Raw genomic sequence first — 123,938 nt, 5'->3', positions numbered from 1 at the left:
TTGCAATAGAATTTTAGGATGCTTCATTCAGACGTAGGTGGTGTATTTTTGTAGGACTAGGATCTCTCTGAATCAGTTCAGAACTGTTCAGAAAATATTAAGAGTAGTGTGGGTTGTAATAGAATAGTTGGAACTGTTTAGGATGACACTGTTTACCTTGATGTCTCTGAGACTCACTCCCTGTAAAGGATTTAAAGGCTTTAAACTCGTACTCTTTGTTCTCAGATTTTTGTTTTAATTCCTTCTGGTTTTACTGTTATTTATTTCCCTTCTTTTGACGCTGTTGTCTATGTTGGCTCTTAAAACCTTACTCAGATCATGATATCAAAAGACAGGAAGCATTTTCTTGTAGCTTCCAGATTGGCAGGAGGATCGGTTAATTCTTAAAGTGTGAGTGCAGCATAGAATTTGAAGTTCTTACTTTATTATCCTCAAGTATTATCAGCACTTACTCTCTCTGAACTGCATACTTATTGTATATATCACAATTTCTGCTCCTTGGTGTAAGTAATTTCTTCTTGCAGCAGCAGTTATGACACAGATTATTGTTAGAAGAGTAATAGATTTTTGATTTTCATCTGAACCAAAAATTCAAGCATTTTATTTCACTTTGATCCCAAATTAATTCTTTTGTTTTATTCTTCCTTTTTTTCCACATAAAATTTTTAATTAAAAAATAAATGGAATTTTGAACTGAAAATGTGGCCAGTTTTATTTTTAAAGCATCAATAAACACCCCTGCTTCTGAAATGAAACATCTGATCTGGACATATTCTAGTATTACTATTACTTAAAGGTAGAAAATCTGAGTCTTTCCACCAGGTTTAATCTTATGTTGTAGAATATCTTCTTGCAGTTCTCTTTTCTGAATAATTCACCATTCATCAAAAATGAAGTGCCTCAGTTGTTTCTGCAGTTTTATGCATTTTCTTATGTCCATGAAGTAAGTCCAGTAAGGAATGTTTATACATTTCACTCAGTATACTAGGTGATTCCAAGGCAGGTAAAACAGACATGCTGAATTTTTGAAGGTGGTGTGTGTGCAGCAGTCAGCATCTGTCAAGTTGGAAAAATTTAGTCATTAAGGAAAACTCAGTTTTTTCAAAACTATGGAGAAGTAATAAACAGAAACATAAAAATTATCAAAACCTTTATTTATGTCTTAAGGGTCTCATAGCCATGAAGGTAAACAGAGAAAAGATAGGTGATAGACAAGAAAACATGAATGAAATATGGAAGACATAGGGATAAAGCAACAAATGGAAAGGGCCAGTCACTGATGAAGACTTAATGTCCCTGTTCGCTTTTCCTTTCCAAGCAAGCTCAGGCCCCATGGCGAGGCATTTGCTGGGGCAGCTGTGCATCCTGCAGAAGGTTGTCCGTCCCCAGACACCTGAGACCCCTACCCCAATGGCCAGTACAGGCTGCACAGAGGGTTGGGACTTTTGAGATTGTGCTTGGTCTGTCAGGAAGGCTATCACTGCACCTGTGCTGGAGAAACCACTTTGCTTCTCCACTGGGAAGTGGGTCTGGAAAGAAAAACTTTTGTTTGGCCATGTTTGAAAGGGTGAATAGAGAACATTGTTTTCTAGGCAGATATTAGGATAACTGATCAGTTCCCAGATGCCCTGGTTACTTAACAAAGCCAGACCTGAAGCCAAGGGGACCTTTGAGTAAGGTTGGATCCTTACTTAGCAGGCAAATAACTGTCAGTGCAAATAGGGTAATCTGTAGTAAATGCCTGTGGGACCCAAGTGTCCACAAAGCCAGGTACTTTTTGTTTTTCAGCCGTTAGTGGCAGGCGTAGCAGTCTCACATTTTTCTCTCTAAGATATCTGCTTTTATTAGCAGCAGTTGATCTCTCTGTTATGAGGTGACCACATTACGGCTTTGTCAAATTTCTTCCCAAGAATGGTACTTCATGTTCAGATTTTTTTGTTTATGTCACAAAATAGCACACAAAGAGCTTCTACAAGCCTCAGAAGTTGATTTATTGCAAGTGCTTCTTGCTGAGAAAGATTGTTTTTATTTTTTGTGAATATGCATCTTTTTTACTTTCACAGGGAAGATTACATTCTTGACTTTTCTTGTTTGTTTCTACTGCAGCCATTTAATTAACATGAATTTGTTAAATTAAAATTAAGAATATCTTCCAGGAGATGATGCTAAAGGAATGCTTATATGTGCTTTTTTAATGTTTCTTATCCCAAAGCTGACAATTTCTTTAAAGAACATTAGTAGGGGGTCCATTCTTCAGTTTTAGAAGCATTTTTTCATCTCTCTAAGGCTGACAAGACCTGGAATAAGGCCAATGTAGCCCAAAACCAAATTGGCTGATACATGTGCAGAACTTAAGGCCAATATAAATGCATCTATGAAATGTATATATATGAAAAATCTAGGGAAAGCAGTTTGAAGAAGACCACCAACAAATAGATCACACATGAACATTTCTTTCATGAGCCCGAGAGTCTTTGCAGAGATATTTAGACAGTTTTATTTGTAGACTCTAATTTACTATATGATGGGAGAAAAACCAGTGTTTTACAGCCAGGTCCAATCAGAGAGATGTAAAAAAATAACCTATTATGGCATGTGGAGAGAAACACATTAATTTTTTAAAGAAAAAGTTTTTGCAAGTGAAGCAGTTGTTAGAACACAATAAATAAGTGTTTATTTAAATCTGTGATGTTACTTTGGAGTACATCTCTGAAGAAACGTTTAATCATTTAGCAAATACTATGAACATTTTCGAAGTTAAACTGACTAAATATATGTAAGCTACCACTATGAATGCTGCACTTCATCAGAAGTTTTTAATAATGCATCAGGTGCTTGAAAGATATCCCAAATATAAGAAAAAAACCCACCACTTCCATTGATAGCTAGAAAATGAGTGTTGTTGGTAAAAGTCCTGGGGGCTGTAACTCACAGGCATGTTTGCGTGAGTCATTCCGAAGTCTGAGACAGTAAGCAGTGTTCTGCCTTAGCGAAGGTTGCAGATTTGCACTGTTTATTAGGATTAATTCTGTACTCCAGCTTTCAAAGGGAAATATCACATTAATGCCAGCATTTATCGGTATCCAGCAAAATTTAGAGACAACGAGTCCTTGCTCTTTCAAAATCAAACACTCTGGGAAGCAATTCTTTCCCCAGAAAGGTATTTGATCTCATTGACACATCTGGCATATGCAAAGCCACATCTAACCATTTTTTCCTTGCTTCCAGGAGAAAAGAGCTCAAATGCAAAACACCCAAACAAACAACCTCCCCTCACAACACTGGCTACAAAAAATATATTGTGCTGCAGCTGTCCCTCCCTTGTCGAGTTCCCCTGTTCTGTCCTTTGTTATTGGAGATAATGCTTTCTTTTCATTTTGAATAATTATTACACACACATTTTAGGTTTTTTTTTTCATAATGACCAACTATTAGTCTATTTGAAATTCTCTAATCCAGTTAAATGGCATTTAAGCTTCTAATTTGTAACTTTGCAGTTCAATTGTCAGTAAAAATTCAAAATCCAAACTGGATAATTTCATGGGGAAATATACTGAGTGAGCTAAGTTAATATTCTCATTAGAAACACAGTGATAACACATATTTGGCAGAGTAGTGAAGAAAATAGAGTATATATGGTGTATTCTGTAATACAAATTTTGCCACATACTTCAAATACAAGGCGATGCCCTAATGATGTCAAGGCATGTTAGAGGTGATGCACATGCCTGCCATTGACAGTTGGAAACTGTAATGGTTAAAATTGAAATGTTGGCTATAATTCTCTAGGGAATGTTCATTACCACCTTATTTTAGGCTGCAATCTTATCTGATAATTTAGAAGTTAATCATATTTGGCTTTCTCTGCAGGTAATACAGAAAGTAAAGGAGTAATCTCATTCAGATGTGCTTCACCAGAACTAGAGGGAACCAAGGGAGCCCAGCTTTCTCTTAACTTGGGAACTTGTGCCTATGACCCCATTTGCTGTTTCCTGCTGTGCTGGGACGACCCAGGGATTCTGGCTGGTCGTTAATATCCTGTCTCCACAACTGGTAGGAAGTAGAGTGTGGATTTCCATTGTGTGTTAAGCTGAATTCTACACACCACCATGAATAATGGGAAAGGCAGTTGAATGTGTGAGATGATTTTGCATTGAAAGCTGAAATCAGGGTCGTGGTATGGCATCAGCCTTTGTGTATGCTGGGGATAGATCAGAAGATAGTAGGTAAAGAAGCAGTTAGGAAAACAAGAGATGATTGTACAGGTGTTATACACATAACGATGGATTGGAGGATGTAGTCTGCATGTGCTAGCATATATACATACATTGGCTTTTTTTGTAGAGGTGTTAAAAAAAATTGATATATGTACTTATATAAATGTGTATCTATGCATCATGTATAGACATGAATTTATAAACTTTGGAAACTATAAGGGTAAATATGATGGGCTAGGAGAAGCGTATCAGCATGTTAAGGATAACAGAGCAAATAGCTTGCAGTTAAAATGTTAGCACTGAAAATTTTAGGGGCAAATTCAAAAGTATTAACATTGTAGATGAGGCCCTATTGCTGCAAACTTTTGTTGGAACAGCATTTGGTTGCAGATGTAATTTTTTATTGCTGTGGAAACAATATGTCACCTGGAGTTTGGAAAGAGAAGCAGAAAACTTTTGGCAATGAGGGTGAGATCAAGCAAGGAAAGCACAGAAAAAGGAAGAGGGAGAGAATGAGGTGTTGAAAAAAGATGACAAGCGGGATAAAGGAGAGAAAAGGCAGGGAAAAGAGAACTGGCTGGGTAGGCTGTATTTGTTGTTTCTTTTGCCTACTTATCATTTGAAGCATTGATCTTATTCTACTCTCCTCAAATGTTTTGAGGCTTTTGTCCAACCAGGAATTACAAGGAGTAGGCAGACATGGTGAATATTTATTGACTTAACTGGAGCATAATATTGTTAACAAGGCAAAGCCTTTTAGCTACATGGCAAAGAATTAGGATTAGTAAAACCCCAAATACTCTCTGGCTGCAATACCAATCCCAGATCAGTCTCAGAGAGTGAGGGTTGTGAAAGCATTAAAAATAATCTAAAAATAAAGACTGAAATAGCTAATATTGATGTCCTGTTTAGGTACAGAAGCACCAATTGAACTGCTTGTTGTTACAGCTTGGTTTTGCAGCCAGTCCTTCAAACAGGCAGCCAGGGGGCAAATGACTGTTATGTGGAAGAGCTGAAGGAAAAGCCACTCTGAAGACATGGGCTTTTCCTTTGCTGCTGCTCTTTGAGGTAGGGAACTTCTTTAATCAAAAAATTGCCTCATAGTAACTAGCTCCCAGAGTCCTGGATTGCTTCTGAGAAAGAAAGATAGGACTCATGTATCAACAAATAAAGGATTGAGCTTCCTAGGAAAAAAGTTATCTTCCTTCTTCCAGTGTTTATTCAGTGTTTATTGTTCAAGTGCATGGACACCTCTTTGGTTTCTGTGGATGGGAATGCATTAACTAGTCTCAAGTACAGATCTACTCTCCTAGTTTTCAGAGCACTGCCCCTCTTCATTCCTAGTGGAATGTAGCTTCACTTTTTAGCGTGCACATATTTTTACTTTCATCTGAAAGGTACTACAATTTCCTCTCTGGGACAGCATCATTAGAAACGTGGTCTAGAAGATGCTGTGTTACTTGTGCTAGAAGCAAGTGCTCTTGCTGTGGATAACTGCCAAGCAGTTTATTAGCAGAGATTTCTTATGGGAATGTCTCTGACACCCCATGACTTGGCTTTGGTGGAGTCCTTTAGAAGAGGCACTGAATTACAGAGGATAAAGAAAGTGAGAAAAATAGTGATTTAACAGTGCAAGTAATCTTCTCGCTGTGTTTATATTTAGCTACAGGAACACAGAAAGAAAGGAAAAGAATTTTAATGACTTTTTAGCATTTTGGAACTTCATTGTTCTCTCATTGGTAAGACAGAAAGACCTGTATTCTCTCTGCTGTGTACATTGTACATGTGATTAATTGTTAAACACAGATGTAGTTTCATAATACTCTGCCTTTAGGGGCAAAGCCAGATTAGAGGCTCCTCTGTATCCCCCCCCCCCCCCCCCCCCCCCCCAGCCCTCCTGCTGTTGGCAGCTCGTTATCCTGCACTAGTACACACCCCCATGCACACAATGGTGTTTGAGCCCACCCTGACGTGATCTGAAGGGATCCAGGCTAAAAATAACTCTCCAAAAGGGTTATTTTCAGCAATCCGGTTTATCCTGTGCTCCCACAAGCAGTTGTTGTGGCATAGGTGGAGGGGGGAAGTTGCAGCGGAAAAGCGGGACCACGCAGCCGGAGGAAAGGAGCAGCTGATGCCCACGTCTTGTAGCTCAGCACCTGCAGTCCAAATGCGGGGTGGACTCTGCTGCCGTTAACACCTTTGCAGCTATGGGTTTGATCCTGTTATTCCTGAAAACAATAGGCTTCATTCCATTGGTATTAACCAGGGTCAGGAAGGAGCTGGACCTCACCTCACCCCACCCCACCAGAACTGCAAAGCTCTTTTGTAGTTGTTTTTTTTATTTTTTTGCTGTATCTCTTCTAGTTGTTTTCCAGCTCTCTTTCTTACACTCTTTTCTATATCTTTGCATGGGATTGTTTGCGTCAATGGCGCATTTGCGTGTAAAGTTAGAACTCTGCACTCAAAAATTAGCAGCTGACAATATTCTGCCATAAGCAAAACAAAATTCACTTCCGATTTACATGTACAATTGGAGCAGATGTCTTTAAAACTTAATAGGCCTTGGATGTGTTTAAGGTATTTGAAATCTCAGCTGCATGCGTTTTCTATGTCAATGATTTTTCTGTTTCTGAATCACGAAACTGACTAGATAAAAAGAATTTATAAAATTATTTTGAAATACTTTTTAATTTACAATTTTTACAATTGAAATTTTTAAAATAGAGCTTTTGAGCATACTCAGTCACTTTCAAACTAACCGAATCTGGTTTTTGAAAAGTTTATTCTCTCGGGCTGTGACTCTTACGTCTTACATATCACTTCAGTGACACATGACAGAGTATTTTTAAAATATTAAAATTAGAAATATTTATGTATAGTCCACTTGGTTGGGAATAGAAAGACTGTGAAGGTGTGTGGGAACAGGAAAGACGAATTCAACCTGTTTGAGTAGACCCTTAGTAAGCAATGCCTGGCCTCCAATCTGACTAGCTGGACAGATTCAGAAATGACTGTACAAATCAAAAGCTTTGGGCCCAAAGAAAAAGGGCCATTATGAGTATTAAAAAATCTGTAGTCTTTCATTTTTTATGTGCTCAGTCACTTAGTATGAAAATACTGAAATTAATCTTGTTGTAAATTAAGAACTGCCATAACTGCCAACTCTTCTATCTCATAGTCTTGTGGTTCTCAAGGTTACCTTCTCTTCTGAACCTCAGTTGTATTAATTCTCGAACTTCAATTCAAAAAGGTCTCCTGAATCATTTTGATGCCATCAATCCCCTCCAGCTACTCTCTGCCTTTTATCTGCTGTTGTGGAGGAGTGTGGTTGTTCACAGGCACATCCAGCACTTGGATCCAAGGAGATGGATCAGCTCTCTCCTCTGTGTTGCCCTGTTTCACATTTTTTGCACAGCAGCATCTTCTCCGTGGGGAGATGCATTGCTTTGTTTCCTCATTTTGGCATCAGGTTGCTCATTTCTGCCGTTCAGATCTGCAACAGCTGTATCCTCCTGATGATATGTATAGAGCAGTCAGAAAGTGATCCTGGGGATTAAAAAACAGTAGGTTTTGTGTTTAATAGGTGCCGACCTACATGGGGATGAATTTCCAACCCTCGGACCACCTGTCACTCCCATCAAGTGCTGTGGGAGTTAGCAAACCTTATGGGATTTGGCCCAGGAATAATAGGAGCAATTTGTAAAACAGGTTGTCAGATGCAGGGTTCCCCATGCAAACTGTTACCAGTCTGCAAAGTTACGTGCAGAAAAGTTGAGATGCTGATTGAAAACTTGATCCTTATGCTGCAAAACTGACTGGGTATCAGTGTGGGTATTAGACTGATTTCTACTGTGCTTCCATTGCATTTCAATGTTTAAGCAGAAAATTAGTTTAAAGCTATACTCAGAGTAAATGAAAACAAAAATCTCACTGTAAAATTATTAAAGTTGCAGTCAATATGTTTTATTATACATGGAAAAATGTTTACTGTCATTCCAGTATAAAGGGGATTAATTTTACTCTTTTGTCATTATTGGTACTGGGATACGTACAGCATACATACAGCTGCAGTGGTGGGAGAGTTCAGTACTTTTCTCAGTGCAGCTGCTATTTCATACAGGGAGCAGAGATACAGGAAGTTATATTTCCATAGACTTTAAAGTATATCTCAATAGAAGGATCATAGTTTTTTTAAAAGGAGGATAGTGGGCCAAAAGTGGAAAGTTAAGTGTCTTCTCTTGAAGAAAGAGGTCTGTGATGTTGCCATTTTAATGAGGCCATTGCAGTGCCAGTAATCTCTGCAAAAATAATCTGTTGACAGGCACTCGCAAAAATGAATAGAAAGAAGCCAACAATCAGTTACAAACTGCCGCTTCTAAACCCACATTTCTAACCCTGATCATTCAAAACAGCAGCAGAGGCAAAGCTCATCTGAGACCGATTCTGAGGAGAATGACTTGGAAGAAACTTTGAATTTAGCTTTTAAAATTAAGAAAATTTCACAAAAGGAGTGCTAGTGATCTGGAGTGGCTTTTGAGTCCTGAGATGATTTACTGCAATGGCAGGAGATATCGAATATCAGTTTAAAATATTTTTGTTTTCTTAATAATAGATTACATTCCTGAGAGCATCTCTGAAGGAAGTTCTGCACTAGCATAGGGGTGATTCAGCAGAGGAATGGAATCTCTGGTCACATAAGGCAAACTGACTTTAATGCAACTCAGGTATGGCCATCATCATGATTAACTATACTCTGAATTCCAACATCCCACTCACCTTACTTTGTTAAAACCTGTGGCCCATCTTAGTTGCATGTGCTTCTCTTGCCCCAGTTTCCTTCCTTGAAAGAGGTGACTAAATTGTAAAAATAGGTGGCTATAAGTGTATCTAGATGCTTGCAGTCAAACCCAAACTACCCTCTACATGCAAGCTGGCTTGCAGCCTGAAGCAAGCCAGCTGGATCAGTAAGCAGTGAAAATCCATCAGGGAAAAGGCAGGAGGGGAACAGAGTGGGTCTAGTTCAAATTTGAACTTCGCAGTGTACACAGACATGGCTGTGTTCCTGTCCACAGAAACAATTTGAACACCTATGAGAACACCGGTCATTAAAATATGGATATGATCTGTATGTCTAGAAACCTAACTCAAACCTAACAGACTTTTAACTTTTTCAGCTTATATGAAGATTTTCATACTTTGTTCTCAAAAGTAAAATCCAATGACACTTCTGTTCTTAGGTTTCAAAAATAGAGACAGATTGATATGTAAATGTCCTCTTGTAACTAATCCTAGAGCCCTGTGTCTGCCAAGCTGCCAGAACTTAGCCCAACTGCTACAAGGCTTGGCAGAGCAAGACATACATGCACACACACACACACACATATATATATATAGGTTTACAGAACATTCTGCCATCATGTTACTCTGAGGTCTGGAAAAAAGTGGTGCTTGAAAGTTTATGAAATGTTGCTATGAAACTTTTGAATTATAATGTAGATATGTTCTATCACAGAAATTAGAAATAATTCACAAAATACTAGAGCATGGTAGGTCAATGGTTATGTTTCTCATGCATTAGTGAGAGGTACAAAGTGGGAGATGAAACAACTTATTTGCAAGAATACTGAAAATGACTGGTTTCTGTGGTTTTCTGCTCATTGGGACAAATTATGACTTCTGACAGGGCCAGATGGAGCTGCGGTCTGGACTAGCAGCACAGATCCTTGTCAACAGTATAGAGGCCTCTAGTCTTGTTGGCCTTCATCTCTCCCAAAGCTTGCATCAGTCCTCTCTGCTGAACCATGCAGCCTGCTCTTGGGAGATCAGGGCTTTGCTAGTTTTGGAAATAAGTCAGCTAACCTCTCTATACCTAAGTTTCCTCATCTCTAAAAATAGGGATAATATTCCTCTGCTTGGTGAGGTTACTGTAAGACATCAGCTCTTGCACATGTTTCTGCTGTTATTTGTGAGTTTGGGATCAGCATGATGGGAGTACTCTGAGAGACTCTGAGAGACCAAGCAAAATCTCAAAATTTCACAGGTTTATTTATGGTTGGATAATAGGTGATTTCTCTGTTAATTTCTAAAAACCAGACATTAATCAATCTATTGGTCAGTCCTTATGTATATGATGATGCAGGTCTGATGCCGCATTGCTGACTGATGCCTTTGGTGGTTCTTTCCTCTGGGACCGAGATGGCTAGGCTCAAGAGTTTTACCCAAGGAAAACGTTAAGTTTTCCTGAACTCCATGGTGTATCACTGGTGTTTATATATACTTTTCTGTGGGTCAGGATCTGTCTGGTCCAAAGGATTTTTCTCCTTTCACAGATCAGCCTCTGTTCTGGCTTGTCGAGGGGTGTGTTACCAGCTGGGTGCCATTGCTTGGATGCCCGCCTATTGCAGCTTGTTCAGAGCAGTGCTAACTGCTGGCAGATTGTGTGCCAGTTGTCTGATTCCTTCTAATAGCTGTGGACTGGGTAGTGTTAGCTTCATTTTAACACTTTTTATGCACCTATGACAAACAAGCAGATATTACAAAAGATATTTTTCTTCCTACTCTAAACCTGCCTTGTAGTAAGTCTGGGTACAAGTCAAACAGAAATAAAGTGCAAATAGACCTTCATGCTACATTGAGATCCTCTGATGAAAACACTATAAAAATGTAAAATGCTAGTGTGGCAGCATCAGAATGTAACATTATAAATGGAGATGTAGAAAACTTAGTTTAAAAATACATTAGAAAATGAAATGTTACGAGTACTTGAAATGGAATGGCATCCAGAGCTATGATACTTTGCCGTCTTTTTGAATACCTTTTTCAGTACTAACATAGATACTTCCTACTTGGGAGGGAGGTGGAGAAGGCAGGATGGTATGGTTGTGTCTGCACTGTGAAGGACTTAATCTCCACAGGTTTGACCTCTGATGTGTTCTGTTTGTCTCAGGCAAATTGCAAGCATGTGCACTATCCCATCACATGTTCTGTTTTCCTGCAGAAGGAACTGGAAGCATGTCAGCACAGAGGAAGATAAAATCCTCCCTAATCGATTCCCCTGGATAGTCAGTGAACCAGGACTGTGGAAACCCACATGCCTTCATGCTGGGCTGTGTGCCCCACGCTGTGCACCTAAGACAAGGACTAGTGTGCTGTGGAGCATAACTGCCTAAACTTAGAGATAACAGCCAGGGAGACCTATACCATAATGGTGACATGCCCCACCTCTTTGCTTTTACTGAACTTGAATTAATTCCTTTTTTCCTTTTTTTTCCCCTTCACTTCAAGCTCCCCAGTGTGCAGACATAGTAGCTGACCCTTATCCAGTATAAAGGGCTGCAGACAGCTTGATCTCAGGGCACACAGAGTCTCAGCTGTTAGAGATTGACAGAAATTAATTTCTAGCAATTTATTTCAGCTGAGAATCCTATTTGTCTGCAGGTTTGTTCTGTAACCTTTTCTGTAGGTTCGTTGGCTGGTTTCTTTTTCCTTTCAGCTAAGTGAAAATTTCTAGGTTTAAACTAAAGTCTTATGGCTTAAATTACTTTTTTTTTTTTTTCCTTCTTAATCTCTGTTGAAACAATTTCTGTATCCAAGGACATGCTGAAGATTTGAATATGAACAGCTCTGAGTAAGTCAATGTCTGTTTTACTTTTTTTTACATCATGTTGCACTGAAACTGTTGACATTTAGTCATTCCAAATGCTTTTTATGCAAGCCTGAAGTGTCAAACATGTAGTCAAGCATGAGAACTTCTTATGTATTTGAGTGTATTTCAATGAAATAGTATACCTAGAATAAATAAATATAAGTGATGTCTGGGTTGTTTTTTTTCCCTATTGGACCATGCAGTGAAAAGCTGTAATATTCCTTCATGCTATTTCCATTTTTAAGCATGTGACGTTCTTAGCATAATCTGAAGCTAATTTTGATAGATATCATAGAAAAAAAACTTTTCTTGTTTTTCTTTTCTTTCCAAAAGAGAAATTTTGCAACATCTGTAAGCTCTGCATGAGGAAAAACCTTGGGCTGTGATACCTGGGAAGGCAGGAATAAATAACACTGTAGAGAAATGAGTGTAAATAAGGAGAGGGTGTAAACAGAGCTGTTTCACTCTTTGTTGAGAAGCTGGGGAAGGATCCAAGAAACATTCTTGGATTATTTTGAAGATTAAAAGGATTTTGTTAGAACTGTACTTATTTTTAGGAAAAATTTACCTAGCACACAGTCTTCAATTCCTGCGGCATGGGGGTTAAACTAGATGATTTTTCAGGTCCCTTCCAACCCAAACCATTCTGTGATCCAACTCTCTTAGTATATTTCCCGGGCTGGTAAAGTAAATGGAGAATTTCAACAGCATGTTTATAAGTGTGAGGGAGGTGTTAGTGAAAAATATGCATGAGTGTGTTGGGGCAGCTTGTGGAATGCGTTTCATAATCAATTGTATACTGTGGAAAGGAGTGAGCCTTGATGAAATAAAGAGAATTCACTGTAAAGCAAGACATTTTCTGTGTGGCCTAGGTGCATTACCATGAAGAAGGCAAGCACTGTTCAATTTGCTATACCTTGTAGTGTTAGAACAGGTCCATCACTATTCAGATTCTTGTAAAAGTCTTGCTGTAAGCCCATGAAAACTACATTTCTTGCTTCTCTGGGTCTCTGGGGATGATTGCTTCACCAACTGTTCTGTACCCTGATGTACTTCTGATTATACCTACCTGAATGAGAGCTCTGCTGGGAGGTAGCCAGGTATCAGCAGAGCTGGCATACCAGGGTTTGCTTAGATGGATTGGAGATAGGGAGCAGAGGGAGATGCACGCAGCTTTAAGTCTTCACTGATTATAAAGATGGAGTATGCATATTGTGACAAATAAATGATCCAGCTGTAACAAATCAGATTTACCTTCAGCCTACCAGCTGTTTTTCAGTTAATATAGTCTTCAACTTCTTTGCCACCAGATTTCATCAGTCAGAATGCTATTGAGCCACCCACTTCCAAAGGGCTTCCTATTTGAAAGTGATTATATAAAACCATTAAAAAAACCCCATATCTTAATGGTATCAATTTTTTGTGCAATTCAGCCAAAGGCATGTTTGTTGAATTTTTCATGAGATTGGTCTGGGCTATGCTATGACATGATTAGTTATAAGTTGTGTTTTACTGCAATTACATCCTTCAGTCAAGCTATTTACTTAGTATATTTAATATAGGTAATTTTACTCTGTGAGTAAAGAAAATTAGACCATAATAAAACTCTAAGACTAGCGGGACTGAGGGAAAGGAAAAAAAATGAAAATTTCAATTTTCAGAGTTCCAGGAGCTAAATCCAAGCCAAAGTGTTTTCAGATCCTTGGTTCTGAGAGTTGTCTTATGGAGGGATCTCTGGAGTACTCTGCCACCAGATCTGCTCTAGTTAATGTAGAGGTAATGCTGAAGTTTGTTGGGTTTTGGTATATGCTCTGAAGAATGCTCCAGTTTCTGTGTGTTTTGGATTAGCTTATACCCTTCTTGGAAAGTCTTTTAGTGCTGATGGAAGCACTCTGCAGTGCACAGTGGTCCCACAACTCTTCATCTTAACAGCAATGCCTTGTTTACCGTTTTCTTGCCTCCTTTTTCTGTGCCCTGTGACTACAGCAATGAGGCACATGGGATCACAGTTTTCCAGACTCTTCTTTGCATTTGTTGCATCGTGCTGTGATTGCAACTATTTCCTATGGTGTGAATTGCATGATGGAGCATCCCTCAGAGCTGCTGACACACAGTAGAGCAAAGGGCTCTGAGTGATTGATGGCCTGGAGTGAGGGGTTACTGGTCTCTCCTTCCCTAGACACTGAAGGCAGGCATCCTTACCCTGCATAAATTGGCTCAGCTCTGGCTTTTTTTCTAGAAAGCCTTCTTTGTAGGGTCTTTGTCCTTGTTGACACCAGCCATCTTCTGAGCCATTGGCTATAGCTGATGTGGCAATGGGAAAATCCTTTGCAGTGCCTGGAAGTACATGTGACTTTGCTGCATTTGGTGTTAAATTGGACAGGAAAAGGACGGCGCTTTGCAGGGTGTGTTGAAGGCCTGCAGCAACAGGGTTTATCTGGAAACAGGAGCCATGTGAAAACATTATTTTTTATGGTGTACTAAACCCAATATTGCATTCTGACATCAGTGGGTTTGTTGTAAATGCCCTTCTTGTATCTCCACCAGTTCATCAACCTCATAACTAGCTCATGAAAAAAGAAAATCAGTTTTTGCAAATAAAGTTATTTTTTTTATATTCTGGTTTTACTATCTGTCATAGTGACAAGTGACTTCACTGACTGTTCATGGCTGCTATGTTCAGTGTGCATGTTATAAAAAACTTACTGTTATTGTTATGCTCACTAAGCTTTAATAGAAAACAGCATTTTTAGGATGGGGATAACTCCAAATTCATGTGCAGCTGGAAAAAAAGTTGACCTTGGAAACCCATCATGTTTCAGGAAAAATGTAGGTGGCCCTCCATCCTTATTTCATTGCACAAATGGTTTTTGTCTCTTTTCTCAGTGACAGTTTGTGCACTCTTCAGTGCTCAGATTTGTCCCTTCTCCATGTGAATTTCTTCTCAGATTTGTTCTGCCTACTGACTTTCATCTTTCTTTTTTTGTCATCTCTGGGATTATTTGTTGTATGCTTGCTCTTCACTTTTCATATTCGCTCACCTCACCATGACCGGAATAATTTGTCTGGTACATATGTGATCTTTCATAAGGCTTCCTTTTTATTTTATTTTAGGAAAATTGAGGAAAATTAGAAAAGGCATTTGGGAAATTTTTCCTGCTTCAGAAAAATAAGATTAACTCACTTGAACACTTTCCGAACTCTCTTGGCTCACCATATCTCCAAAATAGCTCAATATAGAACTTCCAGATGAGTACATTGACTTAGTCTGTTGGCTTTGGCAACTATCAGTAGTGTTGAGTAGGCTATCTTCTCGCTGATAATGGTTAAGCAGTCGTGGATGAAATTACTTTGTTGTTAGAACAGTTTCCACATACGTAAAAGGCTCTGAAAGGCTCATAATCAAAGCCATGGGTAGTAACAGTAATCTGACTCTCAGTTTTGTTGCAGTATGTATGAATTCTGGAAATTCTGCAGGAACATCAAGTAATTTTGTCAGTGTGTGTTTTTAATTACTCAATATAGACTGTGAATCTTTTACTTTCCAATTCTGAAATTGTGAACATTACCCTTACTTTAAATTCTTCAGATATGCTGTAAGCTTTTGCACACAGAGCAAACAAACAGGCAGGGCAATTGACATCTTGGATAAAGATGAATTTTGTGGCCGCATCACAGCTGTGGAATGCCAGCAGTGCAGCTTGTAAAGCCCAGAGGGCATTATTTACTGAATGCTTGGAGCAGCATTATGTGAGGGTCATCAAGAAATTAAAGAGTTTTTACTGCTAGAATTTTACATTCAAGTTTTTAAAATGTAATTTCCAAGTGAATCACTTTGCCTTTGAAATATTTCAGTGTTTGAGGAGGAAAAATAATATTAAAGTATTCTCTTCTGTCCCCTTTTCATGGCTTCATTACGTTACTGACTTTCAGGCTTCAGAGAAGAAAAAGTCCTTGCCCTCCTGACACAACAGTGTTCAGACTTAGGTGGCCTCAAAGCAGTTGTGCTTTAACCTCAATGAAAATTTCATTGAAACAAATTCTTTTGTTGTGGCGCAGACTAGTCTCTTTGACAGCACATGGGGTATGCTGCTCAAAGAGGTAGGTGCAGAAAAACGCTAGCTTGAGAGAAGTATTTGAAGGCAGAGGGTGTATTTTAAAATTGTCGTGTGTAATGGTTTTTATTTCATGTGGCTGATTTGTTTAAGATCCCAGTGGAGATCTAAATAATAATATTCCCATACACGAGGTTAGGGGGAGGATTTTTCTACCTGAAATTTGTAGGACTTCTCAGGGAGAGACACTTGCCATGAGGTCAGTGTCTTCCCCCACCCCTCCAGGTTCTTGCTTTTCTATCAAGTTGGTTTAAATGGATTTTAATCCTCTGGCATTTAACTATGTCCTGTAGTATTTTAGTGAATGCCAAGTGGAGATTTGTAAGTGAGAAAGAAAATCTGCATGCAAAAAATGTCTGAGGAGCAGAGAAAAGAAATTAGAGTGGCAAAGAGAACTTGGTAAAGTCAAGTCATTTGTCTGGAGAAAATTAGCAAGTCAGCAATGGGTGATACCGTTAGCACGAACAGTGAAACGACTTTGTCTCCTTAGTTTTCTAGCAGTAGCATAATAAATGCTGAAATGATAGAAGCCACAGTTAGGATTAGCAAGCATATACACAGTCTGCACTTTCAAGAAAATAAAAAGACAGTATTTTCTTGCATTTAAATTGTGTATCTTTTCTGTCTGTCATGGTGGTGAACAATACCTCAAGGACCCATTAGCAGTGGGGAAGCTATTCTCTTAAATTCTGGGTTGGTTCCCCACAGCTGTTGAAGCATTTGGTTTTTGGAAGGCTCGTATTATTTCTGTTCTTTTATTCAACTGTGAGGGAGTGAGAGAGGCAATTGGGGTTTTGTTGTGTTGATCCCCCACTAACTTGTCTTATGGGCAGAGATGTATATTGTACTGTCCTTGGTCTTTGCAAATATATAACTCTGAACTCGCAGCTGGTGGTGTAGTTTTACTTGAAGAAAATGTTTGTGTGTGTTCTGTGTGTATACTAGAAATTTTCAGGTTGGGCTGTTACCATTAAACTTGTGATTAAAAAACCAAGCAAGCTAGGACACATGTCATATCTGCAAAGTGTCAATGAGATCAAATGCTCAGATACAGTAAGTGTAATTACAAGGGGTTTGATTGAGGCTTATGAATTATAGACAGCTTGGACTAATTTGTAGGCATGAGTCAAAAGTGTATGGAAATATGCATTAGAAACAAGATCTGGGCTGCCAAAATGTTTTGTTTCTGAAGCTGCTGGTACTGACTGTGCTGGATTTGCTGGGCTGGGTGGGTTGCCTGGGCTTGCTAATACAACTGTTGTTGTTTGCTGTGTTTTGCTGATTTCAGTTGTAGCAGGATTAAGATACTAATGAGCACTTTCAAAAAAACCTCCATCTGTTTTATATAAAGTAAAATCAAAGTAGCTTGCAAATGTCTAACTGACCTCAAATTACAAGCCTTTAGAGCACATGGTACAGGTGACAATGAATATAAACATGCAATAGACCTGGTTAAAACCAGTTTTAAGTGGCCTATGTTATTATTAAGTATTTAAGGTTGTTAACACTTTCTTAGTGAACTCTTCATAAAGATAGCAGTAGTCTGAGGGAGGGGGGTGAGAGGTTGGCAGTGGGGGTGTCTGTGATGTCTTCGTTATTGATGGAAATAATTAGACTGACCACCAAAGGTTTTAATAGTTGTAGCAATTCATGCATTGGTGTGGTTTCTGGACCAACTAAACAGGAGAATGTGGTGGCTTCCTGCATGTTGGCTGGTTGCAGTGCATGCATGGGTGCTTACCAGGGAGGCTGGTGGAAGTGGAGTCTCTTCAGGAGCATGGGCACTGCAAAGGGATACACAGCTGGGAAGTATCCTATTCGTGTCAGGACTGCTTTACCCTTCAGGCAGGAACTTTAGAAAACTCTTCTCCTGTGGCTTGTACAGTGATTGTAATTTGTGGGATTTTAAATAGATTTATCTCTGCTGATTATTCTCAAATGTTTGGACTTTTTAATAGAAACATGATGCATTAAAAAACTTGTGGTATTAATTTAGGACTTCAGAGGAAGCTCTGCAGCTTCTGCATGGTCATCTTTTTGTAAGGGCACAGCTTGAACATGGCACAGCTTTGTGTGTTCAACCTCAGAATGTAAGTGCTCTTTTCCACGTTTGCTGTGGGCAGAAATAGTAGTACAACAGCAAATATTGCTGGCCACAAGCAATTTACTTCACACACACATAATTGATTTTAAATTACAGCATATGTATTTGGATTTTGCTGGTGCAAAAGAGAAATTTGAAGTTTACATAATTTCAATGCAATGTAAAAGCATTGATGGAGCAGCATTAGAACAAGGCTCTTTTGAGCAAGGGTTTTCCAGGCAGCGGTGGGCAAGACAAGCAACTGGAAATAGTTCAACTGTATTTATATGAAAGGTGCTGGTCAAGCACAGAGGCCTGGCAGCAACACATTTATGGTAGGTTATGAGTAAAATAATGTGTCTTGCTGCCCACAAGCCTGCATAAATGGGTATGAGGGGGACACTAAGTACTGCAGAGGTACCTGCAGACCATCCACACAGCAGCAATCAGGTCTTTTGTCAGATAGGAAAAATCAAGGAGATGATTGGGGAAACTGAGTTTTTTCTACTTAGTAGTTTATTATCCAAACTTTTGGAAACTTAAGTTTATCGCTGAACAACTTTTCTTATCTTAAGGTACTTTCCAACCCTAAATATTCTTTGATTCTATGACTGCTTCAGTGAAGGCATGTTTCAAAATGAAAGCTGTTTAAAGGTCAAATGTAGTTTGCAGCAGTGTTATTCACCTCATGCTCGTTCTTTGGGAAGTGCATTCAGATACCTGATTGTTGCAAGAATATTTTTGTAAAGCAAAACCTCTTTCTCTACGTGCTAGGAAATGTTCATTTTTAATTCAAATGAAACACATTATTTTATCAGGGCTGCAGAGCAATGTATGAAGACCAGATAAGATTAGTACTGTTTGTGCACTTTGATTTAATAAAGTCCATTCTCCTTTTGGAGGTACCTTTCTTGGCATCCTGCCTCTCTTCCTCAAACAAAAGTCTTTAGCTACACATAGCTTACCAGCTTAAGTACACTTTAAAAATGGTAATTTAAAAGCCCTGTATAGCCAAAATAGCTCTGTTCCGGAACGACTCGCAGCATGGTCTTTAAACAGAACACCCAGCTACTAAGTTGTTCTGTGTCACCTCAAAACATCTGCTGAAAAACAAGGCTATAATAGATACATTGTCCTCAGATGAGGGTTTTTGTTTTTTTTTGTTTTTTTTTTTTTTTTTTTGGTTAGGTCTTGTTAAATAGCCAGTATTTCATTTCAGTAGAATAGGGCCCTTTTCTCTTGCAGTAGGAAAACTTTCCTCCTACAAGGATAATTCTCTATGCGTGCGTGCCTGTACTTTCTTTTACATCTTTTCTTTTAAGAGATTCCAATTAGGAGCTAATCTAACTCAAATGGTGGCTGTTTACCCCTCTTAGATGTTTCTTTCCTACCATGCATATGGCTCCCTACTTCCTTCCCACTCCTTCAGTGGCACCGATGCTCTCATCTAAGTCTTGATAAAAGGACGGTGTTCACATGGGTGACTGTGGTGCATATTTTGTTTGCTCCCTGTATCATCACTCTAAATGTCTGTTGCTTTCTAGATTTTGTTGTTCAAAGAAAGTACCATGTATTTCTCCTACAAGCATACCCTCTTCTGTGGTCCATGGAGCACCAAAACCGTCCTATGGAGGAGATGACCAATCAATTGGGTGCTTATGCTATGGCATTAGCTTCCATCTGCAACTCCCCTTTCTTCCCTCCTTAAAAGTAGCATGTGAAATAAGATGAAGTATGCCTATTCTGCGAGGAAGCTTTGTAATTGTTTTCAGGTCTACAGGTCTAGAAATTTAGGAGATATAAATGGAAACTAAAGGTAGGTTTTTGATTCAGTGAGCTCGTAACCCAAGAAGACCCTTTGGAGGTAGTCAGCAGAGAAGGAATCTCCTGAGGCCTTTCTTCTTATTCATCCTTTGATCAGAGTGTTTGCCTCTGAAATGGCAAAGTTTAAAGACTATCTACAAAAGCGTCTGCTATGAGCCAGCCCCTGAGAAATGACTGTATCTGTAGGCAAATCGGAAATAACATTTCCGCTGCCAGATGAACTTTCAGACAGTTGAATTCTGATCCCAGTGGGGAAAGGGAAAAGGAACAGCGAGTTATGAAAAACACTTTTGTTAAAACACATTTTAAAAAAGATTGCAAGCTAATTGCATTCCATTGCAAGTATGGCTCCCGCTGCCCACCGACCCGTCAGGTTTAATGTAAACAGCAAGTCAAATAACTTGATGCCACTTGATTAGTAATAATTTTATTTTAATTCACGTCATGTCAACTCTTTTCCCATTTCAAAACAACTGGCCTGCTGACGTCTTAGATTTAGACATGTTCAGACCTTTCCAGTATCAAGTACAATAAAAGTACTTGCATAAGGAAGGCAACACATTAACGTAACTGTAATGTTAAGATTCCTAAATCCATGTTTTGTGTTTAATCATGAGATTTGCTTTGGCCCTCGTGTGTGGAAATATATACTGCATGTCTGCCATTGCAGTCCGTAAAGGACTGGTGTTTCTGATGAGTTCTGGAGAATTTGGGGATGAACAACAAAAACAACATAGGATACTGCAGGTACTCCTTGATTGTTGGTCAGTCAATATTCACACCAAGTTGCATATTCTCATAGGAATATCAGTTTCTCTAGAAGACTTGGGCACCTGACTGTATGCATCGCAAGGCAGCCTGTTGGCACAAATTGATGTTTTCTTGTGCTTTCTGTCAAAATAGGTGATACATGAACCTGGTTAAGGTTTTGTTTCCTTTCCAATCCAGGCTTTCCAATAAAGGATCAGCAAGATCAACCTAATGTTTTTAATCTCCACCTTCCTTTTTTACTTTTTTTTCCCGATGATCTTTGCCAAACCATTAATTTTTTTGTATACCTGCAAATTTTATAGAGTGGAACAGTAGCTGTGGCACCAAACAACATGCAAGATCCTGCAGTCATTTGAACTGCCTTTTTTTTTTGTGCTTATAGCTCATGCTGACGACAGAGCTGTAAATACTGTTTGGGGCAGCATTTATTTTTCTGGTATTCAGTACTGTGCCTAAATATGTGAATTGATTCGCTAGTTCTTTGGCAATTTGATTCTTCTAAATGAAGAATGCTAGTGTGTCCCCAGTCTCATCTCTGGCTTAGTAGGATATGACTTTTGGATGCTGGAGTCTCCCTTCTGACTCTGTTTGGTGACAGATGCTACCAACTGTACATGGTCACTGGTTTGTGGCTCAGTGTCCTGCTCTTCTCCTGGCCATCCTCCTGAGGAGAAGAGAGAGATGTCCCCTACCCTTGGATCATCCCTGGGATGGGGCAGGGTCCTCTACTCATGGCTACTGTACAAAGAGCATGGGAACCTGTGTTCCCACAGGAACTGATAGCATTACTTTCTGCCCTTGCCTTTCATTTTAGGGGAGAATCTCCCTCTTGGAATTGTGCTGGAGTCTTTTTTATGATCCCTCTCCCTTCCCACACTGCTGTCTGAGTGATCTTGACACCCTGATGCCTTGGCAAGAGCCTGTTCTCCATTTTCCTTTCAGGCTGAAACCTCTTCAGTTACCATTCCTCGCCTGTGGTCATATTGAACAATGAGTATTTAATACTTGATTGTCCTGGAGCTTTCCATAAACCAAGTAAACTATCCCCAAGCCCTGCCAGCTCCATGAACACTTCTTCCGACTTGTGTCATCCCAAAACCTGATCTGGGCATTCAGCTGGGAGAAGGAAGGTGCTTATCTGGACCTGCCTGTTTCATAGTCCCTCCTGGCCCTTACTGATGCCCACCAAATTGCCCACCCAGGCAGTGATGCTTTCTGTGCTGTCTGACTTAGGCCACTGGAACTGTGACCTTACTGAATACTGCTCCTCAAGCTTTGGATGCTCTGGAGTTTGAGCAGCCATGGAGTCTTTATCGCAATCTGTGTGCTGCAAAGCCGTGATCCAGACCGTGCTGCGCTGAGGCTTGCAGCTCTGGCAATTGTGAGGTCGCAGAAACAGCCAAAATTGTTTTCTAGTGAGCAAGGGAAACTAAGATGGTAATCAAGACGCATCTGCAAACTGAGTCAGTCCTGCCATCTCTCTCCAATTTTATCTCCATTGTGAGGAGGGGAAAACAACAACAAACCTGTTTGAGAAGTTGGACTTGGATGCAGTGGCTGCTCACTTACAGGCTTCTTTAGGATGCAGCTGCAGATGTGGAAGTCTTCTTACATTTAGAAGCACTGGGCATGATTGGAAAAATTGGAATACTGCATATAGAAGGGGTAAATTTTGGGGAATCGGTAAAAATACTTGAACAAAACGGAATTGCTTTAATATAATAATTTTAAGCAAAAGGAAGGAGAAGACTCTAGAGTAAGGCTGTCTTTCAGTGAACACCCCTTGAGGTCATTTAGCTTTTCCATTGTTGTGAAAATACATATAAATATCCAAACAGCATAAAAATGTGACATATTAACTAAATGATAAGAGATGTTTGTCCTTGATTTCTTACTGTGAAAACTTCCAATGAATGCAGTCCAGTTTTCATCCTTTCTGGATCTAAGTCAGAGTTGCATTTATTTCCTTAACCCTGTTTTCATTACCAAAATGAATGTTTATTAGAAATAGGTAACAGAAAACAACATCATTGTGTGCCAAAAGATTCTTTTTAAATCAGATGTGTTTCTTGTTTGGAAACTTCAGATGTACAAATATTCCTGTGGGTTTGGGAAAGGAGCTAGCTGTTTCCTTTGAGGCATCAATGTGAGCATTTTGAGGCTAAATCCTTGTCTCTGCTGGGACAGGTTTCTAAGGTCCTGTAGAAAGGCTGGCAAGGCTATTGGTGAGCTTGGCACTTGAAGCCCGGATCCTGACCAGATAGAGATTGCGCTGAGGGAGGCCAGGCCAGGCAAATAGCGGAACAAATTACTAATGACACCTAAAAAAAGGAAAAATAGCTTGGAAAACATCATGGATTTGGTGTTCATGGTTCAAGTGCCACAATTAGAAAACTACATCAGTTTTCATCAGGTTTTCACTGACGGATTAAGCTGAATCCTGTCCTAAAGCATAGGGAATATGCTTTTGATCACTGGCATTGCAGTGAATTGAGGGGGAGAGGTAAGGGAAAAAAGACAGAAACTTTATCCTAACCAATACGTGAGAGATTTTATCACTTAGAAAAAAATTAAAGCCCAAACTGAACAAGTTTCTCTGCAGAAGGGCAGCCTCTTTTTGGTTCACCTGTTTTCATGTTGGGCCCTGAGCCTGCAGAAAGTCAACTTTTCCAGCGAGTAGTGAGCGCATCTAAAGATGCAAGTGCTCGCTCCTCTCCCTGAGAGCCCTGGGCTGGTAACGCTGCCTTTTCTTGCCCTATGCAAGGCAAGATGAATGGACCAGATTCCATTCCCTGTGGAGAAATGTGGTCTGCAGAACTATCAGAAAGCTGGTGATGGGGCTAGCAAAGTAAGAGCTGCTCAACAGTCTTCGTGGCGTACAGTGAGGGTCTACACAGCAAGTGGGTTTGTTGTCTTTGACACTTCTACAGGATTTCCAGTTGTTGGTTGATTGGTTTGTTTTCCCTTCCTTTTCTTCAAACTACCACATATCTCTCATGTGATAAAGGTGACTTCCAGACTGATGGAGATATAAAACCCACAGAAGGTAGATTTATGTAGTTACCCTCCCTGTGGAGTAGTGCTTATCTTCATCAGAACGTGGCTACAGTGAGGGAAGGCTGGCTAGCCAAAGCTTTTTTTTCACTGGGCAAAAAAATATATCCCCAGTACTGGAACTGGACAGAAGACTTCTAGAGTAGGTACCTCTCCCTGTGAGTTACCAATTCAAACTGCACCCGAATGAACAGGGCCTATGGCTGACTAACAATCTATGGGAAGTGGATCGAGGTTCTGCCTCTAGGGTGAATTCACATTGCAGCTGGAGCTCAGTAGCTTAGCTGTCAATAATCCCAGGAAAATGAAGCAAAGGAGATCCTCCTAGAGGACTGGAGCATACTCGTAAGGGAATCTGAAGAAAATATTATACCAGCAGTGTTTTACCTCATTCGCATATAGGAAATGAGGGTTTATTATCCGTGCCAGCAAAACTGGCAATGCAATACTTAGCTTTGCTAATATACAAGTGTGACACAAAAAATTGTGTGTTTGCCTGGGAAACATTTTGTGTCATAATCCATAATCTTTGGCTGATCTCCCTCATGTGGTTTTATGATCAGCTCTGATAGTCTTTGTTACGGACACATAACAGAAAACATGAACGCATAAAAGGACAAACAAAACAAGTAGGAAGATACCAATCATATAGGATTTATAGATGGAAGAAAATGTTGCTGTTATTCAAGCTATTTCATATACTGTGTATTTGTAGTCTAGAAAAAGTGTATAGTTATTTGCATTTGAAAGAAATAACAGTATGTTGATTTATGGTTTAAGAAGTCTTTTGAGAGGCATGTATCGAATTGAATGCTTTGATTCTTTCTTTTTAAATCAATACATACATACGCTTGCATTGTAATAAACACTTCAGAGCAGAGCTCCTGAAGTCATTATACAAGGTGTTGCAATTATTCTACTTGTTAGAGATGCAGTTAAGAACCAAGCTTTGCTGTTGTAGCTGAATGTACAAATAGTCCGAATTCATTTCACAGTGTAAATTAAACAGCTAAGTCCACCAGAAAAATTATTTGAGCTGACCTGTGTAATTTTACTCTCCAAATGAAGTAGGAGTAAATCCCTTTGTTATTTGTTAAAACTAATTTTGCAGTATAATTTCAAAACCTCTGAAGATCTCTATGTAGAGGGAAGATACTACAAATTTACTTGGGGGAGGAAGGAAAAAAGAGGGGAGGATGGTTTCAGTTACAGGAAACACTATTGAGGATTGTATTCTCATCAGTTCATTAGTACCAAGTCCAAATCAAAACACAGCAACTACAGAAAGAATCCACAGCAATTCTTAAGGGAAGCTACATGCCTCTTTGGCACTTAATTTTCATCCATGTTAACTTTCATCCATTTATTTTCATAATACATACATAATACAATGATTTGGAGCAGTAAATACTAATTACATTGCATGGCCATGCTGAGATGCTAACAAGCAATTTTGTTTGAAAGCATTATGTGTACAAGCTACCCCTTAGATTGCCAAAACCAGGAATGTGCATGTGCATAAGACAGGAAGACTGAGGTAAGACTTGGGACTGATAGTTCTGAGGCTTATGGGGATTTTTCTGGTTTCACAGGATAAAGATTGCTCCTCCATTGCCAAACCAAGAAAGCCAACTTCTGCAATTACTAAAAGGAGGTGGGGTAAGTTCAGTGCAACATTTTTAAAATGTAAAATTTGGTCCTGCTTGCTTTCCAGAAGGGGACAGATATGGGCAGATAAAGCTATAAAGTTTATGATGAGAATTTCAAACTACTTTTTAAAAAAAAAAAAAAAGCCTAATTCTGAGAAACAAAGGCACTATATTGATCATACCCAAAATAGCCATCTAAATATTCTAAAACCTTCAAATTTAAGTAAGAAAGTTAGCGAAGAACCTTTCAAACTGTGAATTCTTGAAGTGATTGAGTGTATGCAACCATTTGCAAGATTTGTCTCTACTTCCTGAAAGACAGATGTGCCAGTTTTCCACAGGTGAAGGCCACAGTGCTTATTTTCTTCCTGAGAACAAGGACAGCACTTAAAACTCACTCAGCCTTGTGCTGCCCTTACTTACCTAAAGGGGAAGGTAAAGCCCAATTAAGAACTGCCAGTCCTGAGGCATGGAAGCTGGCTTTGCCATTAGCACAGCCCTGTCAGCCAGCCCTGCCTGAGGTTTATTGACAGAGTAGGCTAGAAAAGTTCCAAAACCCCCTGGTCTGCCATGCAGCCACCTAAAATATTTATTAGCAACAGGAACACTGCATGGCTGGGGGTTGGAACTTAAGGTTCTTTCCAACCCAAACCATTCTGTGATTATATGATTCTACGGTATGATTTTATTTAAAAGACCCGCTGAGCTGGGCATAATGAGCACAAGTCTGCGAGGAACCTTTGAGGATGTGAAGGGCATAGGGACTGGCTATAAATTGAGTAAGCATGCCAAAGAGCCAGTTCATTTTTAACACTGTTTGCCTCTAGATCAATCATGGAGACTTGTACAACCTTCTACATTCCTAATTCTCCAAGAGGTGTTTGGGGAAAAGGGCCCTGTAACAAAAACCAGCACTCCATAACTTAGGTTGGGTCAGAAGGAAAGAAGCATGATGAGTATGCTGTTAGAGTGGTAAATGTGAGATTTTAATGGTAATGGAGAGCTTTAGGACTACTACTATGACAAAACCAGAAAGCTAGTTTAGAAAGAGAAGAATGTTTGAAGTACTAAAACTGTGTTTATTAGTTTAAGAAAAAAAACCCCAAACCTGAACTGACCAGTGCATGCTCACAAGATTCAGCTATAAAGCTAGGCAGAAATAAAACCTATCTCAGGGACAGTGTAAAAACTGCAAATTAAGTTTTTGATCACTGCCACCGAAGTAATTTCTGTTATCTTTACAAAGTTTACTGAAATAGCAGAATCTGCAGGCTGTGATTTAGGAGTGCTCCTGGTTTAAATGAGCAGGGTCAAGATCTGGACAAAAAGCTGTCAGCAGATTTTTCAGAAGCTGGCTGTCAGCTGCAAGGTTAAAACTCTTTGCACAGGAAGCACAGTTTTCTTGGGGATGGATTATTTCAAGCTCCTCGAACACACTCCCAGAGGAAGCAATAAACACCTTAAATGTAATTTTTCTTTTCCAAATGCACTTTCACCTTGCTTTTACTAACAAATATATAGGGAATTAGCATAACAAAGTGCATTTGACAAGATGAGTCCTTGCTGACTGAAGCATGGGAGAGTGCTCACATGCAACTATAATTAACACCACAATAAATGCATTTATTGACATGGTAAGATTAGAAGCTTATAGTAGTAGTGTGGAGTAGTTTACAGTACTCAGCTGAAAAAATTAAATCACATTATTACTTTTTAATACCATGGACTAGATTATGCATATTTTTACGGTGATGCTTTTAAGGAATAGCTCAACTGCACTTCTTGTACAGGCATGCTGGGGAAAGAATATTGCCTTTAGAGCAAAATTAATATTCACCATTAAAGAACAGTGCAGAAAAAAAACCACTGCTGAAAAGTTTACAGTAAGCCAGTAATTCCCACAGTTTGTTAATAAAATCACAAGTATGTTCTTCTCACTTTTTCAGTATGTTAGACTTCATTTTGAAGATGTATTATTGCTTCACCAGTAGCAGTGCTGCTTCCAAAGAGGACATTTCTAGAGGCATATATCTACATCTATAAAGAAAATTAGTTCCCTTTTCCCAATTCCCACATGTGCTCTTCAGAGCTATCCTAGCTGGCAAAATTATTTTATCGTGAGATTTTTTTCAAACTATTTAACTGCTCCTACTTCATGCAGTTGTTAAAAACTATTTTAAATATGTGCTTATAATGAAGTTATGAGCTGTTGTGTGAGTATCACTTGGTTTCTTCCAAACCATAACAGTAGTTACAATAAAAAGTGCAGAAGAAAATGGTTAAAAATGTAAAACTGTAAAGTTTTACAGTTGAAACTGATTTTGTAGGCAAGTGATTTTCTCTTAACCATAAAAGCTAAATTTTACTCTATCAGAAACGTGTATGTCAAGTATATCTTTGGAACATCAAGACACGACTGCACAAATCTAAGTACAAGTATAATGGCTTTGGTAAAATAAAAGGGTAAGAACTTGTAGTAGTTCTCTTGCACTAAGGCTGTTTGTCTGTGATCCTAAAAGGCGGTTTTGTCCTTTTCAATTCTGTTAAAGAAAGACAGTCTGGCTTTCAAGAAGTAAAACATTTCCTAAAGACAGACTTGACCTTTTCTTCAAGCTTTTGCTTTGTTTACTGTAACAGAAACTATAGATAAAAACTTGAAAACGTTGTGCTTTTCAGCCAGTTCTGTCATACACCATAGCTCACACTGCATTTAGAATGTAATAATGTGAAACCAACCCCCACCAAAAACATAGCAGGTTTTAAGGTTTATTTCGTAAATGTTGATATTCACCATATTAATTACAGATATTTTTTAAAAGTTATATTAATGAAATGGGGTTGTTTTAATATAATGACAAAATTATAGTTATGAAGATATCTGAATGTTGTAATAATTCTCTGTTGTCACTTTGACATCCTGGTAATGGTGTTTCAGTCTTATTTCTGGCCAAGTTGGGACAGCTAAACATGAAGAGACAGAAAACCATTAGGCTGCTAATCTTATTCTTTCAGTCAAACCAATATCCAGTTCACAGAGTAAGTACTTCTATCCTATGAGCTTTATTTTTATTTGCCTCTTACAGCCAAAAGTATGCTGGTAATAGAATATTTAATGCATACCCTCACAGGAAAGGATCTAAGCTTCAGATACTAAGATTTTAATAAATCTGCGAAGTAAAGGTACAGTACACAGAGTGAAGTCAACAAAAAAGCTAGTTAATTAAGCTGACTGAAGAGTTATAAGCTGGTAAGTACCATATTTCTCCTTCAAGTGCAACAATAATTAATTTAGTTTTTAACATGTAATTTTGATTAACAATTTATTCTCATCTCAGTAGGAAAATCATAGGTGCTGACAGCTACTGAAGGGCTGCTATTTGCTGACCACAGTGCACAATTTTTATTTTGCATTTGTATTGGAATAAGGCATAGAGACATAATGCTGATTATAATGTTTTTAAACAGAAGAATGACCTTTTAGTATAGGTATGGACAACATCAATGTCCACTAGGTCAGTATTTATAAATAACCAAATTTGGGATGAAGGTTTAAACACCACAGTTAAACAGCAGTTTTTGAGTTGTAAAAGTCTCTAGAGCAGCCTGTAAAGGCACACTATTTGTGAAAATATCAAGAATTGGGTTATTTTTTTTTATTATTAATTTTTACATAAAGGTAATTATTATGAACTTGTTTACCTGCATTACCTTGAACTCACATTGACAATACAGGCCTTCAAAAGTTAACAGAAAATAATGACCCTAAACCACCATTTCAATCAAATGAAAACAGATAACAAGAACATGTAATCTTTCCCAAATTAGTTTGTGTGGGTTTTATATACATTTATTTATTTATTTATTTATTTAAAATCCATGGAGAAATCTAAAAGCAAATAGGTCAATGCACAGTTATGGAGGCAATAAATATTACAGAAGTTATCAAAGGTACCTACCTGTTTTATAAACTGTGTAGCATTAAAAAGTTCACTGCAGCCATACAGGATGTGTTTGCCTTGTTTACCCTAAAAAAAGACAAGACAAAGAAATCAAGTGTTTAACAGAGTAGCAGAAGTGACAAACTAATGGCATACCAAAAAAATTCCCAAGCCCCATCTTGATGATGTTGAAGTCTTACACTTTTTGGCCAGAAAATGAACAGTTGCTCCACCAGAGGAAAACAACTCTGTATTTAAAGTGGAAAATGAGCAACTAGAGGCAGAAAGAAAGTGGGAAAAATGGGGCATTTCACACATTTAAACTCAGTAGAATGCCAAGTTCTTTGATGTATCTATGAATGGCCTGGGGAAGCTAACATCCCTACCTGAACAATCCCAACCCCTACAATAACTTGGCACTGTGCTAACAGTAATAATGACATATTTACTGATTTTGTTGTATTAGAACCTGAAAACTTCAATCTGTAATTGATTTCCATATGATGATGATGATAAAATCGGCACATTTTTTTGGTAAATGAATTCTGAAACAAAGTGTTGTGTTGATTTCAACTGGATACATAATTAACCTAGTGTGCAGTTTAACAGCACTGACTTGATAGTAAAGTTACCAAAAGGCTATGTTAGCATTTTGGAAATGAAAATTAGTTTAAGTAATACACAGTTTCAGACCAAGTTTATTTCCAGTGTTGGGCTAGTAATACTATGGTTCCTCAAAGTTCAAGCATAGGCTTAAGAAACCTGTTTCACTGTTAAATTATTTTGCATTTTCCCATATTTAGGTAAAAATCAGTTAATAAAGAGTAAAATGGGAAAATAAGTCTTTGCTTTCACATATGTTACGAACTGTGCTGCTTCAGCAGAGAGTACCAGAAGTCACACATTAACTGGGGAGATGGTAATCCTGGTTCAAGTCCTCAACTTTATTAATTTTAAGTCTTTTGTTGTAATAAGCTATTGTCGTCTCGGAGCAGGATCTTGAGCTTGTGTCTTCCCACATTTCAAGCCAGCTTTTTCTTAATCTTGATGCCTGAATAGGTCTGGTTTTGATCTAAACTGGTATTTTGAAAGATTCCACTTTCAGTAGTATGACTGAATAGTATTTGTTTCTGCTTAGTACCAAGAAAAGAATTAAAGTATACAAACAAGCAGAGCACTGGAACAGGCTGCTCGGGGGGGGTCGTGGAGTCTCCCTCTTTGGAGACATTCAAAACCCACCTGGATGTGTTCCTGTGTAACCTGCTCTGTGTGACCCCACCTTGGCAGAGGGGTTGGGCTACGGTCTTCAGAGGTCCCTTCGTGCCCTAATGATTCTGTGAAATGGGACCGTTTTGTCTTCCAGGCAGCTCTAAAATACATTCCAGTCTGTTGTATATATTCTTCTAAAAGTGAAATTTTAAAATGTGTATGCTTTTATTTAATTTTTTAGTCCATTCAAACAAAGAGCTCAATCTCCAAATAACTATTGGAGCCAAGTCAAAAGTCCTCAACACCTAAAAAAAACCCCAAAACCCAGCTCAACGCTCTTCAGTCCAGCATTTTTTCATGACCAAGAATCTATGCTGGATTTAAACTTCTTGTGATATAACATTTAGCACAGATTGGAACAGATTATCAAGCAGTACCCTTCCAACCACATACAAATGGACATTAAAGGACATGCTAAATTCTCCTGTACAAAACCGTATCCTGGCCTCTCCCTGAGGGTCCCTGTGGCTTTCAATTTTGATGACGCATTTTCAGCATGTTAATCCGAACTTGGCCAATATCTTTAAGGCATGACCTGTCTTGCTGACATAAATATTTGCTTTCTGATAATGTGCAATAGTCTGTTACAGCACAGAACTGCAAATAATTGGATTTGAGGGTTTCTCTTAATTCTCCTACAAAAAAAAAAAAAAAAGAATGTCAAAGCTGAATGAATGTTGCTTCCTGTTTTAGAAAGCTTTAAAATATCTTCTCTGTGCTTTCAGAGGCAAACTGGCAAAACAGACAGTGTTTAGAAAAATAAAGCAGTGAATAAAATTGTTGTGGTATCTGCTTGCAAGAAAAGAAAAAAGCTCTGTTCTTGCACCCGGATACCTGTCAAGATACCTTCTGATTTTTCCTTTTTATTCAGGAGGAAGACTCATTGAATATTAGAATAATTAGTAAGCTACATCTGTTGAAACAACAGATGCTGGAAGTGTACCCCACAGAAAACTCAACTGTTACTGGATAAGCCTGTAAGAATCACCTGTGAGAGGCAGACAAGTCTCTGGGGCGTGGGGGCTTTGGTAACTTTTCTGTTTTTTTTTTTCTCAAGAGCAAGCGGCTCAGTGGAATCAAGGTGCGGGATTCTTTCCCCCTGGGTCATTTCTCACTGACCAAGTACGCACTCTGGTTGGAGAAACATACAGAACTCTTCAGCTGTGACAACAGATGATGAAGAAACCACTGTCCATGGGTTCCAGAAGAAGAAAAAACACATCCAGCTTCTGGCTCTGTAAGATCTAACATTACAATTCCTGTACTTTTTAGTTCCTTCTGTCCTCTCCATTTGTTTACCAAATAACCTCCTGTTTGCCCTCTTGTTCCTCAGAAACCTCAGCTTCCTGCCTCTTTGTATGAAGTTCCTCACTGAATGCTATAATTAGTTATCAATAAGAGTGGTAAGTGCTAAACTGAGCCTAGATTATTTCTTTAACTTACATTCTTCTTCATTCCTTTTTCCTATCCAGACCGGCTCTGTTCCAAAACAGCTGCCTGTTAGAGGGGGTGAAACAACTTGGTACACGTTCTGACCTCCAAGTTCTTCAAGATTTACCTGGACACAAAAGTCTCCTGTGCTTGTTTTGTGGAAGAAGTGGTTTTCAGTGACTAATGCCCCATATTTATTTAATTATATATATTTTTTTAATCCTGGGAAGTGCTTGAATTCCACCTCCACACCCCAAGAACTGTAATGATGTAGTTACTTTTGTCCATCCACTGACTAGGCTGTTAGGCTGGCCAGCTGGAACCAGAGACATTAAGTCTGTTATACTGGCATTACAGTTATGTGTTTTTTTCCTTTTGCATATACCACCTCTTAAGAATTCTGCAGAATCAAATGATGCAGCATATGAAGAATGCAGTTCCATTAACTCATTAGCAAAAATTCTGAAAGGGGGATAAATAATAAATGCTTAGACATTGATGCCACTCTGATCTCTGCTTTGACAGATAGCATTGTATTTGCATTATGCTGTCCTCAGAAACAACAGACATGTTCAAGTAAGTATTGTAAAATAAGATAGTTATCTGTAGACTTTGTTTTGAACTGACTTCATACTGCTAAATTACATATGAAAAAGCACTGTTGTATCTTGTTTGCAAGATTTAAGAAACCAGAGAATTCTGTGCAGTTCCTTACTTTCAAGGCTATGATACGCTACAGCTGCTTTATTTAACAACAGCAAATGAAAACTAGTAACAGGACTCTCACACAATATGAACAGCCAAACTGACAGCATCTGATGCATCAGTACGGAAGACAGGTTAATTCAGACAGCTACATCTGTTACTTCAGTTAGCTACATCAGTTTTCAACCACATTAGTGCATATGAAGACAAAATAAAGCAGAATGCAGTTCTCAATTCAAAAGTGCAACATGAGCAAAAATACCAGAAACAGTAACTCTTTGTTGATCTGAATTAAAGATCCACATTTTTCTACTGATTTCTTCTATGCTTTTTTTCCCAGGCTCTGTATATATTAAGGATGTTAAGGCTACATTCACAGACTCAATCTTCTAAATACTAAATGTTACAGAAAACCTGCTAAAACTGGTTTCTATCAGCAAGTTAGAAACAACAAAAGTGCACATACCTTTATGTAGTCAATAAGATTTTGGTATTCAATATAGTTGCCTCCTCCGACTACAAACACTATTGCCTAAAAGGCAACACACACATTATCAGAGTTTGCATTCAAATTCTTAACATTTCAGTAGTAAGATATACCAAATCATAATAGATACCATAAAAATAATCCTAATAACACTGCAGTTTTAGGAGGATGCAGAATAGCAGGTTGAGAGCTTTTAGCATGTCACTATCTTCTACTAAGAAATATTTGAAGCCTATGCAGTTCCAACATGTTACTTTTTTTGTGCTGAGCTGTCTCCGGTGTCCATAGGAACAGTGGGAATATTTCCATGGATGAGCAAGAATAATTTGAGACGCAAATAAAATACTTCCACTGTAAAGAAATACACTATTTTCTTATTCCCCCCCCCCCCCCCCCCCCGTTACTACTGGTAATAATCTACAATATCACAGGTAAAGGCCATCAGTATCTTCTGGGCTGTGTTTAAAAGGGAAACAATCAATGAACAGAAAAAGGAGTTTTAATAATTGTATCATTTTTGTTAACATTCACTATCCAAAACTGTTTGATTACAGTATATGAATTTTATAGAGATTTTGTTACTATTGATGTTTTCGCTATGATTATCTGTTAGCCAATATGTATGATACCACACGGTATTTCTTTTGTTCAGGATAATTAGTAGAAATCTGAGACATTTGTATATTGCCAAGGTAAGATTTTGCTTATGAAACTTGGCAGTAAGATCAGATAAGTGAGATGTTTACTAGTTGCAAATAATTATGTTGAAAAATACTGAAAGTTACTGGCATTTATATAAAATGACAAGATTTGCTGTTGTTGTGCTTTTTTCCTTTAATTGCAGAGACTCTTTAAAACACTTAAAGCAGTAGTCAACACTGCCGTTTAAGGCTGGACAAAGGATTAAATCTGAAGAGCATTGTAAAGATCTGGTATTTAAGTGGGGGGATTTGAACTGCTGAGTACCCAATTATAATATTAATGAATCCCTGTGATTACCTCCAGAAGAGTTTTCTAGATTTGTTTTTTTTTCTTGAGTATTAGTTAATGCTGACATAGTCCTTTGAAGATAAAAACACTTCTTCAGAGTAACAGCTAATTATAGTCAATACTAGATAAAATTAGTCCAAGTGGGTTTTGCAAACAAGACCTCTTGTGTTTTTTTTTAATTTAATTTTTATTTTTTATTTTGATAATCAAAAATTACTGGCACTTGAGAATTTTATTATATTTTACACATGAACATTGAAAAATAATTTTTATGTGACTTACCTCCTGGAATGGATTTTTGTTTCTTGGAACTGAGCTATAAAAAGAAATACAAACAAACTGCACTTTGTATTTTGTTAAGACATTACTATAAATATGCAAAATAAGTATCATGTAAACATATTTCTGAAGTACAATATAATATTAGGCATAGATGTAAAACAGGACAATAACTGACCTTCTACATTCATTCTCCAAGTATGTTATGAAAAATCATTCATTCTACAGGGCTGAACACATGGGTAAACAGGAGTTCTACTGCATCAGTTTTAAGGTTGCTGGTTGAATCATAAGCTTTATGACAACACTTCAGACTTAAAAACTCCAACTCTAGTGCTGCTAGCTAGGAGCAAATATAATGAATAAAAAATTTCAGCAGTGTTAGCACAGTTCCTGACACTTACAAATCCTGCCTACTGGAATCTTAACTAGGTGAGGCCAGTTAATTTGCTGTGCCTGCGTTATATACTTACTGTTGCAGGTATGTGTTCTGGTGTCACAACAACATCAGGAATAAAAAGATTTAAGGAGGAAGAGGTAAGTTATAGTTTGGGTGGTATAGGCTCTTCCTCTCCATCTGAATGCAGTCTTAGACACAGGCAAGTAACAAGGCAAGGGGGAGAAACCTTTTTTCCTGCATCACCTTGCACCTTCAGGAGGAAGGGAAAAGGCAAAGAGAAAGCTCTGAAGGGTCAGTCTGCTCTCCTGACCGTTGCTCACACATTGCCACCACCTTCCTGTCCTGTACTTGCCTGCAGCTGCAGGTAGTCAAATATCATGCTATGGTCTAACACGGATTAAACACAGTGCATTTTTTCCCTTCAGCTTACATTTTTCCCTTATTTCAAGAAGTTTACTTTGAGTGAGAAACAGTAATTGCCTCAATGCAGACTTCAGTGTATCAGAAAAAGTTGTTTTTTGTTTGTTTTTTTTTTTTTAAGAGGGAATAGTTATCTCTAATATGTTGTTTTGATCTGTCATGAATACTACAGACTCCCCATAAGCAGAACTGTTACCCCACTTCCCTCGTTGTTTAATACGATATGATAAATTCACATGTGCTTTGTGCCATCCTCCTTTCCTTTCTGGGAGCAAGGGCTGTTTATACTTGACATAGGCTTTACACACACAGGATATAAAGATACTGTTTTGCTAAGACTGAATTACAGTGGTACAGTTCCTACTCTATTTAAAAAATAATGGGTAGAAATACCAGTATTAAAACAGTAGGCTAGAAAAAATCGTAGTTATTTTAAACTAGTAACATTCCGTCAAGCCAGCTAACCTATGTTTTTTTATCATCCACATAAATATTTGAAGAGAGAATTAGACAAACCCCTATATACCTATGCAAGAGTTTTGCTGTCATGCTCAAATATGATTTAAGGAATATAACTTGAGTTTCTCTACAAACCCCAAACTAGAAATTAGAAGGTTTTTCACTATGATGAATGGTACATTTATGAACTGCTGTAATTTTACATTGTTTAAAGCGACATAAGAACTACATGGAGTAGGTAAAAATGCATATTTACATGAGAAAACCAACTTCAGCTTTAATAAAATTTGCACAAAATTTCCTAAAAATACTGACACTTTTCTTCTGTGATGCGCCTGAGATCTGCTTATCTTTAAAATTATATCGTCTGTAATAATACTTTCCAATAAGACACATTTGTTTCCCGTTACTAGTTATGCTTTCAGAAATAGACTTTTTGTGTTTCAAGACCAGAGGAAGCAGGGACTGATTTTAATGCAAATAACTACAACCAAATCTGGACATACTTTATCCATATTCATCCTGTAATAAGGCCCTGCTATTAAACAAGCTGATTATTTTTTCCAGCACTTCGATGAAAATTAATTTTAGAAGGTATGTTAAAGCAAAGTATCTTTTGTTTCTAGGGTACTAGAGATGACATAATCAGCCACAATTATTGGTCAAAGATATAAAGCAAAATGTATAAATCTATAAACTTCTAGTTTAATCTCTCTTCTCTTTTATTGGCAAAATAAACGATATCCAACCCTCTCTTCATAGGCACATGAATGGACAATGTGCACATGCCTATCCAAGGGCAACTGAAGTCAATTTTTACGGATTTTTTCAAAGTAATTAATAAATTATTATTATACTAAAATAATATACTCAAATAAAATTTGTATCTGTTTAAAAAGTAATAGTGCATCAAAATTTTTCTATCTGATGACTTTTTAATTTAACAGTGAAACCCACAAAATTTCAAAGAGTAGTACAACTATAAAGAATTCTAACACCTACTACTGCTAAATTTTAGCACACATTGCTGTGACTGAACCGATGTACATGTCAGCAGCATGGTCAGTCACTGGGACAATGTATTTTTTTTCTCCGCAGTGTTATAACAATTTATCTGGTTGTGCCAAGTTCCTGTTGTGAACTGCTTCAATACCAACTGTCTTGACTTAGAATTAATGATTAACATTAATTACGTGTAGTCAGCAAGGAAAATAAAACCGCATTTCTTAAATTAGCCTTTTCACAGGGTACAAGGAAAGAAGCAAAACTCATAATAAACTCACCTGTCACTGCCTCGCAGCATCTTGGGGTCAAAATACCGGTAGTCATCCGTCTCCTATCAAAAAGTACATTTTTATCTCAAAAGATTGAAATTTTGGCTTATGAATTTCTGCTTCTACCTATTACACTGAGCACCATTCAAGCCAATGTCATTTTCCATTTAGCAGTCACATCATTAAAAAATTAATTGTCATGTCCACTAATATTCACAATGCAGCATAAACAACAGTGAGAGAGATATAAAGCGTGCTATTAAGCTTTTTGTTTCTGGTCCATCTAAAATTGACTGTTACATACTTTCCAAAAAATACATTAGTTTCATAAGAAATCCCAACATAAAGGCAGCATGCAGAAACTAAAATTTAGGTGTTACCAGCTTTAGAGGCACATCACATGGTTATAAATGCTAAAATTTTCCAGGTTACAGAGATCTGCTATTGATTTAATCTTCTAAAACAAAACACTTCTATGGCAATGAATGCTAAATACAAGGCAGACCAAAACCTGCTACTGTTACTCAAGTTACCCTTTTCATTTCATGATTTATGACTACTATTAAACTAAAATTAAGCTCTTGAAGAAAAACGAGTTCCACAAGAATTTGAAAAGTCTATCTAAACTACACAAAAAAAATTCTTTACACGAAACACTGAGGCACTTCCAATATTTTTATTGGCAACAAGCAGGATTTTTGCCAGTTATTATGGATGAAAAACAAAACTTCTTAGTAACTGCTTTTGACAACTACTTGGCTTTCTTCTGTTTCTATACTACATTTTCATACAGGTACTCTGAAGTTCAGTTTGTGGATAAACTGCATACAGGACTGCAGTTGATTTCATCTGGGTGCTTACATGCACAATCTCTTGTGTTTTAATGATTCTATAGAGCAGAAATTATTCTCCTTGATTAGTAAACAGACTATCTGGGGAACTTATTAGAGCTATATAAAGCATAACTATCTTTAATACTACAAAACAGTTTACATGTGGTATTTATACACATAGAAAACAAATCTATTTGCTATTAAGGACATGTACATAATCACATAAAATAAGTCTCTTATCCTCAAGTTTGGCTTTTAATAAAGTTTACATCTAATTACACACTGAATCTCTGTAAAATACTTTTGTATGCTCCAGCGGTAATGTTAACTGCATTTGTAAAGTCTGCCAGCATTCATGATTTTGGCATCCTTGTACATAAAGTTGGCATAGCAACTCTGAAGCAATGAGAAAGCTGGGAGTGGACAAACATTGCTAGACTAAAATTGAGAGGTTTTTGAGGAACCTTCAACTCACTTAGATAAAGAGTTGCAGCTTCCCTGCTTGTCAAAATGAATTCAAATTAATGCCAGCACTAAAATCAGAGTTTTAAAAAAACCCACAGTATTATAAACATTTCCTCCTGAATATATTACTGCTCTGTTTTTCCATTGTGGGCTTGTGTAAGTAGACACACTAAAAACGGTAAAGTAATAGAAATGTGATAAGCTAGTTTTGGGCTTTTGTGTCATTGTTTAAATACACCATTCCTGCTGAAATAATTTCTGCGGATGCAGGGAAAAAAGCCCTACTAGATTTTATTTGATTTAAGAAGTAGTTAGTGTGCCAATAAAAACAACTGTATAGCAGTTTCCTTACAACTGAATTTGTGATTTCCCCAAGCAATTCAAGAATAAAATTCATGCTGTTGAAAAGATAAACTTAATTTTTAAGATTTCAAATTAAAATTGTAAAAGACCCACGGAACTATCCTTTACTTTCAGCCTGTATCTGTTTTTCTGCAGAAGTTGACATGACTAGTTTCGATTAAGGAAATCCCCCTCTTCTAGACTTTTTCATTGTAATACATGAAAAGTAGTCAGTCATATAGGAAGTACCCTAAGACTAAAAGATACCATAGTCATTGAAAAGGATGATATTAACCAAAATACAGTTCCATTCTCACATATCACAAATAAGATTTATCTACCTCTTAAAGTCAATAAAAATGCGTATACTGTACTGATGGAGGCTAAACCCCTTTTATAGCAAATTCCCAAAATATTAAATCTTTTATAATCAAAAACTGTCCTTTCTCAAGAGTCAATCTGTCTTGTGTAAGATACTTAGAAGAACCTCCATAATTCTGTACCAAGTGGTGGTCAATGCCCTATCCATGGTTTAAAATTTATGTATACTTGACAATACGATTGTTTCTGTGCTAGGAAGATTCAAGGTTTTAATCAATCTCTAGCGGTACCAAAACAAAGCAACCTTGTTATTAGATTTATGTACAGAACATTCCTTTATGAAAATATAGTCCCCAAAGCAACTGCTTAAAAACCTGCTTCAAGCAATAGATGTTACCACTAACACGTCCCTTCCCCTGCCTCCAAGTATACAGATTGCTTTAAGATCATCCATGAATGTTTTTAACCATTTCAAGAAGTGTAACTACAGTTAAACAATTTAGACAAATTAAAACAAAATTACAGGATGGTATTATTGCTCATGAGAACTGTTCTATCTGTTCCTACTTCTGAAAAACTCAGACAACACAGGTGTAGACTCATTTTGTGGTAGCTGTCCTTGTGAGAGAAAAGAAGCAGCAGGGACAACTAACACACAAAGTGACTGACAGACAACCCTACAGAGCATATAATTCTGAATAGGTTTAATATTTCAACTGATGATATTTGTGAAGGTTTGTGGTTCAAGTTGCACATTTAATATAGCTTGTTGCATTTTATATTTAGAAAAACTATTTACATTCACCATAATAATTCTTTGACTTCTCAATAATCTATTCTAATTTTGCTTTGCAACTTTTATCTGTACATAGGTTTCCCACACTGACCACTGTGGTCAGTAAGATTCAGTGAACTATAGAGGAGAATTTTCTGTGTTGTAAAAAAAGAAAAAAAAAGTAAAATGTTAAGCTTTTTTTCTCCTATCTTTGTATTTTGCTTGCAAAGCAATAGTTGTTTATTGTGGGCAACAGAAAAGGACCTCAAACATCAGAAGATGAACAAAGGCTAAAGTAGTGTATTATTTCTACACATTGACCTTTTCCAGATACAATTTCACTTCTGTTGATAGCATGGCAAATCTGAACATACTCCATAATGACTCTCTGGTTTGCTTCTGTTAGCAGAAACTTACTCAAAAAAGTTGCTGTCAGTCTTCCTGGAGGTTAGGAGAATCATTCTTTAGGGCTTGCCTGTTCTCTTATAAATTGAAAAGTACGACTCCCTGTTTTGGAACATGAATTTCAATCTCAGACATGGCAGTGCAACATGAAGCTGCTGTCTGACAGACTGGCTCAATCTCTACTTTTTCAAGTGAGAAGACCATTTTCTCCAAATTATCAAAGTGATCATGGTTGGTTTGTACATGACAATAGCAGGAGAGCAAAAAAAAAAAAAAAGCAACAAACAACCCATATGACTTGTAAACTTTTCCAAAACAAATGTTAAATTTGTAGCCTGAGGAAGCTAGTGTTGATTTTGCGTTATTTTTCAGCTACTTGTAAGTTATGTGTAATTTCAGCTTTCTGTATTAAGTGTTCTGAGTGACCTCTACTGGTTGATCATATAAAATTAGCCTTGTACATCTTTTCCAAGTCTTGCAAATAAGGACAACATCTTGCTGCCACTGAAAACAGTGTCAATTTCTTGGTTCATTAAAAGAAAGCAAATTTTCTGATAAAAATCTAAGATTTATTATCTGTGAAGCACAGTTTAAGAAAAGACAGGATTACCTGCATGTTGATAATTTTCATATTTATCTCTTTACATATACTTAATAACTGAAGGTGAAAGTGGACGAAGAGGAATGGTTTAAATCTATTATCTAGTGTGAGGTATTACTTTTGTATCTATCTAATGCTGATGTCACTAAACCAGGAAGACTGAGATGTGAAAAACATATCAAAGCTTTCTAAATGACTTTTAACAGGTGTCTTTTTCAGAACAATTTTGTGCACAGGACAGTTGTATATAAGAGTTCTAAAAGAACAAAATAAATAGAAAGAAAATCCAAACTGCTTTGACTATCTATCCTGTATAAAAATATTTATTTTTAGCTATAAATTCTAGTAAATGTCTTGATCACATAGCTAACACTTAAGTGTTTCAAAAGTTTGTAACTTATGTAAGTCTGAGTAAATTTCACAGAAATAAGGGGAAAAGAGGACTTTTCTGACACAAAACTAACTCTGCCTGCAAACATAAAGCCTGAAATGTTTTCCTCTAAATAGCAAAGCTTTAAAGATGTGCGAAATAGAACTGTCTTTGACATACCTCTCTGTAACTAGCTTCCTTCTGAAATTACACTCTTAAAAAAAAAAAATCCTCTTGATGCAAAAAAAATTTCATTGCACAGTTTAGCTTTTAGAAATATAGGAGCAACAGAAACTCAAGATAACACAAGTTTAACAGAAGCTCAGAACAGATGAAAACCTCAAAACCATTAGGTCCAATGAGACGCAATAAATTGTCATTGTTTAAAAATCATTTTTATGCAAAAAATCCTATGAAATAGTTGTGAAAATGGTTCTATTTTTGAGATACAGCATGACTAGATTTAACTTCATTATCATGGGAAAAAAATATTACATGACAGCCTCAAGATTTCATTTGTTCCAACTCTTTCCATGTGAAGAGTTATACTCACAGGGTTTGATTTCATCTCCATAAGGTTGTCCAATATACGTGTGACTGGTAAATTCTGTAAAACATAGTGTGAAATTAATGGAACACTGAAATACTTACCAAGAATTATTCACAGGCAAATTATTATTTCTATTTATATTAGTTTACACAGCATTTGAAATACTACTTAAACTGATTTCCTCTTATATTTTTGTAAAGGCTGAGCATTTTTATCATCACCTGAACTACCTTTCTGTACAGAAAGTGCAAACATCTGAGGAGCATTCAGCTAGGAGAGGAACAGAAAGTGCAGAAGTGTGAAGACAGGAACAGAGTTTTATTTAAGTATTGCTAATATATGAATTCTTAAAATGTTTTTTTCAGTTTAAAAGAAGGATTGTAAAGCTGAAAATGACAATTAAGGGCATGATTCTAAAAAAGAACTGATGTCAGAGAAATGAGTAAAAGAAGCAATCCTGACAACAAATGTTTGGATGAACTGGAAAGGAATAAACTGAGCTGAGATTCAAGATGACTTTTCCTTATTTAAGATGGGAAATGTTAGCTTGGACAAAAGATCTGAAGTATTCAACAGTCAAACCACTTTAGTTAGAATAAACTGAGGGAGAGTTTACATAGCAACGGAATTGGAAATGTGTCTTGTTGACACAATGTATCAAAAAGAACATTCCAAAGGATGATCTACAAATAATACTGAAAAACACTTCATAAAAAAATCCAATGTAAATCCCCAAATGACTGAATGAGAAATAAGAAGTTAACTTTAATAGAAATACCACAGACCTACATCAGGCTTAAAAATATGAGGAAGAACAGCATTTTATTTGGCTACCCCAAAACACCTGGAGAAGGAATTAAAAGCCAGAAAAAAGATATCCTAAAAACATTGCCATTGTAGCTTCTTGCTCACTCAGAACCCAAAACGAAGCCATTTTGTCAAGTATAATACTAACTTCTTAAAACCACACATGCTAAAAGAAATAACAAAGTGTTTAATATAAGAATAGGAGATCTCATTTAGAGTAGAAATATCCATTGGTACAAGTAACGTTTTATGAACTAGCCTAGTTTGAGTATTCACAGATGCTCTTTTTATGATGCTGAAATGAGTCTTAATCACACATACTGGAATCTAATTTCTTATGAATAGAGGTATTTAAAGAAAATCTGAACATTATTCATTACCTGTCTAAAAACTGGAAGCTACAAAGTGACAGATCTACCCACCAGCAGAAGTTCATGTTTGGTTTTCTCTTTTACTACCCAACTAGTATTATTAATATGACAGAGGCACTAAAAGTTGTTTTTCTAAATGTTCACAATGCTCATGTAATAGGCTTTCTTTTTTTGTTTCAACTTACTTGTTGCTTCAGTACCAAGTTCTTCACTCCTTCCATTACAAACTGTGATCCTGTATTCATAACACGAGAAAGCAGACTGGAAAACAAAATAAAGGTTATGCGTAAGATCTTTTTTACATTTTCATTCTTAAGCTTTATGCTGACATCAAATTCCCTTTGAAGCTGATGGGACTGAAGGACCAACTAATTAATTTTGTCATGAAATATATTCTTCAAACCGCATGGCAACCCAGCTTATGGGAATACACCTATAAACTAGCAGTTAGATCCTCACCTATCAATAGAAGTCTTGAGTTCTAGTCTTTAATCCATTGAGCAGTTTATTTTACAACTTCAGTAACGCGAGGATTTGAGTGCTCCTTTCAAGTGGGTATCCTAATCAATTAACAGAGATTCTCAGTGTCTCCAACCAACCAACCAGCATTTTTTCCAAGAGAGACAGCACTGGAAACTGGAATTCTCTCTAAACATACTGCCCCACAGTTTCTTTATGACAGTGACAAGTGCACTCCTGAAAGTAAAGTTGGTAATGAAGAACCAAATCCTCTCAAGCATGGAAAGACCTAACTCCCATATCCTGTATGGGGTATATGCACCCTTAACAGAGTCATTATCTTTTCATCTCTTGAAATAAATAACTACACCTTTCAACAAACAGACACCCAGTCCAGGACAGCCTAATGAAAAAGCAGTGTGTTCTTACATCCCTGACATTCTTCAAGCCCTGGAGAGAAACAGTTTTGAATACACAGGACTGTCCTTATCTTCTGCCACTGACTAAATAAGGCTCAAGATGACAGCTGTCATAGATCCATTTCCTGTTGCCAAATTCTTCTTCTATGAGAGTACATTTAATGTACAGGTGCAGATACCACTATATTAAGTTACTTTGTGGATTTAGTCACAGATGCTTTTATTTTCCTGTAAGTCCTATGCACTGCTAAGGAGAGATGAGTAATTGTCTGTAACTTAAAACTGTTTACAAATAGGGAAATGTTTTATTCTGGGCCTTGTATAGCGGTACTCACACTTTAAGTACTACTAAAGTAAGCTAAAAGAACCTAAAGGCTTACAGAAAATGAATCAAAAGCATACCCCAAAGGTTTAGGTGTAGTGTTTCCATAGCTGGTTGGAGCTGAAGCCATCTTAGTGAAAGCCCTGTGAAAGCAAGGACAGAAATCAAATGCTTATCTCATACCACATACTGCTGTAGAATGCTCCACTCTGGTCATCCAAAAGTGAAAAAACTTCTACTTCTTAAACTCTTTCAGGAAGTAACTATTTATTACATGTCTAGAAATGCAACAGTTAAGGAACTGAAAAGAATTTGATTTTGTACTTAAAAGACGAAACCTTTATTTTGATACCACATAAAACTAGAGTAACTGATAGGCAGCAGGGCCCTTTGGTATGAACCAAGAAAGTCTGGAGTCTGAACTAGCACAGCTTTTAACTTATTTCAGTAAGTTGTTTCTGTCTTGGATCCCTAAGTACACTACTCTCTGTCATTTTCAAGACAGTTCTGGCATTACTGGAGTTTAGTTTTAAAATAAGATTTGCATGTATTACCATAACAATGACAGCAAGAAATCATGCCAAAATTAACAGAATCATAGAATAGTTAGGGTTGGAAAGGATATTAAGATCATCTAATTCCAACCCCCCTGCCATGGGCAGGGACACCTTGCACTAAACCATGTCACCCAAGTTAATATTGATAACTTAAGATGTATGAGGAGTAACAATTCTTTGGTAACAATGATGAGTTCTGTGAAATATACCCAGTTATAGTCTCACATAGGAGAAAGAAGAAATTACTTACTTCCATTGTTTTATGTAGCTCAAAGGAGCAAGATTACAACCTGCATCCATCAATGCTTTTTTATACTGCTCCAAATCAATCTGAAAGTATGAAGCAGAGAATTACAAGAGGCTGAAACTACTCTAAGCTCTCTTTATGTGGAAAGGCAAGATACCCTTACCTAAATATTAAATAAGCAGCATAAAGTTATAGTATTAACCAAAGGTAAACAGTAACTACAAGTCTTACTCCCATCTCCTACCAAGTAAGAAAATAAAACTTGAAATTCAATTTGCTATAACCACTTTTCATTAAACTCTACAGTATTTGTAGGATTAAATCCTGTGCACTTTCAGATATGGGAAACTTTATAGCTACTACATAGTATCTCTACTGTATAATAAAAATCTTTCTTGAGATTAATCATAAGTTCAAAAGAAATATTAAGAAATTGTTTCCTGAATTACTCAGATACTGGCACAAGAAGCATTTCTCACTCATCTGCTAGTCAACTGACCCCATTATTCTTGAATATACAAGGGTAGAGTGAAATGAGTCATATTAACATTTTGTTTTATTTACTTCCATTGAGCAGTGGAGCAGAATAATAGAAAGCATGCCAAGGTGTGCCTTGCAGTACCTCTGAACTAAACATTTAAAAAGATAATCTTCCTTCCTACTAATCATTCGTATCCTTTGAAACGGTGGCTAAAGCTTTGTGAGCAGATTCCCTGATAATACTGCAAGACTTATTTGAAGTTTTAATATCTCCTGGGCATTTCATACTTTGCTTCAAGAAAAGAAATACCTACTTAGTGCTGAAATGATACAAAAAATCCTGTGTGGTAGAATTTGGTGCTGGAAGCTGTAAAGAACACACATACCTCTGAAGGTGCCTGAGCTGAGCTTATGTAATAGATCAAAAATAATCGCATTTTGTCTTCTGGAGTTCCTGCTGCAATGAAGAAAAAATGAATGTAAAAAAATTAGAGTTGTAACTAAGCTGCTGTGTCAAATGCTCTTCAGCAATTACATATATGCACAGTCAGACTTTATGACAGTAACTGTTATCTATAAACATGCCTTTGTTCAGTGTCTTAAAGTGGCAGAAAGACATTTAGCAATTTTATTGTAAAACGAGTTAGACCGGCTCCCTGTTCCTGAAAGTTTACTTGAACTTCCCCATTTGCTTGTGGCAAATATTCTTCAAATAACATACTAAGTTATGTAGTGGGCATTATGTCTTATTTTATGCAGGGACTGCAAGCATTAGCAGGGAGCAGATCCATGAAAGAGAAGACTAAAGAAAAATCATAGAAGTAAAAGTCGCAGCACATTATTTTTCAACTCTACAACTTGTTTATGCAGCTCTGTGGTTGACTGTACTGAAACACTTGAGGGCTGCAAAAGCACTTATGTGAACTTTTGGTCAGGAAAAAATGTCTGACCATCCAGCCTGCCTTTAGGAGGGTTTTCACTGCCTCAATTTTCTTTTGCACACTACTCATTAGAGAAGAACACCGCTACAAATTCTTGGGAAGCATTATCAATAGCAGTCAAACTTCTTCTCTGCCAGATCAAAATGCTGATGTGACCATCCCTGTATTACTTAACTATAACCTACTAACAGCAGATTTTGAACACCATCCACTTTTTTCTAGACAAGAATCACTATTAATAAAGAATCCCTATTAGTGATTTCACATGAAGTACAACTTCTCAAAACATTTCAAATTTGTAATTCAATTCTTCATTAAAAAACCTTGATACCTTTAAATATGTTTTATGAAAATTAATTTGCTTGTACTTGTGGGGAAGAAAAAAAGTTTTTTTTTAATTTTTTTTCCCCCACTTTTTTTTTGTTTTGTCCCTGTCGTCCTCATCCCACCCGCCCACCCCCCGAATGTGGATCATGTCAGCAGGGGTTCATCTAATCTAATCTGCACTTTTTGTTTCTATGTGAGCATATATTTAGTTTGGCAGAAGTCAACAGCAAGTGCTGTCAAAATGAACATTTTATGACTTGGTACATTTTTTTCCTTGGAAATAATTTTTATTAACATTTACCAAATATCAGGAAGCCAGAAGATCAAGAACTGAAGAAACTTTGGATTATCTAAACCAAAAACCAGGTTTCAAGGTAGACATCCACTTCGAGGTCACATGGGTAAAAAAGGCACTTAAACATTCTAACTATACAGTGTAACTGAGTCTGGCATCTGTAACTGACTTGGAAACTTGGTTTCCAGCTTGCCAGCTCATTGCTTGTTTCAGTACTTTGCTGATCACTAAATTTCAGTTTCAATTTGAATACCCTGGACCTATTTACCTGATCTACAAAACTAGCAGATTTGTGCTCACAGGAGTGTAAGTGATATTTTATCTTGCTAGAAGATCACAAATTAAAAAACAAAACAAAATAAAAAAATCTGTGATTGTATTGTGTACACTTTACTAAAACTAAGGAAAACCACTTTGTTTGGCAAAAGTACTTTACTCTTGACATACTACTGATGCAAATTATAGCTGTGATAAGACACAGGTCAGTTGCCTGTAAAATGTTCACTGTTTCTTTTCTAGACTACAATCTGTGACAGCATAGAGAAGGGGGAGCGCTGAATGTTCCGAAGAAAACTCAACTTGGTAAATGTAGAGGAGAACAATCTTATTTTCCACTCAAAAACAAGCAGGCAGCCTTTAAGGCTACTAGAACAAAGTAAAACCACTGCCTCCCATTTTAACACTACTCCAGGATATAATAATATCCACTGAACCGAGAAGCAGCTAATAGCCCTAAGCAGTAGATTAGTATGACATAGTAAGAAATGGGACACTGAAACTCTTAAGTGGTCAAGTCTAAGTGCTTTTGAGAAGACCTCTACAGATATCATTGTCCACAAGACAAGTATTCCCACAGATAATGCAAACAAGTAGTTTGCCACTGAAAGCATTGGAAGACTTGGCCCGTTACTCCTTCAAAATGTTTTCAGCTGGTATTTCTCAGTGATTCACACAACAGGAAGCTGGCCAGTTTTACAAGACTGCATGTCCAGAAATAACCTCTGCAATTTAACCTAAATCCTTGTTATATAAGCTTACCTTACACATAGACAATGCTTATGAAATGCTAATGTGAAACTGCGAACACTTGAATATTTAGCTTATGAAGGAAAACTTTAGCTTGGAAATCTAATCTTTCTCTTATGTAAAACCCAGGAACTTTGCTAATAAGAATGTCAATGTGATACATGAGGCTTGGAAAACAATTTGGCTTTACATTCTGACCTAAAAACACACAGAAAATGCGGATTCAGGTAAAAAGTAATTGATCCAGTAGGAAATGCTAGCAAGCATAATAATTTCTGTTTTCATATCTAAGTTCATGCAATTATAAAAGCTGAAATGGAAAACAGTAAATGAATGGTTGATTCTGAACATGCAAAAGGACTAGTTTGTACTGATGCTTAAGAAAGTACATTAGTTTCATATTAATAATGAATGTCTGCACTCAATTACAGACTGATGTCTGACATTAAATTTCCTGACAGTCTGTAAGTTTCTAGACTTGACCCAGTATAAGATCCGTAAAAGTTTAGCTTAGGCTTCTGCTACCAGGTACTACTACTTCTACTGCCTTTTGATTCTGTAGCGCAGACACTAGTAAAACTTTAAGTCCTATTTTTTCTATAAATATGAATCATTGTACAAACTCCAAGCAGACATTATGTCCAGTATGTAGCTACAAGACTACAAACACAAGCATGCAGTAAAAAAAAAAGTCTTCTTAAAAGAGCATACTGGAAAAAGAGCAGGAACCCTGGGACTCTCAATGCTTGATGTTTGCCAGTACATTTGCCAGTATGCAGACAGGCCAGTGGTCATAACTTAAGTTTTACAGTCTTGCTGTGCAGGTTATTTTGTTCCAGCCAACTCGTATCGGATCATACTGAAATCCATTAGAGGGCTGTGAAAGGCTGAGATGATAGTTGATGCTATGATACTATGAAAAGCTGAAAACCCATTCTGGTCTCAGCCTTTTACAGAGAGACCCCTAGTGACTCCTGCTAACAGAGAACCTGAGCATCGCCCAGTGTGCAAAACCTTGTTATGTATAAGCTCTATATGGAAGACAAGCCCGGATGCATTGCTCTTAAACAGTGAAAACAGGCAAGACACAGCTGGGTCAATACATGCAAAACTTGTGTCTCTCAGTAAACTGGCCAATGTATGTCTTGCTTCCCTTCTCTGCACCTTCTCCTATCCATTGTTTTGCTCACACAAACAAGCGCTACCTACATTACAACCCCTTGATCCAACCAATTGTATGAAATACCCTTTTTTCATTCTGTTTATGAGGTATGTATGCATTATAAAACGTGCAGCAGGATTTTAAAGAATCAGTATTGTTTGGACCACACAATTCCATGCTATACTAATAAATACTAGAGAAGCACAAAAGTAAAAATATATTTTGGCCTTCAGAAATAAAGAGTTAAGAAGCGATTTTAGTGGAGCTGCACAAGCGGCCAATATTTTGGTTACTACTCAATCGTAATACTAAACTCTCTAGACTGCTACTATTATCAGTAAAAGCTGTTTTCTTTACAAGTCTTGCACAGGTTGCACATAAGCTCTTTACCAATCCTGAAGTCCCAGCAGGGACAGAGATTATGGTCTATCTTAACAAATTTTATATCAAGTTCAGGTTTAAAGTACTCACCATCTGGGTCAGAAATCATGTCCAGAAGAGATTTATCCAGAGTGGATTTGCTCATTATCTTTTCCTCATATTCAAAGTACACATCCAGCTTTCGACTCTGTTTAAGAGTAAGTGTTCGGGTTAACAGAGTAATGCTGTGAAAGAATATTTATTTCCTCTTTAAAAAGTTTTAGTTATGAAGCTGTTTTTAAAAATCACTTTTTAAATAAATTATCAGTAAAAGTGCATTATAATATGCTTTTATTAACTCTCAGAAAATTGATGCTTATGTAATTTTCACATTAAAAGTGAAAACAGAAGTTAAGCAAGGTAATTCTGACATGTAAAATTTAAACTGGAAGAGGAGCTTTATTTTCAACTATGATTTTGCCATGGCTGAAAACTACATGGCATCATACATAGTGTTATGCTGTAAAAGGAAAAAATAATGGCCAAGTGAATATATAATGTCACATATTGTGCTGAACATTAAGTCTCTCAGTCAACAAAGCAATTACTCAATGCAGATAGTAGGAAATTCCTAATTACATTAAGGCATCATCCCAGAGAACAGTTGGCAGCTTGGGCTGGTACCAAAGTAACTACTTCAGATCTAATTAGATTATTTTGATAATACTGGAAAAGCAGTTTCTCATTATACAATGACATATATAGATCAAGTTGAGAAGACCCTATTTTAGGGAGGATGGCACAGGCAATGCACAAAATTAATGAGGCAAAAGCTTTACAGAAGACATCACATGGCCATGCAACTAATGACTGCATTGCAATATATCTGCACAAACAGCCCAGCTTGGCACTTCTCAACCACTGTATCATGCAGTTACAATCTAAAGATCGAAAAATGCATTCCAAAACTGAATCCATTACATCACACATCATTATGAGCATCTGAACATCAAAATGTAGCATCACAAGAAACGTTACAACTACTCATCTTTCAAAACCTTCATATCCAGTAATTAACTAAATCCTGGTGTTTGGACACATTCAGCTATGTATTGGCTCAAAGAGACCAGCCGAGTGGATCTCCATCTCATTGCCTTGCTAGTATTTCAGATCCACATAATGCTCTTTGGGAGATTAAAATGATATTGCCAGAGTGAAGCAAGAGTCACTGGTGCTTTTCTTGGGTCAAGAGATTCAAGGCACCTAACCCACTGCAGTGGTTGGTGTAATGTCAGCACCACCAAAACTTTAGAAGTCTGTTTTTCACATGGTTTTGAATTCTACTAAAACTATTCCTGAGATCACAAATAAAGAAATGTAATTTTAAAAAACAGTATTTTCACCACCCCCCAAAAAAGGGAAAAAACAAAGAAGAAAAGACAGAAAGGTACTTCTCTAGTCTAAGAATTTTAGGGTATTTCACCTTCTGCGTACTGTAAGTTCATAAAAAAAAGAGCTGGAGATGAGAATACAAAACAGGAGGTAAGTCACAAAAATATTTTAATATTGAAAGCCTTTGGCAATCAGCTTATGGTGTGGATAGCTATGTAACACTCCTCTATTTCTCATTCACCACCTACTGAACTAATTAAAAAAAGCAGCTGCAGAAGAGCAACTTAAATTAAGGTTTTTGTGGAAGCTTGTCATTACAACTTATAAAATTAATTACCATGAAGAGTGCTCAAAAAATGACCACTCACTAAAAACAGAGCCAGAGCTTCTTTCAAGCTGTATTTACCTTGAGCTCATGTTAGAGGAGCAGTCACAGTCAAATTTTGGTAGTTATGCTACTGTAAAACCTTGGATTACTCCTGTATTTAGCCAAAGTTAAAGTGATTATCAGAGGCTATGTTACACTAATTTAACGTTTTACTAGATCTGAAGCACCAGCCTTTTTCCAAGTCCGTACGTCAGATGCAGTTTGGCATCCGGCACATCAGACGTGTTCTGTGACTTCAATTCTACAGAATCTTGGAGACTTGGAGATGCGAATTAGTCTTCTTAACTCTCTCTAGAGCGATAAAAAAATTGCAAGAAAACTACTACAGGTTTTCTAGCCTGTCCGTTACATTCACTTGCTTTTTGTATTTTAACTATATTTGTATCTCCATACATGGAGATAAATTCCATGTTTTTAAGTTTGAAGTATTTTTCCCAGACAAAAGGCATCCAACAACCAAAGGACTGTCTTCAATTGTGGAAACTCAATCCTATTAAAATAAATATATTATTGTTGAATTTGGCAATGCCCATATTATCTTAGCTGGTGATCTGTGTAAGACAAATTTATTCAGAAGGCATGTAAAAACACAGAACATAAAAATATTCATTAATTCACTATATTTATTTACAGACCAACTTTGAAATAAAACTATGTAATTCAAACATGAAATACTTTTAATTGTAAGAACAGATTTACAATTGTTAACTTACTTGGAGCAGAAGCTAGGTAAAATTCTTCTCAACCATGTGCACTTTTATGACTGTTTGACCATGACTGCTGAACAAAACAGACTAACTGCAGCACAGAAAATTCACTGGTTGCATGTATTTGCTATACTTTGAGCCTAACGGAAACATTAATGGTACATGTACACTTACTCTCTTAAAAAATATTGGACAATTACTTTTAAAATGTGAACTCAGTACTCTTGGGAGGGGACCAAAGTGAAAATCCTAAAACTTCAGGTCCTTTATTTCTATCCACAAGAGGCACATTAGAGGTAAGCAGCAACATAAAAATCTCAAGACTTTCTTTTCAATGCGACAAAAGCATGAACAAAAGAGATGGATCAATATGGTGAGTCCATTCAGCTGCTTCTTCATGAGATAGCCAACAAAGGTTACTAGCAAAAATACTAAGTAATTTTTCTTATACTAGCTTCCTAGGATTTACATGGCCATCTAATCAAATTTCATACAGATTACTGAATAGCCTTAAACACTACTAGTTACCTTTTGACAGATTTCCCAGATATGCCACATCAATGAGACAGTTACTTCCTGAAGAGCCAACTTGTCTAAGAAGTGCTGATAAGAAGCAGATGGTCCATTTAATTTAAGTAAGTGCAATGGCTCAAAGACATGCCAAGAGGAAAAGCTCAGGAATAGGAGCTAAACAATAGTGTAGATTCAATTATAAAAAAGACAACAATGAAGAGTTTCTCATGGATGCCAAACTGGCAAGCAAGGTGAAGAAAAATAGTAATAAAACCCAGTAATAAAACCAAGATGCATTCACATTTACAGATATTCCCTCTCTGCATCCTGCTCTTAATTTTCTACCATGACACCTTGCTCCACACCAACTTCATTCAGGAGATCTTTCTGCCAATTTAGAGACAGGGCCTGTACTGCAGCTAAAGTGCTACACTTCAGCTTGCTTTGTCTTTTTTAGTTTGGGTTTTGTCTGTTTTTTGGTTTTTTTTTTTTAATATATTTGACAAAGCTTTCCACTAAGCATCTTTAGAAACAGGCTATTCATAAGCCAAAATTTATTTTAGGGAAAATTACTGAAGCGCATGGGAATCTCTACCTGTCACTGTAGTCCAAACTGAATACAAAATTCCTTCTTTTTTAAGCAGAGAATGGGAAGCAGGACCCATTGAAATCTCTTGGAGGGTCATTTTTGTAAGGACTTCCAGGAGGCTCTCCTATCCTCTTTACAGTACCAAATTCTTCCTTTTGGAGAGAGAGAGAGAACATGCAGAAGAAAAGAAATTTTCTAAGAAATTACTGGAATTTCTCAAAAAATACTGACAGAAAACAACCAGAACTAACAGCCCCCAGAATGAGTGAGGCTGGTCAGGTAATTACAGTGTGCTTCTAGCAAGAGAAAGAGAAACCCTGGGAGAAGACTGAAAGTGGCAGCTATAGACAGTTCCCTTCGACTGAACTGCACAGAGTAATGCCAGAAGGGTCCTGTAACAGAACTCAGAAAAAACTGTTGTTTACTGTAAAGTTACCCAATTATCAGTTCTGAACTACAGAAAACCAGCCTGGACCACTGTGACATACATATTCACAAACACATACTGTTTCTGTTTACATGGTAAGACAAAAATGTAATCTCAAATTTAAAACAGAGTAGTTACAATGGTAGAATTCATTTACAAATTACGAACTTGATAATTTGAAAGTCTACGGGCAATGACAGTAATGGAGTCAAAGTATCAGGCCTTGAGACCAAGGAAATGCAGATATACATGATAAGAAAATTATGTAAGAATAAAAAAAACCAAACAAATGTAAGTTATAGGCCACAATTTAACATATTTCAGTAACCCTTGTATTCATACTAGAATGACATGCAAAGATAAGCATTACTGAAACTCCAGAGCAGCTAGAGAGATGCCCGTATTTCTAGTGCTCAATCTGTTATCTGTTGGATACAGTCCTTCAGTCACCAGCTTCTCCAGAGAAAAAACAATCAATGCAAAACAAGGATGCATTTGTTCTAAGCACTGACAATAAATACTTGATGGTTCACTTTGTGAAAAAAGTGATGCATTCTTTCCACTATTTCACTAAACAGTAAGATATGCCAGAAAACTGCCAGGACTCTTTAAGTATGTGATTAAGTTCTGTTTTCCTCTTGCTGTGCCTTAGAAAATGATCCAACAGAATGTGGAAAGCAGCTGTAAACTGAACACAAAAATAAGAAAAAAATCAATTCCCCTAATATACCTAAAGCAGGTCTCGTAGTATTCTTTGCACTGATTCATATATATGTAAGGAAGAAAAATGCTCAAATACTTGATGTAGTAAAAAACCACAATGGACAATGTGAACAGCCTATTTTAAAGTATGAACGTGCTTCCAGATTATTTTAAAAGTGAAAATATAGTAACTTGAAAAAGAGCATTGTGCCTCACTAGCTCCTCATAAGCTGGCACTTGCCAAAAGAATTCTCTCTTATCCTAACCTGATTTAATTATTGAACTGTATATAAATCCTATCAACCACAGCCTCAAGGTGACATCGGAATTTCTGTAAAAAGTACCAGCTAAGATACTGAACGTTTTGAGAGTACTTTTGAGGAATCCATGAGGTAGTATATCTTCCTGCATGTTAAAATTCCACAGCTTGACATAGAAAGATACTTTTTGTAACACTAGAGAGTGAAAAGAGGGGAGAAAACAGACAAGATATAGCAGCTGGAATAAAATTTACTTATCATCACTATACTGAATAAACGGCATGCCTATTTGTCTTACAATGTTCTTTGACAGTTATACAATAAGAAAGTAAAGAGCCTGAGCATTTTGCAATACCAGAATTAAAAATCATGTGTGCAGAAATGGATCACCACTCTGGGAACTCTCCAGAGGCTCCCTGTCAGAGAAGAAAGCCTAAGGGCTAGTACAGAGCTACAGCAGAGGCAAGCAGTGCAATTCCTTCAATCTCCAGGTAACAGAAAAGTGTGTCACTGTCACCTAATAGGGAATGACCAAGTGCATATGGCCCCAGTCCATTACTAAGAAGACACTGGCAATTAAAACTGGTATTACTGCCATTCCACATCTTACTCTGACATGTGGCTTCTATCCAAAAAGTAATATATAAAATACTACAGGTGTAAGCCTACCATTAGTGTCTCAGTATCTTCCTTAGAAAAGTGAATTTACAGACAAGGCATCAAATAAAATATCAACATTGTCAACTTCTGTTTTTTTTTTAATGGTACTAATGTACTGCTTTCAAATTGCCAGATATGAAAACACGCTTAATATTGCAAAAGCACATTAAATATGCCCTACAGTATTGAGCCAAACATAGACACACTTACATCTCCTTCCCAATTTTATAAATATGTAAAACTAATTTACTAAAATTAAGAATGAATCTTTTGTTCACTTACAGTAGTTAGCTTAAAAAAAATCAGTAGCAGTAATAACTGAGGACAGATCTTAGGCACTTTACAAATGGTAAAGTTAGCTTTGAAACACATCACCTTCCATGAGTCATAAAAAGCCTGGGGTAAAATTTCCTATCTTGATTTCCAATGAGTCCTGGCACTTTTATTGTTTTCAGAAACAGAATTCCAGTGTTTCTGAAAGTCTCATCTGTAATTTTTGTTCTCATACTGTTTGAAAACAGACCCATCTTCTGAGTTATCCTAGTAGTAACCATGGTCTTTACTTGATAGTGAAACCGTCTGCAAGTTCTCTGATACAAGAGCAGCAGACTTAAATAGAGGACAAGCATCCTTCTGAAGTGCTTAAATTATGCACAAGACATCTAACAGACCCTGCTGCAAAGACCAGTTTAGTAACTTGCATCATTATTGCCACACCTCTGGGTATCATTTTCACTGGTGAACAGGAAACAGCACCCTTCTGATAAACACATACAGAACAGAAAATTGCTTAGACTGAAGTTGTAACTTGCCATGACGCCTCTCTAAAGTAAAGAAAACACGTCCATCAAACTTATTTTAGGAGGACTTTAACCCATAATAAAGTTGTGGCCATCATAAAAAATGAGAGTATACTAATAAATTCTGGTAATAAAAAAATTCATATGTTTACTTCACTTTCCATATCGAGGCATTCAAAATTCATTCCCCCTCAGCCTTTAACACTAAGTAATGTTATACAGTGATTTCTGCAAAAAGTAGCACAATTGAGAAGGCTCACCTCCTTATCTTAGTTTACCTGCTCAAATATATTTCTCCAGGTAAGGAGCACTACTGACAGAAAACTGAAGTTGGAGAGCAATCATACCTTTATATGCTCCAAAACGGCTGTTGCAACATTTGTATGAAGATCAATGAGCCTCTTCTTTTCCAGAAGTTCTGGAAGAGAGCTAAAGAGATTAAATACAAACTAACCTGCTGAGTTGCACAGTTAGCTGAATTGTGTATCGTATAGCTGGTACAAAAAACTTTATAGCAGCATAGAACAGCTTGGGTATTGGAAGGGACCTTAAAAGATAATTAAAATCTAAAATTACAGAATACAGCAGGCTTGGAACTAAAAAAAATATGAAGTATAGATATAATAATTCTTATAACAGAAGGACATTATCCACATGTAATGTAATAAAGCAGGTTTTTACCTTGACTAGCAATTTAATACACCTTGACTAATAATTTAATACTCTTATTGAAAGCTTGTGATCAACAACAGATATACACCCTGCTTACCTAAACAAATAATTTACTAGAATTATGGTTTATACAAGCAACATTTAGTTCACATCTAAAACATCTGCCAAATAGCAGTAATACACTTTTCTGAAGGGGGGCAAGATTTTCCTTAATAATGCCAGATTACAGAAAACATGCAGACAGAGGATAACTGAACTGGGAAACATCCTGATGAAGTTTTAGTCATACAAAGAAAGCTTTTCATGCTTGCCACTTTCATACCCTGCTGCCTTAACCTGAAAACCAGCATCCTGAGAAGTATGAAACTTTAAAACTATAGGGGGAGCTTACAAACACCTGCTCACTTTTTTGAAACTCATCCATCACACATCCTCTCGAATTCCAATCAAATTCTAATTACGGCATAGCATACAAAGCAACTTTTGAAACTCACAAAGATAAAACTAACGCAGACATACGATGGATTTCACAGGACACTGGGCATATCACCCCATCTATCCTAAGAATCATTCCTCCTTCCTTCTGATTATGGTCTTTATGAAGCAAATTGAACATCTCCCTTCTCCAAGGCATCAGTGGAATGAAAAACAGATTTACAATGAGGAACAAGTCTAAATCTCAGACTTTCAGTGTCATCCATGGTGGCTAGGTCTCCAAAGGAAGGGAGTAAACTTCCCATGCAGAGTTCTTAATAACTATAATCTTGCCAACAGATGTTACAGTAACTACATTAGTCTAAATGTAACTGATTACACACTGTGCACAGCAAGCAGATGCTTCAGGAAGTGGGTTTCACTAACTATTTAAGGAAGGAATGCAGAGGTAGGCAGTTGGGTTTTTCTCGTGGAAAAGTGTTAGCACATCTATAATGCATTCAGAATATTCAGCTTTGCTGAAGAAACACTCCAAATCCATGTGTAGAGGGCTCACGCACACATGCTGTGGAATTTACATGTGCAAGTACTTGTCAAGGACATTGCATTGATCTTTACTGGGATTATAAAGCATTTAAAACTCTGTTACTGAGATGAATAGACTACTTTTAAAGTTATTTATTTTGAAGGATACCAAAAGTGAAAGGACAGAAAAATTGGAAATGGTTCCAAATTAATTAGACAATAAGCATTATTGATTACTTACCTGACAGCTGAAGTTAGCTTAGCTGTATTATCAGAAAGCATACTTATTGCTCCTTCATCCTCCCCTTCTATACCCTGGATTTGGGGAAGGGTTTGGAAAGAGGAGTAAAAATAGTCACAATAAATACAAAGACCTCACATGCAAATACAGTCTGTACATTTAGAACCTATTTTCCTATAATGGTATTAATGTCTGGATTGTGTTTTTTATAGTTAATATGGAAGTTATACAAATGTAAATCAAATACATGCATGAATTTGAACCTTCTCATGAAATCTGGTACTTCTAGTCCTACTTTTAAGAATATATTAAGCCTAAAATTTGGCATATGGTGATAATTTTTGGGAAAAGGGGATGACAGGGTAGGCTAAGCACTTCTGCAAGTCCTACTGTGATTTACATAAAGCACATATAGCTAATAAAACTTACCATGATACTTTTAAGCCTCTTGACTTCATCTTCCTGGGCTCTGTAAGATTCCAGTTCTTGCTGAACTGACTCAGCTACCTCTGGAAAAGGACTAATGCAATACTCTGCATTAGGCTCAGTTAAATCAACAAACTGAAAACACCAGAACCAGATAGGCTGCACGATCAAGATGATAATGGAAATGTCTTCAGAAATATCAATATGCAAATCATGCAGCAGTGTCAAATCAGTGAAAATAACATCTTACTGTAGGTTTACTTAAACTTTCTAAGATATATTCACTGCTTTCAATACTTCTATGGAATTTTGATAAGAATGATTTTGCTCTCTGTAACAAAAAGCTAATATACAATTAACATGGATGATGATCATTCATTATGTGGTGGGTTGACCCTGACTGGCCATCAGATGGCCACCAAGCCACTCTATCACTCCCCTCAGCAGTATGGGTAGGGAGAAAATAAGATGGAAAAATTCCCCAAAACTCATGGGTGAAAATAAAGGCAGTTTAATAGAGAAAAAGCGACGGTTTCATGAGAAAGCAAAGCAAAACAAAAGACTTTCTTCTCTACTTCTCATTTGTAGGTGATGCCTGGCCGCTTCCCAGGAAGCAGCTGCTCTGGAAAAAAAAAGTCACAAAAAAAAAAGAATGTCCTCTCTTTCTCCTCTCTTCTTTTAGCTTTTATTGTTGAGCAGATGCCATATAGTATGGAATATCCTTTGGTCAGCCTGGGTCAGCTGTCCTGGCTATGTCCTTTCCCAAGATCTTGCCCCACTTGGTGAGGGGCCTTGATGACGTGCCAGCACTGCTCAGTGGTAGCCAAAACACTGGTGTGTTATCAACACCTTTCTAGGTACCTATACAAAGCACAGCACTATGAGGCTGCTAAGGGGAAAACTAACTCCATCTAGCCATACCCAATATACCTTAAAAAAAACAAACTCAAAACATTTTCAAAGAAGCTAAAAGTAGAACTACCATAATATGAAGAATACTTAGAATTTATATTAACTATATTAATATAAATTTTGCACCTATACAGCTTACCTGCCCTTATGTTTTTGCCAGAATTTATCTGACACAGTTAAATCATAGGACTTCTTATTTTTTTTCTTAGGTCTAGCACCTGCTGGAGAACTTTCTGTTCCTGTTGCTTCTTCCAAGTTAACTCTGTTCAAATGGAAATCCTAAAAAAAAAATAAAATATTAAAATAAAGGAATTCTATGTAAATATTTGATAGTTTTTAATTATTTAATCAGCCTTTTATAGTCAACCAATTATCTTCTAGAATACTTTCTAAAAAATATCAACACAGCTATTAGAATTTCATATGATGGTAGCACGCAGTTTATTAACTAGATAGTAAAAACAGCAATGTAAGAACTCCAAAATTACTCACACTCACTGAAAAAACACCAGAAAAGCAACAAATATTAAGCAAAGACATCTGATTGTCTCACATGTAACCAGTCTGTGACACTATACTCTGAACACTGCTCTCCATACAGGAGAACATTTATTTAGCAATAACTGAGCTCTAACAACTGACCAAAATTTTAAACTATAAAAGTTCCTGGTCGCAGACATAGAACGTTTTGAGGGCTGAAACTGAGTTACACAACTACAGCAAATGTATCAAAACTGCGCAGAAGCTCATGACATCAGCAACAGGAACATCCACTACCAGGACTATTTAGTTACACCTTCATAATTCTTTTCCAATTATTTTAAACACTAGTGAAATAGTGAATGCACGATAAGGAAACAGTTTGCAACAAAGTTGCCATTTCGCTATATAGCTTTTCTTCCAGGATGCATGAACTTAGAAACTATATCTTTTTTTGGTAGATGACACAGTTACACTCACGCAATATGGTACCACATCACTCCCTGCAGGTCTTCTGGTTCTTTACCCTATTACGTTTGCAAGGACAGTTCTGTGTTTTCCTGCAGCATACACGTTCCCTCTGCTGACTTCATTTTAACCCTTTTCAAGAACAGTAAAAGTCTGACGGTGATCTATGCTTGTCAAATTATTATAAAGAGAGTCAAAACGACCACACAGAACCTGCCATGACTCTTAGAATAGATGTATTTTTTTTCAGAAATAAAACTCCACCATTACATTGTCATTACAGTGAACAGAACTAGATCACTCTAAGTGATCTAGATCACTCTAAACTGTCAACAGTTTAAAGTGGTTTTAATTATCCCTTGGCAGAGTTCACACTTCAAATGAAATACTATAAATGAACCACACCAGAGTAGGAACCAAACTAAGTAGCTACTCAAAGTATATGCAGTGAATAAGAACAAACCTCATCTTACAAGACATGTTCAACGTTTCAGCAAAAAAAGTATTTTTTCAAGTATGTATGTTTAACAAAATCTTAAAACCCCACAAAACTAATTTCATTGCCAATTAAGCTGTGAGATGTTAAATTAGTTCACCAGTGGTTAAATTAATTCACCAGTGACCTGAGTTTCCAAGTTAGTTTTGGCATGTATAATTTTTACCAAAATAATTCTCATTAAGTGTTCCTCCTTTCACCACCCCATTTTGTCTTTATAAGGCTTTCTATCCATGCTTCCCATTTTTTCCATATCCACTTGTGAAATGTTGTTTATTCAGAAAGGGGAATCTATTCATACAAGCCTGTTTATATGTAGAAACACAATTATAATCTAAATGGATGCAGCATACAACTTTGTGCCTGGCTTAGCATTTAGTTCATCATCCCACAGAATTCCTGGACTGTTGTAACTGAGAGCTTAAATAAAAAATGATTTATTTGAAAATGCATTTTACATAATCATCACCTCAGTTAACACTTTCACACTTACAATTTATGGCCTTTTCAAAGGCTGCTTGCAGTTATTTAATGAAATACTATGCTCAGTACACAAAGAACCTGGCATGCTGACCTTTAAAGTAAGTAACTTGACTGGTCTGGAAATGAAACTTCTGCCCTTGACATGGAATCACAGGCCACTTGGTTACAATTTCACAATACAATCCTGTCAACTCAATAAAAATTAGATGCAACATGCAACACTTACCAAGTTGTTCCAGAGAAACTACTGAAATCTGATGCAGCAGAGACAACTATCCCATGATTCTCAAATCATTTATCTAGTGTTATTCTAATACCCCTCCATATTTGCAGCAGTAGTTGTCCTAAGCTTCCACTACATCTTCGATCCCTCTCCATCCTGAAGCAGCAAACTCATACCCCAGGGCATACCTGAGGCCACCCAACACTACCTTCTTTACCGGGCAGCTGAGTAGGAGGCAATTATGTGGAGCTCTGCATGGATTTACTATCTAGTGAGCATTTGCAGATTAAATGGTTGGCATGTGACAAACTGAGATAAGTGTAGACCTTGTGCAATAGTGTTTACACTGGTAAAAATTCTAATTCAGGTTTCCATCCCCTATTCACCCCCTTCTTTCACTGACTTTCAAAAGCAATGTGTAGAAATTCAGTACTTCTGTTTGCAAGTCTCTAGGCAGTTCAATAGTCATTGGAGAAAATAACTGTGACTATACAATTCACAACCAACTCTGTATACAAACATATGTATATATGCATATTTTACATATTCTTCTAACAGTTTCAATAATAAAACCAAAATATGTCTCAAAGATATTTAAATGATTTGCATGACTAATTCTGGAGCATAAAAAAGACTCCAGATTGTAATTATTCTTACTTGTGTATCTGTCATTATTTACTTCGTAAGTATATATGAAATGCATGAATCTGCTTTCATTCATAAACATTTCTTCTACTGCTACTACTGGTTTTACAAAATAAACTTGAGGAAATAAAACTGATCTAAGGCTACCTGAATTTCCAAAAAATTATTAAAAATACACTTGGTATCTCTACACTGGACACTTACACCACCTTGTGGGGAAAACCAGAAATAGGTATTTTTAGGAATTCAAACATACTAAATCAGTTATAAAATCTCACTAAAAGCATTTATTTTTAAAAACTGAATTGCAGTTAATGGAGTCTGGCGTTTACATAACAGAAAAGATCATGAACTACTGAAGAAAAACATGGGATTGCTGAATAGTCTATCTTTTGATAATATCAAGATTTCAAGTTTTTAACCATTTTAGAAGTTACTGCTAAATAACCTTTCTAGATAAAATTTTCCAAGTTGTTTTTTACTAAACAATTTCCAAATTAAACAGACATAACAGATTTTGCGTTATGAGAGTATCTGGTATTAAGTTTAATAACAAACTGAGTGGAAAAATAGTTTTTGTAACAAAATCAGATTTATCCTTACCAGAACATCATGCACTAAAGCTTGGTATGTCCATGTATGATGTAGAGGAGTTGCTAAATCTATGTTTCTGTCAACAAGGACTAACAGGGGCCTTTGGAAGCTGAAAAGATGACACGGTGTTAGTATTTCTTTAAACATGTTTAGAACACCTCAGTAACATCCTCAGCGATTTCAGCAACCTTCCACATCATGTACTTCAAGCTAAAAGCCAAATTGCTTACTGCAGAGCTCCTCCAGCCTTCCCCAAAGCATCTGGAGCTGATGACTGCCAGAAATTACATGAATCACTGTCTTAGTAATGATAAAAAGATTATTTCTTTTTGTACTAAGTAAAATTACCAATGCATAAATACTAACCAGAAGGCAAACAGTAACTAGCCTTTTAGGTTATTAACTAATATCTCTTCATGTGGATACACATTTGTGTGCCAAGCAACTGTTTGAGTGGCTAATATTCCACCTTAATTGCCACTATAAACCTCAAATATAAAAATACCTCTTTCAAGGGCTTTTAATTATGAACTTCAGAGATGCATTGTGGTAATTCCATCAATATTCAATTTTATGGAAAAAGAAAGTAGAAATGCCTAAATATCTTCAATTATGGCTGCATGGAAAAATTATTACGAAAATAAGAAGGCTGTGAATCATCAGAGCATTACTGGAACCATTTCCCTTAAGCACATTAACCCTGCAGTAAATGTGATGGCTAAATTACAGTGTATTTAAAAAAAGTAAAACCATATTAATTCCATGCTCTGGATTTCCTTGCGATAAGTATTTTTATCTCAAGAGCCTTAGTCACTCAATTCTGAAAACCAGAATAAAAATCTGAAGCTATTTAACTGGTTAAAAATTCTCATGTTTCCCTTTCCTGGCATTTTGATTTTCTGAAAAGAGAAAACTGTGGTTACAATTCAATTCCAATGAAAATGGGGGAATTGGTATTTCACAGCTATTCTCTCTCCTAATACCTTTCAATCTCATTTAATTTTGCCACCCTTGATGTTTTGTGTCTTTTATCCAAGTTCTGCTCTTAATTTGAGATAAAAAATATGATGACTATTTTATATCTGGTTAGGAGATCATAACCATCTCCTTCAGCTACAGTCTTTCCAACATGCCTCCTCACCTTTTCATGTACAGTGTAAATGCCTGCAGTAAGTTTTACTAAAGCAGCCTGTGGCACATTCAGCTATCTGGGAGATACACAGGAGGGTGCTAAAAACACATTCTCAGTTGCATGCAAACATCCACAATGTCTTTTGTCACCCCTCTTTCCCCTCTAAGGATTCAAATGGTCATGACTTAACAGTGGTTAACTATCTATTTATCCAAGTGGTAATCCTTAAGCAGTCCTCCTCTGGTACATACAGGAATCAGCTGATAAACACTTTTTACACAACAACAGTGCTCACAAGTGAGAAAGTGGGCATTTCTTCCTTTTTAATGGACTAAAGATTGTTAACAGCTATGTTCAGACATCCAACTGGATTATCCTGGCCCTGTAAAATTGGTGTATTTACAGGAGCTTGGTTCTTGATGGATTTGAGGGTGAACAAAATTACCTGGTTTGTTAAATAATTCTTGTCTCACTGTCCTAGGACTGCACACTTATTAGCTATAAAAGTTTTCAAACTGGTTATGCCAAGAGATTGGAAAACTCCCTTGACAATATGTAAAATCTTTTAATATAGAACTTGAACCGAATTCCTGTAAATTCAGTTTTCAGAACAGTGGTGACTTATCCTAATGAAATATTTCAGACAACTGAAATACAAGAAATAAAAATACATACTTATTACTAACATCATACCTGAACTGGCCAGCTCCAAGTGTGTCACCTGTAAAAAGACTGTTTCTCGCATCTCTTAGATTCTCTCTGAGCTTCTTATCTAATTTCTGAGGTGGGGGGAAAAACAAAATAGCTTTTAACAAACCAATGGTTTCCTAACATCTTTATGTGGTCAACATTCACAGATTTATTGTGCTGGTTTTGTAGTTTATAAAAGTCTTAGCTGCAGGAAGCCTAAGTGCTACACACAGGAAAGAAAACTCTTCCTTCCATTTTCTCCCTCCAGCATTTTTATCTACACCAGGACTACACAGAATGTATTTCCTTTATGTCCATTTATCTCCTCCCAAGACAGTAAGTACCCTCTTCCGAAGTGTGTGAATAGAAAATACCAGTAAGAGGCACCAAGACATTGCCACACTGTTTCATAAAAACGAGGTTACCTTCAGTATGAATGCATGCACACTGAGTGCTTAGGTTTAATCAGTATTAAGGCTTCACAAAGATGTGAGATAGACAATAAAAATGAAGAACAGTGACCCCTAATGAAGACAGTGCCGCAGAGACTTTTAATTGTGATTTAGTTTGGTAATTTCATCCCTAATTGCTGATCAAGTTCAGTCAGTTTAGTTTGACATAGTAAAAATGTCGTGTACTTATAGGGTTTCCCAGTAAGATAGATAAAAATTTCTAAGACACAGAAAAACCCAGGCCAGACAGCCATGTTCTATGCTCTGCAGATATACCTTAATGGTTGTAATTATAATGCTTGTCAGAAAATCTTTATAAACTCTAGATTAGGAATGATTATTCACATTTAATTTTCTCATCAGCTGATTCCATAATATTATCATTTCCACAGATGAGTTCCATGGAACTGAAATCAGAAAGGAAAACTGGTATATCTCCTTTCCAGTTTTATTTCCTTCATAAGGAAAAGGACACAATGACACTAGATGTCTGCCAAATACTGAGAAAAGTAAACAAGATGTTAGGAGAGTTTTAAAAAGAGTTTCTTACCACTGCCACCATTTCAGCTGCAGTTCCTCTTGAGCATCTGATTATAGGAATAGCTCCTAATAAAAGATACATTGACTTCTACATGTATTAGAATTTTCAGATTTTAAGTTAGTGTACTTTCACATTTTTTGTGACATTCTGAGATTAAATTTTTCAAGTGGATAATACAAACTTACACTAAATTTGTCTCTTGCAGTCTTTATGAAATAAAAAAATACCGTATAGAAATATTAAATAAAGTTTTACAAAAGTAAATAATACCTCATATAGGAATTTATGAGAGGTATAGTGTGCACTAGAAAGATAGCTAATATGCTGTAGAGCGGACAAATTATTTCATATAAAAGCATTTAGTTTCAAAAGGTTGAAAGTCCCATTAAAATTATAGTAATAATTCTGATAACACATCACGATAGGTCAGTTACAACTCACTGCAGGGTGAGGTTATTTTCACATGCATGTTTTTCAATGGCTTTCAAGTTTCAAAATTATTAACTATCATTTCTCACACTCATATATAAGTGTGAAAATTCTAATACCATAGAGTTTAAATGACTGAGTAAAAGATTTAATGTGTATCATGCTAACACTTGAAAGAACTCAATAGGTCCGACGGAATCATCCTTGAACAGGCTGCCCTATAGTGATCCCCAGCTCCCCTTGTAGGAATGCTGTCTCAGACTGACTGGTTTCAGTGAGAACTTGTATTAAATGTCATCACTGTGAAAAATGTATGAGCTAAGTATCAAGAAAACTCACAATAAAAATAAATAAATTTAAAAAAAATAAGCAAATTTAATGCATCTTCCTATTGCTTTAGTTATTTCACTTAGATCTTTGCAGGGTTTATTTATGTAAGCCTTTTTTTGTGGTGTTGTTTGTTTTTTTTTGAGAGCTACAAATCTAAAATTCAAACTTAAAGCACTATTAATCTTTACTGCAAACTAAGATTTTGTTAGAACAGTGAATCTAAACCTTTGCATTTCAGTATTCTTTTCCTATTGATACTGAAGACTAAGACTCTACTCCCATGTATGATAGACTTTATTGTCTCTTGCAGTGATGTATAGTAAGGTCATTAACCCACCCCATGAACTACTGAGAATTCTGTCACAGATCTAATTCTGCTTTTCATTTGCTATAAGAAATCACTAAACTTCAAGGTATCTCACTGAATATGGATCTTTTCTAAAAGGAAAGCATACGGAAAACATGCTAAAATTTGAAAACTTACCAAGTGTAACAAAAAAACAGAAGAGACTATCAACAATAGTGTCCATTATAGTTTCCATTTCTGTGTCTGTTACATCTGGTCGGTTAATGGCTAAAACAGTGTGGAAAAGTTAAGAATAGGGTTAAAGAAGTTTATGCCACTTTAATATGAGAAAACAATCCTCTTCTTGCATACTGGCTGTTAATAGCCAACAGCTCCTATTGCAGAGATCAAGCTGTGAAATGCCCCTCTTAGCACATCCATTTAAGAAAAAAAATTGGGAGAACTTAATTGCTGCTCACTGTATAATGTCAAACACTACACAACCTTTTCCAATTATCTCTGACAATGCATACTGTAACTTCTGAACTGCCTCAGTATCTTGTTATTGAAAACCTGGAAAACAACATTATGGAACAGAAATGGCCATCTACTTGGAAACCAATGATCAGATATAGCATCCTCAAGAATTATCTGTATAATTTAAAGAGAATTACGGTATGCAGTCATCTATATTTAAAGATTCTAAATGCCACCACTTGTAATGGAGATTCCTTTTCTTTTTTTCCCTTTTTATTTTTTTAGTAAATTTACAGTTAGTCTCCAAGTTAGGGATAATTCCCAGCTTTTAAAACATTTCACACTACAAATGGAATGACTTCCCTCACACATCTAGGTCAGAAAAATATAACATGTAGCAACATTTCTATTAAATAATTAACACTGACAGGAATATAACAGCCAACAGGAAACACCAAACCTAATCTTATCAGAGGTCTCAAGTCAAGCACTATTTCTGAAGTTATGGTGTAAATTCCACCCTTGTTCGTTTTACCTTAAAATTTTCTCACATAACTACCTGTCTTAGACTCTTTCTTCAAAAATTAAATTCAAAGCTCTAAACATTAAGCCTTCCATCCCAAATTTATGCATGGCCAGCTACAATCGTTCTCTAACTTTAAAGGTGCTTTCCCCCCCTCCCGCTTTGTCCTCTAAGAACTTTAGACAGATGAATTGTATTAGCAATTTCTATCAGCAGCTATTCTCAGGAAGTCAAACTTATTATGCTGCTGGGATGCAGCAACAGACATGCCTCAGTGGTGTTTTTTTTTTTTCTTTTCATTCCGAGTTCAAGTTTCTGAAATACCAGCACCTAGAAAGGCAGACTTTTCCCAGGATCCATATTTGCCTATAATTCCTAAAGCTCTGAAACAACTGGGCTATATCTGACCAGAGACTTTCCTGTTGCAATTTAAGCTCCTCACTTCTTGTCCATTTCTACATGGACAGACAGAATGCGCTGCCTTCTTTCTGTCTGTGAAAGATTTTTATGCAACTGAAGAATGTTATAATGAATATTTGTCCTGACATTACTTCTGTGTAAATGCAGTTATGTAGCCAGGAAATCAAGAAACTGATAATTAACCTTTTCCGTCATATTTGCTCTGAGTTCACCTATTCAGCTACATGCATGACCACACATGGCAGTACTGCTGCAAAAACAGTAGCTGTCTTTCCTCACCATCAGACTTACACTGACTTATGCAGATTATGAAACTATATACAGACTGGCAATTTCCTGCTAGGGTTACTCTCCAAAGGCAAAAGAAGACCATTTCTTTGCCCCTGCACTCTTACTGCCTCACATGGTGAGATGCATCGGATCAGTGCTCTTATGGAAAACTGATCATTCTGTATGGGAGATTAGATTTCTGTTTGATCAGCTTTTGGAGACAGCCCACTTCTAGACTGGTTTAAGTATAGTGTGAAACCATCTGGTGTGTGGCAAATTTCAGCTGCCCAAGAGTGGAAAACAAACCGTGCAGAAACACATAAAACATTTTCAGTCATTTAAATTCAAATTCCTTGCAGGTAGCAGGTATCTTATGAGAGCTGCTCAAGTACCTTTACATCCACACAAACACAACACAAACCAGTTATTACTAAAACTCTTTAACAGCAGGTTTTAGTGAAAAAAGAGTCTGCTTTTCAAACAAAAATGCCCTTCAGAAGAGGCTTTTTTCCTCTTCTGTGAGACAGAACTCAGTATTACAGATCCAGTTTTAAAGCAAAGTACCAACTCTGGGAATCTGAAAGAAAGGAGAAAGATCTTACCACTAAATGTTCGGCATACGGGGAATTCTCATCTCTACCTGGTCACTACCGAGTATTCTGTGCATCTAAATCAATCAGGAATTAACTGTGTAACACTGTGTGTAAACACTGTAACTACACTAAAGTAATGAGGAGCTGCTGCTAAAAAAGGGCTGACTTGCCTCTGTCTAACACAATTCTGCTTCTTCCCTTGCATTGGATTTGCAGATCACACAAATGAGCTGTTATTTTCTAAGAAACGAGGCAACTGAACAAACACTCTGCAGCTCCAACACTACTAGTTCTGATGTAAAAGTAGGAGAAGATGTGGGAAACTACACCAGGGGCAGCAAGACAACCCACCCTGTAATAGCTAGCCATTTGAGTTAGAGGGGCAGGAGAGGTAGTGTGGTAGTTCTCTGTTGATTTAGCATATTGAATGGGTCAGAGGAACACAAAAATCAGATCAAAGGGAGAAAAACCATGTGGACAGTTATGCCAACTAGTATATATGTTGACTTGAGCTGCCATAGCGCCATAGATGTAGAGGCAACTGACCTAAGGCAGCCACTTGGTTTCCCTGCTAGGTTCCAAAAGAGGTCCAGCAGAAGTCCCAGGAGGAGAAAAAAAAAGGCTTCCATGCGGCTGACTTCACTTACAACTCAGAGACTTATGAAAAAGCTGACATTCGGCTCGCATGCATGAAGAAGCAATCAGCATCTCTTATTTTCTAGAAAGTCCTTTCCCAGATTCTTCCCTGTGCTAATCTGGCCCTTGATCCTAACCATCTCCCCTTGCACACCACCACGTTTTCATGTCTCAAGAAAAGGAAACACTGACTGGTCGCTGTCTAAAAGACAGAAGAAATTCTGTCAGTTAAAGTCATCTTTCTTGCTTTGTATTCCTTACAGTAACTTTCCAACTGACCATTCACACAGAAACAAAACACTAATTCCTTAAGAACTGCAGAAAGGATCATGACTAAATAGTAGTGCCTAAACACAGCAGGCACCTGCAGTGCCTACCTACATGCGTAAACAATACAAATTTTTTTCCTATATTACTTCATCTATGTCCTGGTTTTCAGCAGTAGCAGTCATTTTCCTCCTTCTCAGTAGCTGGTGCAGTGCTATGTTTTTGACTTTTGGCCTGGGAACAGCGCTGATAACACCGATGTTTTTAGTTGCTGCTCAGTAATGTTTAGTCTGACCAAGGACTTCCTGAGTCTCACGCTCTGCCAGGGAGAAGGGGAAGCCAGGAGGAAGCAGAGTCAGGACACCTGACCCAAACTAACCAAAGAGGCATTCCATACCACAGCATGCCATGCCCACTACATAAGCTGAGGGCAGTTACCCAGAAGGGTTAGATCACTGCTTGGTCGGGCTGGGTATCGGTCGGCTGGTGGTGAGCAGCTGTATTCTCTTCCCTTGTTATTTCCCTTATCATTATTATGATTGGTGGTAGCAGCAGTGGTTTGTGTTATACCTTAGTTACTGGACTGTTCTTATTTCAATCCGTGGGAATTACATTCTTTTGATTCTCCCCCCCCCCCATCACTCCAGGAGCCGGGGGGAAGAAGAGGGAGGAGTGAGCGAGCAGCTGTGTGGTTCTGAGTTACTGGCTGGGTTTAAACCATGACAATGTATAAAAAGGACTGCTACTCGTTTTATACCTATACTGCAGTTTTGCTTGACTAAATTTGTTATTTAAAGATACATCAGTATTTTTCAGTATTACAATAGCTGTGTTGTAAAGATGCTGAAATTAATATCCAAGAACTGCTTCCTTCACGACTTTAAACTACATCTAGCAGATAATCCTGAATTCTGAGCAGATCAAAATAAAATCACTGATTAGAACTAGCTATCACTTCAAGAGTAAATTTCAGTATCAGACATTTTGGTATAATTTTTTATACAAACTTTACTTACCACGATAGGAAACAAGTTCTTTGTTTTGGTTACACAATACAAACATGTCATCTTCTAAAGTAATAAAATTAAGATACTGATCAAACACCTAGAAATAAAGGAAAAATGGTCAGAACAGCACAGAGTGAAGCATTAAAAAATCTCTGTGGTTTATTGCTACTTCTTTTTGAACCTTTTACAGCACTACCCATTAAAATAAAGAAATTAAGATATCATGTATGAATTAAAAAGCCCCTGCAAAGATGAAGTGATAGCACAAAACACTAGAGCACTTGAAAAGTGCTAAAAGAAAACAGCACAAATATTTCTGCAGGCAAATTTTTAGGAGCCAACTATCACTGAAAAAAACACATATTGAGGACATTATAAAATCATAGGTTTATTTTTTATTAATATGAAGGACTACAACATAAACAGGGCTGAGCTCTTAGGCAGGATCAAGGAAAGAGGGCAATATCTAGACAATGAGAGATTACAGCCCACGAATTCTGATTTTTCTGTAACATACCTGTACATTCAGGAAAAAAATTAAACCTCTCTATAACATGGGACATCACAACCATAAAAAACATTTAAGAGGGTTAGTTCACAGTGCTACACCAATTCACTCCTACTGGAGATCTCAAGTTTAAATAAGATTAGTAGTTTTCATTTCATTTCACAAGAGTTTCCTTTTCTCATGCCAGCAGTACTTCCTAACAGGCTTGAGAACAGGTGAATGTATTTAAGTATATATGAAAGCAATCAGTTAATATTTTACAGGTTTTGGTACAGACACTGAACAAAAGTAAAGAGGGTAAATACCTGATACCTGCCTTTAAATCATAAAGGTGCAGGAGTTTACTGAGTAACAGTGTGCATGTATGAAACATCCACCTCTACAGTACATTTCCTATTAAAAATGACAACTGCCTTAATACTGCACTTTTAGTGTATTTAGGAGCTAAAACTCCATCCTATTATATACGCACTAGATGCACTCATTTTGCTGATGAGACTGGGAATACTCTGAAACCACTCTATTTCTCCTCATCATTTAGCATAAAGGTCTTGCAGCACTTGAACTTCTGACTAAGCTGAAGCATGGTACCAAGCTGCATTATACTGAGATGACTGTAGTTTCCCTTTTTAACTGAGCAAATCTATGCCTAACACTGAATCTAGCCAACATTTATTTTGTTCATGATTCAGTCAGAAAAGCTGTGTATGGCACTGAAATGGCCATGTAAAAAGGACATGGAAATGTTGGAACAAGTCCAGAGGAGGGCCATGAGGATGATCAGGGGACTGGAGCACCTCCCATATGAAGACAGTATGAGAAAGTTGGGGCTGTTCAGCCTGGAGAAGAGAAGGCTGGGTGGAGACCTCATAGCAGCCTTCCAGTATCTGAAGGGGGCCTATAGGGATGCTGGGGAGGGACTCTTCTTTAGGGACTGTAGTGACAGGACAAGGGGTAATGGGTTCAAACTTAAACAGGGGAAGTTTAGATTGGATATAAGTAAACAGGAGAAGTTTAGATTGGATAGAAGGAAGAAATTATTTCCTGTTAGGGTGGTGAGGCACTGGAATGGGTTGCCCAGGGAGGTTGTGAATGCTCCAACCCTGGCAGCGTTCAAGGCCAGGTCAGACGAAGCTTTGGGTGGCATAGTTTAGTGTGAGGTGTCCCTGCCCATGGCAGGGAGGTTGGAACTAGATGATCTTAAGGTCCTTTCCAACCCTAACTATTCTATGTAAGAATGCAAAAACACCTGCAGTGGTAGTATCTTTAACATTAGAGACTGGGGGATTTTCTTACCTTAGCCACTTGAGTTACTGCATTAGCACCTATGGCAGCATTTGCAATATCTTCCAGTTTACTTCTTGAAATGGCAGAAATAAAGTTTAAATAATAAGATTCATAAAGCTGGTTTCGAAGATCCTAAAAGGAAGGAAAACCACAAGCTTTTTCCTGAATAAATACTAATATATGTCTGAATAATTAAAAAACATTCATACTTTTACTATGTGATGTTCCAATTAATCACAGTTCAACAAATTTTGGGAAGTGTTTATCTTTCTGTTCATACAGCCCTGTACATCATGTTTTCACTACATAACTAAACATAATCAACCTAACACAGAACTGCAAAAAAACCCAGGAAATGAAATTTAAGCTGCCAGACAGCAACCGTTGTTCCATAACTTATCGCTGACCAAAAATCTCATTTCCTTTTTTCCCTTCCCAGAGAACGTGAAAAACTGAGGTTAGCCTTGTCCAAGCCTCCTGCTCAAAGCAGAGTCAAATAAAGCAGGTGTCTCAGGATTGTGTAAAGTTTTGAACATCTCCATAGATGGAGACTTCAGAAACTTTCTATACACAATCTGTTCCAGCATTTGCCACCCTCATTAAAATAGCTTTTTCTTATGTTTAAATGGAATTGCCTGTATTTCAGTTTGTGCCCACTTCGTCCTGTCTTTTCACCTGCAGAATACTCTCTCTGACAGAGAAGACATACTTACCTTTCTACTTTCTGGGAAGTTGAAGTTTTGTGTGTAAAAATTATAGGTAATATTTTTTGACAAATATGTGCTAATATATAAAAAATGCAAGAAAAGGTGTTCAGGTATGCATAAGGAGCAGATACAGAACAGTCACACTCCAGTGAGTGCAGGAGTATGCCACACACTGTTGTTCCCACTCATTTGAAACATTAAGAATGCAAGTTACCTGGCACATTCTGTCAATATTTTCTTCTGTTGGCATCACAAAATAAACAGCTGGAACATCTGGAATAGCATCCCGATCTGAATGCAAAAGCCTGAAAGGAAGAAGTACATCTTTAATGTGTTCCTCCTCTGATTTGTGTAAAATTATAAAAGTTAAAGAAATTATTTGTACAGACACATTTAATTTCCTACAATTTCTCCCTACATTCAGCCAGATTTTTTGTAAGAGGAACACATGAAAAAAATTCAAAAATCATATTTGTATTTTCTTTGGCTCAATAGATGTTGCCAAAGTTTATTCAAAGCTTGAGGAAAGGCATAGATCTTCAAATATAGATTAATCCATTCAGAGGAAGGTAAAATACCACATCCACCAAGTTCATACACCAATTATAAATTGTTGACATAACAACAAAAACCCTGCATATCTCATAGCATTAAACTTGCCTTTCCTGCTTGTCACATTTTTCTCACATTTCTGCCGCTATGTCAACATGTTAAACTGTGTTTCCATTTCTAGCCTTCACTTAGGAAGGACAAGGAACTAAATAAATGTAATCTGGAGAAAATTAAATGGGAAAATCCTTAAAATAATACTTAAAGATTCCACCTGCTTGACAATACAGATTTGTAACAGACAGGAATTTGTATAGATTCAAAAAAATACCTATTGGATAATTTTTTTTTTTTTTGAAGAGGGGCTTCCTGTACTTAGTAAGAAATCCTACTGACCAATGTATGGAATCATCTCTCCACTCCCTGAATAATACCATCAGATTTTAGGAACAAGTCAGGGTATAATCTTTATTCTAGTAGTTATTCATTGAATGATTTTCAGTGATCACGATTCTGGGGAATATTAAATCAAGTTCTTTCTAGGAAAAAAAAAAAAACCCACAAATTTTTAAAAGTACTTACAGATGCAAAGTGATCCCCATATCTCTCAGCTCTTTCACTGACAGCAAAGGTGAGATTATATCTTGGCCAAATCTGTCATAAATGAGAACCTGAAAAAGATAGGCATCTTCTTACAAAGTGCCGTAAAAAGTGGATACTGCAGAATACGGGATACGGTGGATACAGGAATTTCAGTTTAAGAAACTATTACTCTAACCTGAGAAGTACTAAACATTTACCAATTTATAATTAATAATTAATTTGTCATGGACTTACATATATGCTTATTAATAAATAAATAAAAATTGAAGAAAAACTCTGATAAAAGGGAAAAAAATAATAATTTCCATCTCCTGAAAAGCGTCAGTCAAACAGGAATTCACTGTCAGAAATTTATTATTGTAAATGCAGAACTTCTCTGAATTTGGAAGAAACAAAGGAAGAAACAGAGAGGGGAAAAAAGGAAGTAGTGATAAAAGGCAACAGAAGAGATGAAGAGACAGAATATATACTTTGTAGTAGCAAAAACTTCTCACACAAGTTAGCTACTTTTTAAAAATTAACAAACATAGCTTGAGCTGAGCTTGTTCTAAATTTAAGGAACTAAGCTTATTTCCGACTCTGTGAGTTCACCTGTAAGGTATCATGCAATGAGAAACACACCTAAGTGTATTTCAAAAATATCTTCCTCAGTTACTCATTATAATCTTGCCTACATAGTCAGACACTGCATCTTCAAGTAGCCAGTATCTCAAATAAATATTTTTCTAAGCAATTCTGATACTCATTTCTGTATATTCATACCACATGAAAAATTATTTTGTAAAAGTTCATAACATAAAGAAGACGCTTGAATTAGGTAAAATTTGAAAAACTGAACTTTTTTTTTTTGAACAGTATAAAATTCTCCTTTTCCTATTCAAATAGTCCTTACCTTCCATACTGGTTCTCCTGTGCTGTTTTTAACAGGAGGAACATTGAAATTCAGCATACGTTTCAAAGCCACTGGAAAACAAAGCAGAATCATGCTTTATTATCCTTACACTTTAACAACAGAGATTAAACACATTAGCAAGGTTTTATTATACATATCATTTGAGAGGAAAACCACCATAAAATATAAATGCAAAAGTCACATTTCATTATTTTTCTCCTTCATGTGATGAGAAAGTTTTCTAAGAGGTCTCACTCCATGTCTGACTGCAAAGTGACAAAGAAGCCTCAAGAGAATTTGTTGGTGAAGACTGAGGCAAAGAAAGCATTGGGTACCTCAGCCTCATCTGCATCCATCACCACTAAATGACCAGCTCCATTAAGCAATGGTCCAACATTTTTCCATATTCATATTTTCGTTACTAATGTCACAACAGAAGCTCTTCTCATTGCTCTTGACATACGCTGCAGGTCTCAACTTCAGTTGAACTTTGTCTTTCCTACTACCATCCATCATAGAATCATAGAATAGTTGGGGCTGGAAAGGACCTTAAGATCATCTAGTTCTAACCCCCCTGCCATGGGCAGGGACACCTCACACTAAACCATGTCACCCAAGGCTCTGTGCAACCTGGCCTTGAATGCCGCCAGGGATGGAGCATTCAGGACTTCCTTGGGCAACCCATTCCAGGGAAGTTGTGAATGCTCCATCCTTGGCGGTGTTCAAGGCCACCCATGCCCAGGCAATGTTTCTTAAGCCCTCCTTCACAGTCTGTCCCTTCCTCCTCTGTTGCATTGCCTTTTCAAACCACATTACCAGCAGCGAAACTTTCTTTCACATTTAGGCTGAATGCTTTCTGGGGCAAGGATCAGGTTTTTACCATGCTTGCACGATGATATGCTTTGACTAGTTATGAACCAGGGTAAAGGTCACAACAAATAATGCATATATGTGGTAATACAAACACCAAATGATAATAAGTCCTTCCCTGAGTACCTTTTAGTTGTTCAATCTACCTTCCAAATGACCTCCCCAATGGGAGAGACAACATGGTTCAGTGGTACAGCTTGACTGAAATAATCAAGAAACAAGGTGAAGAACAGAAAAGAATAAACCTGCATGGAATAAGAGCTCAAAGACAGCAGGCTTTATCAGAGAAGCAGCAGAGTGAAGAAAAGTAAAGAAATGTAAAGGAACTTTAAAAAACGCCATAATAGTAAATGGCCACAGGAATGAGACTACAGAAAGTAGACTACTGGTACAAAAAGAAAAAAGAATACTACTAGTAAATATTTAAGGTCTACACAGAAATAAAGACTGAGATTGTCTGGCAAATGATTTTAGACATTTCATGTTAAATAAATGCACCCAGAACCCTCTGTACCACCAGAAAGACACTGCAGTTGTCATGGAGAAGGTGACAAGGTTACAGCTCAAACTACTGACCAAAACCTTGGGGAGTAAGCGAAGTAGAGTACTATGGAGTCGATAGGCTCTATGCTTCAGTAGTACGTTCAAATAGATAGCTTAAGACTCCATAAAGCAGCATGAAGAGAGAGAAGCAAGAGTCAGTTTTGAACGCAGAGCAGTACGTAAGGAGAGCCACAACCCTTTAACCACAGAAAGCCTCCCGTGTAATCTCGCACTCTCAACTTCCTGACGGTCAGCACACACTCCGACAGCCCTATATAGCCTCAGGAGGAGCATCGCAAGTGCAGCTTTGGTTTTGCACCATTAAACCGTATTTCCCATTGATCCCTGCAACGGGCAGAAAGGCAGCCGAATCGAGGGAGCTCACAACCCGCTCCGCACACTTCCCCGGGCCGCAGGAGCCCCTCGCCGGGCGATTTCCACACCGCGGCGGCACCTCGGCCGCGGCCCTGAGCCCTTCAGCGGGGCCGAGCCCACTCGGCAAGAGCTGCTCCCAGAGTCACCCGGAGCCACAGGCCCGCCGCTGCAGAGGCAGCTGAGCGGCACCCCAGCGGCCGCCGGAGAAGAAGCAGGAGGAGGGACAGTGCCTCCGTCCTGTAGCCGGGAAAGCCAAACCGGGCGCGAAACCCCCGACAGAGGCGAGGCGTCGCGGAGACACCCGCATCCTGCACCAGGGCCCCGCCGGGGATAGGGCGGGGGGAGGCAGGTGAGAGCCCCAGCTGCAGCGCGGGCCCGACCTTGAGCGCTCTCGCCCCGCAATAGGCGGCTGGCGCAGTCCCCGCGACGCGGCGCGGCAGCCGCTCACCTGTCTGCTTCTCGCGGATGCCGGCCGCCATCTTCCTGCCCCGCCAGCCCAGCAGCGGCACCGCACCCCGCCCACCGACGCGCACGCAGCCGCCAGACGACGTGGCGCTCCGTACGGCGACGAGGGGTGGGGCTCGGCCGAACCTCCTCAGCGCCGGCTGCGAGGGCGCCAGGTAACCACAAGACGGCTGGGTTCAGCGCTGCCGCCCGGAGGCCTGGAGTCCGTCCCGGTCTTCAGGGAGCTGCATCCTGATTTAAATTTGGGCCTGTGCTTTGCCGCAGCTGAGAACATAAAAACAGGCTGAGGTCTTTCAGACTACGTGCTGGGGCTGTCTTTCACCTCTGTTTTCCCCTTCACCCCCCCCTTCCCCTCCACACGCCAAAGCAAAAAGTGGCAGCAAGAGTTTTTGCTCTTCTCTCGGACTGAATTTCCAACAAACACATGAAATGCTCCCTTAACTGGATGGAGGGCAGCCCCGAGGCACTCAGATTAACTACAGGAAAAGAGCTTTTTTTTTTTTTCCATGTTTTTCAAACGTAAAAGTTTGTGATTTATGGAAAAGAAAAATAGTTAAAAGTTACTTGCCTTTGATCAGTGCACAGCCTTCCTTTGGCTGATCGCATTTTTGCTCATCACTGCACCCTTACACAAGTCCTGTAGTGGAGAATCTCTGCAAGCGGAGACTCACTCCCAAGTCAGTTTTGGATACAAAGGTATTCGGTAAACGTGCTATGGATGTATACATAAAGGTGTATGCAGGTCCCCAAATGGAACTACAGACAACAGCAATAACATTTCTAAAGCTAAAAGCCATTAAATCACCAAAATAATACCAGTGAAGTTACAAATTTATTCCAAAAGAAATTAAACTTTTTATTGCACTTTGAATATATACATGGCAGTTATTTCCCACAATTACCAATTACTTCAACACTGATGATATACCTGCCAAGTACAGTGTTGCTTGAAGATGCAACACTTCAGGCACTGATCCTCCAGTTAGAGCTAAAACTATTTACAAAATTATACAGTAATTGGAATATTACAAAAAGTAAGTTTTAAAAAGAGCATTGTTTATGCAATACAAAATCAGAAGGTTCCATTGTTTTTGTTTTACAAACATTAATACCTTGACAATGATTTTTTGTATACATGATTCCAGAAGTTTTCATTTTTTTTTACCCAACTAATATTCCCTTCAGTGAAAAAAGGGTAAAGATTGAGCCTTATATAATACAGAATCAAGAAACTATAAAAGCATATTTTGTAGCCTGCAGTGTCATTTACTTCTATTTGAATGAGAATTTTTGATACTATTTTCAAAATGCACATGCAGAATGTGTGAATTAATGACATACTCTGCCCTGTGTTTCACATATACCTCTCTAAATCCTCAAGTCTTCCAATCTTAAGACTGAACAGCTTAATGAAAAAAGCCAAAGCTGCAGTACACGATGGTTTAGATCTTAAATATGAACTAATACTAATTTCTTTTGACTGTATTTCACTCATTAACCAGTTAAAAACAGTAACAGCTTTTTCTAGTAAGCATCTTTTGCATTAGCAAAATCAAGTCACAGAAATTTCTTACCCCTTCATTTTTCAAACATATCTAATACTTGAAGTTTGGTTTTGTTCTTCAGATCACTAATACTAATCTATTATTGTTTACTAGAAAATGATCACTCTAGAAAATAAATAGCTTATTGGATGTGCTAATTCCAGATGGAAGCCTAGGGTTTGATGCAGAAGCTGTGGGGTGAAGTTCTTTGGCAAAACACAAAGGACTGCAGTAGTTACCTTGTGGCCTTGACACATCTTGTGAAAGCTGTAACTTCTACAAAAATGTATTTAATACACAAGGCTAATGCAGATACAGTCAATCTCCGTGTATTACAGAAATACTGAAAGCAAGCAACTTCTCTAAACTATTCTCCAGACATGCCTCAGGTTGCAGTTTATGTAAAATGAAAACTAACTGATAATATTGCACTTCAGTGACCTGCTATAGCAACTGAAAACCTGATGGTCATTATAGCTACAGAAATTGCTTTTATGTTTTCCAGTCAAGAGACCTTTCTGTGTTTTGATGGACTGGAAGTCAACTTATTCAATGGAATTTTAGTGAACAGTTAAAAGATTGGTCTATATAAATGTTAAAAAGGATCAGAAAAGTGAAAGTTCCTCTCCACACTAGCACTGAGGAACACAATTTGAATATATCAAGGATTATATTAGAATGTATAGGTTGAGCTGATCAAACTAACAAGAAAGGAAAGGCAACTTGTCTTGAATGTGTACATATCAGTATTAGGAAATGAGAACAAGTTCTGTGTAAGAAAGAAGTCCTCTCAAGCAGTATTGAAGACTGTAATTCCATGTTTTGATACAGCATTGTATAGCAGAGTTTTAAAGTTAACTTACAAATGACATTAGTTCTACCTTTACATAAAACTGCTGAATTCAAAACTAATAAGCAGTAAAACATGTGAACCCTATTTTTATCTCAGGTACTTTTTGAAGCCTTATAACCACATTACCTTTCTTCACCAAAGGTTTTAAAATACAGTTTACTACTTCAAAGTTCTAAACCATTTCCCTTACAACTGCTGGTACCAAAAGTCCAAGAACTGTCCTTTAAAATTACACTCTCTTGTTGCTAGTTCTGTAAGTTCTGTACTTCCCATATAGAAAAATAACATAGTATTACAGAAGACATTTATCTCTGACTAGGCAAGAAAAAGGAAGACTCCATTGGGTACACCACTCATTTTTTAAAGTATAATTACCTATTTGCAGGAGTCACACTGCTATGTATTAAGAATATGAACATACAATGAATCATTATGCAGATGGATTTGCGATAAACAGAGCATTCTGAAGGGTAAGGATATAAAGAAGTTATTGGCAGTATGACATTTAAAAATTATGCAAAAGCAATAAACATGGAATATTATTGGAGAAAAAATTAAATCAGAATGGAATGAGAAAACACTTTGTTTATAAACAGTCAACTGACATTCTCCAAGATCTCACTGATACATATTTTAAAGGGGACTTTAATACACTTGGCTCAGAACCAGAAAACCCTTCCCCTGATCAAGAAAGAAAGCAGCTTTAGCAGTTTAAAAAATATTTCAAAATACCTGCATATTGTTTAATGAACAGTACCCATTTGCCTCTTTGTCTTTAACCCTTTACAGCATAGTCTCAATTTTGTGAGTCTTGACTGCCACTGCTATGTAATTAGCATTTAGTAATACAATTTATTAAGAGGAGGAATACTTGCAATGAACCTGAAACCAGATCAGCCTGGTTCTGGTGGGTTTTTTTTCCTGAAACACCTATCCATTTATAATTTATTGTGGATGTACCTTCTTGCCAAGGCATCCAAAGTAAGGCAATCCCGTTTGTATTTACAATTAAACCCAAGCTATATTAATTAAGAAGTATAAAATTATTCTTCAGATTTCGGTATTTTGAAGAATGTGGAGATATATATATACACATACCAATACATATCTATCTTTATAATCTATAGTAAAACCTACGTTTGGGACATAGTATAAGGTGGTCAAACTGACACGGAAGGAAATAATAATTTAAAAAAAAAAAAGACACCTACTTATATTTAAAAAATTTTACTTAAACGTGCTTTTAGTTTAATAGTTCTAGTATTAGTAACATTAAAGTGTTACTGTGTAGGTATCTTTTATGGCTTACTATTTATACAAATACTGCAGAACTGAAATATATTTCATTCAGCTGACGTTGCTCAGACTGCACCTATATTTGAACAGAAAGAGTTTAGGCTAAAAGCTAGAAAAGTGTCAGGCACTAACAAGGTTGATGGCAGACTGCCTTTAATTCAACAAATAGTTTTAGTGTATATACCTATGAAAAAATTGGCTTCCATGGAAGACAAAGTAACATGTTCTGAGCAACAAATTCTTACACTGAACTAGATTAACTCTAAAATTTCATTTTGAAAGACGAATTATTGTTGCATATTCGAGACTTGCTTCCAAGTTTTACTATTTTGTCTAAACGTATAATTAAAGGCTAGTGTATAACAGTAGAATGCAGAAATATGTGCAAATACCAAAGATTCTGTCTAACAATAGAAACTCGCGTTCAACTAGATTATGTTCTTGCTCCTAATTATTTTGCCTAGGTTTTCTCCAGCCCTTAACTGTATTTTAATGCACTAACCAAAATGACCTTTCATAGGTTTGTATGAATTATCACCCGTGTCGTCCCCCCCCCCCCCCCGAGTCATCAATATAAAAACTATTACTGAAAAAAACTGTACATGGAACAACTGAAGAACTACATCACAGTTTTACTTGAGACAAAGCTCTACAGCAGTGATCTTCAAAATGTACCCGATTTAACTTTAATAAATAAGCTAATTAAGTATGTAAATCAATCATACTTACCCATGGGAAATAGCTAGAATGTTACATAATTTGACAACATTTCATGCTTGTCTACAGCAAAAGTAGACATTTAAAGTACTTCTCCAAGAGACTGCTGACTCTTAAAGGCAACTTCAAAGAGGAAGATGTTTTGACAGGTAAAGAGCATTTTCATCTGAAAATTGTTTTCCATCTTACAAAATTACTACTTTTAGCATATGCTTGGGGGAAAAGGCCGAGAGTATGCTGTCCCAAAATACAGTAGCAATTTGCAAGCAGACATTCCTGCAGAGATTTGGAAGTTTTCAACATCCAGTTTGTAGCAAAAATTTTATTCTCTTTCAACTCCTAGTGTGTTTCTGATGGTGAACTCCATTTTATTCTTAAACTGCTCATACGTCTTTGTTATAGGGAGCTCTAAGCAATTATGGAGTCTGTTTCCAACAGGATACCTTATATGCGAAAACTTAACAGTAGGTTCAGGATCAAACCCAGTGGGGGGTATAGAAAAAGAGCCTGTTACAAAGAGCAGAATATCCTCCAATGTCACTACAGACTCACCACCTAAAAAAAAACCAAACAAACCACAAGCAGGATTAGGTTGTATCATTTATACCCTATTACCAATAAACCATTATCCTGAATGTTAAGTGTTAGATGGAAAAAAACCTGGAAGCAGGAAACCAAGATCAATACCCCGAATTAATATGCATTTATATGGGCAAATAAGAAAATTTTCAGGATGAAAAACCCACTTGGGTTAGTTTTGAAAAATTTTAAGTAAATAGGAAAGAAAACCTCTTCTGCAACAAGAGACCACTGGCTTTCATCTTGAGACTATCTAATAAGCTAACAGCAAAGCTAAAGACAGAGGAATAAAGGATTTTTTTGTACCACTCAGGGTGAGGGAGAGTGCCTTTAAAAAAAACAAAAAAAACACCCCAAAACCAAACAAACAAAACCCCCAAACCAACCGTCATCTTTCATATATTTACCCTTCTCAAGTTTCATTAGAATTTTCAGAAATTATAATTAGTAAGGAAGAGGGGAAGAACGAACAATGAGGAACTGACAGTGACCTCAAAACCTTCATTTATTTACCGTACTGAACTCTAAAATCCAAACCCTGTTCACATACCAGCAGCTAAATACCCTGAATGGAGATGGGGGGGTGTCCTGTGTTCAGCAGTTGCAGTCATTTTTCTCCTTCTCAGTAGCTGGTGCAGTGCTGTGTTTTTGACTTTCAGCCTGGGAACAGCACTGCTAACACCAGTGTTTTCAGTTGCTGCTTAGTAACGTTTAGTCTGACCAAGGACCTTCTGAGTCTCATGCTCTGGCAGGGAGGAGGGGAAGCCAGGAGGAAACAGAGACAGGACACCTGGCCCAAACTAACCAAAGAGGTATTCCATACCACAGCATGTCATGCCCACTATATAAGCTGGGGGCTAGATCACTGCTCAGTCAGGCAGGTATTGGTCAGCAGGTGGTGAGCGGTTGTATTCTCTTCCCTTGTTATTTCCCTTATCATTATTATTATTGGTGGAAGCAATTGGTGGTGTTATACCTTAGTTACTGGACTGTTCTAATTTCAAGAGTTACATTCTTTTGATTCTCCTCCCCCTCCCTCCGAAAGCTGGGGGAGGGCGGGAGGAAGGGGGATGAGCGAGAGAGCAACTACATGGTTCTGAGTGGACTTAAACCACGACAGGGGGAAAGGAAAAAAAAGTTACTTACTTTTCACATCTTGCAAGTAAGCCATCCAAAAATCAGCACCTTCAACTTCATTTACATCTGACGAGGAATGGATTGTAAAGAGATCACAGAGAGTTTCTACTGAAAGTCCTTCAGGTTTGTGGCACAATATACTAGAGAATGCATCCGGATGCATTTGCATTTTCTCTAGCACACCAAGAGTTCTCAAACCTTGCCTAAAACTAGAAGTGGGGAGAGGGGGGAAAGAAGAGCAAGCATGGATCAAAAAAGTAGTAACTAACTAATCATACTTTGCATTTTATAAAGCTGTAAGACTAGACATAATGAAGTTTTCCCATCTGCAGTCTCCAAGTCTGGTCAATTAAAGGTACATGGTAGTCCCACCTTGGACAATGCATTGAATTCTCATTTTAACAATCTGTTCCTGTGGAGCATTTGGGGCAGATGAAAGAAATACCAGTGATAAACAGAAACTAAATTTGCTAATACTTGACTATACAGCCATGGTTTACTTTTTAATTTTTATGTGAGAACATACTGAACTTTTTTCTTACGAATATCCCTTTAGAAACTTTTTCATCCCTAGGCAAAATTAGGTGTCTGAAAAGATACCCTTCACTTGGCTTCTGCAGTCTGCATGGGTTCACATGTTATTATTTCTCCCCATGGCAAATACAGATAACAGTATCCTGGGCTGCATAAGAAATTGTGGTGCCAAGGGCCAGGGTTCAGGGAGGTGATCCTTTCCCAGCAATGGTAAAGCCACACTTGGTGTGCTGTGTCCAGTGCTGGGCTTTGTGACTGAAGCATAACCTTTTGAGGAAAGGCTGAGAGAGCTGGGACTGTTCAGCCTGCAGAAAAGAAGGCTGAGGTGGAATCTCAGTGTGTGGAAGTATCTGAATGCAGTATGCAAAGAAGGCAGAGCCAGGCTCTTTTCAGTGGTGTCCAGTGACAGGACCAGAGGCAATGTGCACAGACTGAAACACAGGAGGTTCCAGCTGAACATCAGCAAATACTTTTCTACTCTCAGGGTGACCAATCACTGGCATGGGTTGCCCAGAAAGTCTCTATCTGTGGAGTTATTCAAAAGCTGTCTGGACACAGTCCTGGGCAACTGGTTCTAGGTGGCCCTGCTTGAGCGGGGTGGGAGTGAAGAAGGTAACTTCCAGAAGTCCCTTCTCACCTACACACCAATTTGTTTCTGTGATTTAATTTTTTTTTTTTTAAAGAAAATCAAAGCTCTGTAGGGTGAAAAAACCTACTAGTTACAGTGTACTGGGTAAGAATAATTCAAGCAACTGGCTTTACAACTTAACCACCATGTTAAACCAGAATTAAAATTTCACTTTAGTTGTTTACTCATCATCTTTTAGATATCAAGAGGCTAAATCGGTAAAATTCAGAATAAAGATGCTGAATGTGTACAGTCAGTAGTGTAAAACATTAACAGATAAAGTGACTAACTCTTTACTTACTATCAGTCCCTGACAAGAACATTCATGCTGTACTCCCTTTTGTACATTTTAAGCACATCTCCAGAAATGCACAAACCAGCATTTTCCCATAAACAGGCTACTTAACTACTTTTCACTTTTAACTGGCTACATTTAAAATATGATAATAGATTGGTCAAATATGCCACCTGAAGAGGGTCTTCACTGAAAGATTAATTATTCTCAACTTCATTAAAAAAATCATCACAATCAAAATTAAGTTTCGTAGCTTCTGCAGATTCAGTTGATTCAACTTTGTCAAGGATAACACCCTAAATGCATTAAGTATAAACCAAACTACACTTGTTGGATAAATTAGCATCTGTCTTTTTACTGAGCAGTTGAAGAATGTAACGTGGAAGTAAGGTGATAAGCCAATCAAAAAACAGTCAACAGCTGCAACTTTCCCAGCTATTTGAAGTCATCACTACCTCATGGAACAAACAATGCACCAATTTTAAGTAGGCCAAGTCACACCTGTGCACATTATTGCCCTCCTAATGGCACACAAACTCCCTACTTCAAACTCTGGACAACTCAATTAAATTCTAAACATATATTTAATACTTCTGAAGTTTAAAGATTTTAAATTCAAACAATTCTGAATTAAAAATTAACATAAGCTAGAGCAATTCAGTAGTGCAGGCTTTTCATGCTGTTGCACAGCAAGAGTGGAATTTGCCATGGTGATAACAGTGTCCAGCTAGATTAACATCACTTAGAACAACAAGACTTTGTAAAGCAATGCATTCCTTACTAGCTACCTTAACCTTGGAACTGCTAAAGACTGATAAAAAACATCTGTACCAGAAGGTGCCAAAGAGAAAACAAGCACTAGAAAAACAAGTAGTTAACAAGAAATGGCAGTAGCTGGGTGAGAAGTAAAGGTGGTAGGGAGAGATCGTGACCACTGACCCAATTCAAGACTGAAAAGGCTCCTTTCCCCTTTCCCCCCCATCCTTCATGTGAGCATGCTCATTTACATGGCAAGCAAGAACAATTTACCCAGTAGAAGAGTACTAATTAATCATATATTCGGTAACTCTTGACCAATGAAAAACAATTTTTTTTTCTCTGAAATGTATATTAGCTGAGGTACACAAAACTAAGGTCTGTTAGCTTTGCAGAGCTTCCGCCCAGCACCCTATTTTGCAATACAGCTGACAATAAAATACCTTGACTCTGTGTGTGTACTGGCTTTTTGCACACCAGGTAACAATCCCACTTTTGGGACAGCAATATTGTTTAAAACTATGCCCTCTTCAGAAGGTTTAAAAAGGAATGTGACCAAGGAGCAGTGGAATGGAGTGGATATGCAGGGAAATAATTTTATTCTTTCAGTTTAACTAACTAGTTACAGTTGCTACTTAATCCATTGAAAATTACAGTACATTGGTCGAAATGGAGAATGAGTAAGCACATGTCAAAGTTAGTTTTAGAAATGTATTATTTAGTATTTTGGTGAGAAAATATCCAGGAATTTTGAAAATTCAAGCAAACCTTTCTAAAGGTGAAATGATTCTCTTGATCACATGGTGGATCAGTAGGTCATTCACCAGCACATCCTTATCACACAAAGCTGTTATAGGTCTTAAACATCCAGCAGCACCAAGGAACTCGTAGCAGTTGTTTATTGTAGACTGTAGGCTGGATAGACTATTTGCATGTTTTATCTGTATTGGAAGATAGAAAGCAAGGAATTTATTACAAGCCTGTGTATATATATACGAAAAATAGGCTTTTTAATCTGAACAAAAGTTATATTCAGTAAGCCTGTACACATCTCCAAATACAGTCATGAACAACTTGCCAGTAAGTTTACTTTTTATTACCATTTTTATTGTTTCTGCGACATGTGCATCAGCAACATCTTCCAAAGCTGGCTTCACATTCTCTGGACCATAGACAAGACAACTGAACAGTGTTTGGGAAAAGAAACCAGGAGATGCGCCACCATGAACCAGAGAAACTGCGATCATTTTACCAGCTTCAAAGTAAAGATTCTCCTTTACAGCTGCAAATGAAAAAATATATTTACTATATATGCACAGATTTATTTATTTTTTTTAAACAGGAAATCTTAAAATGCAATTCCTTTTTTCTCTAGGAGTTTTAACAAATGAGGATTGCCATCTCCTGCTAGTTGAAACAATAACACTGGTATTTTTTACATAGAAATACCACATTCTTTTTACTCCAGCCCTTCAGCCACTATCAATGTTTGGGAGGAGATGTAACATCCTTCCACTTTGTACCCAATACAGGTTTAATTCTGAAGCATAAGAAACCAAGTGTGGGTGTTCAGACATCATGCTATCAGAGATAATGTTCTAGAAATTTAAGGAAAGGAAAATAAGTAACAGAGAAAGCAAGTCAGGAAGAAGTTCACTTGTAGAGAACAAATCAATTTAAAAGTTCCAAGTGTAATGATATGCTGTATTTTTTCCTTGGTTGTCATCAACTTTTCCAACTAAACCATTTTTTTTGAATTACCAATCCATACCCCACGCCCCTTAAGAACTGAAAAGCAAAAAGATTCAGAAAAACCCAATTTCTTTCCATCAGGACTATAATTGTGAACTGACAGTCATACTGGCTGAAGATTAAAAAAAACCCAAACCTTTCAATTTACACAGTTCTTAATGTATTCTTGAATAAAGCATTTAACTACCTTGAAAATCAAGAGACAAGTTCTTTGCAGAAGAGCCCTCAAACAATGATGAATTCTGAAGGTGAAGCATTAGTAACTGGAAGAAACGGCGTTTTTTTGCAGCAGAAGTGTCTGTCTTTGATTTACTTTTGCAGTTTGTGAACTTTATTTCAATGGCATTTGTAGGACTGAAGTTGCTCTGTCTAAATCCTTTTAAAGCACTATTCCAGATATTTTCAGCATCGATGTTAAGCCTTGTAGTTTTTGCATTAACTTGCAGCCTTAACTCCTTCAGTATATTAGAAACTTCCCTTCTTTCCTTTCTTAAATGCCTACAAGAAAGTGGCACATATTTTCAGATTAAAGCTATGGTTCATAATTAGCAACAGTTATACAAGAAACACTCTAAAATCTATTAAGAAAAACACCCCCTTAAATATTTTGGTACATTTAGGTATTGCCTACATTTTATCTGCAAAATATTTAGTGTAGATTACTCAAATTCTAACTCTGGTGGCAAAAGTACCTATAAGAGCTAGAAAAGAAAGGAGGTAAAAATAATTACCTTGGCATAAAATGGTTATTTCCTTAATTCAGTTACACCAACACAGTGCAAATCAATTCTCACACTTACTCTACGTGTGAATAATATGAAACAAGTGAGAAATTGAAGAGCCTTCCATGTTTGTGTGTTAGATATGTTTTGCAACCAAATGGGAACGTACTGTCAGCTATACACTAATATTTAATCTTTGTCACTATAATCAAAAATACATTTGAGTAGCGAGAAAAGTTGCAGCTCTCATTTATAAAAGACACCAGTCTAAATAAGACCATTTCTTTGCTTTTTAACTTGCAACAAAACTATTTCAACTCTACCTACTGGAACTAATCACCCCATCAGTATTTTTAGCATATAGAATTCATAATAGAATTCATAAACTAAGTATTTACAACAAAACAAAGAATTTTGCATCCCTAAACTGATTATTCTGTATTAAACCATGTTACTTTACCACTGATTTTAGCATAATCACAAACTAATCCTATGGCACAAATACTAAACCATCGAAAATGCAGGACATGTCTAATCTGAAGAATGTAATTAGGATTATTTTTATTCACCCTTTTCCAAAGAACAGCTATTGTTCACAAGGACAAATATGCATTTATGGGTTTTGATTCCCTCACTACCAAACCTAAAAATTCTCAATAGATACTACTCCTTTCTCCTCACCCCCTGCATTTAGAAACAGCAGAAGCTTTCATTAAATTACAATTTCAACTCTTCAGTGTACTCATTCCATTTTTTCAGTGACTCCATACACACACATACAAATATATATAGCTACTATATACACACACACACCATGTTCTGTAGGAAATTCGGTATAGTGATGTGCTAGATTACTCTTCAACATAGGAAAAACAGAAAAAAAAAAAATAATACTTTTTCCTCGGGGACCAGTTCCTGTTTGACATCAGTGGAGATAAGGACATCCTCACTCTGTTGGATGCTGGAAGTTCTAAGTGTGAGCAGGTTGACAAGTTGTTCTGGCACATAATCTTTGGTGAGCTACAATCCAAAACAGTATTTTGAAAAGAGACACAACTGAAGAATGCATAAACACTTCTTATTTGAAGGCAGCAACATAGTTTTCCACTGTTTGAGAACCAAATCTCATTTGTATGTTCATTTACATGAAGTCTACCTGTACCTGAACTACTGAACTACTAATTCAGTATTTAATTATGTGGTGGTTTTAAGATCAGTTTTTAGTTGATCCCATACATGAGATGGAAATCCTGACTGATACATCGAGTAAAACCTAAAAATAGTAGTTTCTACAGACTTGAAAAGTTTTCATTACAGCAGAGGAAAACATTATTCAAATAAACACCTCTGTAAGCTAGATTTCTAGCATGCTATTCATGTGGAAAAAATACTGATGAACAATCTTAGCTTTAAGTTTTGCCATTTGCACATTCAATGTTACCTCTAAATTGTTAAGACTGCTTTTACAAGGATTCAATTTTATCAACCTAAAAGCAGGTTTATGTGCCACTGAAGGCAAATAACAATAGCAAATTACAGACTCAGGGCTTAGTAAACTTCAGTCACTAAACTTTCAATTTTATTCAGTTTGCAATTTATTGCAAGAAGTTTCTCTTATGGAATAAGCCATCACCTCTCCTCATGTTTAAATACTATTTAATGTTATAATCAGTTTCTGCTTGAAAACAGAAAATTACACACTGAAGAATATTGCGTTGAGATCCAGGTGACTGCCGAGGGCACTTTGGAGATGGTTCTTCCAGCAAACAAGTTGTCCCATCTGTCTTTTCAGAGGTAGCCAAAGAACGCTTTGTCTGTCTCCTATAGTTCCCTGTTGATTACATTATATTACGTTAGTAATTTTGCTAGCTGTAAAACACACAGTACTAAAATTCATCATTGTAAGAAGTCCATAATTTTACCTGATTTTACCAAGATATTTCTACATTCCATGCACTCCCAGTTTTGCTCCCATGACTTCATAGATGAACAGGCCAAATGAGTTCCACGGGAACCACAACACTGGCAACGCTTTATTTCCCATTTACTAGAATTACAAACTTATGTATTTAGAATTAGACAGAACAATGGCGCTAGTTAAAACAAAGAACACTCAACTGTAAGTGTAATCCAGACACCAAACTAACAAAGCATGGTTTTATCAATGTGGTAGCACTGTATATAATGAAAGGGAAATTTCTTCAGACAAGGTATACTCACAATTCCTGTGAGTATTATTACACGTAAAAAACCCCAAACAAAGCCAACCCAACAAAAAAAATAAGCTACCCATGTTCCAGCACCATGTATTGAAAGAGGCTGTGAGTTAGTGTGCTCCCCTGCCTTGAAGACAATACTTGCAACCAGTATTTTCTCCTCACGTTGTTAGCCAGCAACATCCTTTATTTTATGGGTAGTTCCATAGTTCCAAATAGTAATTTTTTTTCAAGTAGCGTACCTTATTAGTCTTACATGTTCTGAATAAGATTCTTCATTAATAACAGTGTTTATGTATCTGTTAAGATTTTTGTTTAGATTTCTTCAATTTTACTTAAAAAGACAATGAAAAGTGTGACTGATATTAGTTCAAATGCTGGAAGCCTAACATATGACTCTTAAAAGGCAAAGTAAATCCTGAGGTGCACACATGCCATGAAAGAACCAAAAAAACATTTGGTCAAATCTGTACAACACCAAGTTAGTGTCTACAGGGAGTAATCTACCACAGTACTATAGAAATAACTTAAAAGTAGAGGATCTGACAGCTTTGAGTATACTCATGCCAGCGGAAGACACACATTTCAGAAACACACAAATAAAACATGAAATAATGCAGAAAATGAACTTATTAATAAAAAATTAAGCAAGTGGTAGAGAAGGATAGCCTTTTTGCATGATCACTGAAGCCTCTCATTAAGCTATCAGCAACATTCTAGCTGCCATTTGCATGCAGAGGTATAGCTTGCAGCTACAGCGATTTTAGATTTATTTTACACAGCTAGTTGATTTTCAGCCAAGTCTAGAACTTTAGAATACTGTTAGAATTCTTTAATGAAAGAAATTCATTAATGTATTTTAACAGTTAAATTGCTGAATTAATCTTTGAATGAAAAATACACAGAATAGGCACATGCTAGTCTACATGTTATGTTATATGGATATACATATTCTACTTCAGCTCTGTATCAAATGAGAACCAGGACAAGGTAACTGGTTTGATTTTCTTGGCTTTTATAATAGAATTGAAATATGATTATAGACAGTAAACCAAACATTTTATTTGGACATGGTATCTTGGCTTGACATTAAAACCTGATGCTGAAAAGTATTAAAGCAGTTAAATTAAAAAACAAACCACCAAAACAAAAAAAAAACCCAAACTAAAACCCAAACACCACCACACCACCAAAGAACTATTCCATCCTAGGTTACACCTTCCTGCAAGAGTCATACCTATCAGGTTTACTGTAGTCTCTTCCTTTCCTGCACAGGCATCTTCTAATATCACAATGTTGATAACAGTGCAGTAGATCTTCATATGCATTCTCTTCAAGTTCCCAAGATGCATCCCTATAAACAAGGCAGAAGATTTGTTATTACATCTGTATTTCTGACTGTTTAAACGTGTTGCTCTATCTTTATAAAAGATGCATATGATAACCACAGGAAGATATCTCAATCACATTCTAGGCAGAACTCAGAGGGGAAAGAAAAATATCTAGGAACAAAAATACTACTATAAAATACACAGACAGCCTTTTTCTTGTGTCAAGTTACTGTGATTGAAATATTTATTATTTTTCACATGACCTCAGTCCATGTTTGTGTCTTTCATATCCTTCCACTTTGTCTCTCAAAGGAACATGAGGATTTGTTTTGGCAGTCTACTTAAGTTACCACTGAAAATGGGCTCATGAAAAGTAATGCAGAATTTTCCAGGCCAGTATGGCGAAGTTCAACAAGTATTTTAACTCTTCTTCCTCCCCAGAACCTTGAGATTCTGTCTTTGCATCTTATTTTGAGCCCCATCTAATGGTGGAAACTAATGAAAAACAACTCAGAATTTTAGAAGCAGTTGTTATACTAAGCATATAATTAGCAATCCCTAAAATGGGATTGGGAGAAGATGGAACCTGGATGGCTGAGTGATCAATCTGTCTGGACAAAAATTCAGGTAATTTAAAAATTTGGGCACAGAAAATACAATGCCATGTTCATGTGAAATTTTTGTTTTAAGAAGTGTTTTGATCTTTTAAACAGGTCCCTGGTTGAATCATGGCATAAGTGAATTTTCAGAGCTTTGTGCTTTATGTTCGAGATGACTAATTTGGATTTTGACAATTTTATGCATAGCTAAAAGGAAACAGGCTAATCCTTACCAAACCAAACCATTCTATCACTGAAAGCAGAACTGAAGTTTCACATATTAACAGATGCAGTTCCATTGAATACATTAAGAATGGGCTTAACACTGTATCAAAGTTGGTATAGAAGGGCGATTATTGGTAAAATTACTTACCTTTCTGGAATGTATATGCCCATTCTCAACATTTCTTTCTGAAATTTGTCCTTGTTATTGCATACTGTGCACCTAAAGAAAAATATCCCAGCACTCAAAGCTTGATACTGGGTCAAGAAAAAAAACACAACAAAAAAAACAAACCAATTATTGAATTACTGTTGTCCTCAGGACGCTAATAAATAATGCCTTAATATCTATAACCATTACATTCATAGATATTGTCCTGACATGGATGTTAAAGATGACATCAATCATGATGTCATTTCACACTGAAGCAAATGGTGAGCCTTTTCTCTTCTTTTAAAGGACAAAAGCTCACATGCTAGAATCGGATTCATAAACAAAACCACAATCCTTTGTAGTCAACCTCTTCAGACCTAGAATGAGTTTATGAAAAGAACCTCGTAAGTTTTTCCAACTCTGGACTTAGGCAAAGAGAACTGATAAGGGATAAACAACATATTTAGCATTAAGATTCTGCATGTAATGATTTGCAAGAAGGCAACTACTTAGGTTGGATTTTAATTCCTCAAAATAACAAAAGGCATGAAATGCATCACACATACAGAAATACGGAGGGGGGGAATTCTTATAAGACTCTTGTCTCCAAAACACAATTCTCCTTCAAACACAGTACATTTCCATACCTACTGCCTCCCTTAAACCTAAGGAATTTTGCACAATTTTAAGCTAATGCTTCTTATTTTTAAACACTATAGAAACGTAATCTCTGGGAGAAGAGAAAAAGAAATGGAGAACCTGTGTTACCTGCAAGCATTCTCGATGAAACCAAGCATTTTTACAGCAAGGACTTTTCAATACAGCGTATATTGGAAGTTGTTCAACCAAATCCAGGCATATTGTACACTGTGAAGTTCCTCCAGATTCTTTAACTGGAAACTTTTGGACTGGTTTATGTTCCCAACAGTAAGATCTAAAAATAACAACATAAGGTTACCAATCAAAACAGCATTTGAGGAACCATCCTCATAAAATTTGAGGATAGCAAAATTAATTCCCTGTTGTATGTTTTTCATGAATAAATGCTGTGTGACAAGCTAAAAAGGCAGAAAAAGGCAGACACGTACTAGTTTTGGCTGAGATAGAGTTATTTTCCTTCACAGTAGCTTGTATGGGGCTGTGTTTTGATTCAGGGATGCTTCAGTTATTGCTGAGCAGTGCTTACACAGACACAAGGCCTTTTCTGCTCATCACGCTGCCCTGCCAGCAGTAGACTGAGGATGCACAAGTTGGGAGGGGACACAGCAAGGACAGCTGACTGCAACTGACCAAAGGGGTACTCCATACTGTATAGTGTCAAACTCAGCAATAAAACTGGGGGAAATGAGGAGAGACATTTGGGGTTATAAAATTTGTCTTCCCAAGTAACTGTACACATGGTGAAGCCCTGCTTTCCTGGAAAGAGCTGAACATCTGCTTGCTGATGGGAAGCAGTAGGTTAATTCCTTATTTTGCTTTGCTTGCACATGCAGCTTTGCTTCCCCTATCAAACTGTCTTTATCTCAACCCACAAGTTTTCCCACTTTTGCCCTTCCAATTCTTCCCCCATCCTGCTGAGGATAGTAAGTGAGTGGCTGTGGGATGCTCTGCTGCCTATCAGGATTAAACCACAACACATTTAAACAACTCACTTATCTAATGGAGGAAGTCAATATAAGGAAGAAGCATGCTGGCAACTGACACTCTTTAACATACAGAGATCATATACCTTTTGGTCCACATAATGCATTTCCTATCCTCAGAACCTCAAGTTCTTCCTAACTTCAATGTTACTAAGACTTTAAAGGAGCAATTTTGAGTTTGCATATTGATTCTGCAAAGTCTAAGTAGCATGACAAATTTTGTAATTTAGCTTATTTCTGAAGATCTAAGACAGCCAAGAAATGCAGCTCTAGATGAAAGCTTTCTGGAAATGTATCATTTTACATGTGCTCAACTTACTACACTAAATAAACTACAAGTTGTTTATTTAACAAGTTAAAGTGCCTGCCAGACTTCAAACCACCCACCCTACAAACTATGCTTACAGTAGAATAAAGCCATTATCAGATGCCCTCAAGAGTATTTTGATTACAGCACGATTCTAGACAGATAATAGCAAAAGAAAATAAAATTTTTTTTAGACATCTGATATTAAACAGATTTCTCCTGCAGTCCATCTCTAACAACCAGATCTAGAAGTCCTGTGCTTTGAAACATGATGGAATAGCATACAGTGTGTTTTGACGGTTGAGAGATAGGCAGCCACAGCGCTGCCATTTCAACAAAGGCACAGCAAAGGAGGTAGGCAAACAAAAAACCCAAACCCAACCATTGTGCAGTTTATTTCAAGAGTTCAGGACTTAATGCTCAATTTCATAAACAATACAACAATTTGTAGAAGGACTAAATTATACCCTTAAAAGTGTTGAGAATTTAGTTTATAGATACTAGATATGTAATATAACTGCTTGGCCTTCATGTTTTTCCACTAATCAGGTATTTTTTCCTTAGATAAACTGGGTGTCATTTATAATTAATAGCTAATCCAATGAGAACCCATTAAGAAACAGATCACACCCTGTATAAACACAATGAATTGAAAACGAAAAAGCAACAAAATCCCAGAACTTACCTGAAGTCTTCCATGAACTGGAAAATACATTCCTTTTGTGTCCCACAAGGAAAATGGTAACTTCGTTTGCATTTGGGGGCTACACATCCAATTGAAGCACCCTTTTTTCTACAGATGTTACATGTCTAGGAATAATTTTGTTTACATGTTAATATTCTGTTATTTCTAAAGTCAAATTACAGGAATTAAACCAACAGAAATATTACAAAGTGTGTAAGAAAGAATATCAGCCAATAGATTCTGCAACAAGACTATTGTGTTTTAGCTCTATTTCAAGGAGTAAAGATATATAGTTATTTCACAAGATATATAAAGATATATAGTTGTTTCATATGCATATTTACTTGTGATATGTAAGCCAAAATACATGTTATTTTACCAGTACCTATAGCTTAAATGCATGTATAAAATTAGATAATGTCAGCTTGAGGCTCAGCTTAATGTCATGAGGTATTATGTGTGTGTAATTTAGCCTTATTTATCTGCAACATACCCAGAAAATAAAAATCTTAATAAACTTCCGCAGGGTTTATTAGCCTTTGTGGCTTCCAAGAACACAATATACTTGTTACTTAAATGTAAAACTCAGATGCTTGAATAGGCTCAGCACACTGCCCATTGTCAAGAAAGCAAACCAAACCCCACAGGTTTTAAGTGAACTTAAAAGTTACTTTCTCCCCCCTGTAAAGGCCAAAGACTTCATTATTACCAGTTTTGAAGCTCTATTCACTTCTTTTCTAATATCCGTGATTAAGAATCCATCTACACCTTCATCTTCTTCCCCTCTCTGCCAAATGCCACTTGACATCAACTATGAAAACAAATTAAGTATTTTAAAACATTTACCTACCTAAAGATTTACAATTACTTACATTGTATTTGTCAAGTAAGAGAAGTTTAGTCTAACAAAGCTTGTGTGCAAACATTTTAATGATGAAAAATTTTTAAACTCATCCAAAACATCTATACATTTTATCTGGTATGACACAGTAGGGAATAGTAACATGAAAATAAATATTTCATAACATCAAAGTCTTAGGTAATACAGTAGAACCCAAGATGGTGTGTTCTACCTTCCTTTGAAAGCATACACTATTCAGGTAATTGTCAAACAATTACTTTCAGAGGAAGCAAAATTAAATTAGGTTAGTTAATGTGAATGACAATTGCGCTGTGGAGATAATGAAGCACAGTAGGAAGTATCTCTACTGAAGTGCAACCTAAGAGGAAGAGTAATTCACTTTAGAAAATTAAATAAAACAGAATCCAGTAACTAGGCAAGTCAGAACAGCCTAATGATAATTTAAACTTACTAAGCAAGGCATTTACATCACAAAATTCAAGTAACTAGTTTCACAACTTTATGCCTCCTATATTCTTTAGAATCTCATTTTATATTTATTTTATAATTTTAACACAGCATCATTTTCTAACTAAAGACTTTTATCAATATTTTAGTCAAATAAATATAAAATTTTAGACCAGACCAAATTAAGAATGTATTTTTTTCCCAAATGCAAGACATTTAGCAAAGAAAAATCAAACTGCACCACTAACTGGCCTCTTCCCAGAAGAACTCTTTTGTTATATAATATTCATTGTAGTTAAGTAAAATCATAGGTTTTTGTTTGTTTTTAAGAAACATCAGGGATCAAAACTAAAAGATGACTGCAGGAAGCTCATCACAGTAAAGTATAAGTCATAAGGCTCAGTGTTGGAAGCATGCCCTTTTCTAGCCGTTTTGCTCCACCAGGAAAGGCCTTCTTCCTATCATTTCATATGGCCTATACACAAGGCAAAATCATCATGAACACACCTAAATTTCCTTCCAGCTGCTTAAAATTTATTTAAGAAAAAAGTAATATAAAAAATAATCTTTACGTAAATTCAGAAAACCTCCACTCTGCCTAGGCTTTGAAGGATTTGAATAAACCATCTGCAGTCAACACAATTTTTAGACTGGTTGAGTTAAAAAAAAAAAAAAACAACCAAAAACCAAAACACTCAAATTGCTCCTGATATTCTTGAGACTTTTTTTTTAAACTTGGGGGGAAAAAAATTCAAACTGTGTTTATTAACAAAAATCACTTTTTTTTTAAAAAAGTAGTCGTATTATTTTAAAGGTCTGCAAAAATTTAGAGTTTAGAAGGTAGCATAAGTATACCTTTAAGAATACGAATCTTGTAAACTGTCAAGTGGTAACAAAAGACACTCAGTTGTAGTTTATATTCATAGCTCTGTTCAAATTACAAGCTTTTTCTAAATAGTGATACTGTAGCTCTACATGATCAGTAGGGTGCATATTACTAAACTGAATAGTAGGACTATTTCTTCAGTCTTACAATGCCTAAGTAATGTTGTAGAATAACTCACAGCCAAGCAAGAACTAATGAGAAACGAGAAAAAACAAGGACAACTTTTCTCTACTTTTTTTGACAAGGGGTAAAATTTTCACATTCCAAATTTCAAAACTCTAATTCTCCTACATAAGCGAATATGCACGTGCATCTTTTCCCTTTCTCTTAATATGAACCTTCATTGCTATAACAGGTTGAAAGAACTAAGTAAATTAATTTAAATGGATCATGAACAGAATTTAGTTTTGGATAAGTCTTTTGGGGATCTATTTTATCTGCTGCATGACAGGTTTCAAGGCTACAATTTCAACTTAAGTGTTCAGGCTTTACAACAACAAAACTGTTATAACAGCTGTTTGGACACGTTATTACTATTTAGTATGTTTTATTTATTTATTTTTCTGTTAAAACAGACAAGCTCCAAGATCAATTCCACATACTTACCAAACAGTAATAATGAACAGTGAGATTGTATTCCACATAGGTCTTTTTTTCTCCATACTTTTCAGGGCAGTCATCTGTACGTCCACAGAGAACACAAGCTAAAATAGAGAATCATGTCTATAATCACATAATGAATGTATGAATTACTATGAATCACTTGTAGAGAAGTAATCTTTATGTCTCTTAATCACACGCATCTTGAAGTAGATTACTGGATAAAGGACAGTAGGCACCCCTCTCTGCTTAATGTTGAATTCTACAGTAAATACAGAAGAGGGTACTACTTGCTCCTTTTGTAGTTACTAAAAAGAAAATACCTCACCAGTTACACCTGCCTTCTGACTCAGGAAAGGACTATTACCTGAGCTAAATTCATAACTCGACTGCATTCCCAACTGAAAAGTTCTTTCCAAAACACCTAAAGATAATTATCAAATGGCTAATAATGTCCAAATGTGTGCAAAATATAACTGGTTTTAGTATTGTACATAAAGACATCACCATATTAGAACCCATGAAGAAACTTAACTGTCTCTTTGTATACCTTTGTGATAACCTTTGTGCAAAGCATATGAATGGTATCCTGACTGCATGCGTCAAGTCAGATGCTACCAGTGCTTTTAAAACGTGCTAGTTTCAAGACATTCAAGGATTTGAGACAACACTGAAGTCAACTAAAACTTTTAGATTTTCCCCATTTCTGCAGTTCCTAGTCCACTAGAACACTTCCACTGAGATTTAATATCTTCCTTTCAATTCTCAATAGATGCAAGATACATTTTCAATATTCTATCAAGGACATAGTCATGATGAGACTAGAGGTACTGCTTCAGCCTAAAAGCCTTGAATGATGCAGCTCAAACACAGCTCTGTGTGATTAGGAGGCTAATTCCCAAGGTTACTTTCTTAGAATATCTACAGAAAAGACTATTTTAAATTTTTCAAGCAAATTCAAAATTTCAAGCAAGCAAATCCAAGGACGTTTACCAGTTACTTCTTTTTCATTCTCTGACACAAGTGGTTCAAACATAATTTGAGTACTGATAATCCACCTGTTCTCTGAGCCCAAATAAAGCAAGTTATTACTGTTATTATATATGCAGATTAAAGTTTTCTATAGCTGTTAAATAAAAACCTTACTTACATGAACTTTGAATGTGTAAATCATTGTTTTCACTCATCCTGAGTTTTTCTGGCTGTCATGAAAAAGTGGTGAGGTGTTAAATACATCTCATGCATTAACAATGACCAATATATACCACTTTTACATTTACTTTAAATTGAAGAAAAACAAACAAAACCCCACCCAAACTCAGTAAACTAAAAATGGGATCAAGAACAAAATTCAGCTGTTATGGTGAGAGATAGGGGTTCAGAAAGCAGGATGCAGATGTTCGTAAAACATGTTCTCAGACCAGTGAAACATGTAGCAACTTTTAACTATTTCCCTGAACTACCAAATAAGGTACTCTATTTTCTCTTTGAAAGTAAAGTCCAGTGCATCAGCTAATTACGTACAGACCTATTTGTAGAGTTTGTAGTTATCTTAAACATAATGAGCCATGGACAACCAAGGAGGTGGCAGTGAGTCCAGCTCAAATGAAGATTGAGGAACCTGGAATTAAAAATTAACTGGATAGAACAGTGATGCAACTATGCAGATAGTCTCCACTGTTTGGAGGAAATGAGGGATCCTGGCATAGTTGAAGAAATCCTGATCCAAGATGAAAAACAAAAAAAAGCCCCAAAACAGTGAGGGGACAGGGACATGGATAAAGATGAATTTACACTATTTAGAACTACGTACTTTACATTCTAGACTAGGAAATAATTTATTTGGAAACACCGACCTAGCCCACATTTCTTTCAAACATCACATGCACCTAAAAATGAGATCCCCAAGATATATTAATGTGGATATAGGGGGAGCTGGCCTTTACTGCATGCCACACCACACAACCTAGCCCACCTTGGGAGAAAAAAATAAAAATACTTGTTTCTTCACCATAGCATGATTACTCTTTCTCTAGTGTAAAGTAGAACCCTTTTCAGAGCATATATGTAGATCTTTGAATTGCCTTTCTCTTGGGAAACTGAAGAAAGGATTACATAAGCTTTGCAAGACAAAGAATCACGCGTGACTGCCTCCAGCTCCACGCTTGACCTCCCAGGCAGCCAGACAACTTTCTTCACACACGCCAAAGTGAGCAGGGAGGCAGCCGGTAACAAACCCAGCGTCCAAAACAAAAGCCTGACAGACTCTGAGCTATCGCAGTTTTGGTATTTATAGTTTTCATGACCCCCAGGTACAGGCTTCGGGAACAAACCTCAGGCTAATCCAAACCACTGCAAAGTACTGCAGCTCCTTCACTGGAGTTTTTGGACGAGTTCTATTGAGAAAGAAAAAACAAAAACGAAAAAGGGAGGCAGAAGTCTCAGACATAAGGCAACTGCGCCGCTGCACTTTGTTAGAGAACCGGAGTAGCTCTACACAAAAGACCTTCGTCTAAAAGGAAAAGAATCTAAAAAATAAACAGTGCCGCAACGGAATTAGGTCAAGAGGCTCCTAAGAACACACTGCACCGACAGCCCAGTGAAATAACTGACTACAGTTTTCGCAGAAACACACTTCCCTTTTTCTAAGTTACAAAAGCCAAACTCGATCAGGTACAGGGGCAGCGAAAGAGCAGCACGCAGCTCACACGTTCCCTTTTCTTCGGCATTTCCCAATGGTCACCACCAGTTTCGCCGACCTGAACCTACCAGAGCCACAACAAACAGCCTCTATATACGACACAAGGTCAGATTTTTCACCTCTGTGGGTTGTAAAAAGCCCTGCCGGTGGAGAACGCACGTACGTGCCTGGAAACAAGAAATGCACCTTCCCCTACACCTTTCCTTGGCTCCAGCAGAACAGGGGAAAAAAAATCGCTACTACATTTCCCCCCTCCCAGATTCCTTCTATTTGTATCAGAATCTTTCAGGGAAATGAACCCGGAGCTCAAATTTGTAAGTTAAAAGGATATGAGAGAGCAACCATTGAGGCTCCGGGCACAAGTCCTATGGGGTTTTCCACAGGAATAAAGCAGTGCAGCATGAGTCTACTTGCAAGACAGGAACAGGTTACCACGCAGCGTTTATGAAAACCCAGGTGTAAATAGAATGCGTTTACTTTGCCTAAACAGGCTAAAAAAAATATCCTCAAAGCGGATATTTAGGTTTTGCCGAGTTCTCTCTTTACTGCTCCAGAACAGAAAGTGCTTTATGGAGTTTCTTAACTAGAGAATGGGAAAAGAAACAAACGCAACCCCCCAGGCCACATTCCAGTGCACGCTTTCTCTGGCATACGGACAAAGAACCCTCCCGGATTCCGCCCGTCCGTGCAGTATGTCCTAGATACACACGCTCCCTTCGCGGTGCATAACACGACGCCGTGTCCTGCAAGGAGCCCATCCCCCGGCACATACTACGCTTCCAGGAAGCCCAACTCACTGAAGGGCGGGCGACCACTTACTGTCCGAATCTCGCACAGGTCTCATCACTAAACCTGGCCGACGCCTTTTTCAACAGGCAGAACGGCCGTGGCACTATCTGTGGGAAGAGCCGCCAGCGAGGCCCCGTCCCATCTCCCTCCTTCGTCCCTCTGTCCCACGGCCGCACTGGGTGACTCGCCCCCGCGGGTTTCGCTCTCAGGAAACCATGACTGCTCACACTGCCCCTTCGGCGGCTCATAGCCCCAGTCTACCTCCCTTCGCCCCCTGCAGGGTAGCCCTCCCCACCTCAGGCTCAGCCCGCCCCAAGGCCGCGAGGCAAAGCCGCAGCCTCTCAAAGCGTTACTCACCAGCGGCAGCCTAGCTAACTGACAGACAATTCAAACTCCAACATCCGCCGCTGGGCCGGAAGCGGGGAGCCAGCCTCCCGCCGAGTCCCGCCCCCCATCCGCTGCATCGGTGCTCGGCCACTGTGGCCGGGCATGGCGGCTCCGTGGGCGGGGATGTGGGCGCATGGAGATCGGTACTTGACTGGAGGGCACGGCGGGCAGCGCTGAGTTGCTGAGCCCCACGGCAGGAATCGGCACTCCTTGGCTTCTGTGTCCGCTGCCGCGCTGAGCAAAACCTTACAAATGGCCGTGACCAGGCTGTGGCGTGTCGGCAGCCTCACCTGTCTTCATCAGCAACCGCTGTCCTGACGCGGCGCAGGTCATAGAGTTGCAAGGGACCTTAAGATCATCTAGTTACACCCCCGCTGCCTGCCACGGGCAGGGACACCTTCCACTGGACCAGGTTGCCCCGTCTAACGTGGCCTGTCTCTATAAACTTAACCCTTAACCCAGCATCTCGGGTAGTCTCTTCCTTTGTTGTTGGAGTACTTTCCTAAGGAACCCAGAAGTTATTTTTCGGATTGGGTTAATTTTTTATTAGGGTTTTGTTTTTTGTTTGCTTGTTTGTGTTGTTTTTTTCTCCTGAGCGATGTACTTTCTTTGTTGTTAAAATACTGTCTTTCGCAGCTTGTTCTCAAGGGTCCTAACCTACCCCATGTTAAGGCCAGTTGCAGTGCTGACCTGTTTTCCCTGTGCTTGAGCACAATGGCATTGCTACAGTAAAATGAAGTTTCTCAACGAAAGCTGTGTATTTGATGTTTGTGCTGATATTTTGCCATCTGAATGCTGCTGTGATGGCAGACTGCATCAAAAAGAAGCTGTAGTATGTACCATTATTTCTTTGCTGCAGGCTGGTAATTTCCAAATACACAATATTCTATTCGGGTCAGCTCGTATGTTCTGTTGGATTTTATATATATATTAGTAATTATTATCAGTCAGAAAAAGCCTGGACATTTTTGTTTTATTTCAGTGTTTATCATTCAGGTAGTCCTGTAGAGAATGGAGAGAAAACTCAAAAGGAAGAATTAACATTTTAATGTATCTCTGTGTTCTGCTGGTTCAAATGGATTTTTGTTTTATTTATTAATGAGACAGCCTCAGACATTTTTCCATATTTATGTAAGACTCTGACAAGCAATAGCATCCTCTAAACATCTGAAGTATGGTAGGCTGTCTAGAACTCTAAATTACATCTGGAGATACTCAGTTGTGTCATCACTTGTTAAGTTTTTAGGACATAACCACAATGGCAGCATTTTCTACTCCACTTGGATGTGGTTATATATTAATAAAATTCAAAGAATAATCAGATTGTTATTTTTTTCATTGGTTTTAGGAGGGTGATGGAGAGCTTACCTTTATTTTTTAAAATTTTTTTTTAAATCATGGACTTTCTTGGTTCCTTTGTTTTCATATAACCCTTTGAAAAGTACTAGCTCTCTATTTACCACAAATCGTAAAATGGTTTGGGTTGGAAGGCACCTTAAACATCACCTAGTTCCAACTTCCCTGCCATGGGCAGGGACACCTTGTACAGGTTGCTCAAAGCCTCATTCAACCTGGCCTTGAACACTTCCAGGGATGAAGCATCCACAGGTTTTCTGGGCAGCCTGATCCAGTGCCTCACCATCATCACAGGGAAGAATTTTTTCCTAATATGTAACCTAACACTACCCTCTTTCAGCTTAAAGCTATTTCTCCTTGTCCTACCACTACATGCCCTTGTTAAAAGTCCCTCTCCAGAGTTCTTGTAGGCCCCCTTTAGGTATTGAAAAACTGTTAGAAAATCTCCTATTATCTTTTCTGGTCCTTGTTTGAATATTTTGATCTGAAATCTCTTCTTACTGTGATGTCTTTTGAATTCAAACATGCCACATTGGCAGCACGAATTTCCTCACAAAACAGCAGTTTCAGGTGTCCTGGTACCAGGTTGATAAGATAATAAGCAGGTATGTGAGCAACAGTATTTAAGCGTGCTATTTCCCTCCTGTGAGACAGTGTGGCTTCACCCCACGGAGCTCCTTTGCTGCATGCGTTGCGGCAGGGTTGGGAGCTTAATGTGTCTATATAAATGTAATACCACTTTGTTCTACTCTTTGGCCTTTCAGACAGGACATAAGTTAAATTACTTATAATTTTTTCCTTCCTGAGCTAAAAGTTTAAATGGTGCTTCTCTTTCGCTGTGTCTGAACACTGTGATTCACAATCAGCACTCTGTTACAGGCAAAGTTACTGCATTGCGTAGATGGACCATGGGGGAGTAACCACGATATTGAGGTGAAGGTGATTACATATATGTTAGCCTTCCTGAACTTGAGAAAGCACTTAAAATTACCTTTCTACATTTGACTACCAGTTGTAGTTTATGTTTCTATGGGGTTTTACTCATTTGCTTATTGAGATTTTTAGGTTCATTAAAAAGTTTAGAAAGTTTTTTCTTTTTTCATCTTGTAAATGAGAGGCAGGAATCCTTGCACTTATCTCCCAATCCAAACAAAGCCTGTAGGTGTAAATATGCTGCTTTGCTTGAATGTTTTGTTTTATGTTTGAAAGCTATATTTAAATGTTTGTTAATACTTGCCTTGCCGAAAGCATTTAGTAGAGTCATTAATTGCAGGTTGTGGGTGATGGTGATGATACTTTGTGAGGTATTTGATTGAGATGCAAACAGGCAGCCACAATATCTTTTCAGAGTAAGATAACATCCTGTTTTTTAAAGGACAGGAGAACACTGTTAGGTCTTAAAAGAGAAATGGTTTTATATAGCTTCTTCAGCATTCTGAATTTGTTTCTGTAAAAAGAAATATTTTTGGTAGACTTACAAAATATTTCAAAGGAAAATTGCATCTTTTTTTCCATAGAGTAAACAGCTTTAGGGAAAAGAGGTAGTTGGGGAAATGTTTTGATATTCTACTGCCACTTAGTTCTTTGAAGGCTGAAGTCTTTCAGTATTACTTAAATCTTAAAAAGAGGGTAAGGTTTTTTGAGATGTTCGTTTCAGTGTACAAATATTTTACATAATTTGGGAGAGAGGTAGCCTTGCTTATGAAATTCCTAACAAACCTCAAGCAAGAATCTTATCTACAAAGGTGTCGTGGTTTAAACCCAGTCAGCCACACATTTTCTACTCCCCCACCTCTTTCTTTCCTTCTCCCTGCCCCCACCCCTGCTCCCGGAGGGATGGGGAGGAGAATCGTAAGAATGTAACTCCCACGGGTTGAGATAAAAACAGTCCAGTAACTAAGGTATAACACAAACCACTGCTGCTACCGCCAGTAATCATAAGGGAAATAACAAGGGAAGAGAATACAATACCGCCTGCCAAAACGAGCCTGACCGACAAGAGAGTGCCCTTCCGGGTAACTCCAGTTACCTTCCGGGCATGACGTGTTGTGGTATGGAATACCTCTTTGGTCAGTTTGGGTCAGGTGTCCTGTCTCTGCTTCCTCACGGCTTCCCCTCCTCCCTGGCAGAGCATGAGGCTCACAAAGTCCTATGGCAGTCTAAACATTTGAGCAGCAACTAAAAACATCGGTGTTATCAGCTCTGTTTCCAGGCTGAAAGTCAAAAACACAGCGCTGCACCACCTACTAAGTAGGAGAAAAAAATGACTGCATGTCGTGGTTTAAACCCAGTCAGGTAACTCGTTCACTCACTCCCCCCCTTCTTTCCCTCCCCCTACTACCAGAGGGACGGAGAGGAGAATCAAAAAGAATGCAACTCCCACGAGTTGAGATAAGAACAGTTTAGTAACTAAGGTATAACACAGATCACTACTGCTACCACCAATAATAATAATGATAAAGGAAATAACAAGGGAAGAGAATACAACACCTCAGCACCAGCCGACCGATAACTTGCCTCCCTCAGCCTGACCAAGCACCGACCGATACCTCCTCCAGCCCCACAGTCTACCAGCCCTTCCAGGTAAGTCTCAGTTACATCCTGGGCATGACGTGCTGTGGTATGGAATACCTCTTTGGTCAGTTTAGGTCAGGTGTCCTGTCTCTGCTTCCTCCTGGCTTCCCTTCCTCCCTGGCAGAGCATGAGGCTCACAAAGTCCTTGGCCAAACCAAATCATTACTATCAGCTCTATTCCCAGGCCGAAAATCAAAACACTGCACTGCACCAGCTACCAAGAAGGGGAAAAATGACTGCTACTGCTGAACCCAGGACACTGCAACTGCTAAACCCAGGACATTATCCACGCTTTATTCCATGCCATTCACGTCATACTCAGATCCCACATTTTCAGTATACCATCGCTCTTACATATATACATCCACATGCACACACAGACAGAGAGAAAGAGATAATTTCTTAGTGCATGGACCAACCCCTATAATGCTGAGTCCATTTGGTCCATGATGTCAGGTTCCATCTCTTGAAACAGTCTTTGAAGGCAGGAAAGGCTGTGTGCAGTGTTGGACTGTTGCCTGCTGATGCTGGTCATTCCTTTACTGTGGAACTCATCTGGTTCTATCAAAGTTCATTCTCTGTTGGGATGATGGTTGTGGGGAAGTCAGGGCCAGTTGCTGGTGACCTGAAGACATCTAGTTGATGAGCTATAAAAGTATTACACAGCAGGCAACAGCAAACAATTAAGTTCACTGGCTGTTTTCCCCTAAAATCAAATCCCCTTGAGATATACATCGGACTTCCCCATCTTCCCGCATTACCCACCAAGTATATCCAGGTCCCTGAGCACAGGCAATCCCACGAGTGGGTTTGCCTTTACCTGAAGCAGGAATAACCCAGACTGTCTTCCCCAGCAAATTCTTCATATGCACCACAGGAACTTTGTCCCTGTCTACAGTATGTAAAAGTTCTGACTGGGTTCGGCCAGCCTTGTTGGCAGATCCTCTGGTGTTGACCAGCCAGGTGGCCTTTGGTAAGTGTGTATCCCAATGCTTGAAAGTTCCCCCACCCATTGCTCTCAGTGTAGTTTTTAACAGCCCATTGTACCGTTCGATTTTCCCAGAGGCTGGTGCGTGGTAGGGGATGTGATATACCCACTCAATGCCATGCTCTTTGGCCCAAATATCTATAAGGTTATTCCGGAAATGAGTCCCATTGTCTGACTCAATTCTCTCTGGGGTGCCGTGTTTCCTATTCAAGTTTGTTGTATAATTAGTGCAGCCCATTTACTCCATGTAGCACCAGTTGCATGATGTGTAGAGGAGACCCTGCCTTTGAATATCCAGCCTAGCACGGGCAGCCGGGGTGCCAGGAGGAGCTGTGCTTCAGTGCCAATCACTTCCGAAGCAGCTCGAACCCCTTCATAGGCTGCCAGTATCTCTTTCTCAGTTGGGGTATAGCTGGCCTCAGATCCTTTGTATCCCCGACTCCAAAAGCCGAGGGGTCGACCTCGAGTCTCCCCTGGAGCTTTCTGCCAGAGGCTCCAGGTAGGACCGTTCTCCCCAGCTGCAGTGTACAGTACATTTTTTACATCTGGTCCGGTCCGGACTGGTCCAAGGGCTACTGCATGAACTATCTCGCGTTTAATTTGCTCAAAGGCTTGTTGTTGCTCAGGGCCCCATTTAAAATCATTCTTCTTCCAGGTCACATGATAGAGAGGGCTTACAATCGAACTGTAATTTGGGATGTGCATTCTCCAGAACCCCACAGCACCCAAGAAAGCTTGCGTTTCTTTCTTATTAGTTGGTGGAGACATTGCTGTTATCTTGTTGATCACATCTGTGGGGATCTGTCTACGTCCATCTTGCCATTTTATTCCCCAAAGTTGAATCTCCTGTGCAGGTCCCTTGACCTTACTCCATTTTATGGCAAAACCGGCTTTTAGCAGGATTTGGATTATTTTCCTCCCTTTCTCAAAGACTTCTTCCACTGTATCACCCCACACAATAATGTCATCAATGTATTGCAGGTGTTCTGGAGCTTGCCCCTGTTCCAGTGCAGTCTGGATCAGTCCGTGTGTCATGGTTTAAACCCAGTCAGGTAACTTGTTCACTCACTCCCAGTGAGTGGTGCCGAGCTGACAACAATCGAGGTCCGTGTCCCCCCCCCCACTGGGGTTCTCCCCCACTCCCGGAGGAACGGGGAGGAGGATCGAAAGAGTGCAACTCCCACGGGTTGAGACAAGAACAGTCCAGCAACCAATGTACACAAATCACCACCGCAACTATCAACTACAACAATGATAAGGGAAAATAACAAGGGAAGAGAATACGATACCACCGGCCAAGAAGACGAGTTCCACCCGGAAGCCCGTGTCCTTCCGGGTAACTCCCAGTCACCCCCCACCCCGGCCATGACGTGCTGTGGTATAGAATACCTCCCTGGCTAGCCTGGGTCAGGCGCCCCATCTCTGCTTCCTCCCGGCTTCCCCTCCTCCCTGGCAGAGCATGAGCCTCACAAAGTCCTTGGTCAGGGTAAACATCACTTAGCAACAACTGAAAACATTGACTTCACCAACACTGTTCTCAGGCTGGAAGTCAAAACACAGCACTGCACCAGCTAGCACAAAGGAAAAAAAAAAAAAAACAAACATGACTGCTACTGCTGAACCCAGGACACCGTGGCAAATGGTAGGGCTGTGTTTCCACCCCTGGGGCAGTCGGTTCCAAGTGAACTGGACACCCCTCCAAGTAAAAGCAAACTGTGGCCTGCACTCTGCTGCCAAGGGAATTCAGAATAATGCATTGGCAATATCAATCGTGGCATACCACTTGGCTGCCTTTGACTCTAGTTCATACTGAAGTTCTAGCATGTCTGGTACGGCAGCACTCAATGGTGGTGTGACTTCATTCAGGCCACGATAGTCTACTGTTAGTCTCCACTCTCCGTTAGACTTTTGCACTGGCCATATAGAGCTATTAAAGGGTGAGCGGGTCGGGCTGATCACCCCCTGCCTCTCCAGTCTACGGATCAGCTGATGGATGGGAATCAGGGAGTCTCGGTTGGTGCGATATTGCCGCCGGTGCACTGTTGTGGTTGCGATTGGCACTTGTTCTTCAGCCTTCAGCAACCCCACAACAGAAGGATCCTCTAAGAGACCAGGCAAGGTGGACAGCTGCTCAATTTCTTCAGTCTCCAAAGCAGCAATACCAAAAGCCCACCAGTACCCTTTTGGGTCTTTGAAGTACCCTCTCTTGAGGTAGTCTATGCCGAGGATGCATGGAGCCTCTGGACCAGTCACAATAGGGTGCTTTTGCCATTCCCTCCCAGTCAGGCTGATTTCAGCCTCCGGTAGTCAACTCTTGGGATCCTCCTATCACTCCAGAAGTATAGATGGGTTCCACCCCTTGACAGCTTGATGGCATCAGGGTACACTGTGCACCGGTATCTACTAGAGCCTTATACTTCTGTGGGACTGATGTGCCAGGCCATCTGATCCACACAGTCCAGTTAATCCGATTGTCCCCTACCTCCACCTGACTGGAGGCAGGGCCCCTCTAATGGTCATCACAGCGTTGGACACTTAAGTTGTGGTAAAAGGGATCATTCTTCTTTATCACAGGAGCTGGAGTAAAATCAGCTCTTCCACTCCATCTGGGAAACTGCTCACCAGAGACTGAAGCTGCAGCTCTCATGGGACGATCAGTCTTGGCCCTTGCTCCCCTCTTCAATTCACTCACCCGTTCCTCCAAAGCTGAAGTAGGTTTTCCATCCCACTTTGTCATGTCTTCTCCGTGATCCAGCAGGTAAAACCATAGGGTACCCCGTGGCGTATACCTCCTGTATCTCCTCTCTCGAACAATAGGACGCCTTTTGTTAATAGCTGAGATGTGTGTTGGCACACGTGAGGAGTTGGATAAATCAGATCGTCCCTCAATTGTTTGAGGTCCTGGGACAGTTTTTCCACAGCTGAGATGATGGAAGGGGTGAGATTGTCTTCGAACTCTCGGAGTTTATGAACCATTTCATCCACTGTTAGCGGTACTATGTCATTCCACGTTACTGTTGCCAATGAATGGGCATATGATGATGGTGCATTCTGTGTAAGTTTTCACGACATGGGTCATGTACATTCAGCTTCATCTGGGTCTATGGGTATGCCCCCGTTATTCGGCTTGATGTGATAGATCATCTCTACGATGGCTGATTCCCTCAGAGACTGGGTGCCTTTGTCTATAGTAGTCCACTTGGCCGAATGACTCATAACATCATCCTTGTATGGAAGCCTTTCTTTCACAGCTGCCAAGAGCCCCCTCCAAAGACTGAGGGACTTTTTCTCTCTTGCAATTGCTTTGTCAATTCCCCCTTCTCTAGCAAGTGATCCCAGCTGCTTGGCTTCTGTACCTTCTAGTTCGTGACCATCGGCCCCATTGTCCCAGCATCAGAACAACCAGGTGATGATGTGCTCCCCTGGTTGATGGGTAAAATCTTTTTGCATATTCCGTAGCTCAGTTGAAGTCCAAGGTTGAGAAGCCACCTCTTGTTCGTCATGTGATGATGACTCCTGATCAGATGCTAGACCGGGTGGTGAATTCATTGGTTCTTCATCTTGCTTCATCCTTCTTGCCTCTTTTTTGCTTTTTCTCTTGCGTATAGGGGCAACCGATATTGGTACGAATTGGTCCTCTGGTTTGGCTGCAGTGATTATCACTGTGGTTTGAGTAGCGACTGTACTTGTCGCTGTGGTTGGCGTAGCTGTTGTGCTTGGAGCTGGGGTAGCTGTGCTGTCTGTTGCATTGAAGTTTGAGTAGCTGCTGTAGTTGTTGTTGGGGTAGCTGTGCTATCTGTTGCAGCCAAAGTTTGAGTAGCTGCGCTGTCTGTTGCTTTGCCCTCAGATCCAGGGACATTTTTTTCCTTTTGAAGGTGCTGGATAGTGTTGAAGAAGGCCCTGTAAGCATAGGCCAAGCCCCAGCATGTTGCCATGATTTGTCTATCTCTGGTATGGCCAGAATGACCACACACCTCATTTAAGTGTTTTACTGTTTTTTCTGGATTTTGCACTTGTTCGGTGGTGAAATTCCAAAGTACTGGAGGGGCCCACTGACCTAGATACTTGCCCATACTATCTATCCCACACACCCTGCCATTCATGGCTGTCCAGCCTTGAGGAAAATCTCTTGGTCCTCCTATGTTATCGTCTAACCCCAGACAAGGCCCAAACTTGACTCTGTTTAACTCTTGAAATCAGATGAAATGGTCGTGGGCAAAACACGCTCTGTATGCGTGCCAACATGGTGATCCCCATCACAATCAGCAGGCAGGTCTCAAGGGTACCTAAAGGCCATTCAAAACCTTCAAAACTCTCAAACGATGCTGTAAATGGTCTGGGGGGGGGGGGCGCTGGGAGGGTAAGAGAATGTCTCCTTCACAGGTTGAGCACCTGAGAAGGAGAAAAAAGATGTGTAATTGCTAAGCACTTCTATTATATACCTCCCAAACTACAGAGGTGGTGACCACACTGGGGACACAAGCCAGGTGAGTTTCATGATCAATGATTCCATTGTATTGCAAGTCATTACCATAAAGTACAATGAGACAAGAACCTTAGACCAAGGCCCCCAGTCGGTAAACACTAACACAGCAAATACTGGTGGTAAGTAAGGTACCACATGCTGAAACTGTGAGATCAAGAGCAACAACTTTGAGAGCCAATAAATCAGCATTGTGACGAGTGATTATTAATCTGAAACAATGAATGCTTATCCCAAATATGATTAGACACACTCCAGTCAGATCTATCGTTATCTCAACCCTTTGTGTCCCACGTTGGGCAGCAAAAAGAACTGTCCTGGTTTAAACCCAGTCAGCCACACAGTTTCTACTCCCCCCCTCTTTCTTTCCTTCTCCGCCCCCATCCCCTCCCGCAATGCTGGAGGGATGGGTAGGAGAATAAAAAGAATGTAACTCCCACGGGTTGAGATAAAAACAGTCCAGTAACTAAGGTATAACACAAACCACTGCTGCTACCACCAATAATGGTAATGATAAGTGAAATAACGAAGAGAATACGATACCACCCACTGAAACAAGCCCAACCGAGAAGAGAATACCCTTCCGGGTAACTCCCAGTTACCTCCTGGGCATGACGTGCTGTGGTATGGAATACCTCTTTGGTCAGTTTGGGTCAGGTGTCCTGTCTCTGCTTCCTCACGGCTTCCCCTCCTCCCTGGCAGAGCGTGAGACTCACAAAGTCCTATGGCAGTCTAAACGTTTGAGCAGTAACTAAAAACATCGGTGTTATCAGCTCTGTTTCCAGGCCAAAAGTCAAAAACACAGCACTGCACCAGCTACTGCGGAGAAAAAAATGACTGCTACTGTTGAACCCAGGACAAAAGGTTAAGTAGAATATAAAACATTATCTTTGAGCATTTAAATAAAATACTTATTTTAAAGGTGGGCAGGGTTGTTCCTTTAAGGACTGGTATTTTCTGTTTAGTTTACTATGGAAATCTTCAAATTCTTATAAATGAGCAGGAGTAAGCAAACTTAGCTGAAATCTGTTGAACAGAAGTACTTCAGTCAGATAGACTCTAGTCAGATTACTTATCTAGTAATTACTAAACAAGTCCATGTCAGTACAGAGGGATAGAGGTTACCTTAAGCCATCCCAAAAGACTAAAATGAGGGAGCAGTCAGTGGATGCAGAAGCAGAATTTTCTGAAGCATCTTGAAATTGACCAAAAATGTACATTGTATGATGGCTTTCTTATTTGGAGGTTTCTGTCTGTTTCCTCCTCAGTGTGTTACTTCTGCTAAAAGCTCATGGAGAACCCTACTGGCGAGGTCATGAATGCTAATTTTTCTGTCTTAATAAAGTATGACATGCTGTTGTTTTGCTTATCTTTAATGAGGAGCCTCCGATTTTGGAAAGCATCACTGAATTATCATTGAGGGTTGACCATCATTTAGAGCTGACTTTAAATTCCCTTCATGTAATATTCTGTCAGGCTTACTTTCTTTTCCTTTGACACTGATGTTCTGCACATCATTCACAATAACATGGATAAGGACCTTATAATTTTTACAGATACAGGGACAAAGCCTCACAGCCAAAAAGAAAGCTGCCCTGACAAAAATAAGGTTTTTTTTCTTTTTAAACATGTATTATTTAAAGACCTTTGGCATTGTGACAATCAAGATGCTAATTTTGACTTCTCAGACAATGTTAGATCATCCTTCAGTGGACCCTGTAACCCCTTCATCAGCCCAGACAAAACAGAAACGCAGGTCCACTGAAACTGGTGATGAGGGAGTGCATAGTTGTCATGTGCTGCACAAATGCCTTTGAATAATATATGAATGAAGATCTCAGCTCCAAGATCCAGACTGTGTGTTGCAATTTCATTGTTGGCTTGTAATATTTCATTGCTTTTCAAAAGATTGAGATGCTAATATAGGAATTTCATTGTGAAATATTGGTTCTGGAGTCTGACCAAAGCAGAAGAAAAATGGTGATGGCCTCAGTGACCTCTCTGCAGATGTGCTTCACTTAAGTAAAAAGTATGAAGGTATCAGAGGATTGCGATAGATACCTGAATTTTGTTTGCTGCAGTAGAGTATGGAAGGGAAGGGCCTACACAGTGCATCTCGTGAATAGATGTAAGGAAAATACCAGATAAGGTAACACCAGCCAAGGAAGCGTTATTCACCGGTGACAAATGAGTCTTGTTTTTTTTTTTTTGTATTTGTTACCAATGATTTCTTTTGTATTTACAGAGAAAGGAAATTTGATCTTAAACCTCTTCTCAAGCACTGAGATGAGATTAAATTCTCAGTTCTGAAACAGATAACCTGAAATCCTGGTTGTTTTAATGATTATGATGTACCCTGCACCTGAATTCAACTGTGGTACCCTTATGTAAATAATCTGATTTTAATTTAGTATCTTCCCATTCTACTGAGAAAGGCCTTTGAAGAACGCAAATAAGGTTTGTTGAGATGTTGTCTCATAAGTATTATCTCATTGCAGAAATTTAGAGCTGAAACTCACTACCATAATCCATGATTATCCAGACTTCTCACATTCTGCAAATTGCCCAAGATCTGAAAATTGGCTAGACAAAAGGTTAAAAATAGCAGGAGAAGTTCCATGAATACATTCTTTTATTGGATCACTGTCAAGGGAGCACAGCCTTTATTCTTTTCAAATATGCAAATAGTTACAAATAAAGAATTTTATTATAAAATTGATAGTTTTTAAACCAGAAGCATGGAAAATTATTCCTATTACAAGGTCTGTTCTTCTGTTCAGCCGTTTTACCTTTCTTGAAGGTATGAGTTTAATAGGAAGAGAACATTGTAATATGCAGCTATAAGACCACAGTATTGGAACTGTGCACTGGGGCCAGCTCTGGGATATAATTTAAAAGGCAAATAGAAAAGTGCTGGTACCTGGCGTTGGACTTTTAGTATGTTAATAAAGCTGTGTTTCTTCCAACTCCATTTGCAGCATGAGAAGTATACTACCCTATTTGTTTCAAGTTCTGCATTTATTCTGTTGATCTACATCTTGTTTATGGGCAATCAGAAGAGAACTCCTACTCATATAAAACTATTCATATCAATTATTAGTTAGATGCTGTAGAGGATGTAATATACCCTAAATGACTGATCTCTTGCTAAGCTGTAGTTGTCTCATACATGAAGACCTGAAATCACCCTGGGTGAATTGAAAATTGGAAAAGAAAAATATTCCTCTTAATTTTTGTTTTGATAATCATGTCAGAGCAATAAGTACCCTATAAAATTCTGTCATTTTTTAGCTACTTAGCTACCAAGTCACTCTCAGTTGTCTAGAGAATTATTTAAAGATGCCCCATTCATCCACAGGTGTTGACAAGCGCAGCGTGTAGAGTGCTATTTTGTCCTAGAAGTGGTGTACTGAACACATGTAGTAACTTGGGAGAATGAGTGCTAGTAGCTAAGAATTCCTTCAATCCAGTGAATTTTCATTAGTACCCTTGTCAAAGGAATATGAGTTTGAGTGGGAGAGGGCTTAGCTATACAAATTCTGTGGATCAACTGTGGTTGATTAAAACCAGCAGAGAGTAAATGAGCTTCTTTATTGACATGTACTATTTATACCACTTTTGGGAGAGCACTCCGTTTGCCAAGTTTACTCAGAATAATCTGTGGATATATATAAACTGTGAAGTGAATGCTTTCAACATTCAAATTTTAGCTCTGAAAGCACAGTTCACTATAGTGCTAATCCTTTGCTCAGTGTCCTAGATGATACTGCTGTGCAGACTGTGACTGTCAAGGTAGTGATAGTCAGATCAAGCTAGAGTTGAACCCTGATCATCCTGCCTATGGAATGATGTTTATTTATATCAGTAATTGCTATTTTATGAGAACTGTGGACCAATTCACAATTTATTCCTAGCTTTCCAAATTATTGGTTGGGCAATGTTATGTTTTTGACTTTACATAGAGCAGAACAATATTTGAGACATTTTTGTTGCCTTGTCATGGAAACTCTGGAGATGAATAGTGGGCCTCCTTCCTGAGGTCCAACAGAAATCAAAACTAACCTTGTTTGATGTCCACATGCCCCCAAGGACAATGGTCTTAATTTTTGTCTCTAGTTCCTTTTATTCTGATCACTATGGACTCAATTTTCCTTTCAGTGACCCTGAATAAACATGTGGCAGCCTAGGGGTTGTTACTTTCCAAGTCTCTCAAACTTCACTCGCAAATTTACATTTTAATTGTTATATAAACAAGAGTATCCAGAATTACTTCATCTGCATTAAATACTTCTGAAAAATGACAGTTATTGCCCTGGGGACTTAACCTGTTTGTTTGTTTGTTTTCTATGACATAAATTAGATCATCGGGGAGTGGCAGTGTAAATTTCTTCATGCCATTTAATTGTACACTCATGGGGCCTGAGTAAGCATATCATGTTCTGAGGCCTGAGTCTTTATATCATCTCAGCAGACTGCAAACTTGGTTACTTGTCATAGCCAATGTGGTGGCTGCAGTGGCATGGGTCCCTCCTCTAAGTTCTAAAAAGAAAATAGAGCATTTCATTTCATATGTTATTACAGAGTACCAGTCACCACTGGTCTGTGATCTGAGCCAAAGACATACAAGGAGAAAGACTTTGCCTCCCTCATCCTGGTTCTCTGCAGGACATGGCTGAGCCAAGTGGCTGATGAGGCTGAAGTTCTTTTCCACATTCTGGCACTGGCCAAAATTGTCTCATTTTCCCCTGTGTCAGCTTTCCAAGCTGTAGGGTATGAAAAATTGTGTTGACTTTCTTTGCAAGATATTTTCAGCACTGTTCTTGGAAGAGATAAGGGCATTACTACCAGCCGATTTTCCTAAGATTAAAGTTTATACACTTAAGCATAGGTTGTGAAACTGATTTACTTGAATACTATAAAAAGTCTAAAAGCGTTTCATATGTCAGTCAGCTGGCTTGCTGTTGTCATCTGTTGTTGCTTCTTGAAGTGTAACAAATTAAAATTAAAGCTTGGTATAAAGTTCCCTACCAAAGCAAGCGTTGCAAATGAAAATTACAAAAAATCACCACTAGATGGAGTCAATGATTTTCTAAATTATTCTTCATTGCTTAATATAATAGAGTTGCAAAATGATTATGATCACTGAGTTAAGTGGAATATGATAATTTAAGTAGCTCACCTGTATCTTGTTATAATTGCATTATCTGTTCTTTAAGCTTTACAATTCTATGATTTTTCACCTCATTTAAAATATTTTTTACAATTTGGGGCTGAATAACAATATTTTAATAGAATTCTGTATCAGACTTACAACATCCTGTATTAATGCTTGCATTCACTAACTACTCAGGTGTCTAAGTTGTTCTTATGATTCTCATCAATCCTGTCATTTCAAAGGGTAAGTTCAATTCTAGTGGTTTCATCCTTTTTAGTAATTATAAATTGATAAATAGGGTGAATTACCATACTTGTAATTTTTAGTTCATGTTTAAATAAAAATATTGTTATGCACTGTTCTGAAAAGCAATGTGGAGATCAACAGCCATGAAATCTCAGTTGTTAGAAGCAAGCTGTACTAAATTTACAAGCAGAAACATTCTCGTGTCAGGATCTGTAAACCACCTCAGACCAGGAGTATTTTCAAGTGTCATCCAAGTGAAACTAGTAATTTTTTCATGTTGCATTACTTACTATACTTTAGCTTCCTTATCTGAAGATTTGGCCAGCCAGCCAAAAATTTCATTCATTTTTATTCCATAAAATATAACTTGTTTTCACCAAAGAGTTGTCCAGATGTGCCAGTTTCCTTCCCATGGGCCGCTACTAACATGTCACTTCTGAAGTGCAGAGTATGCAACCATTGTCAATATTTTCATTTTCTGAGATATCTTGGCTTGCAGGCAGACCCATTGTTGCTGTTTTTTGTACAAAACAAAAAAAAGGAGAAAATATTTCCCTTCAACAACATTGCTCTTCTTGGACTACAAGTACCAGGCAGATTTTTAGTAATTTGTTGAAGAAAACCACTTCATTTGTGGCAAAACAGGCAAGTGGCAGTACTTAAAAGGATCCTTTCACTGTTTAGTGAATATAATCACTAGTTCGAAACTCTTTTACCAGTGCTGGATCTCCTCTAACACAGCTTTTACCTTATTTTGTTTCTTCTGTTAATACAAGAAAAAAAGTATGAAAAGAAAAATCTCATCTTACCCTTACTGTTTCTGTTGCTAGGCAAATTAGTTAATGCATTCAATATATTACTTTTACCCAGCTTCTTAGAATATTCATTTATACTAATAAAGGAATTTTGGAAAATAGAACAATTTTCGATCGTCTACTATGTAGTGAAAAACCACACAAAGATATTTATTATTCAAATACTATAGGAAAAACAGTGAGAAAAAGTATAACTTTAAAATCTGTAGTTGTCTGTAGCTATACAAATCTATATTTAAAGAAAGTAGATGACTTGCATCTTATTTTTAATTACCCTTATCAAAAAGTGGTAATGAAAAAAGCATAAGAGATCGATGTAAATCCCTTACTCATCTGCTTTTTGTCGTCTTATGTTTGGTGGAAACATGAACAGAGCTGCTGAAGAAGGAAAGAAAACCAGACTTTTTTGAGCCCCAAAGCTGAGCTTTGTTATATATCTAAAATCTGTGCCCTATTAGTCTTGTATATTATTACTGTAGAACTCAAAACAGTCATATTCAAGCCTATCTGTAGGTAGCTTTTTCTGTTCAAGTTGCTGAAAGCCAGATCAAGAAGCTGTGTAAATTTGGCTCATTATTTTTGGTCAAATATTATCCAAAGCACAATTATTTTGCAGACTAAATTCCTGTTCTTTTAATCAACTACTGTTGCAGGGCCATAGGTTTAAAAACACACGTTACAATTACTTTCATACATAATGAAGTAGCTAAGGCTCTAATAGTTTGTGGTGTCTTTTCACATCTAAAAAAGTAAATGGGTTTATGCAACTGTGTTGAGTAAAGGTCACACGCTAACAAGTGAAATGGAACACATTAGAATAAGCAATTTACATATAAGCTTAATTTTGTAAAGTTTACAAAGATTATTTTTAAAACATGTAGGCTCGGAGTCAGTTATATTGTGTATCTGATGATATAGTCATCCTTCAGAATAGTTTGTTTCATTATCCAGTTAATTTCAGAATTATACTTCATAGATTTGACGTGTTTGCTTTATGCATTCATAGCTGTTGTCAAGAGCTTTAATGGCTTACTAACCCCCACCTATGAATAAAGCTTTTTCCTTTGTAAAACTGGAAGGATGTGGCAGAATAGAAGCAAGAAGAGTTTTTACACCTCCTCTTGTCAGTCTAAATGATTCACTAATCATGGTAGGCTGTATGCTCTATATCAATACAATTAAATAATCAGTGCCTGTAAGTTAAATCACTTCTCACACCCACTAGTAAAAATATGACAATAAAGTGATTCCCATTATAGTTTTCTTTTTTTCATTGAAAGCAATTATGTACAGTTTAGAGACTACAGCTACAAGACATTAAAAAAAGATATCTAAAACTTCTTCTCTGTAGATAATAAACTAAACAGAAGAAAAGATATATTTCTGTAGAAGTACAGTATGTGATTTTTACAGGACAAGACACTGAGAGATGGCAAATTATCTTTTGTTTATTTAATTGTAGGCCCTGTAAATGTCATTAGGATCCTAGAGAAAGAGTAGTTTTGATTTGAGAATTAACTGCATGATGCAGTAGTTACAAAATGAACATATAAGACTTTTTTTTTTTTTTTCTTAAAAAGTGAAGCATTGTTTTAACCCTTGAACTCATGCAGTGGGAAGAAGGCACTTATTGTTACTATCGATTGCATGGCTAAATCTTCTAATAACCTGCATTGGGTCTTGTCAGCTGAAAAGCTCTGCTAATTCTGTGTAAAACCTGTGGGCCCTATGTTAGAAACACAGGTGGTGTCCTGGGTTCAGCAGTAACAGTCATTTTTCTCCTTCTTGGTAGCTGGTGCAGTGCAGTGTTTTGACTTTCGGCCTGGGAACAGAGCTGATAACAATGATGTTTTGGTTTGGCCAAGGACTTTGTGAGCCTCATGCTCTGCCAGGGAGGAGGGGAAGCTGGGAGGAAGCAGAGACAGGACACCTGACCTAAACTGACCAAAGAGGTATTCCACACCACAGCACGTCATGCCCAGGATGTAACTGAGACTTACCTGGAAGGGCTGGTAGACTGCGGGGCTGGAGGAGGTATCGGTCGGTGCTTGGTCGGGCTGGGGGGGGGCAAGTTGTCGGTTGGCTGGTGGTGAGGTGTTGTATTCTCTTCCCTTGTTATTTCCTTTATCATTATTACTGGTGGTAGCAGTAGTGATCTGTGTTATACCTTAGTTACTAAACTGTTCTTATCTCAACCCGTGGTAGTTGCATTCTTTTTGATTCTCCTCTCCGTCCCTCTGGGAGTAGGGGGAGAGAAAGAAGCGGGGGAAGTGAGTGAACAAGCTGTCTGGCTGGGTTTAAACCACCACAGGTGGCAACAAAAGTTTTTGCTACCTGTTCATAGGGTTCTCTATTGAGAATGAAGTTGTTATCAATGTGATCACTATAGTGTAAAAGATATCCTTGTGATTAATAAGAATTAGTATCTCTGAACTTGTGGCTTTCTTAATCTACTCTGAACTGTATCAGGCACCATGAAAAGTCCAACTTGCTGTCTTTTTTAATTTGATTTTAACAATGCCTTCAAGAAATAGAAAACAATAAGGTTACTCTCTACAGGCTTCATGTTCTGTGATGATTCCTGCTGTAGAGGTGGACAGGCCAATCTGGGGCTCCTTGCATTTTAGAAATTCAAAACAAGTTAACTCTTAAAGTTAGCTTTAAAGTTAAAAGTGACCTTTTGTTGAGTAATAAGTACCTAAATAATAAATAACAGCTAAACTCTTTTTGTCACTATCAGCATCAGCTTACAAAACAAAGCATATCAGGGAAACTCTAGGTAAGAAATTTAGATGTTCAGTCTAAACAGTACAATCAAGTATTAATATTTTGAGGTTCCATGCAGTATTCAACATGAATGAGAGGAGATTATATATTATATATTATATTTTGGTAACTTAGGTGGACCATTTTTATGGGGGGAGGATAATGAAAACTTCGAAGTGATGCAACTGGTCATCAATGAAAGGCTAGAAGAGAAAGCATCTCAAATAGTTTTTTTGCAGTAAGGTTTTACTTTGCCTTGTAAACTCTTGTATACCTCTGTCACCCTGGAGCTCTACTTATTACTATGAGAAAAGATTTTAAGTCGTCTTTAGGGAAAAAATTAGATTTTGGCCTTTTATACTTTCTGTCTTTTTGCCAGATACAGAACGAGCATAAATGCCTAACTAAAAGGCAGATGAGTTTCTGTCTCAATGAGAATTCATATTGAAGTTTCTCAAGCAGGGAAGGTATTATGCAAACAAGTTACAGGGCAGAGCAGGAACTTTTGAGGAATACATTTTGACAGACTCATTTTGTTGGCTGGCAGTGAAATGGAGTGCAGGCTTAATGTACTGAAGTTTGAAAATAAACTTAATTTGGCATTTATTCACAAAGTTTAAGCAAGTTATCTTTGTTTTATAGTGTAATGCAATACCATTTTAGGATGCACAACATGTCTTCACTATTGACAGAGTCATAGGAAGGGGGAGGGCCACACCGGAGGCTTTTGGGACAGAAAGCATTATTATTGTTGGTACATTATGTAAGATGTACTTGGACTGCAGGAAGCAGGACTGAATATAACAGCAAAAGTTAGTGCTGATATAAACCAGGAACTTTTATTAAAGTGCTAGTCTTAAATGAATAAGTGAAGTTAACATATCTGATAGATTTCTTCTCGATGATGCCTACGTGCTAGCTATGTAGTGCAGCAGTGGTTGCTCCAGCACTGCAGAATGCTCTCCCACCCATCCTGCCTCTTCACATTTTCTGATGCACAGCTCTGTTGTGTCTTTTAGCAAAGTACACAAGCCAACTAGCCTGCACCCATAATGCTTTCTGAGATTCTTTTAGGGGCCAAGCCATTCATATTCTCACTGAAGGCTTTCAACATGAACCCTTCCTAAGCCCTTAAAATCCTGTGACATACCATGCAAATACAGGTGCGCTGAAGTGGCCTTTGTTCTATGCCTAGTGTTCTGTAGCAGAGGTCAGTGCAGAAAGGAACAGTTAAGGAGAATGCTAAGACTTTCTGTTCTTGTCGATCCCAAAAGATACCTGGTGCTGTTTAAGAGCTCTCTCTGCTGAGTTTTTAACCTGTGCTTCCAGGCCGGCAGCGAGGTTCACAGAAGTTTTATGTCATCTGCTGTGCACTGATCATGCTCATTGTGATTAAAGGTCTTGTGATGAGCAGACTCATGAGAAAGTGAGGGGTGGTGTTTTTGTTTTCCTTTTCCTGTTTCCTTTTCCTTTTTTCCTTTCCCTTTTCTTTTTTTCCTTTCCTTTCCTTTCCTTTCCTTTCCTTTCCTTTCCTTTCCTTTCCTTTCCTTTCCTTTCCTTTCCTTTCCTTTCCTTTCCTTTCCTTTCCTTTCCTTTCCTTTCCTTTCCTTTCCTTTCCTTTCCTTTCCTTTCTTTTTCCTTTCCTTCCTTTTTCCTTTCCTTCCTTTTTCCTTTCCTTCCTTTTTCCTTTCCTTCCTTTTTCCTTTCCTTTCCTTTCCTTTCCTTTCCTTTCCTTTCCTTTCCTTTCCTTTTTCCTTTCTCCTTTCCTTTCCTTTCCTTTCCTTTCCTTTCCTTTCCTTTCCCAATTTCCTTTCTTTCCTTTCCTTCTTTCCTTTTCTTCTTTTCTATGGCTAGGCTACCCTTTGACACAGCCTGGGAGAAAGCGGAGAAAAGAGATCTGCTCAGTTTGTCAGCTGTTACCCTGCAGAGTAGCTTAACAGGTACAAATCATATTTGAAACATGCAGTTAACCCTTACTAATAAAGTCTATTATGATTGGGTAGGTGTGCTAGATATGAGAGGTTGTTAAAACAGGTTCTGTAGAAATGCTGGCAGGATTTGCTGGAGCAGAGGCTCGGCGCAGGGGGCATGCTGCCTTTGGAAGCCACAGGCTGGAGGAGGGTACAAGTTGTAGCTGCGGTTATCCATTCAGACCATGCAAATTAAAGTTTGGCAGGCCCACTTCCAGGTCTGAGCATACACTATCCTTCATTTGTGACAACACTGCATTCTGCACTGATACTGTACATCCTCCCAGCAGGTGTGTTACAGACCTTGGCAGCACCAGTAGTCCTAAAAACACAAACCAGGCAAGATTCTTCACTGTGAGGGTGGTGAGGCCCTGGCACAGGTTGCCCAGAGAAGCTGTAACTGCCCCATCCCTGTCAGTGTTCAAGGCCAGGTTAGATGGGGCTTTGGGCAACCTGGTCTACTGTGAGGTGTCCCTGCGCATGGCAAGGGGTTGGAACTGGATGACCTTAAGGTCCCTTCCAACCCAAACCAGTCTTTGATTCTATGAGAACGGACTGTAATTAGTGAGATTTGTAAATGCAGTATTACAAGCTGGGCAAATGGCAGCAGGTATCTGTTTCCTTTATGCGGGCAAAGCTCTGTAATGTCACATTTCCTGGACTGGCTTATATTGAACTTTGGGCAGTCTTTTAAAATTTGTTGTGATTTTCCAGTATTAGGTGTGAGCCGCATTTACATCAGTACCTGACTCATATCAATAATTGGATCCTTACTCACGCAGCTTAGTGAGCACTCTGCTCATAATATTTAAGACAACTGTTTCGTTTTTGAGGCAGAAAAAGTACTGTGAATAATTCTGCTATGCAATGTGTGATTTTGTTGTGTAGGTCTTTGAAGTGATTCTTCTGATTTATATAAATGTCACGTATTTCTTCTGATGTTTGCCAAAACTCAAGGTATGTCCTTATATTTTTGAGACATATTTTGTATGCATCTCTTTGCCTTTTGTTTATTCAACAGTTAATATAAGCAGAAGGATACAGATTAAGTTTTTATCTGGAGCACTGACTGATTAGTTTTCCAAGAGACAGAAGACATCAGTGGCATTATATATGTTTTTAAGGTGTACAGCACTGGTGACTTTTATGAACACATAGTAAGTGTGCATAAGTGAGTACGTTTGCGTGCATTTAAAGTGGCATTTTATTGAAGAATCTGAGGTGGGTTGTCATGGAGATTAAAAGCTTTGAAATGCTATTCGTTGGTATTAGTTGTGTTTGCTGGGCGTAAGGATACTTGTTCTGCTGCTTTGAAACTTTCATTGTAAAAACAGTGACACTTTTACCTGTATTGCAAAGGCTATTCTAGCAGGCTAAGTGAATAAAGACCTGATGAGCACATTCAACTTGAGGAAAAGAAACTGTGATCTATATTTGATCAACATTACAAATTTAGTTTCTAAGTGGCTAAGATGCTTGTCTTTTGACTGTGTAGTTTTTGAGGCTATTTAGAAAGTGGCAGAAAATTGTCAACTCTTCCAGACCTTCCTACCCCCTACCAAGAAAAGATAAAGTTCTGGTCACTGGTAAATGAAAAGATTTTCTTTA

The 123,938-nt window shown here is 37.9% G+C and overlaps 2 protein-coding genes and 1 long non-coding RNA gene across 4 annotated transcripts; 1 reads left to right on the top strand and 2 right to left on the bottom strand.

Annotated features, from left to right (window-relative positions):
• Nucleotides 1-25,496: 25,496 nt before the first annotated feature.
• On the bottom strand, nucleotides 25,497-77,438 carry SCFD1 (sec1 family domain containing 1). The gene is made up of 25 exons (XM_061463467.1): nucleotides 77,319-77,438; nucleotides 75,083-75,153; nucleotides 74,170-74,258; nucleotides 73,253-73,343; nucleotides 72,341-72,463; nucleotides 70,546-70,633; nucleotides 66,542-66,631; nucleotides 65,308-65,363; nucleotides 64,309-64,394; nucleotides 62,493-62,592; nucleotides 59,234-59,373; nucleotides 58,186-58,276; nucleotides 57,757-57,830; nucleotides 56,231-56,312; nucleotides 49,557-49,653; nucleotides 45,721-45,791; nucleotides 44,858-44,937; nucleotides 44,131-44,193; nucleotides 43,036-43,111; nucleotides 41,676-41,729; nucleotides 37,020-37,072; nucleotides 34,461-34,494; nucleotides 33,168-33,233; nucleotides 29,315-29,383; nucleotides 25,497-28,319 (listed from the first exon to the last, which is right to left on the bottom strand). Exons 1-25 carry the CDS (start codon nucleotides 77,347-77,349, stop codon nucleotides 28,296-28,298), a joined length of 1,899 nt encoding a protein of 632 aa, XP_061319451.1. The 5' UTR covers nucleotides 77,350-77,438; the 3' UTR covers nucleotides 25,497-28,295.
• Nucleotides 28,276-32,172, top strand: LOC133274360 (uncharacterized). Its single transcript, XR_009745128.1, has 3 exons — nucleotides 28,276-28,394; nucleotides 31,623-31,802; nucleotides 32,038-32,172. It is a non-coding gene; the product is annotated as an uncharacterized LOC133274360 (long non-coding RNA).
• A 4,207-nt stretch (nucleotides 77,439-81,645) lies between the features above and the next one.
• G2E3 (G2/M-phase specific E3 ubiquitin protein ligase) lies at nucleotides 81,646-102,021 on the bottom strand. Of its 2 annotated transcripts, none has more exons than XM_061463465.1 (16): nucleotides 101,948-102,020; nucleotides 99,251-99,302; nucleotides 98,107-98,204; nucleotides 96,015-96,116; nucleotides 95,306-95,430; nucleotides 93,439-93,604; nucleotides 92,668-92,774; nucleotides 91,602-91,718; nucleotides 90,071-90,195; nucleotides 89,850-89,979; nucleotides 89,043-89,168; nucleotides 87,614-87,924; nucleotides 86,775-86,956; nucleotides 86,443-86,615; nucleotides 83,471-83,670; nucleotides 81,646-82,300 (listed from the first exon to the last, which is right to left on the bottom strand). In XM_061463465.1, exons 2-16 carry the CDS (start codon nucleotides 99,285-99,287, stop codon nucleotides 82,068-82,070), a joined length of 2,232 nt encoding a protein of 743 aa, XP_061319449.1. In that variant the 5' UTR covers nucleotides 99,288-99,302; nucleotides 101,948-102,020; the 3' UTR covers nucleotides 81,646-82,067. The 2 variants fall into 2 exon arrangements, with proteins under 2 accessions (XP_061319449.1, XP_061319450.1); XM_061463466.1 differs by lacking the exon at nucleotides 81,646-82,300 and adding an exon at nucleotides 82,730-82,889 and having other exon boundaries at nucleotides 83,431-83,670; nucleotides 101,948-102,021.
• Nucleotides 102,022-123,938: the final 21,917 nt, after the last annotated feature.

The sequence above is a fragment of the Pezoporus flaviventris genome, unplaced genomic scaffold (genome assembly GCF_033815535.1).
Source record: "Pezoporus flaviventris isolate CSIRO_AGI_PZ_B2104156 unplaced genomic scaffold, CSIRO_AGI_Pfla_v1 ptg000036l, whole genome shotgun sequence".
Lineage (NCBI taxonomy): Eukaryota > Metazoa > Chordata > Aves > Psittaciformes > Psittacidae > Pezoporus > Pezoporus flaviventris.
This window is presented reverse-complemented; position numbering and strand designations above follow the sequence as displayed.

Coding starts and splice junctions, on each gene's coding strand:
- SCFD1 (XM_061463467.1), bottom strand. CDS start 77,349: ATGGCGGCCGGCATCCGCGAGAAGCAGACAG. Junction 72,464..73,252: donor ATATTGACAGAATGTGCCAG/GTAACTTGCATT, acceptor CCTTCCTTTTAG/GATCTTCGAAACCAGCTTTA. Junction 49,654..56,230: donor CCGTTTTGGAGCATATAAAG/GTATGATTGCTC, acceptor ACTCTTAAACAG/AGTCGAAAGCTGGATGTGTA.
- G2E3 (XM_061463465.1), bottom strand. CDS start 99,287: ATGAGTGAAAACAATGATTTACACATTCAAAGTTCAT. Junction 96,117..98,106: donor CTGTTCATTATTACTGTTTG/GTAAGTATGTGG, acceptor TTGTTTTCATAG/TTGATGTCAAGTGGCATTTG. Junction 89,169..89,849: donor TCTCAACGCAATATTCTTCA/GTGTGTAATTTT, acceptor TTTGGATTGTAG/CTCACCAAAGATTATGTGCC.